The 141,040-nt window shown below is 41.2% G+C and overlaps 10 protein-coding genes and 1 long non-coding RNA gene across 15 annotated transcripts; 7 read left to right on the forward strand and 4 right to left on the reverse strand.

Moving 5' to 3' along the window:
- Positions 1–21,836: 21,836 nt before the first annotated feature.
- LOC306974258 (histone-lysine N-methyltransferase SETDB1-B-like) lies at positions 21,837–26,010 on the forward strand. The gene is made up of 6 exons (XM_079571433.1): positions 21,837–21,875; positions 23,701–24,168; positions 24,394–24,595; positions 24,666–24,739; positions 24,949–25,139; positions 25,872–26,010. The coding sequence occupies exons 1-6, from the start codon at positions 21,842–21,844 to the stop codon at positions 25,953–25,955; spliced, it is 1,053 nt and encodes a 350-aa protein (XP_079427559.1). The 5' UTR covers positions 21,837–21,841; the 3' UTR covers positions 25,956–26,010.
- Positions 26,011–28,905: 2,895 nt separating this feature from the next.
- LOC306974329 lies at positions 28,906–31,315 on the forward strand. Its single transcript, XR_013793624.1, has 3 exons — positions 28,906–28,946; positions 29,421–29,467; positions 31,015–31,315. It is a non-coding gene; the product is annotated as an uncharacterized lncRNA (long non-coding RNA).
- A 14-nt stretch (positions 31,316–31,329) lies between these two features.
- Positions 31,330–38,011, forward strand: LOC306974330 (histone-lysine N-methyltransferase SETDB1-B-like). The gene is made up of 6 exons (XM_079571521.1): positions 31,330–31,449; positions 36,460–36,661; positions 36,732–36,805; positions 36,899–37,089; positions 37,514–37,567; positions 37,999–38,011. Exons 1-6 carry the CDS (start codon positions 31,380–31,382, stop codon positions 37,999–38,001), a joined length of 594 nt encoding a protein of 197 aa, XP_079427647.1. The 5' UTR covers positions 31,330–31,379; the 3' UTR covers positions 38,002–38,011.
- A 1,371-nt stretch (positions 38,012–39,382) lies between these two features.
- On the forward strand, positions 39,383–43,590 carry LOC306973673 (histone-lysine N-methyltransferase SETDB1-B-like). The gene is made up of 7 exons (XM_079570662.1): positions 39,383–39,634; positions 39,841–39,887; positions 40,191–40,658; positions 41,221–41,422; positions 41,493–41,566; positions 41,660–41,850; positions 43,303–43,590. Exons 2-7 carry the CDS (start codon positions 39,851–39,853, stop codon positions 43,384–43,386), a joined length of 1,056 nt encoding a protein of 351 aa, XP_079426788.1. The 5' UTR covers positions 39,383–39,634; positions 39,841–39,850; the 3' UTR covers positions 43,387–43,590.
- A 2,948-nt stretch (positions 43,591–46,538) lies between these two features.
- Positions 46,539–50,918, forward strand: LOC306973746 (uncharacterized protein). The gene is made up of 8 exons (XM_079570748.1): positions 46,539–46,740; positions 47,277–47,389; positions 47,861–48,340; positions 48,620–48,742; positions 48,990–49,191; positions 49,268–49,341; positions 50,323–50,513; positions 50,586–50,918. Exons 1-8 carry the CDS (start codon positions 46,553–46,555, stop codon positions 50,667–50,669), a joined length of 1,455 nt encoding a protein of 484 aa, XP_079426874.1. The 5' UTR covers positions 46,539–46,552; the 3' UTR covers positions 50,670–50,918.
- Positions 50,919–52,299: 1,381 nt separating this feature from the next.
- On the forward strand, positions 52,300–59,703 carry clk2a (CDC-like kinase 2a). Of its 2 annotated transcripts, XM_079571582.1 has the most exons (13): positions 52,300–52,469; positions 53,376–53,566; positions 53,655–53,961; positions 55,210–55,300; positions 56,033–56,099; positions 56,421–56,537; positions 56,625–56,791; positions 57,014–57,108; positions 57,220–57,349; positions 57,462–57,544; positions 57,654–57,733; positions 57,817–57,907; positions 58,526–59,702. In XM_079571582.1, the coding sequence occupies exons 2-13, from the start codon at positions 53,376–53,378 to the stop codon at positions 58,712–58,714; spliced, it is 1,608 nt and encodes a 535-aa protein (XP_079427708.1). In that variant the 5' UTR covers positions 52,300–52,469; the 3' UTR covers positions 58,715–59,702. The 2 variants fall into 2 exon arrangements, with proteins under 2 accessions (XP_079427708.1, XP_079427709.1); XM_079571583.1 differs by lacking the exons at positions 52,300–52,469; positions 53,376–53,566; positions 55,210–55,300 and having other exon boundaries at positions 53,820–53,961; positions 58,526–59,703.
- Positions 59,704–60,715: 1,012 nt separating this feature from the next.
- LOC306973807 (uncharacterized protein) lies at positions 60,716–61,872 on the forward strand. Its single transcript, XM_079570805.1, has 3 exons — positions 60,716–60,924; positions 61,467–61,554; positions 61,641–61,872. Exons 1-3 carry the CDS (start codon positions 60,743–60,745, stop codon positions 61,788–61,790), a joined length of 420 nt encoding a protein of 139 aa, XP_079426931.1. The 5' UTR covers positions 60,716–60,742; the 3' UTR covers positions 61,791–61,872.
- Positions 61,873–62,045: 173 nt separating this feature from the next.
- Positions 62,046–64,965, reverse strand: dnajc8 (DnaJ (Hsp40) homolog, subfamily C, member 8). The gene is made up of 9 exons (XM_079570298.1): positions 64,849–64,965; positions 64,451–64,552; positions 64,326–64,382; positions 64,188–64,254; positions 63,845–63,939; positions 63,329–63,400; positions 63,140–63,231; positions 62,703–62,778; positions 62,046–62,635 (listed from the first exon to the last, which is right to left on the reverse strand). Exons 1-9 carry the CDS (start codon positions 64,918–64,920, stop codon positions 62,510–62,512), a joined length of 759 nt encoding a protein of 252 aa, XP_079426424.1. The 5' UTR covers positions 64,921–64,965; the 3' UTR covers positions 62,046–62,509.
- Positions 64,966–65,440: 475 nt separating this feature from the next.
- Positions 65,441–71,666, reverse strand: LOC306973371 (heterogeneous nuclear ribonucleoprotein R-like). Of its 3 annotated transcripts, XR_013793566.1 has the most exons (15): positions 71,501–71,666; positions 70,599–70,753; positions 70,406–70,524; positions 70,220–70,327; positions 70,042–70,155; positions 69,770–69,946; positions 69,560–69,695; positions 69,285–69,490; positions 69,055–69,204; positions 68,862–68,980; positions 68,240–68,778; positions 66,739–66,797; positions 65,935–65,993; positions 65,722–65,805; positions 65,441–65,638 (listed from the first exon to the last, which is right to left on the reverse strand). XR_013793566.1 is itself a non-coding variant. In XM_079570297.1 (14 exons), the coding sequence occupies exons 2-13, from the start codon at positions 70,747–70,749 to the stop codon at positions 65,761–65,763; spliced, it is 1,923 nt and encodes a 640-aa protein (XP_079426423.1). In that variant the 5' UTR covers positions 70,750–70,753; positions 71,501–71,666; the 3' UTR covers positions 65,441–65,638; positions 65,722–65,760. The 3 variants fall into 3 exon arrangements, 2 of the variants coding, with proteins under 2 accessions (XP_079426423.1, XP_079426422.1); XM_079570297.1 differs by lacking the exon at positions 66,739–66,797; XM_079570296.1 differs by lacking the exon at positions 66,739–66,797 and having other exon boundaries at positions 65,935–65,996.
- Positions 71,667–73,291: 1,625 nt separating this feature from the next.
- Positions 73,292–74,507, reverse strand: atp5if1a (ATP synthase inhibitory factor subunit 1a). The gene is made up of 3 exons (XM_079571176.1): positions 74,292–74,507; positions 73,828–73,940; positions 73,292–73,720 (listed from the first exon to the last, which is right to left on the reverse strand). Exons 1-3 carry the CDS (start codon positions 74,361–74,363, stop codon positions 73,579–73,581), a joined length of 327 nt encoding a protein of 108 aa, XP_079427302.1. The 5' UTR covers positions 74,364–74,507; the 3' UTR covers positions 73,292–73,578.
- A 13,742-nt stretch (positions 74,508–88,249) lies between these two features.
- Positions 88,250–107,893, reverse strand: LOC306973780 (adhesion G protein-coupled receptor B1-like). Of its 2 annotated transcripts, none has more exons than XM_079570775.1 (32): positions 107,341–107,893; positions 104,099–104,940; positions 103,285–103,434; positions 103,101–103,193; positions 102,852–103,013; positions 102,492–102,656; positions 101,727–101,891; positions 101,473–101,637; positions 101,282–101,383; positions 101,088–101,194; positions 100,785–100,979; positions 100,630–100,698; positions 99,627–99,735; positions 99,043–99,186; positions 98,879–98,948; positions 98,562–98,664; positions 98,205–98,248; positions 96,644–96,770; positions 93,537–93,640; positions 93,347–93,449; positions 93,099–93,249; positions 92,918–92,987; positions 92,765–92,831; positions 92,572–92,657; positions 92,280–92,451; positions 92,068–92,163; positions 91,917–91,953; positions 91,166–91,788; positions 91,035–91,070; positions 90,843–90,947; positions 90,579–90,629; positions 88,250–90,148 (listed from the first exon to the last, which is right to left on the reverse strand). In XM_079570775.1, the coding sequence occupies exons 2-32, from the start codon at positions 104,790–104,792 to the stop codon at positions 89,951–89,953; spliced, it is 4,563 nt and encodes a 1,520-aa protein (XP_079426901.1). In that variant the 5' UTR covers positions 104,793–104,940; positions 107,341–107,893; the 3' UTR covers positions 88,250–89,950. The 2 variants fall into 2 exon arrangements, with proteins under 2 accessions (XP_079426901.1, XP_079426900.1); XM_079570774.1 differs by having other exon boundaries at positions 91,917–91,956; positions 107,341–107,892.
- Between the last annotated feature and the right edge of the window lie 33,147 nt (positions 107,894–141,040).

The following is a 141,040-nucleotide window of genomic DNA, read 5'->3' on the forward strand; positions in this document are numbered from 1 at the left end:
TCACGTCGAAAGGAGCCAGCTGAGGTGGCTTGGGCATCTGTTCCGGATGCCTCCTGGTCGCCTCCCGCGGGAGGTGTTCCAGGCATGTCCTAGTGGGACAAGGCCTCGTGGAAGACCCAGGACACGGTGGTGGGACTATGTCTCCGAGCTGGCCTGGTGTCGCCTCGGGGTTCCCCCCAGAACAGCTGGAGGAAGTGTGTGTGGATCGGGAAGTTTGGGCATCTCTGCTGAGACTGCTGCCCCCGCGACCCGGCCCCGGATAAAGCGGAAGAAAATGGATGGATGGATGGATGGATGTTATCCTCTAACAAAGTTGACAGTACACAAAATGTCCGATGGACCCACTTATGGCATTTTTTTATTTCTCATGAACAACACTTTTTACAGTGTAAGCTTGGAATAATTGCCTTTATCACTGACAAGAACAAACGTTGTTCTTGCGGATTTCCTCTCTCAGGGACGTCTCTAGTACTTCCACACGGGTGGAAAGGATGTCTCTTTCTCTGTTTTTTTCATCCTTGTGCTGTTCTGATATTTCCTCTTTCTCCCTGACAGCATCGCAGATTTCAGATTGAAGTCTTTGTTCTTCTGAACTGAGATGAACTTTCTCTGTTTGAGAATGATCCATTGTTGTCTTTTGTTTAACCAGGACGGCAAACACATCTTGTAGTTCACAGAAATATTTGTCTCTTTCCTCCATAACAGCTGATTTTTCTGTTGAAAGCTTTGTAATAACTTCCTCTCTCTCTCTGATAGCATCACATTCATCAGTTATTACTTTTTCTCTGTTTAATTTGAAACAATTATTTTCATTTTGTAAACAAAAGTTTCTAAACTTTTCCTCTCTCAGGGATGTCTCTAGTACTTCCACACGGCTGGAAAGGGTGTCTCTTTCCCTGATAAAGCTGATTGTCTCATCCTTGTGCCATTCTGATATTTCCTCTTTCTCCCTGACAGCATCGCAGATTTCAGATTGAAGTCTTTGCACTTCTGAACTGAGATTAACCAGGACGGCAAACACATCTTGTAGTTCACAGAAATATTTGTCATTTTCCTCCATAACAGTTGATTTTTGTGTTTTAAGCTTTGTAATAACTTCCTCTCTCTCTCTGATAGCATCACATTTATCAGTCAGTAGTTTTTCTATGTCTAACTTGAAACAATAATTCTCATTTTGTAAACGAACGTTTCTAAACTTTTCCTCTCTCAGGGATGTCTTTAGTACTCCCACACGGCTGGAAAGGGTGTCTCTTTCCCCGATAAAGCTGATTGTCTCATCCTTGTGCCATTCTGATATTTCCTCTTTCTCCCTGACAGCATCGCAGATTTCAGATTGAAGTCTTTGCACTTCTGAACTGAGATGAACTTTCTCTGTTTGAAAATGATCCATTGTTGTCTTTTGTTCAACCAGGACGGCAAACACATCTTGTAGTTCACAGAAATATTTGTCTCTTTCCTCTCTGATTTTTGATTTTTCATTACTGATGGCCTTTTTTTCTAAATCATGATGAAGTTTTTCTTTTTGTGAATGATTATTTTGTTCGTTCAAACTGTTTTCCATTCCTTGCAGTTCACAGAGAAGTTTGTCCTTTTCCCCCATAACAGCTGATTTTTCGGTTGAAAGCTTTGTAGTAACTTCCTCTCTCTCTCTGATAGCATCACATTCCTCAGTTATTATTTTTTCTCTGTTTAATTTGAAACAATTATTCTCATTTTGTAAACAAAAGTTTCTAAACTTTTCCTCTCTCAGGGATGTCTCTAGTACTCCCACACGGCTGGAAAGGGTGTCTCTTTCCCTGATAAAGCTGATTGTCTCATCCTTGTGCCATTCTGATATTTCCTCTTTCTCCCTGACAGCATCGCAGATTTCAGATTGAAGTCTTTGCACTTCTGAACTGAGATTAACCAGGACGGCAAACACATCTTGTAGTTCACAGAAATATTTGTCATTTTCCTCCATAACAGTTGATTTTTGTGTTTTAAGCTTTGTAATAACTTCCTCTCTCTCTCTGATAGCATCACATTTATCAGTCAGTAGTTTTTCTATGTCTAACTTGAAACAATAATTCTCATTTTGTAAACGAACGTTTCTAAACTTTTCCTCTCTCAGGGATGTCTTTAGTACTCCCACACGGCTGGAAAGGGTGTCTCTTTCCCCGATAAAGCTGATTGTCTCATCCTTGTGCCATTCTGATATTTCCTCTTTCTCCCTGACAGCATCGCAGATTTCAGATTGAAGTCTTTGCACTTCTGAACTGAGATGAACTTTGTCTGTTTGAGAATGATCCATTGTTGTCTTTTGTTCAACCAGGACGGCAAACACATCTTGTAGTTCACAGAAATATTTGTCTCTTTCCTCTCTGATTTTTGATTTTTCATTACTGATGGCCTTTTTTTCTAAATCAAGATGAAGTTTTTCTTTTTGTGAATGATTATTTTGTTCATTCAAACTGTTTTCCATTCCTTGCAGTTCACAGAGAAGCTTGTCCTTTTCCTCCATAACAGCTGATTTTTCGGTTGAAAGCTTTGTAATAACTTCCTCTCTCTCCCTGATAGCATCACATTCATCAGTTATTATTTTTTGTCTGTCTAGTTTGAAACAATTATTCTCATTTTGTAAACAAAAGTTTCTAAACTTTTCCTCTCTCAGGGATGTCTCTAGTACTTCCACACAACTCGAAAGGGTGTCTCTTTCCCTGATAAAGCTGATTGTCTCATCCTTGTGCTGTTCTGATATTTCCTCTTTCTCCCTGACAGCATCACAGATTTCAGATTGAAGTCTTTGTACTTCTGAACTGAGATTAACTTTCTCTGTTTGCAAACGATCCACTGTTGTGTTTTGTTTCACCAGGATGGCACGCACATCTTGTGGTTCAGAGAGATGTTTGTCCCTTTCTTCCATAACAGCTGAATCAGAATAGGTCATTTCATTTTTGTCTATGTGGTTAAAACTGCAGTGAGCATGTTTCGATTCTAGGTCAACGAGTAAAGTCCTGAGCGTAATAATTTCTGCCATTAGATCAACCGTCTTAAGATGATACTTACGAGACTCCATCAGAGCGTCGGAAAGCTCTTGAACTGTCACCATCTTACTATTGTCTGGTTCCTCTTGACCTGCAGTACCTTCCTGTCCTGCCGCCTCTAGAGGTTTCCTGGTCATGATAGGGGGCCAATCTCCAGCCTTGCGCTCTTGCCGTTCATCCTTCAGGCGCTTGTTCTCCGAGCCAAGGGCGGCTTCATTTTCCCGTGCCTGATTTAGTTCATGTATTAACGAGCTATTTTCTGCTGTGAGTGTCTTTATCTTGTCGACATGATGGCGTTTGCAGTCCACCTGTTGTTGATTTAGCTTGTAATCCAGAAAATTGATTCGGAAGTCAACATAAAATCTCCTGGGATCATTTCTTACCTGAAAGTCCTCCAATATTTTTTGGGCCCTGACATGCAGTCTTGCTGTTAACACCTCATCTTCTTCATATTGTCTAAGTCTATCTCTCAAAGATGTATTTTCGCTTTGCAAAGAGCTTTGATTGTCTGTGAGCATCTTCACCTCGTCTGTTAGCATCCTATTCGCATGCTGCAATGTGTCAAATTCACAAGACGTGACACTCAACTCCTGAAGCCTTGCAACAAACCTTTGCTCTTCTTCCAGGGACTTTTTGACAGCATCTAATTCAACTCTCATGCACATATATTCCTTCTCCATATTGTTGCGTGACTGAAGGGATGATTCTTCTGCCTTTGAAAGCACACTGTCCCGAGTCATGTCTGAATTCTGAAGACTCTCTTGGTCCATTGTTGAGTTTTGTTCAGCCATGACGGCATGCACATCTTGTAGTTCACAGAAATATTTGTCCTTTTCCTCCATAACAGCTGATTTTTCAGTTGAAAGTTTTGTAATAACTTCCTCTCTCTCCCTGATAGCATCACATTTATCAGTTATTACTTTTTCTTTGTCTAACTTGAAACAATTATTCTCATTTTGTAAACAAACGTTTCTAAACTTTTCCTCTCTCAACGACGTCTCCAGTTGCTCCACACGGCAAGAATGATCCTTGTTGCGTGACTGAAGGTCTGATGTCTCTTGTTCGTGATCCATTGTTACTTTTCGAACGAACTATCCTTTGAATATGGCTCTGTTCAACCTGTGTTAATTTTAAAATGCTGTTTTAATGGCCCATCAATCAGCTAATGTCTAGAGACCAGGAGTAACCTGTGTGTCAAAAGGCCAAAAGAGTTCAAATAGAATTTAGCCACGTCCAATCAAAATAGCATTCTGATATGATGTCATAATTCAATGGAACCATCTTTGGAATTGCCCATATATGGTCATGTATGGGCAGTGGCGGCTCCAGACAATTTTGATTGGGGGGGCATTGGGGGGTCCTGGTCATTTCAAGGGGGGTCTCATGAAAACCAACAAAAAATATAGTGGACACGGCTAATAACTATATATTACTGCTACTAAACCATAAAAACAACACAGCATATCAACTACTTTGTTTTCAATGAATGAATCAATTGCAGTTTGCAAACAATACGCTCAAAAACTTTAATTGCCATTATCACGCCCATGACACAAAATAGTGCAGCGAAGTTCATGGGGTGTTGCAGGGATTCTTATGTTTATATTTTTTTCATGTGTCAAATAAATGATTAAATATTATTAGGGCCGGGAATCGATTTTTACAAAATGTTTACAAATTAATTGCACATCTAATTAAAAATGCTTTCATGAAATGCCTAAATTCTCCTGACTAGAATTTACCATGGCTTTGAAAAAGGCCAAAACATTTCTCTTAAAGGAATAGGCCACCGTTTTTATATACTAAGATATGTTCTTACCTCACTTTAGTCGAGTTAATATATCCCCGTCTGGTCATTGTCCGCGCGCTCTGTCACGCAAACGGAGCACATACGCAGCCTCTCCCATATGTGACATAGCTCCGAAAAAGCTCACGATAGAAGCTACCAAGCTCTTCCACGTGTTCCCTATTTAAATAAAGTTACGTGAAGTGTTTTCATGCGAAGTATATTTACACAGAAATGTAACGTGTCGATTTTATAAGCAAATAAAAAGGGGGACTATATTGTGAGGCGTAATGATACGAGGAGCACAGCGTCCGCGTAGTAACTCCTAAAGACTTCCCCCGCTCACTTCCGTCAATAACCTTTAGGAGTTACTGCGCGGACGTTTTACTCCTCGTATCATTACGCCTCACAATATAGTCCCCCTTTTTATTTGCTTATAAAATCGACACGTTACATTTCTGTGTAAATATACTTCGCATGAAAACACTTCACGTAACTTTATTTAAATAGGGAACACGTGGAAGAGCTTGGTAGCTTCTATCGTGAGCTTTTTCGGAGCTATGTCACATATGGGAGAGGCTGCGTATGTGCTCCGTTTGCGTGACAGAGCGCACGGACAAAGACCAGACGGGGATATATTAACTCGACTAAAGTGAGGTAAGAACATATCTTAGTATATAAAAACGGTGGCCTATTCCTTTAAGTCTGTGAGCCTTCCCTTGCTGTGCTGGTCCTCAGAGGGTCACCAGTTCTATCACACTGAAAAGCAGGAGTCTTGAGGTCAAAAGTGAGGACACATGTGAAACCTACAGATATTTTAAATAATGCTACATCCAATCAGAATGTACAAAGCATCAATGTTGTTGCATTATGTATAGAAAATATCATTAGCATAAATAAGAATTTACATTTTATCAACTAATGATTGATCGACTGTAACTTTAAGCTCTTTAGCATTATGTGGTCATAATGCATTTGGTGGGAACAGGTCTCTATGGTAGCGCTGAGAGGAGGGGCTGACTCGCTCTCTCATTTGGTCCATGTTGTGAAGCACTCAAACAAACACCCTCACCACATCATACACTTAGGTTAAATACATTTTAGTTTATTTTGGAAAGATATTGTTCCCAAATTTCCCATCTGTTTTCGAATACCTCATTTTTAGTTCTGAGACTCATTGTTATTTTTTCCATTTCGTGTATTTTATACATTGAATCTTTCCATGTATTCATAAAAATACATGTTTTTTGCCAATTTTTTGTAATTTGTTTAATCATTATTATTCTTGCAATTAGAAACAGGTGCGACTCTTTTTCCATCATGTTGTCCGGAAGTAGTATAGTTAAGGGGTCACTTTCAATTTTGGTATTGAACATCAATGACAGTTCCTCAATGGATTTTTCCCAAAATTCTTTTATAGTCCTGCATTACCAGAAGACGTGAGTATGGTCTGCCTGATGTTCCCCACAATTTCGCCAGCAGTCGGATGTTACATTTTTTGTTTTGTTTTGTATATTAGGTGTTTTAAATCACCGATGAACAATTTTCCAAGAAAATTCTCTCCAATAATTCGAATGTGTAGTTAGATGAATGTTTTTACAAATTTGTCCCCAATCTGTTTCTAAAATAGTTATAGAGAGTTCCTTTTCCCATTTATTTTTAACTTTATAGATAATATCCGAGTTTAGTTTCTTTATAAGTTTGACAATTTTTGTTAGGAATTTTCTTTCCACACCCACGTCACGTGTTCTGATCATATATCTAGCAAATGGATGAATATCCTCAACATTTCTATTTTTTAGAGCCTGCTGAATGTAGCTACGAATCTGTAAAAAATCTGAACACATGGGCATTTGGTATCTCATACTGTTGGGCAATTCTTTCAAAAGACTTTATTTCTGTATCACCGAATAATTGTCCAAATGTAAATAATCCTTTGTTCGTCTATCTTTGGAACGTCTCATCTGTTTTATTTGGTATAAAATCAGGGTCATTTTTAATTTGTCTTAAAAAAACTAAGTCCCTTATGATATTTTGTTCACGACACATTTGGTTCCACACTTTAAGTGTTTCTTTTACCCATATGTTTTTTATTTTTCCCTTCACTACCTTTTTACACTCAATAAAGGGGAGAGTATTCAGTGGAATATGTTCTTCAAATGCCTCCATTTCTCTCCATTTTGTGTTCAGTTTTCCTGTCATCCACTCAACGATATTTCTAACATGTGCTGCTTGATAATAGGATTTGAAATTTGGAAACCCCAGACCTCCCATTTCTTTTGGAAGTTTTAGGTAGTTGAGTGATATTCTTGCTTTTTTATGATTCCAGATAAATGTTGAGAACATTGAGTCCCACTGCTTAAAGGTAGTTTGAGGTATATATATAGGTAGAGCTGTAAAAAGAAATAAAAATCTTGGGAGCACATTCATATGTATAATTTTGATTCTCTCCCATAGTGAAAAAGGTATCAGTGACCACCTATTAAATTCCTGCCAAATTACAGTTATCAATTCTCCAAAGTTTTTGTTATAGAGATTATCCAAGTCTTTTGTAATGTTGATTCCGAGATATTTTATGATTTCTTTATCCCAATGGAAAGGGTATTTTTGTTTTGTTTCCTCCTTAATGGAGCAACCAATGAGCATGATTTCTGATTTATTCACATTTAGAGTATACCCAGAAATACTTCCGAATTCTTGTATAATTTCCATCAATGGAGTTAGTGATGATTCAGGATTGTCCAAATAAACAACTATATCATCAGCATATAATGACAGTTTGTGATTTTCTTCCGCAATGTTTAATCCACTTATAGTATTTTCTTGTCTAATTCGCTCGGCTAATGGCTCTATACATAGAGCAAAAAGTAATCCAGATAAGGGATCGCCCTGTCTTATTCCTTTAAAAAATTTAAGATTACGTGATATAGTACCATTTACCCTCACTGCAGCATTTGGATTTTTATATAAAGCCTTCATCCAGTCAATAAATATTTAATGTATTCCAAATTTTGTAAGTGTTTCGAACAGGTATGGCCATACAACCTTATCGAAGGCCTTCTCTGCATCTAACGTAAGAATTTCTGTAGGTATGTTATGTTTCTGTGCAATATGCAAAACGTTCAAAGTTCTTCTAATATTGTCAACAAGGTGCCTTTGTCCTATTAATCCCGCTTGGTCAGACTTTACAAGTGATGGTGTTATTTTTGATAATCTGTTAGCCAATATTGCCGATAAGATTTTATGGTCAGTATTTAATAAACTAATTGGTCTGTAAGACGCGCAGTCAGCTGGGTTTTTTCCTTGTTTATGTATCACCGTTATTATGCCTGAGTTCCATGTTGTTGCCCAGGTCTTGTTGTTTAGTGCCCAATTGAAGGCTTTATATAGAAGGGGGGTAATTTCGTGTTTGAATTCTTTATAAAACTCATTTGTAAAACCATCACAACCTGGTGACTTATTCATTTTCAGTTTACTAATATTAGTTTGAATTTCCAGTTCAGAGATTTTCTCCACAAGACTTTTATTTTGATCTTCTGTGGTTTGTGGGAGGTGAATCTTTTGGAAGAAACTTGAGATTTTAGAGGGAACTATTTTGTCACTTTCTTTGTAATTGTATAACTGTTCGTAATATTCAGCAAATTGATTTGCAATTTCTGCCCCATTTCTTAAAATTTTATCATCCATGTCAATTTTCTCCACCAGAGCTTGCTTTTGTTGCTTTCTTATTTGATATGCAAGCATCTTTGCGGCCCTCGGACCTCCATCGTAAGTCGTTTGAAAATTGAAAGATCCCTTTGAACTTCAAGATTTATATAGTCACTCATTTTTCTTTTCGCTTCTTCAAGCGTTTTCAGAGTATCCATGCTTTAAGTCATTTTATATTCTTTTTCATTCTGTTCAATCTCAATCTCAAGTTTTTTCCTTTCTCGATTCATTAGTTTTTTATGGAAAGAGGCAAAGGCTATGATTTCCACTCTTAAGACAGCTTTTAGACCTTCCCAAAGAATAACTGGGTTTGTTTCTTCCGTGTCGTTTAACTGTATATATTCTTTAATGACTTCTTTCATTTTTAGCTTGAAATTATCGTCTATAAGTAATGAGTTGTTAAGTCTCCAAATACACGCAGTTTTCTTTTGCATTATATCAAGTGTTATTTGAACACGGGGCATGGTCCGATAAGGTTATTGTTCCCATCTTAATGTTTCCCACCCTGGTTATATCTTTACAAAACATGAAAAAATAATCTAATCTTGAATAATTCCCAGTAACTGGAGAGAAGAAAGTGTAATCTTTGTCATTTATATTGTATGTTCGCCACACATCTGATAATCCTATCTCCTTACAGAATCTTCTCATCATAGCTGCATCATTCCGAGCTTTATGCTTAATTTTGCTTTGTGAGTCCATTTTTTCATCCATCAAGAGGTTAAAATCTCCTCCTAACACAAGAACACCTTTGGTATATTCAACAACCAAAGCGATGATCTTTTCTATTACGCTTGTACCTTCTTCCGGGGGATTGTATATATTAAATAATGTAAGATACTTCCCTTCTATGTGACCATTAACTAGTACAAATCTACCTTCCTTATCCCTAATTATTTTTTCCGCTTTGAAAGGTATATTATTTTTAATTATTATAATGGCTCCTCTTCTAGATGATTTAAATGATGAGTAAAACACTTGAGCTTTACAGAGCTTTCCTAATTTTTTATGCTCGACTGAAGACAAACGGTGGCCTATTCCTTTAAAGCAGGGGTGTCAAACTAATTTTGGGTCGCGGGCCGAAATTCAGCTCCCACGGCGGGTCGCGGGCCACATATAATAGAGAAAATGTTTCCAATAAATGAATAATAATAAGCTGTGATTTGATCAAAGCCCCAACTTGACTGTGTAACAAGTTCCTGAAAGTGCAGTAGTCATTATTCATTCACTTGGTGGTGGTAAACTGTTATTGAAGCCACAGCCGCCCTGGGGCAGACTGTCCATTTACCACATGGCTATATAATGTGTTGTTCATATCCTGAGCTCTTATTATGTCAGTGCCCTTGCTGAACACGTGTGGAATGCCCCCTAGTGGCTAGAATACGCATTCTGGTTATTCTTTAAAAATTCATAACTCCGCACAGGAATGGGCAAGAGACTTACTTTTTTTTTTGACATACAATTTATGCTATACAGGGCAGGGGCCGGATTAAATCATCTCGCGGGCCGGATCAGGCCCGCGGGCCGTATGTTTGACACCCCTGCTTTAAAGGAATAGGCCACCGTTTTTACATACTGAGATATGTTCTTACCTAACCTTAGACGAGTTAATATATACCCGTCTGGTCTTTGTCCGTGCGCTCTGCCAGGCAAACGGAGCACATACGCAGCCTCTCCCACATGTCATATAGCTCCAAAAAAGCTCACGATAGAAGCTACCAAGCTCTTCCACGTGTTCCTTATTTAAATAAAGTTACGTGAAGTGTTTTCATGCAAAGTATATTTACACAGAAATGTAGCATGTCGATTTTATAAGCAGATAAAAAGGGGTACTATATTGTGAGGCGTAATGATACGAGGAGCACAACGTCCGCGCAGTAACTCCTAAAGGTTATTGACTGAAGTGAGCGGGGAAGTCTTTAGGAGTTACTGCGCGGACGTTGTGCTCCTCGTATCATTACGCCTGAGAGCTTTTTTGGAGCTATATGACATGTGGGAGAGGCTGCGTATGTGCTCCGTTTGCGTGACAGAGCGCACGGACAAAGACCAGATGGGTATATATTAACTCGACTAAGGTTAGGTAAGAACATATCTTGGTATGTAAAAACGGTGGCCTATTCCTTTAAAAAGTCGTTCACACGACTTTGGCAACTCGTGAGAACGACTTGGTATTACATTTGAACGAGTTGTCATCTACGTTGGAACAAGTCGGCAATACGTTGGAACGACTTGGTATTACGTTCGAACGAGAAAGCACGGTCAACAATGTTTCACTCACACTGGCAGCTCAGAGTTTCCGTACTAAGGAAACTCTGAGCTGCCAGGTTACGACTTGGGCTCCTTCCGAAACCATCAGATTGCTAAGAGCTCTTACGCCAAACCGGATGTGCGTCAGCGTCCGCCATGGCAAGTTGCTTCCGAATTGGTAAGTCAGTTAGGAAGTAGTTAGGAAAAGGAGCCGGACAGATTGTTCAAATGCTGCTGAAGGTCTAGTTCACTAACTGCATAGAGATCTAACAGTTGACCCCATGAAAGGTTAAGGAGTTAGTTGCTAGTGTTAGTGCTTTGAGGCTACAATTTGATGGTTTCGGATTGAGCCCAAGTGCCAGGTTGCGACTTGGTTACGAACGAGAAAGCGCAGTCAAAAATATTTCACTCACACTGGCAGCTCAGAGTTTCCGTACTTTTTACAGTGTAAGCTTGGAATAAGTTATTTTATCACTGACATGAACAAACGTTCTTGCGGATTTCCTCTCTCAGGGACGTCTCTAGTACTTCCACACGGGTGGACAAGATGTCTCTTTCTCTGATTAAGCTGTTTTCATCCTTGTGCAGTTCTGATATTTCCTCTTTCTCCCTGACAGCATCGCAGATTTCAGATTGAAGTCTTTGCACTTCTGAACTGAGATGAACTTTCTCTGTTTTCAAATTATCCATTGCTGTGTTTTGCTCAATCACAAAGGCAGTTCACGGGAACATTCGTCGTTTTCCACAGTTGATTTTTCTGTTGGAAGTTTTGCTATAACACCCTCTCTCTCCCTCAGTAGTTTTTCAGTCTCTAATCTGAAACAGTTGCGCTCATTTTGTAAACAGGCGTTTTCAGTCTGTAATGCTTTCACACGGCGAGCTAGACCATCCCTTTCAATGACTAAGGTGCTTTTCTTGTCTTCGTGCTGTTTTGATAATTTCTCTTTCTCACTGACAGCTTGACGGCACCTGGTTGCAAGTTGTTTCATTGCTAATTCGGAGGCATCATAGCTATTTTGTAAACAAACGTTTCTAAACCTTACCTCTCTCAACAACGTCTCCAGTCGCTCCACACGACAAGAAAGATCATTGTTGCGCGACTGACGGTCTGATGTCTCTTGTTCTTCATCCATTGTTACTTTTCGAACAAACTATCCTCTGTCCAACCTGTTTTAAAGTTATAATGCTGTTTTAATGGCCCATCAACCAGCAGTAACTTGTGTGTCAAACGGCCAAGAGTTCAAATAGAATTTAACAGCCTCTGATCAAAATAGCATTCTGATATGATGTCATATTTCAATGGAACCGTCTTTGGAATTGCCCATATATGGTCATGTATATTTGGTGACGTCACAGCTCTACTTCCGGTATCCCAGATGTGTGAGAAACTACAAAAAACTCTTTAATACTACAATGAATATTTCTGAAACTCAACGGAGACATACCTATATATCAGGCCCACTAGCCAAAAATGCTGTACCCACTGCTATAAAATTAATATTTACTAAAATCTGTACTTCCGGTTTAGCGGAGATAAATGCTAACGGCGCTGTGGCAGGCATATCAGGGACAGGAAGAGCTGAACCGGAAGTGCAAGCAATCACACCGTGGAATGCGGAAGTGAATTTACGTTGCCCGGTGCAACAAGCCAAAAATCAACTCCATTATATACAAATTTATCTGGAGAAATAAGACTTACTATGTTAAAAAATCTCAATTGGTCAAAGATTACAATGGGGGGGTATCAAAACGGTGGATTTTGAGGCAATGTTAGGAACATTTAAAATACAATGGTTGAAAGAACTTCTATTGAAGCCAGATTCAATATGGTATCACATTCCAAAACAATGTTTCGCAAAGCCTTCTGGGATACGCCTGTTGAAAAGGAGTAGAAATCAGAAAAAGTGAACAGGAGGCTGAGATGGCTGTGAAATTTTCATTGACTTTTTGTTTGTGATTGACATTATATCTTGGAATAAATCAATCTGAGTCACTGTGTATATAAATTAATGGAATTGTACAGAACGGACTGTGAATGGATGTCTGGAGGAGTGGGTATGTCAACTTCTACCTGGTATTGCATGAAAATGAAAAAGAAAACCCCTCCAGTTTTTGTATATGTTGTAGTTGACACATAGGGCTACATTTTTCCTATTGCGTCGGAGAGTTTGGCCGTGTCCCACAGGGTCAATTTCAAGGTCAAAATATAAGCACAAAGGTCATCCACCTAAAAAATACCAAAATACACGAACACATGTCACATTTAGATTCCTCGTGGTCTCCCCTTTACAGACATACTTGTTTTTTGAAAATCGGACCAGTGGTTGCTCAGTTACAGCAATTTGAAAGTAGGCGACCATGCCCTTTTTCGCGAAAAAGTGAACAATTTAGAATTAGTTTAAAATTTGAAGTGTTGGCTTTTCTGGCCATGAATTACGTATATAACAAATTTCACAAAAATTGGAGAGGGTGGGGTTTAAAAATGCTATTTTTTTGGGTGATCTGAGATGGACTGACCCTGTCATTGAGGCATATGACTACAAGTCCGATCGTTGGGCTGACGTGACTGATCCCCAGGAGAGGCCGAGGGCGTACCACGGCTCTGTGTGCTTCAAAGGTTCTGTCTATTACGCTGGAGACCTCGATGGAACTGAATATTTCAACAGTATGCGGCGTCTGGACATTAGTGATGGCAAGTGGCACGAGATGCCCCTGATGTACCACCGGCGCGGTTACCTGACCATCACATTGCTGGGGGACTGCATGCTATGCTATGGGCGGATACAACGAAGGAGGCACACCACTGAACACAGTCGAGATGTTTGATCTGGATCCGGTGTTTCCAGATTGCATCCATGAATGAGCAGAGGAGTGATGCCAACTGTACCACACTCAATGGCAAGGTGACTAGAGCCTAGGGTTAGATCTCAAGATGCAACATTATATTACATTCATGATTTTAAAAAGTGCAAATACTGAACTCTGATGTTTCTGTGTGTGCAGATTTACATTTGTGGTGGCTTCAGTGGCACTGACTGTCTTCAGACAGCAGAGTGGTTCGACCCCGAGACAGACCAGTGGTCGATGATTGCACCACTATCAAGCGCTGTAGCCTCGTTGTCATTGCATACGCCGGTAAAATACAGTATATGCCATAAGTACCTTTTAACTTTTTATTTACAGCTATTATTCTACAGATATATTAATGAAAAGGAAATTCAGTAACATCCCCCTCTCTATCTGGTAGTTTGGAGGGTTTGATGGAAATGTCCGTCTCCGCCGTGTCGAGACCTATGATCCCCTCAATAACACATGGCAAGAGTTGGCTTCTATGCACAGTCCTTGCAGCGACTGTGGCATTGGCGTGGTGAATGACCGCATCTTCGCCGTTGGAGGCTTCACCACCTGCAAAGTGGAGTCCTATGATCCCCTCCTCAAAACCTGGACCAAGGCCTGTGACATGACCGTCTGTAGGAGTGCTCTGAACTGCTGTGTTATCTCTCCAGTCTTCAAAATGTCTGGTGATGCATGGAGCCAAATCGGAGCCGCTTTTGGACATTGTTTCCGATTTGTTGGAAGAGCATGTGCTCAACAGTGATGCAAAAAAAAAGAAAAGGGAAACACCAGCCCTGGGATTAATAACATTTTTTATTGCAAACATTTATGAATTTGTTACTAAATTCATGTTCATCTTAGACCAGTGTGGATAATGTTTTCACCCGTTAAATGCTGTTGCATTGGTTTTTAAAAGGACAACAAAATTAAATGCCTCTATAGTTCAGGATTGTGATTTTGGGATTTGCAGGTACAGTGGCCGAGAAAGGTCATAACAAATGCAAACGCCACAACACACATTGTAAATGAAATTGAATTAGCTTCACTACAACTATGCATAAGATATTAAAATCCTCCCTTCTCTAACGAGAGATTCAAAGGGGAAAAGTTTCTTATTTAGTAACAGCTAAGAGCATGAACCTGATGCACCTTATTTCAAGTCATGTACAGCCCACGGACATGTACTATATACACAGTCTGTGATCACACACAACGCACCAAAGCGTAAAGTATAATCAACAAAAGATATCAAACTTATATGTTATTCATAACCGGACTATTACAATGCTGTAGCTATTCTTCTATTAGACTAAATTTTGCTTGCTTTGAACACTACTTCTGGATACATTTCCTTGTGTTTCTATATTTGACTGTCGGCTAATCTGGATTCATGAGACTAAATGGGTAAAATCGGTGTAGCCTTCTGTGGTGCATCAAGACGCACAGCTGACCGCCCCGCATTTCCATCACTCAGGCGAGCAACAGGTGTGAGCGCGCAAAACCCAAACTACCGCCTGCCTCTCAGATGGAGGTCATCAGCATCTGGACCTCAACATGCGAACAAGTCTTGATGCCCCCGCCCAGGCTCAAATGCACAAATTTCAGCTCAGCTAAAAAGGCAGAATTCATCCAATATCGTCACTCATTTTTTAAACTAAACAAAAGAGATAAGCCCAAAAACATGGGGTTCGACGGACAATGTTGCACTTAGTGAGTGTATAATAGGCTGTATTTTGCATTTTTTATACATTTTTCCTGACGTCAAATGTGTCAAATTACAAAGCCTGCTCCACGAAACAGGAGAAAAAATTAAGCCTCTCTTTTGTTGCAAAAGACTGCTGAAATATTAAACAAGATTGCCGAGCCTGTCCTATAGGCTATATTTTTGTGTGTCAAGTGATTGTTGGCATATTCTTTTGTAACCTATGCTGCTGACAAGCAGTGATGGGCCCCCCACGCTTTTTCTACAAACAATGAATAAAGGAATAAGTGAATTTGAACTTTCCTAAAGCTTTTATAACATCCCAATTCTGCACGGGATTACTTTATAATCTCTTTTCAATACTTACAGGGAGCAACACTGTAAGGTCTATGAGAACTACCGGTAGTCCTCTGATTTACAATCGATAAATGCTTTCTTATTAGATGCACAAAAGTCGTTTTCAAAAACATTATTTCCACTGGAGGACAAAGCAAATGTTATTCCATTACTATTCTGAGAAACATCAGAATTGGACTGGATATTCTCCCCTGCGGTAATGTGACTGCTCATGTTTCTTCCCCCAAACTAACTACGCTTTATGAAAAAGACAACTGTACAATTTCTGAACCACTTCTGAAATTTTGAAATTCCGTTATGGCAGATAAATTCTCCCTTACCAAGGTAATGCTATCAAATAAACGGTCTCTTTGTTGTAAATGCCCACATTAACATCACCTCTGTCATCAGGCCCTGGTTCAGGCTGGTGTAGCATGGACCGGATGGCACCATAGGCCCATTACAGATGTATCGGGTGGCACTGGATCCTGGTCACTCTCACGGGGGCTTGGCTGACACTCAAAGGATTAAGGACCGAGACTGAGCCAAGAACTGGTCCAACTTACATGATGACTTTCCAAAGTTTTCCATTAATCAGAGGTGGGTATGAGTTACACTGAATTACATCTGCTCTGTTCACTTATGAGTGACTTGAATAATTTGTTCTCCTCATGGTAATTATATTGACTCTTAGACTTGACATACTTTATTGGCCCACAAGGGCAATTGCATTGTCACAGGAGTTCAATAAAAGTAATCATACACAAATAATTAAAATTGTACCACCAATAATAAGGATAAAAATTAATAAGAACAATTAGTTGAAATAGTAAAAAAGACACGTATTAAATTCTGGCAAATGTACACATTTACAAACATAAAGATCTTAATATGAGATTAAACAGTATATACAAAAGAGGGAACAGATTAAACATATGTAATGCTGCTGTGTAAATGAACAGTAGAGAATTGACATGAATGACGGTTATCTGTCACAGAGCGGTGAGCTGTTGTAAAGCTGTTATGTGAATGTGTTCCTGTAATGTTCACTGTGGTTTTACAATGTACAAGAGAAACATTTTCAAATAACAGCGTTACTTTGAAAAACGGTTGTTGTCCCACATTTATTGAGAAAATATCAAAATCTTTGCTATCTACTGTGTGTTCCTCCCAAAAAACTAATTCAGTCCACAGAATATTTTTCCAGTAATGCTGTGGCGTATCCAAGTGCTCTTTCGCAAAGTTGAATAGTTTGGGATGAACACACAATGTCATGTGTGGAGTAAAAATGGAACAGCACCAACATCAAAACCCTGTCTGGAGCAGGGAGAATCATGGGGTGGGGCTGTTTTATTGCCTCAGGGCCTGGACAACCTGCTATCATCAATAGAGGAAATGAATTCACAAGTTTATCAAGATAGTTTGCAGAAGTCATTCACAACAGCGTAGAATAATTAAGTAAACCATTGTATTAAATAGCTGGCTGATCCTTCTTTTGCAGCAATAACTGCTTTCCTGTAGTTGCAGATTAGACGCTCACAACGATCAGGTTGAATCTTGGACATTTCCTCTTTACAAATCTGTTGCAGCTCAGCAAGATTACTGGGTTCACTTACATTTTCCTCCCTGTCCTGTGAATGTTGACATGTTATGGCCATTTAAAATATGATAAAATGTAAATGTTTGTGTGGTATTAGTTTAAGCAGACGCTGTTTATTCATTCTTAAGATTTTGACGAAGCTCAGACCACATTTAGCAACCAATTTCGACAGAAATGTGAGAAATTCTGAAGCGTTCACATACATTTTCCTCCCATTGTATTTGTTTATTTGGTTGGGACAGTGCATGTTGCATATACATTAGAAAACCTAAAAAAACGACCCACAGCCACTGGGTCACTGAAAGATCAAATAGGCACTAATATCAACTTTTTTTACACATAAAAAGTCGCAAAATGCATCTTTGAATTTAAAGCCACACCATGGAACTTTCCAGGTTAATCTGTTGTTTCATCATAAGAACAACTCAAACTTTGTAAAACCAAACCCAGTGATCACAAATATGCTCCTAATGATGATGAGCTTGACACAGACTGCAGCAGGTTATCAAAATAAAGTATTTGGAAGAGGATGTTATTCCAGATGTTCTCCATGGAGACGAGCTGGTGATGCCCTGCTCCCAGCCAAGTCATGTGATCTGAGGAGAGGCGAGCTTGTGCACAGTAAAGACACATGTTTATAGAGATTCTTTTTACTAATACAAAAACATGCAAGAAATCAACTTAAAGTGATATTTCAGGATTTCCTAGTTATCCAGAGTGTTGTTGAATTCTGAAGATGTTTTTTTGGAGCCTGCATTAAACACAGTGCACCTGAGGCAAATCACTTGTAACACCAGACTAGCCATATAAATGTCTGTGTTGACTGAATGATGTTTTAATATAACCATTTTGCTTTTAAAAGAAATTGTATTTGAGCAGCTTCCTGGTGGTAAGCTAAGCAGGGCCGGCTCGACAGTATAGTTTGTTTACAAAACAAAGGAGCTTTCTACAAATCAGATATGGCAACGTTTGGAGGACTACCCAATTATTTTGAAGAGGGTTTTAATGCAGGCTACTAGTTACCATAGACATGCGCTAGCCTGGCACTAGCCTAGCACCACTAAACTCTTCAAATATAAGGACTTCCTGAATTAAAAACAAAATATATCTCAAGAAACACTCTGGATAACTAGGAAAAGAAGCTCTTTGTCAAAAATCCTGAAATATCCCTTTAAGTCGGAATATTTTAACATCCTTATTTGATGAGAGCAAGCAACAAGGGAAGCTTAACAATACATGCGCTATATCACGCAATTCACCTGCACTGTTCAGCCCTGTAGCGTAAGACGGGACAGGGGAGGAGAGTGTCGGGCCTAAGGGAGTGGTAACCAGAGCCGCATTACCGATTAAATTGTGGAGGCAGATGCGAGCGTGCAGTGGAAATTGACCCTACCACTTTAAAATGGAGATTGTTACTGTGATGCTGACAAGAAGAAGAGAGCAAAGGATGAGGTCCGGGGCATAGAGGTAAAACGATCCTGCTACATATGCAATTAGGCAAGGAAGCCTTTAGGGAGCAGCCAAAAGGGAGAGTGTGTCATAAAATGCAGGTCTAAAGTAAACAAATTTGGGCAATGAAAATGTGAATGGATCGAAAAGAGAGTAGTAGAAAAGAGTATAGCCAAAATTGTATCACTTCACAAATACTGAAGCAGAAGTGGGTTCTCTAATAATTCTGACCAGCTGTTTTGAAATAATCACAGTACATTATAATATATGTAGAGTAAATTACTAAAGTAAATAAGGCTTGAGAGACATGCATTTGATGACCGTCTCACCTCTTCACAACCCTTTTGAAACCATAACGCACATTTATAAAGCCTGATAATATGTCAATAAAGTGAGTTATTATTCCAAAGTAGTATTTAACCGCAAAATGGGTATGCCCTTCCTGATGCAAAAAGTCACTACAGAAGAGTTTATTGTAGAGTTTACCTTGGGATCGCCCACTTTTCTTCTAAAAACGCTAAAAGCCCTGTTTATTTAATGATTAGTCTCCTGCTAAAAGATCAAGAGTTGCTGATGAAGCTTCTTGAGGTGACACATAACTACTTTGTACTAGATGATAAAAACTTTCCACGATGTTGAAAACCTCTTTTACAACTCAGAGCAAACACATTCACCCAGGAGTTTGATGATGACATTTTTTCCAGACCCTTTTTTTTTTGTAAATTGACTTTGAAACAACAATACTCCCTTTTTGTATGTTTTTGGTTCCTCGTCCCATCTCTGAGTAAGTTCATATTTGAGCAGACCTTAAATCTTTGCGTCCCTTTCTCACTAAGCCCTCTCCATGTTTTGCATAGCCTTTACAGCCTTGTGTAATGAAGGGCCTTGGTGTCGATCGAGATGCTGTGCTCAGCCGGCGTGAAGCCTAAACTGGCGACAGCACCCAATATCCTTTTGACGGGACGACAAAGGCGGAGGGGTGTTTGATACACTTGTGTACCGTGTTGACTGTTATCCAATTCCTGCTTAAGTATTAATAAAGAGCTTTACTCTGGCAGTGGGAGGTCCTAAGGTGCGAGGCTGTGAGTAGTGTACAGCCGTGTATGGAGCATCTGCGCTGGACGTGAATGTGTTTGTGGTTTAGTTTACAAAGAATGTTTCAGAGGAAGTGGCTCTAGGGAGGCATTTATTATTTGCCTATATATCTGCACCTCCAAGAGTGAGGGTGAGTTGACTTTTGCAGATTTTTTTTTTTAAATCTTTTTGATATTTTGACAAAGTTATTTTTTTCTTGCCTGCATGGAACAGATTGTGATCTATAGCTGTGACTCTGCTATTAAGAGAGTTTTGGAGTATGGGATACAGATGCCTCAAAAGCCATGACAGAGGATGTTGTTAGTGGATTTACTGCCACACAGAGACAAAGGTAAGTTGATACCCTCAAAATCTACTAAACAGTATTTCTACTTTGCATTTATTTATAGGCATTCTTTTCATATAGTAGATGATGTGCTTTGAGAGTTTTAAAGGTTAACGCACAATTTTCCTTTTAGCTCCAGGAAAAATTTTAATATATCTACCTTTATTCTTTATCGGGGACAGAGTTATACTCAAACTACTTTGTTTTTCTTTAAATTTAGGTTTTATACGTGTCAGCACTTTCAGAACCGTGTGGACACAGCACTTTCGATGAAGACATTTGGAGAATATGGACCCACAAGCGCCTCGCCCTTTCACTCAGTTTGAGGTGGACGTGGATTTGGGATTTGCACTTTTCTTTCTCTTCGTTTTGGTTTTCTTCTTGTTTGTGACGGTGGTCCGATGTGCACAGACTGTAGTGGACCCTTATGGCTCTATCTCTACGTCCACGTACCAAGAGGAGCAGATCACGTGAGAGGACATACTGCAAGGAAAAAAGACAATATTATAATGGCTAAAATGTCTATTAAGTTGACAAGCTTTCAAATAGAATAGAATAGAATAGAAGCCTATACTCCCAGTCTCCTGGTTAGTTTGCAGCTGTGTGTACCAACCGTCCTTTTGAAGCTGAAATTAATGCCATAAGGTTAGAAAGAACAATAGTGAATGTATGTAGTGTATTTATTTTATTTGTGACCACTTTAATGAGTGCATAAAAGCCTTGTTTAAGTAAAGAAGAAATGTGTTTGCATGTTATAAGCAAGCATTATTAAGCCATTATTTCACACCTTTTTATTCCTTTTTCTAAACGTTTGTGTACTCTAAATGGTCTAGGAATGATCCATTGCAGTAGAGATTTTGAGACATAGTAGACTGAGTTGAAAACGTTTTACTTCTATCTTCAGAAGCTTCTTCTCTCTCCTGTTGTCAAAATGTAAGGTAAAGTAAAACATTGTAAGACTGGTTTAACACACAAAAAGCTCTGGCTACTCCTGTGAGGACTGGTCAAGACTGCCATAACCTATATAAGTATCAATTGCCCTGTAAGTTGAGTGTTCATTTTTCCACATTAGAAATATTAAATCTGAAAATGAAACCAGTTACTGTGAAACTTGTGCAGTGTTTATTTATGTCGTTTCATTTTGGTCCAGTGGTGGCGCTAGTGGGCAACTCAGCGGTCTGCTACACCAGTCACAGAGGAAGAAGAAAAAGTAAAATAAAAAATTAAAATACTTTGGCTGAGCATATGGTTCCGTACTCTCATCCCTAACAACGGGTAAGTTTGCAAAACCTACTGTTTTCAAAGGTTATTACCAAGTTGTAGCTTGAATAACTTTGGTGCGTTCTAGGCGATTAGTAATTGGTATCTTTCCCACTTGAAAATTACGACTTACGACCTGAGGGCGGTCCAGGTGATTAATTTAAAGTCGTATGTAATAAAATGGCTACAACAGTTAGCTCATACGATGCTAACGTTTTATGAAAGTTCATCAAAACCAGATATTGTTAAAAACATGTGACGTTACGTTATGTTGAAAGCTGTAAAAGTAACGTTCACGTCACAGATGCAGTGGTTTTGTTATAAGTTTATCATTAGCTGCGCTCCACCACTGGAGGCCGCCATTACTGTCCTCATCTCGCACATGAATACGAACCCGTAGCAGTCTAGAGGTTTCCGATATATATTATTTTTTCTCATTGTTTATCTTTGTGTTTGTCTATCTAGATTGTTGACAATGGAGGAGGAGACAAAGGCATACCAATCAGCAGGTAACATAAGATTATAAAAACATTTAAAAACACTTGTTCTCCCACCCATAATGTTAGATTTTTATACAATTTGGCTTTTTCATACTCCGAGCTCCTCCCGGGTAACTGAGCTCCTCACCCGATCTCGAAGGGTGCGCCCAGCCACCCTGTGAAGGAGACTGATTTCGGCCGCTTGTATTCGCGATCTTGTCCTTTCGGTCATTACCCAAATCTCATGACCATAGGTGAGAGTGGGAACGTAGATCGATCGGTAAATCGAGAGCTTTGCCCTCCGACTCAGCTCCCTCTTCACCACGACAGACCGATACAGCGACCGCATCACTGCTGACGCCGCACCGATCCGTCTCACTCGTGAACAAGACCCCGGGATGTTTGAACTCCTCCACTTGGGTAAGGACTCCCCACCGACCTGTAGAGGGGAAGCCACCTTTTTCCGGTGGAGAACCATGGCCTCGGATTTGGAGGTGCTGATCCTCATCCCGGCCGCTACACACCTGGCTGCAAACCGCCCCAGAGCAGCTGAAGGTCCTGGTTCGTTGAAGCCAACAGAACATCATCGTCTGCAAACAGCAGAGATGAGATCCTGAGGCCCCCAAACCGGACACCCTCAGGCCCCTGGCTGCGCCTAGAAATTCTGTCCATAAAAGTAATGAACCGAACCGGTGACAAAGGGCAGCCCTGGCGGAGACCAACACGCATCGGGAACAGGTCTGACTTACTGCCGGCAATGCGAACCAAGCTCCTGCTATGGTCATACAGGGAACGGACAGCCCTTAGCAGAGGGCCCCGGACCCCATACTCCCGGAGCACCCCCCCACAGGGCACCACGAGGGACACGGTCGGCATCCCTTACTTCCGGGCGCCACCACCGGGTTCGGGGATTGCCGCCGCGACAGGCACCAGAGACCTTACGGCCCCAACTACTATCGACAATAGAGAAGGAGAACAGGTTCCACTCGGACTCCATGTCCCCAGCCTCCCTCGGAATCTGGGTGAAGCTCTTCCAGAGGTGGGAGTTGAAGACCCCACTGACAGAGGGATCCGCCAGACGTTCCCAGCAGACCCTCACAACACGTTTGGGCCTGCCAGGTCTGACCGGCTTCCTCCCCTGCCAGCGGATCCAGCTCACCACCAGGTGGTGATCAGTTGACAGCTCAGCCCCTCTCTTCACCCGAGTGTCCGAGACACGCGGCCGGAGATCAGATGACACAACTACAAAGTCGATCATCGACCTCCTGCCTAGGGTGTCCTGGTGCCACGTGCACTTATGGACACCCTTGTGCTCGAACATGGTGTTCGTTATGGACAAACCGTGGCTAGCACAGAAGTCCAATAACAGAACACCACTCGGATTCAGATCGGGGAGGCCGTTCTTCCCAATCACTCCCATGCAGGTCACACTGTCGTTACCCACGTGGGCGTTGAAGTCCCCCAGTAGAACAATGGAGTCCCCAGTCGGAGCACCATCTAGTACCCCTCCCAGGGACTCCAAGAAGGCCGGGTACTCTGCACCGATGTTGGGCCCGTAGGCCGAGACAACGGTGAGAGAGCTGGGGGGCTACAAGCAAACCCACCCCGGCCCGCCGCCTCTCCCCGCGGGCAACTCCAGAAAAATGGACAGTCCAGCCTCTCTCCAGGAGTTGGGTTCCGGAACCCAAGCTGTGCGTGGAGGTGAGCCCGACTATATCTAGCCGGTATCTCTCAACCTCCCGCACAAGCTCAGGCTCCTTCCCCCCCCCGGGAAAGGTTGTTGGGTTTATTTAAGTTTTATCAACTGCACAACCGGCCCTATTTTTATCTCTATTGTGTCTTGATGTTTTTGCAGAAAATGAGTGTAGATCATCTTGCACGTCTTCTGACTCAACAAAACTGACTAAAAAGGCTGTAGTGGTGTTAACTAAACTGCCTCAGTCCAAGATTAATGGGTTACGGCCACCAACGCCAGAGCAGTTCTACAGTGAAGAAGACTCCTTGAGTAGCTCGGACACTGACATGATGTGGGAGCCAGGACGCGACTCAAGCGATTCTGAATTTTCACTGGCAAATCAGAAAACAAAAGAAAAAATCAAGAAGCGGGTTAAGATCACTCACGCATCTTGCAGCAGCAACAACAACCTCGCTGCAGACCCAGTGATTATAACATCCACGCAGCAGCTCAGCCAGTGCAACACGGCAAATACCAAAGCACGGCCTAAACTTCCAGAACCGGAGGTCAAAGTGGACATGACTGTGATCGCCAGAAAGAAGCCTCTGAGGTGGGAACGTGGGAAAGTCGTGGATGTCGTGACAAAAGGTAAGAACAAAAGGTGATGTGGGAGTGGAGTACCATGAAATTACTGTCAGAGGGTTGATACTGATTGATGCTGATGTGCTGTGTTTTGGAAATTGTGAGTTAGAAAGAAATAACGTTTTTTTACTCGGTTGTCTTTGTGAAATAGTTTCTATTGCATTAAAGTCGCCTTCTACCTCAGTATTTTTTATTTCACGTCATCTTGTGTGCGTAATCCATGTTTTAAAGAGGACGGGCGTGTGAAATACAAAGTGAGTTTTGAGCAGAAGGGAAAGAGTCTAGTTTCTAGGCACCATGTTGCCCTCGACAGCCCTCCCAAACTAGCCCAGCTGTATGTCGGTGCCCGTGTGGTCGTCCGCTGTGAGGTGAACAAGTTCAGATTCTGGCCTGGAATTTTGACAGAGCTCCCAAGAAGGAGTAATCATCTGAGGTAGGAATGATTCACATTTATCATATGTAATTTAATGTGTGTACAGAAACTTATGTGGTTTCTTTTAAAGGTTTTTGGTCTTTATTGATGACCACACGCCAGTCTATGTTGGATTACCTTCACTTCACCTGGTTTGCAAGCAACGTAAGGCAACCTTTGTAATTGTATGTCTCGGGGACTGCAGATGGATATTAACTCCAAGGGTTAAAGTCTAGTACAAAGCATCTTTTCATATGCTGATTATTATGCTCTTGTACATGTCCCTGTCAAATAAACAAGATAAACTAAACTAAAACTAAACCTTGGAGCTAACTATGCATTGACTTTAATGTTTGCTTTTGATTCTTTGGTAGTGGACAATCCTCTTGAAGATGTGCCGGAAAGTGCCCACAGGATTTGGATGGAGCAGTACTTAAAAGACTGGCCATACCCTCATTTAACCCAGTACAGAGTGGGACAGAACCTTATCGCTGAGTTAAACGGAGCACAGAAGAGGTGTGAAGTCCTTTTGGTGGACGGCAGCTTGGTACAAGTTAATTTTCATGTAAGTCTCTTACAGCGTTCTACTTCTGTTTTTTTCCTACTCCTACTTTTTTTTCCTAATGTTGCTCAGTTATGGAAGTGTATTTGGAATGGAAGCTTATTAGTGCAGCGCTTTTCATATGACACAAGTCACCCAAAGCGCCTCACATAGTGTCGGAGATTTGTTATTCATTCACTCCACACACAGTGGTGGTGAGCCGCATATGTAGCTACAGTTTCCCCCGGGGTAGACTGACAGAACTATGACTGCACACACCTGCGCCAACGGTCCCTCTGACCACCACCATTCATTAACATTTCAGGTGGGAGGTCATTGGAAGTGCTCTCTCTTTGGGCGGCACGGTAGCGCAGCGGTTAGTGCTCTCGCTTCACAGCTAGAAGGTCCGGGTTCGATTCCCACCTGCACGGGGCCTTTCTGTGTGGAGTTTGCATGTTCTCCTCGTGTCTGCGTAGGTTTCCTCCGGGCACTCCGGTTTCCCCTACCACTAAAAACATGCACAATAGGCCAGGATGAATGATGTGTGTGAGTGATTGTATGGTGGTCAGAGGGTCCGTTGGTGCAGAAAGCGCTTCTAGCAGTCTCCTCCAGAGGAACTGAAGCTACAAACGTAGTTTACTACCACCGAGTATGGAGTGAATGTACAATTGTGACCATGTCTGTGAAAGGCGCTATATAAATAAAGATCTTCTCCTTTTTCTCGGTTGTGTTCTTATTTTATTTTCTTGTTCCCAGGAAAACCAGTTTAAGGAGTGGATCCACAAAGGCTCCACACGTCTTGAACAAATGGCAAGATTTTTAGAATTCAAATCCTGTTAAACAAATGAATATATTGATTAATTTTCACATTTTACATGCATAAGGTTTCGGACGTCATTTTTAAAACTCTGTTGGCAATTGTTCCACACTACTATTCTAGCCCAGAGGTGTCCAAACCTCTTCATCCAGGGCCACATGTCAAAATGTCTGAAGTAGAGAGCCACTCACTGACAACTCATAAGATAAAGTAAAATTCCCTTTGCTCTATATGTTTATAATAAAGGAAAATCATAGATGCATTTCAAGTCTCCCGCCAAAATGTTTTTTTATTGACCTTGTGGAATTGTAAAGAAAAACCTGCCTTTTTGCATTTAGGGCCAAATTAACAGGCAGCTCGTCATTTGGGCACCTCTGTTCTAGCCATTGTTAAAGGTGAGTCGTTCCTGGATTACTAATGTTTTTTTTGTGTGTTTTCTCCCCCACCAGTTGTAATCTTTGCAACCGGAGGGAACCTGGCTTGCTGGCTCCCTGGCTTCACTGCTCCTCTGAAACGGGGCAGCGCCTCCTGGCTTTGTCCCCATCTCAGAGCGTTGTGTCCTGCACTGGTAAGCTGATATCAGATGATGTGCTTTGAGAGTTTTATAGGTTAAGGCATAATTTTCCTTTTACTTATAGGGAAACTTATTTTTCATCGAGGACAGAGTTACTTAAACTCTATTGATTTTCTTTAGAACATTTAAAAAAAAAAAATGTGTTGGTACTTTAAGAACCCTGTGGACACAGCACTTTCGATGAAGACTTTTGGAGAATATGCACCCTCAAGCCCATTGCCCTTTCACTCAGTTTAAGGTGGCTGTGGATTTGTACTTTTCTTTGGGATTTGGTTAAATAAAGGTCAGATAAATAAATACAAATCTTTCTCTTTTTTTTTTTTTTCTTGTTTGTGAGGGTGGTCTGACTGTAGTGGACCCTTATGGCTCTATCTCGACCTCTACATACCAAGAGGAGCACTTGAGAGGACATACTGCAAGGAGAAAAATACACTCTTTAGCTTACAAGCTTTCAAATTTACTCAAAGTGCTTCATATTAGTCTGATATTTATAGAATAGAAGCCTATACTCAGTCTCCCGGTCAGGTTGTGGCTGTGTGCACCATCCTTTTGAAGCTGAAATTATTGTGCTACATAGACTCATGTTCTTCCTGAGTAAGCTATTCAGTTTCTTTATATTGTGATGAACATAGTATATTTTATTTGTGGCCACTGCACTGAGTGATAAAAGCCTTGAAATGTGTTTGTATGGGATGAGGGGAATCGCCATGTCATCACGTCCAAGGCTTTAGTGGGCAACGCAAATGTATTCAATCAATCAAAGTTTATTTATATAGCACCTTACAATAACACAAAGAAGGACCAAAGTGCTTCACAGAAAGATAAAACAACTTTAAAAAATCATTACATACAAGATATAAATAAGTGCGATCTAAGTCTTAAAAGCTAGTTTGAAAAGGTGTGTCTTTAATCTAGACTTAAGGGAGGGACAGATCTGTGAGAACACGCAGACAGAGGGGGCATTAAATTGATAATAGTTCTACGGTGGGTCAAAGCAATGTTCACAAAAAGAGCATTGCTTCTGTAAAAAGATCTACACTGAATAAGAGCTGCGATTAAAAAAAAAAAACAGCACTTCACGCCTGGGAAAAAAATCAGCTGTTTGCCCACTGTTCACCAAAACATCAGGTGAATGTTGCAGAGCACAAAACGGCCGCCAGAGGGCCCTCTACTAACATTCCTGCTTGGAGCCCCCTGGTACCCTTGCTACACTGTCTGTGCGTGCTGGTTATTGACCGACTTTTTGAATGGGATTTGTTTCACAATCCTCTCCAGGGCGTGGTTTTCCCTTTTGGTTGTACACTTTTTTTCCCTCCCACATCTTTTTCTTCCCTTCGCCTCTCTATTAATGTGCCTGGACACATCCGACCTCTTTAGCAATGACCTTTTGAGTCATGCCCTCCTTGTGCAGGAAGTCACTGGTCGTCTTTTGGACAACCGTCAAGTCAGTCTTCTGTCAAGTCTGATTTGAGTGTGGCATGTTATGGTAAATATTGAGACCATATTAAATAAAAACCGGAGAGAAGTTGTCCTGAATCAAGCGTGCAGGTTTATTTAACATAAGCATATGGAGAAACACCAAGTACCTGGATACCAGACAGCACAATGATCACACGATTATGGAATGCCCCAATGGTGTAATGGGTCAGATTGACCTAAGACATTCAGAGACCCTGAAGAAATGTATAAGACAGGCGTCGCCAAAGCGAGGACACAAACACCCTGTCTCCAATTCTAGATAAGATGTCCTGACCTTGACCAAGCAGGTGCCAATGATGTAATGGTCAAAGGAGTCTTACATTGTTACAACTCATACACAAACATGCACCTGAACTCTGGGAATGAGGTAATGCTTACTGAATATAGGTCACTGTATGTAATGGTCAAATGTCCATAAAGCATATGTGACATGATGAGAGGAATAAACAATTAATGGTTCAGATTTCTATAACAGGCACCAGGTCTCTTCAATATTGAACCTTTTCACAATATTCTTATATTTTTTTTAGATACTGATTTGGGGTTTAGTTTTAAGTTACAACCATCAAAATGAAAAGCAAAAAGCACTTGAAATATATCAGTCTGTGTGGAATTAATATACATTATTTTTCATATTCTAGTTATATGACGAGCACCTGTATATAAGTATTAATTTTCCTGTGCGTTGAGTGTTTATTTTTCCTCATTACAAATATTAAATCTGAAAATGAAACCAGTTACTGTGAATCCAGTGCAGTGTTCTTGTGAACGTTTTAAAGACGTACATAATTTGGTCCAGTGGTGGCGCTCGTGAGCTCCCTAGCGGTGTGTTGCTTCAGTCGCAGAAGAAGTAGTGCTATATATTTCAGTGGTTGAATCCTGCGTCCTCCTCGGTACCGCGTCAAAAAACTTTTGACAAATACTTTGGCCGAGCATTTGGTTCCCTCGTCTCTAACAACAGGTAAGTTCGCAAAATCTACTGTTTTCAAGTTAGTGCAACACTAATGTTGCGTTCATTTCCATCAAGTTTCCTGTCAAATTGCTCAGAGAGAAAAAAAAAATCAAAACAGCAGGAGAAAAGTTTCACTCTTATTTTGTGCTGGGGCATTTGCAAACTGCTTTTTTTTCTGAATGAGGGAAATAAGTTAATAACAGGCAATGTAAAAAGTGTAGTTGCATGTTTTAATCATTTTCCACTTTTATGCATGAATATAATGTAAATTAACGTGAAAGTATTCAAAGGATTCAGAATACAGTACTCTAATACATTACAAATACATTTAAAGGCTAGTATTCCGTATTATATAACGAAATACAATTTCAAAGTACTCTCCCCAACACTATGCATGCGGGATGTTTGAATAGCTCAAGTTAATTTTGATTATTTTGCTGATTTATATTTCTCATTGTTTATCTGTGTGTTTGTCTATTACAGATTCTTGACAATGGAAGAGGAGGAGACGATGGAATTCCAGTCAACGGGTAACATAACATTACAATTTGGCTTTTTAATGTTAAAGAATAGATATGGGAAAGGTTGTTGTATCTAATATACAGGTGACTCTCAGAAAATTAGAATATCATAGAATATATGTTGTCGTCATGGATTGAGCAGATTGTCAGGAAATGGCCATTCAAAAGTGTGGGGGACCATCACAAGGAGTGGACTGAGGCTGGAGACGGCATCAAGAGCCACAACACATAGACAGATCCTGGACATTACCTTCAAATGTCATATTCCTCTGGTTTAAGCATCCTGGTCTTCCATAGCACCATAGCAGTGCCACAGGCTGATAGTATCCATGCCATGCTGCAATAATACAAGTCAAAGGGGCTGAAGTACATTTGCATGATTATAGTTTTCAGAGGGGCCACATTTCTTTGTCTTAAAATCATTTTCATTGATTTCATGTTATATTCAAATTTTCTGAAATGTTAATTTTTTTGTATTTTTTTTACAAGCAGCAAGACAACGTTTTCCAAATTAAAACCTGCAAAGGCTTGACATCTGTCACCATGAGTCTATATCAGGGGTGTCCAAATTTATTTCACCAAGGGCCGTATATTGACATGTTTAAGGCATGGAGGGCCACAGATCAGTGGTCAATGCATTCAAACTTTCAACTGCGTGTATTTAACAGAGGTTTAAACTATTCCCCAAACTTTCTTGGAACCATAATGCTAGCCCAGTCTCACAATAAATGTTGATTTTTGAGGTTTTAATTGTGTGGAATTGTTAAAATTGCAGGAAAATTACCATCTCTGGTGATGTGTGGCAATAAAACAAGAAGCCTGAGGGCCACCAAAAATGTGTCTGAGCGCAGTGTTTGGCCCACGAGCCGCACTTTGGACACCCCTGGTCTATATCACATATGAGTTTAACATTTTAAACTGAATTACAGAAATAAATTAGCCTGGCTAACACCAGACTAAAATCACAAGTGATATTTAGTCTGGGGACCACCAATTCATTTTCTCGTAGGAGAGGTGTGGTTTACGATCGTCCATACTCGTTAATTGGGCGATACGAAAAAAAAAAAAAAAAAGTCTCATGCGTCTGCACGTAGCCATGGCCAATCGTATCATCGTATGAGATGACGTATGACGCACCCGCTGTAAACTTTTGAGCTAAATTATTTAGAACAAGGTCTAAAGCTTGATCAAAAAATACCATCGTGTCTGCTGCCGTCACGTTGGATCCGTAAATAAACTTTTTTTTTATTATCCGTAAATAATCTACAAGCTTCCATATATCGAATAGCGCGTCATCGTCTTGCCGTCCCTCCTCGCTCTGTGATTGGTTCCCAAATCCACCGGAGATTTCGGCCATGGTCCCCAGGCTGTTGTGCAGTTCGAAATAATTCGAGCGCACACAGCAGCCTGGCGTTAGCCAGGTTAGAAATAAATCAACTTTTTCACGATATTCTAGTTTACTGAGTTTCACCTGTATGTACCCTCACTATTATTATAGTTTGATCAACTGCACAACTGGCCATATTTTTTTAATTTCCATTTTGTCTTTTTTGCAGGAAATGAGTGTAGATCATCTTGCACATCTTCTGACTCGACAAAACTGACTAAAAAGGCTGTAGTGGTATTAACTAAACTGTCTCAGTCTACGATGAATGGGTTACGGCCACCAACGCCAGAGCAGTTCTACAGTGAAGAAGACTCCTTGAGTAGCTCGGACACTGACATGATGTGGGAGCCAGGACGCGACTCCAGCGATTCTGAATATTCACTGTCAAATCCAGAAACAAAAGAAAAGCTCAAGAAGCGTGTTAAGATCACCCATCCATTTTGCAACAACCGCCTTGCAGTCCCAGCGGTTGTAACCGACATGTCATTTACCAGACCACGGCCAAAACTTCCTGAACCGGAGGTCAAATTGGGCATGACTGTGATCGCCCGAAAGAAGCCTCTGAAATGGGAACGTGGGAAAGTCGTGGAGGTCGTGACGAAAGGTAAGAACAAAAGGTGATGTGGAAGTGGAGTACCATGAAATTACTGTCATAGGGTTGATGTGCTGTGTTTTGGAAATTCTGTCATTTTAATGAGTTAGAAAGAAATAACGGTTCTTTACTCGGTGGTCTTTGTGAAATAGTTTCTATTGCATTAAACGGTGCACTGAAGAGTTAAACAAAAAAGAAGCCCAGAGAGGGAGTGGGACAATTCCACACAGCTTATCAAGTTATGCCAAGGCCACATAAGGCTAGAGTGTTTTCCCATCACAACTGTTCAAAACCCAAGTGCTATTTTGTGCTGATTTGTATTTTTCTAGGAATCGAGAAGCCAGCTCCCATTGCATCCAAACAATGTATAATATAGTAATTGCCATTCTGTAATGTAATGACTTTTGACGAGGTGTAGCATTGTCCATACAATGAGTTAATTAGTTAATTTTGCTACTATTGGTTGATGCACAAAACCAATGAGCTTCAAAACTAACAGTAGGGTCAATCCGTCCCAAATCACCTACATTCTCAGAATCTTCCCTGGTGACCCTTTCAGATTTGGAAAAATCACAACTTGCATGCAGAGTGATTTGCTCTAACTCCCAGTAGTTTTTATTAATTTTTTTTCAACAATTTACAAAGTTGTAACCACTTTTTCTGCTTGGGATGCGTTTTGCATTTGTGCACTTGTAAAGAGCTCTAAATCAGCAGTGGAGACATATATAGGGCTGCAAATCGGTCTGTGCCATGTCTGCTAACACATACTGCTAACAATATGTGCAGGAACAATCATCAAAAATTAGCTTGATTGTAGACGTTTGTATTTACAAGTTCCTAAAAATGGCAATTTTTCATTTCTGATTTTTCTTTTCTTTTTCTCCCAAAATGTCAAGTGTATTAAGTGATCATCTTAATCTAGATTTTAGTTTTAGAATGTAATCTTGCTACTGTAGGAACAGGCTTTTGACTTATAGCTTCATAAAAATGGGTCCTACTCAGAAAATCTCAAAAGTGGCCCTCTAGTCCACTTGTTCTCAACCTTTTAGAGCCGCGACCACCATTAAAACAGGTAAAGGGGTTCGTAGCCCCCCGTCCGGGTCGCACCGTGAGAAATAGGAACATTCGCCTACATAATTCTTAAAGGACAAAGAAAAAAAAAGTGGCTGAAATAGAATTAATCAAACTACAAACAAATAATGTCACTCTGGTAAAATGGCACATGCTACAATAAAACATGGTGTTATGGCAATTTTTGATGGTAATTTGCCATACTAAGCAGCCTGGGCTGTAGCCTTAGCTTGACGTGTGCTTTTTTGGTAAAACAAATGGAATGTCCAGACTTGCAGGATACTGAAGAGGTTTGGGTTTAATATGTTTTAGTCCAAGTTCCACTAATACACATCTTGACAGAGGTCCATAGTTCCACAGTTCCATCGCACAGTCAAAAAACTGTTGGGCCTAAAACCCAGGCCAGCTTCTACACCACAAGGGTTCCCCCACCTGTCCATTTAATGAACTGCGTGGCTACCTGGCCCCACCCAAAACACCCAAAACATAAATATAGCTGTTGCCTTTAAAGGAATAGGCCACCGTTTTTACATACTAAAATATGCTCTTACCTCACTTTAGACGTGTTAATATATCCCCGTCTGGTCTTTGTCCGTGCGCTCTGTCACGCAAACGGAGCACATGCGCAGCCTCTCCCACATGTCACATAGCTCCGAAAAAGCTCACGATAGAAGCTACCAAGCTCTTCCACGTGTTCCCTATTTAAAAAAAGTTACGTGAAGTGTTTTCATGCGAAGTATATTTACACAGAAATGTAACATGTCGATTTTATAAGCAAATAAAAAGGGGGACTATATTGTGAGGCGTAATGATACGAGGAGCACAGCGTCCGCGTAGTAACTCCTAAAGACTTCCCCCGCTCACTTCCGTCAATAACCTTTAGGAGTTACTGCGTGGACGTTTTACTCCTCGTATCATTACGCCTCACAATATAGTCCCCCTTTTTATTTGCTTATAAAATCGACATGCTACATTTCTGTGTAAATATACTTCGCATGAAAACACTTCACGTAACTTTATTTAAATAGGGAACACGTGGAAGAGCTTGGTAGCTTCTATCGTGAGCTTTTTCGGAGCTATGTGACATGTGGGAGAGGCTGCGTATGTGCTCCGTTTGCGTGACAGAGCGCACGGACAAAGACCAGACGGGGATATATTAACACGTCTAAAGTGAGGTAAGAACATATTTTAGTATGTAAAAACAGTGGCCTATTCCTTTAAAACAAAATAACTTAGGAATATCGTTTTTTAGCAATTTTAAAAGGAAACTAAAACGGCCTTCACACATTGTATGCTAATGAAAAAAAATTATATTTATCTAAATGATCTCAAATTTGTCTCCCAACCCCCAGGTCGAGAACCACTGAGTCTATGCAGAATTTGACCCAATAGTCAACTACCAAGACACTTAAAAATGTTTTGAGTAGAGCAGGCGCGCACATCCAAGGTTTAAAGCGAGTGTGCTGGACCCAGAAAGATGAAATGGGGAAAACAAAAGCTCTGCACAACTCGAGTGTGCTCCCACAGTTTTATTACTTGCACCAAGTCTTGACGTTTCAGGTGTCAAGCCAGCCTTTCCTCAGACATGAAGAGTGGGGACACACCTGGTTATATCATGCCTCTAATGAGGTCACATGATGACGTTTGTATTTGGTGTATCCCAACTCATTACAACAAAGTGGCAGGTACCCACAGTGGTATTTTTAAAGCCACACCAAAATATGTGGCATTGAAGAAAACAAATGTATTGACATAAATTATATACATACACGTCGGAGGGAATGACACAAGTCTGCCAACAGTACCACAGTGACGATATGATTTGGACTGCAGCTGTAGTAAAGGTGTCAGGACTGTGCAATCGCCTAAGTAAAATAAATCACAGAAACGGTCGTAAGTCATTTAAACCTTTCAGACTCAAGTGTCTAATGTGTAAATCTAGAATGCTTCCCTTTCTTAAGAGAAGAGGGTAAATGTCACCACCTCCTACATGGAAGGTTTTACTATCTGAGTGCACTCACGTTGTGTCGGGCTTGTGTCAAATGAATGGCTACTGGGCTCTTTGTTTCGTTGTTCCAGTCTATTGTGGACTCCGTTCGTTTGGTACTTTTATGTCCTAGACATTCATTTTGAGATGCTGAGTCAAACTTATTACGTGCCTCTTTAATCCATTCTTTTCTGTTACCCCTTTGTTCAAAGCGCTTCTCCAAGACATCTGCCTGAGCTTGATATTACAGGAAGACACAGGTAGACTCTTCTTGAGAGGTGTAGAGTGAAAAGAATTGCCGTGTAGTATGGAGTTGCGATCAGTGCTTTTTCTGTACAGACTCGAGTGTAGTTTGTTGGTCTCTTTGTATATTAAAATGTTTTAAAAGTGAATCTTTTGTGCATCACTCTATGGTGAATCTTAGGTTGAAGTCATTAGTGTTGATGAAGTCACAAACAAACAAAGCTGGCTTTCTGTACCACTACAAATGAAAAAAAAATCAATATATCTTGTCCAATTAGATATGTGTTCCAAGTGTGGATCTCGAGTCATGTTCAGTACGATACACTGTTCGAAGTGTCCACAGAAGAAGGATGCAAAACGGGAGCCATCCTCGAACCCATGCTGGTAGCTGAGATCTGGAGAAAGAATTCGGATTCAAACATAAAGAAATTTGAGGTTAATCCATTGTCAATTAATTCTATGATGCACTGAGTGCTGGGTGAACAATCTGCCCATTGATTGAGGAAGAACTCAGAAGCTCGAAGCCCTCCCTCAAATGGGACATGAGTGTGCAGTGACTCAATGTCCATAGTGACTAGGAGACATGATTCTGGGACCACTATGGTTTTCAGCATTTAAAAAAAATTCCATAGAGTCTCTGATGTACGAGGGGAGCCTATGGATGAGACTATAGGTCGGCCTGGAGGGGCATCTGTGTTTTGTTTGTGGATATTAGGTAAAATGTATATGACAGGTATAACTGGGCAGTCAATCTACATGAAGGCATGTTCAGATCTAGTGCTTTCATTGATTATCAGTAGATGGTTCAGCTTATTTTTATCCTTGATTTAAATGTAGAAGTGGGATTGTGATCCAATTTCCTGTAGAACTTGGTGTTTTGCTCTGTGGTTGTTGTATGTCGTTTACATAAGTAGAGTGGTCTAAGATTTTTGTATTAAATCCAATTCGAGTCTTTGTTCCTTTGTTAGATTCTCTGATACTGTATACTTTTGTTGTTTAGCAGATGGGAAACGTCTTGTTCAACCAGCCTACAGTATGTTTCAATTGAAGGGGTGGAATAAAGGTGCTTGTACCTTTTTGAAAATCGTCCTTGATCGTGCTTGTTGTGATGGAGGTCTGTTGACTCGGGTCCCCTCTGGCTGCTGGTGTGTCCTCAGTGTTGTCAGTTCCTTGTGTCAGAGACAAGGGGGTTGTTAGATTTTTGAGTGTTTCAGCATCCTGCTTGTACTGCAGCAAGGTTATATCCCAATAAACTAAAAATCGAGAATATGAAGATGATCAGTCAATACACTTCCTTTGTAGAGCCCCTGACATTTTGGGGGGGCGGGGGAATCAGAAATTCAAACGTTTTTAGCAGCCTATAAATCCAAAACTTTACTATCATCTAGTTCATGTTTGCCTGAACACCAGTCAAGGCTACACCAGAGATAGTACAACTGTACAGCTTGACCCAGTATGATAAATAGCAATTTAATGTTAGTTACAATGCCGTTTTGTAATAATTGTTTTATTTTTTTTGTTTAGCTATTGGGAGTTAGAGCAAATGCGTTCATTACACATGTGAAAAAAAGTTTCATCCAAATCTGAGAGTGTCACCTGGGAGGCTGTGGGTGAAACCACACGGAATTACCCAGTACTTTCTACCTCCCATATTTTTTATTCCTTAAGAACACGTCAGTTTTTATTAATGTGTATTCTTACACCGTCCTCATGTTTTACAGAGGACGGGCGTGTGAAATACAAAGTGAGTTTTGAGCAGATGGGAAAGAGTCGAGTTTCTAAGCACCATGTCGCCCTCGACAGCCCTCCCAAACTAGCCCAGCTGTATGTCGGTGCCCGTGTGGTCGTCCGCTGTGAGGTGAACAAGTTCAGATTCTGGCCTGGGATTTTGACAGAGCTCCCAAGAAGGAGCAATCATCTGAGGTAGGAATGATTCACATTTATCATATGTAATTTAATGTGTGTACAGAAACGTATGTGGTTTCTTTTAAAGGTTTTTGGTCTTTATTGATGACCACACGCCAGTCTATGTTGGATTACCTTCACTTCACCTGGTTTGCAAGCAACGTAAGGCAACCTTGGAACTAACTAATCATTTCTTGGTGAGAAAGATTTTCCATTCATTGACTGTAACGTTAAACGCTTTTGATTCTTTGGTAGTGGACAATCCTCTTGAAGATGTGCCGGAAAGTGCCCACAGGATTTGGATGGATCAGTACCTACAAGACTGGCCATACCCTCATTTAGGCCAGTGCAGAGTGGGACAGAACCTTAACGCTGAGTTAAACGGAGCACAGAAGAGGTGTGAAGTCCTTGTGGTGGACTGCAGTTTGGTCCAAGTGATTTTTCATGTAAGCCTCTTACAGCGTTCTGTCTTTTGCGCTAACTGCTGCGCCACAATGCCGCCTAAGATGGAAGTGTATTTGGAATGGAAGCTTATTAGTGCAGCTTTTCATATGACACAAGTCACCCAAAGCGCCTCACATAGTGTCGGAGATTTGTTGTTCATTCACTCCACTCACAGTGGTGGTGAGCTGCGTATGTAGCTACAGTTTCCCCCGGGGTAGACAGAAGCACGACTGCACACACCTGCGCCAACGGTCCCTGTTTTGTGCTTGATAAGAAGGTACATTAGTACAATTCTTGTTAACTCGCAATTGAGTCATTTTATATTATTATCTTTTAAGTCTGCATAGAAATCAACAATGCAATTTTAGGTGAGAGGTCATTGAAAGTGCTCTCGGTTGTGTTCTTATTTTATTTTCTTGTTCCCAGGAAAACCAGTTTAAGGAGTGGATCCACAGAGGTTCTTCACGTCTTGAACAAATGGCAAGATTTTTAGAACTGAATCCTGCTAAATATATTGATTCATTTTCACATTTTGCATGCAAAAGATTTTAGGATATGAATTTTGAAACTCTGTCCCCAATTTTTCCACACTACTGCATATTCTAGCCCAGAGGTGTCCAAACCTTTTTCATCCAGGGCCACATGTCAAAATGTCTGAAGTAGAGAGCCACTCACTGACACAACTCATAAGATAAAGTCAAAGTCCCTTTGCTCTATATGTTTTATAATAGTCTCGCGCCAAAATGTTTTTTTTAATTGTGTTTTAGGAATTGTAAAAAAAAAAATGAAACAGAAAAACTGTCTTAATAATAATTAACAGGCAGCTTGTCATTTGGGCACCTCTGTTCTAGTTAAAGGTGAGTCTTTCCTGGATTGCCAATGTTTTTTGTGTGTTTTCTCCCCCACCAAAGTAATCTTTGCACCTGGAGGAAACCTGGCTTGCTCCCTTCAGTGCTCCTTTGAAACGGTGCAGTGTCTTCTGGCTTTGTCCCTAGCTCGGAGCGTGGTGTCCTGCACTGGTAAGCTGATGATATCAGATGAGAGTTTTATAGGTTAAGGCATAATTTTCCTTTTAGTTATAGGGACACTTTATTTTTCATCAGGGACAGCAGGGAGTTATTTAAACTAGTTTGTTTGTTATTTTCTTTATTATATGTGTTGGTACTTTCAGAACCATGTGGACACAGCACTTTGATGAAGACTTTTGGAGAATATGGACCCACATTGCTCTTTCACTCAGTTTGAGGTGGATGTGGATTTGGGATTTGCACTTTCCTGGTTAAATAAAGCTCAGATAAAATAAAATAGATGTTTTTCTTCGTTTTGGTTTTCTTGTTTGTGAGGGTGGTCTGATGTGCACAGACTGTAGTAAAGCCACAAGGGTCCAAATCTCGACCTCCACGTACCATGAGGAGCAGATTACGTGAGAGGACATACTGCAAGAAAATCATACACTATTTTAATGACACAGATTTCTATTTAGTTTACATTTTTTCAGTTTTACTCAAAGTGCTTCAAATGAGTCTGATAATCATAGAATAGAAGACTCCAGTGTGTCTCCAGGTTAATTTGTGGCTTTGTGCACCATCCTTTTTGAAGCTGAAATTATTGTACAACATGGACTCATGGTTCAGTTTCTTTATATTGAGATGAATGTAGAACTTCATGCCATAAGGTTAGAAAGAACAATGTTGAATGTAAAAACTTTATTTTCTTTATGGCCTTTGTATTGAGTGAATAAAAGCCTTGTTTAAAGAAGAAATGTGTTTGTATGAAATAAGCCATTATTTCACACCTTATTCCTTACTTCTAAATGTTTGTGTAGATTCTCAGTGGTCTAGGAATGATCCATTGCAGTAGAAATGTTGAAATATAGTTGAGTAGACTGGGTTGATTGAGTTGAAACGTTTTACTTCTATCTTCAGAAGCTTCCTCTTGGTCTTGTCAATATGCAAGGTAAAGTATATTGAAAGCCTGGCTTGAAGCACAAAAAGCTCTGGCTACACCTGTGATGACTGAAGACTGCCATAACCTTTATCAGTATCAATTGTCCTGTAAGTTGAGCGTTTATTTTCCCACTTTAGAAATCTTAAATCTGAAAATGAAACCAGTTACTGTGAAACCGTGTGAAACCTGTGCTGTTTATGTAATTTCATTTTGGTCCAGTGGTGGCGCTAGTGGGCGCCTCAGCGGTCTGTTACACCAATCGCAGAAGAAGTCCATGGTTGTTTCCTGTAGCCTCGGCACCGCGGCAAAAAAAACCTTTTGTTTACATCGCGTTATTTCGGAAAATCGACTTTATCTAATAACTAGTTAGACATCATAAAAGATCAATGGAATGTTTTACATATGTGCACGTAAGTGGCTGAAATTAGTCGAGTATTGTACATATAATCAACTAATGAATTGTACTTGCTCAGAGTTGGCTAAGCTAACACTCGACAGGCCCCATGCTAGCACATAACCGATTGCAGTAAAGCTACGTATCGTTTGATTCAAATTGTTTTACTTTGGCTGAGCTTTTGGTTCCCTCGTCCCCAACAACAGGTAAGTTCGCAAACCCCACTGTCTTCAAAGGTTATTACAAAGTTATAGCTTGAAAAACAGTACAAACCCTAATGCGGTCGTTCCCACCAAGTTTTCTGTCCCTTTGCATGCGTTGTGTTTGAATAGGTTGCTCGAGGTGATTTGGATTATTTTGCTGTAATTTATATTTCTCATTGTATTTCGATGTTTTTGTCTATCTATTGCAGATTCTTGACAATGGAAGAGGAGGAGACAAAGGCATCCCAGTCAACGGGTAACATAAGATTATAAAAACATATAAAAACACTCACTGGGTGAATTAGCATTCAACAAATAGATCCCCCACCCATAGTGTTCGACTTTTTACGATTTGCCATTTTAATATTAAACAATCGATATGGTAAATGTTTTGTCTACTATAGCCACCCCCAGTATTATTCAGTATTACTCTATAGACCATGTTTTTGCGCTCTTAATAAAGTGTTATTAATATTAATAATAAAATATTATTTAAGTTTGATCAACTGCACAACCGGCTCTATTTTTATCTCTATGTTGTCTTTTGACTTTTTTGCAGGAAATGAGTGTAGATCATCTTGCACGTCTTCTGACTCAACAAAACTGACTAAAAAGGCTGTAGTGGTGTTAACTAAACTGCCTCAGTCCAAGATTAATGCGTTACGGCCACCAACGCCAGAGCAGTTCTACAGTGAAGAAGACTCCTTGAGTAGCTCGGACACTGACATGATGTGGGAGCCAGGACGCGACTCAAGCGATTCTGAATTTTCACTGGCAAATCAGAAAACAAAAGAAAAAATCAAGAAGCGGGTTAAGATCACTCACGCATCTTGCAGCAGCAACAACAACCTCGCTGCAGACCCAGTGATTATAACATCCACGCAGCAGCTCAGCCAGTGCAACACGGCAAATACTAAAGCACGGCCTAAACTTCCAGAACCGGAGGTCAAAGTGGACATGACTGTGATCGCCAGAAAGAAGCCTCTGAGGTGGGAACGTGGGAAAGTCGTGGAGGTCGTGACAAAAGGTAAGAACAAAAGGTGATGTGGGAGTGGAGTACCATGAAATTACTGTCATAGGGCTGATACTGATTGATACTGATGTGCTGTGTTTTGGAAATTCTGTCATTTGTAATGAGTTAGAAAGAAATAACGGTTCTTTACTCAGTTGTCTTTGTGAAATCGTTTCTATTGCAATAAATGGCTCATTGAAGAGTTAAACACAACATGAAACAGAGAGGGAGTGGGACAATTCCACACAGGTTATCAAGGCCAAGGCCACATAAGGCTAGAGTGTTTTCCCATCACAACTGTTCAAAACCCAAATGGTATTTTTAATTTTTATTTTTGTAGGAATCGAGAAGCCAGCTCCCATTGCATTCATATAATGTATAATATAGTAATTGCCATTCTGTAATGTAGTGACTTTTGACTTCCAAGGTGTAGCGTTGTTTATACAATTAATTAATTGGTTGTTTTATCTATTGGTTGGTACGGAAAACAGCTGCTTTCTAACACAGTATTTTTTTATTAAGAACACGTCGGTTTTTAATGATGTGTAATCTTGCGTGCGTAATCCGTGTTTTTCAGAGGACGGGCGTGTGAAATACAAAGTGAGTTTTGAGCAGAAGGGAAAGAGTCTAGTTTCTAGGCACCATGTTGCCCTCGACAGCCCTCCCAAACTAGCCCAGCTGTATGTCGGTGCCCGTGTGGTCGTCCGCTGTCAGGTGAACAAGTTCAGATTCTGGCCTGGGATTTTGGCAGAGCTCCCCAGTAGGAGTAATCGTCTGAGGTAGGAATGATTCACATTTATCATATATAATTTCATGTGTGTACAGAAACTTATGTGGTTTCTTTTAAAGGTTTTTGGTCTTTATTGATGACCACACGCCAGTCTATGTTGGATTACCTTTACTTCACCTGGTTTGCAAGCAACGTAAGGCAACCTTGGAACTAACTAATAATTTCTTGGTGAGAAAGAAATGTTCCATTCATTGACTTTGATCTTTGCTTTTTTATACTTTGGTAGTGGACAATCCTCTTGAAGATGTCCCGGAAAGTGCCCACAGGATTTTTATGGAGCAGTACCTAAAAGACTGGCCATACCCTCATTTAACCCAGTACAGAGTGGGACAGAACCTTAACGCTGAGTTAAACGGAGCACAGAAGAGGTGTGAAGTCCTTGTGGTGGACGGCAGCTTGGTACAAGTTGTTTTTCATGTAAGTCTCTTACAGCGTTCTACTTCTGTTTTTTGCGCTAACTGCTGCACCACTGTGCCGCCTAAGATGGGGCATCTTGAACAGGGATGGGACGATAATGAAATTTAGGGTCACGATTAGGGCTGAAACAACTAATCGATTAATCGACAACTAATCGATTACTGAAATAGTTGTCAACTATTCCAGTAATCGATTAATCATTTTCTAGTAAACACAGACTAAAATTGAGCAAAAAAGACATGACAATTATGTATTTTGGATGAAAACCTACTTTGTTTTTAAAGTTAGGGTCTGCAGTGTTTTGTACATCTTAAATTTCATAAATATCTGTCTTTGTCTCGTCCAATCAGAAGCAGAATTAGCACAAAGAGCCTCCTACAAACGTTTACTTTAAGTTTACTCCATCCACGTGTCCTCAAGTGGCGTCACTTTAGCTCTATGTGATAAAAAAATTGAAAAAAATACAATTTCCATGCACCTTTCACAGCCAAGCGATTAATCGATTAATTGTAACAATAATCGGTCCATTAATCGATTACCAAAATAATCGTTAGTTGCAGCCCTAGTCACGATTATCTTGGCGATAGGCGATTAACGATATTATAACGATGCTTGCCTATGGTTTAAAAAATCGCTGACACTGCAGAAATGATGGGGGTTGGGAAATTGTTGTTCATTGTCTACTGTAAATATATTGAGTGAGACATAAAGTAAGTATTTAAAGGTACACTGTGTAACATTTTGGACTATACTGTCATCAATACAAACCATACAGCTAATGAGCAGCATGGGTAATCAAAGAACTGTTGAATACTGCAGACTTTAGTCACATCTCCATGGAGATGTACTCACTCCAGGTAAAGTTACCGGCACTGGTTGTCTGATGGATTTAGCGATTGATTGTCTTCTAGCACAATAATCACAATAATCCAAAAATGTGACGATCGATTAATTGCTGCATATTTTATCGCGATTAACGATATTTTCAAAACATTTACTAGAGGAATTTTATTATATATTTTGAGGTATTTATTCTAGACATCCAACTAGTACGTCTCACAAAGGAAGGATTCACATGTAACCACAACATTTGTTTTGTGCTTGACAAGATACACCGTAATTTCCGGTCTATAAGCCGCTACTTTTCCCCTGCTCTTTGAATCTTGTGTCTTATACAACGGTGTGCCTAATTATATGTCTCTATGGTTATATTGAATATTGTGTCATGTGTCATACTATCGCTGTCTTCCTGCACGTCTGTCCACCGGAGTGGGGGCAGCAGGATACCCTCCAGCGCTGTAGCTAAAACTGTAGCTAATTTACAGTACATTTTGAGCAATACAAAAAAAAAGCTCAAGCTAAAGTTTGCATAAAAATCAACAATATAATTTTAGGTGGGAGGTCATCGGAAGTGCTCTCGGTTGTGTTCTTATTTGTTTTTCTTGTTCCCAGGAAAACCAGTTTAAGGAGTGGATCCACAGAGGCTCTACACGTCTTGAACACATGGCAAGATTTTTAGAATTAAAATCCTGCTAAATAAATAAATATATTGATTCATTTTCACATTTTACATGCATAAGAATTAGGATATAATTTTTCAAAAATGCTGTTGGCAATTGTTCCACACTACTGCATATTCTAGTCCAGAGGTGTCCAAACCTTTTTCATCAAGGGCCACATGTCAAAATGTCTGAAGTAGAGAGCCACTCACTGACGGTGGCGTACCACAACTCCTAAGATTTCCCCAAAAATTGGTCTTTATGTTTAAAATAAAGGAAAATCATGGGTACATTTCAGAGTCTTGCACCAAAATGTTTATTATTGACCTTGTGTTTTAGGCATTGTAAAGAAACAATAAACAGCCTATTGCAATTAGGGCCAAATTAACAGGCAGCTAGTCATTTGGGCGCTCCTGTTCTAGACATTGTTAAAGGTGAGTCGCTCCAGGATTCCCGATTTTTTTTTTTTTGTGTCTGTGTTATTTCCCCCACCAGTTGTAATCTTGACATGTATACGAGAGAAGGAGGCATTAGCCTGGCCAGCCGAGCAGTATTTTCCTTTTCAGTGGCTGACGCAAGAGGTTAGGGTTATGCATGACTCACAGTTTTATGTTAAAATAAAGGAAGAAATGTAAGCTTTGACACATTGAGCTTTCTCTTTTTTTCTTTTTTTTATAATGCACACTTTATTGATTTTTTTGTTTAAAAACGGATGCCAAAACAAGCATACATATAGAACTACACATTGACCATTAATTATTCCGCTTACATATTATGGAACAGTCAGCCAGTTGGTAAAAGCAAACCAAGTACAGTCATATTGATGCATCTTATTGAGAAGACCATAAGTGACTTTCTCATAGGATGCTGGTTGACACATTGAGCTTTCAAACTTGTACAGAAATTTTATCTCTCAGCCTGTTGAATGCTGTCTTTTTTTCTTCGTAACTTTCCCCAGTCCTCAGATCACTTTGACATTTCATCTGACAATGTTAAAGTTCCAATACTTTTCAATAAACAAACATAAAAACTGTATTGTGTGTGTGCTGTTTTTGAAGGGGACAGTTTTGTTCTTAGAGGAAATATCTGATAGGTTTTAGTCAGAATAACACATGAATAATGCTACAGCTTACCCAGGACATGCATTACCATTAGAATTTACACAGTCATCAAGTAATATATTGCTACCTGATGTTAACCTGAATTTGTGAATATTATTCACAAGTATGTACAAATTAATCTTATTGGCAACAAAAATATTTCACCCAAAACTTGCTGAGCTATTCTTAGATTTGATCACCTGCAGTCATCCATCCGTTCTTATCACAAGAACATTCTTTGTTCAAGTTATTGAACAATTGCTACATGACTAACGACACGTGCACAATAGTTTGTTTGCTTTGGAAGTCTCAGCTCTGTCAGAGGAGGGGAGGAGACCGCTCCACCCACAGAGGGACCTGTGGTCACTGCACTGCACCAACAGAGGGCGCCGAGGAAAGTTGCCTCCTCTCGCGACCTCTCCGCCTTGCGCATATAAATTATAATAGTGCAAATTTACTCCTAACAACAAGCTTCACTTTTGTCCCTGACTGGGTTAACGTCAAACTTTTTGTCTTAAAGGGGCTAGATACAAGTTGGCCATTTTATTCTCACTACTGCCACCCCAGGTCATACGTGCACCTTCTATATTAAACTCGGAACACCTTTTTGAGTGACAGTGCAGGATTTTGGAGGCAGTTGTGGTGAATAGGTCTGGGCTCATTCTACACCTTAGGACATTGCTGGAACATGTAGGGGAAGTAAATACATAATTTTGACATTTTAAAACTCGGTGAAGTCCCTTTAAAGGGACTATAAGGAGTTTAAAAATGTTAAAATTATGTATTTTCTTCCCCCTACATATTCCAGCCATGTCCTAAGGTGTAGAATGAGCCCAGACCTGTTCACCACAACTGCCTCTAAAATCCTGCACTGTCACTCAAAAAGGTGTTAATTCGGCCCGAATTGCCGTCATGCACGAGCTTAATATAGAAGGTGCAGTTACACATATAGCCTGAGGTGGCAGTAGTGAGTATAAAATGGCAAACTTGCATCCAGCCCCTTTAAGTTTAACTTCTTCAGATAGAGACCAGAGACAAGCTTGTTTTCCCTAATATATTATTAAAATATTTTTTAGCCAAAGGATTTTTCATGTGAACATAATGCAAGAATTAAAAAATAAATAAAAATAGTTTTAATAGTAGGTTAAAAATAAAATAAAATAATCAGTTGCTCCTGGTAGTGGCCCCGTGACAAGGTCAAATACGCACAAATATCAACTTTTCACATTTTTCACATTAAAAGTTGTATAATGCAGCTTTAAACACGTTCCACCAACACCAAAAGTGAAATTTGGTATTTTGGAAAAGAAAAGAAAAGAAAAAAAAAGAAGAAAAAAAAGAAAGAAAGAAAATACCCGTGGCAGTCGTTAGAGGGCGCCGTACATCCTGTTTGTTTTTTGTTTTTTTCCCACTGAGACGAGTGATCGTGTTTTGCTTTACATGCTTTGTGATCTTTCTAAACAAAATACCTCCGTACAGCTTATCTCACGTCTGGCAAGTATTCAAGTCTATTAAACAAGGCATTACTATCATCACTGCGGAAAAGGCAGCTGTACATTTACCATAATGCTAACGTTGTGAGATGAGGCTAACCTAGCTAGCCTAACGAACGTTACCTGACCGAAACTTTTAACGTTTGCGCTTACTTTAGTTAACTACGCGTTACAAAAATAAAACAAAAGTGCTTCAAAAGTTGCATCTCTGATTACTATGCTTCCTGTGTTTATGGTTGCGTTGAATAACACGTGATACAGAAAGGTAGCCAAGTTAAAGCAATATTTATTTACTTTTTGCATGTAACGTAATGCATGTGTTAGCGTTAAGAGGTCTGTGATTATGCTACGTTATCTGTCAGTTAGCCAAAAATAAAAACAAGGAGAGAACCATAACAAAAACAAGTTAGCTAGGTTTAGAAATGCACTTGTTCCATCAGCTCTCAAAAACACTGTTAATCAGGCACGAGATCTATTTTGTTGCTTTCTATACAATAAAATCACTGAATGTCCCTGTGCTGCATTAGAATGGGACTGTTTGTTGTTGTTGCTGTATGATGCATGAATGCTGTGTGATCAGGGGTCAAAATGAGTGTGATTGTGATGCCTCATGTTGTGTTCAGAAGCCATGGATGACGATGAGATGGAGGTGACCAGGGAGGAGCTGCAGATTCTTATCCAAGACAGTGTGAACCGCAGCCAGCTGATGTCTGAAAACGTGAGGAGGAAGTGCAGCCAGCTCCAGTCCCTGTTGGAGCGAAAGGAGAAACAATCCACAGATCTTCTCATGCTTTTTGGGTGAGTAGCTTGAAACTTACTTTTTTTGTTGTTTTATCCAAAATTATACTTGAATGTATCATGTTGAATCAGGTCTCACATGAGAGTTTTGTTATGGTCACAGAATTGAAAGAATAACAATAGCAATTTGACATGTTTTCTTCTCATGACAATCTTTTGCAAGATCGTTATGTGCAGAAGTTTACCAAAGCATAAAATAATTGCATTTAATTCTATATTCAGTGCATCTGTGTTAGGAGGAAAGATATTTCATCCATAGAAATGATAGTAAAAACTCTGGGAAACGGTGATTGTATTGCTGTGTGACCTTGGCTGTGGTGCATACCAGAGGAAAACTAACTGTCCTGCAGTAAAGACCCCGCTCTCCCACAAACGTTTGCAAGACATTGTTTTTGTGTGCTCTCCTCTCTGTGCACACTTTCTTTATATGTTTCTTTTATATTTTAGACCATAATAACTAGAGAGAATCATAAAGTGAATGAGAGATGCTAGATGTAATGAAATGTGTCATCAAAACTCAAATGGTTGTGTTTTAGGTCTGTTTCAAGATGTGAAGCCATTGTCAGAGAGCTGTATTCTAAGCTGGGATGGGAATACGAAGACACTGAATCAGAAAGCAATGACTTTAGTGATGGTGCCTCAAACGCTGGTAAGATTGCAATTGAAACAGCTTACACAAACTTTGGTTAAATGTTAGGTTACATTTTGAAGAAACAGTTGCAAGGCCAACCATTGAGCATTGCAATAATCTTAAAAGCTCATAGTCAACTCTGGAAAATCCATCACATGCAACCAAGTGAAATAGTAACAGTCTGTCTCATATTCACTGGTTTATGTCTTTGAATAGTACAGCCAGTTCAATACACCTTACTGAATGTGCTTAAGTTAAAAACAAAACACATAGTTCATTATCAAAATGGGACGTCAGTAATTCAGTAGTGAGATTAAAACAACCAAAACAAAACTATGTCACTCATGTACCAAAAATCAAAGCTCAGATATTAAAATGTAACAGACAAAAAAAGTTTTAATATTCATTTTTTTTCTTTTTTCTTTTTTTTTTTAGGAGCTGAGACTGATGATATGCGCTGTGCATCTCCTGTGTCAAATGACATTACAGCTGCTGATTCAGATGAAGGGTGGACTGAAGAAACTGAAGAGAAGCCTAAAATCTCTGAATTGAGGTTTAAAGCTTCAGAGCCCAGGAGGGAGCTGAGGGTGGTTTTGACCAGACTTCCCATGGAGCAGAGACCTACGTCCCCCCCACGTCCAAGCACCTACAAACGGCCATTAAGTGACGATGAACTTTCAAATGCAGACTCAGACTATACGCCTAGCGGAGGCTCCTCCAGCGATTCAGATTTTTTAGAAACAAGTACGAAAAGTGACTGGCAGAAAAAGAAGAAATTAAAAATTCAAAAAGTTATCGTCAAAGCAGATACCCAAGAAATACCAGTGTCACAACCTGCCTCATCTGTCCACCCCACAAAGTCTGAGCCACCTGGAAGTTCGAGTGGCACTAATGGAGCCATTGCCGCTGTGAATGCACCAAATTCAAAAACCGAAGTGAAGACGGAAACAAAGCCATTTGCAGTTACCGGTACTTGGATAATTTTACTTTTTATGTTTTACTCCATCTTGAAGCAACACTATGTGGTATTTTGGTCCCAACATTTTCAGAAATAATTTAGCACTGCAATTCTACATCTAATCTAAAAATGTGAAAAACTTGTGGTCAGCGTGTTCAACATGAGCAAGTCATGTCAAGAATTAAATATGGCAGGGAAGACCGTAAATGTTACATTGCGTTAATTTTACTTGTCAAAATGTATTTTGTTGGCGGTAGGACAATAATAATAATATTTTTTCTCTCAAATAGATAAAGTAACAGCAAAGGTCCTTCCTCCAGTGCTAGAAGAACTTCAACTGGACATGACTGTTTTGGCAAGAAGAAAAAAGATGGTATGGGAGAGTGGAAAAATTTCAGAAATTGTTGAAAAGGGTGAGTATTTCAAAATGTTTCTTCTGATAATTTCCTTGTCATCTTTGAAGGTTTTTGGAAAAATAGAAACAAAATAAAATACTTGAAATTCTCTTAGAGATTACTCACAATGAAGATGAGCTGAGGAATGCAGAATGAAGCAAAAACCTCAATTTGGCCAAAAAATGGGCTGATTCTTGGAGGCTAATTTGCTTTTTAGTCATGGTAGAAATGTTGTAAGGAGTTAACGATACCCTTTCTTTGACAGAGGATGGCACAAAGAAATTCAAAGTGATCTTTGAGGATAAAGGGAAGGTGTTGGTATCTGGACACCATATTGCCTACTTGGAACATCCAAAACTGGTGCACCTGACTGTTGGTGGGAGAGTTGTGTCCAAATATAGTTCAAAAAACAACTTTTACTCCCCAGGGATTTTAGGTGAGCTCCCGTCCAGGAAAAATCACATGAGGTCAGTGCTTCTTGTAGATTCCTTTGGAGTTTTTTTTTTCTGATGTTACCTGAAGATGCCTAATTTCTCATTGCAGATTCCTTGTATTTTTCGATGATCAGAAAACATCCTATGTGGCCTTACCTGTTCTTCGTCTAATCTCCAACCCATGTGAGTTTTGTAGGAATGCACAATAATATAAATTTTCTGCTGATAATAAGGCCCAATAATTATAAGCTCAAATTGCATTGAATCTGCAGCTCCAGCTTGCTGCCTTTCTTCTAGCGGCGCTGCTTCTATTGCAGCCCAGAGCCGCTGCAGATTCAGGACCACAGAAACATAATTTACACACTCCCTGAGCAACCTCTGCAATCTGCACTGTCTTAGCTGAAAAGTGTCCCAGTGACAGTCACTTCACCATTTTCACCGCAACAATATGCGAACAAGACGAGGAAGTGCATACCGCGAGGACCCGCACGGTTACTCATGTTCAGAGTAGCTCATAAATCAATGCAAAGTTGAATATGTCACAGGAACGGATTTGGCATCACTTCTCTCATGTCAGGAGCAGGTTCCAGTCCACACAGGACGAGACATTTATGCACTTGTATATCTTTTGGTAGCGTTTATACATTTTGGGCTGAACTGTGAGCTGTTACATTGATTTATCAGAAAATCAGGCGCAAATATACAGTGTGTATACATATGCGGTGGTGCAGCGGTTAGCGCTCATGCTTCATAGCATAGTTTCACCTACCTCTAAAAACATGTACAATAGGCCAGGTTGAAGGAGAGTGCAAGTGTGGGACAATGGAGCCAAATTAGCCTAAGGCTGCAATCCGGTGTGGTGTGTTTACATGCATGAGTCCCACATCACTTATCGGTAATCTGGAAATGATTGATTATTGGTATCGGTCCGAATTTCCATTACCCATTATTAGTTTTGGTAATTAAAATCCTTGAGATATGTTCATATTTTATGTTATAGGATTGTCAAGTATGCACATACGTAATTCTAACCAGACTGAATGTGAGGCATAGAGCTATTTGTTACTATACATAGATATTACTATACAATACTGTATCTTCACCTGTGTCCAGTCTGTCTCTGATTGTAACTGATGAATACTTTTGCTCATTGTGCTCTGACAGTGCCTGACGCTCTCGATGACATCCGAGATGACAGTCATAGAAATTTCTTGAAGGAATACCTTGAGAGAATGCCATACCCTCCTCACACCCAGTTCAGAGTGGATCAGAAAATTAAGGTGGAGAGGAATGGTGTCCTTGAACCGTGCACCGTGTCGCTGTTGGACTGCAGCCTGATGGAGGTGGTTTATGCAGTAAGTCTTGGCACACTTGGATATGAATCATTACTATCAATATATTGACTGTATTTTGTATTGTGTGTCTAGAAAGATGAAGAGAAAGAGTGGATTTATCGAGGTTCTATACGATTGGAACATATTATCAGTATGAAGGAGCCGTCTAAAACATAATTGTGTACATTTTGATGTCTCCAGCAGAGGATTTTAGAAGGATCAGGGAAGATGACCTCTAACCCCTGAATATGGGACCTGACAGTTGTTAGCTGGATTATCCCTTTTCTGTTTATATATTAACCTCTGGATGTCTGTCTGTCTTTCCTGTTCTTATGAGGCCAGGTCAACTTAATTAGCTTACTTTATCTCAGCTCAGTCTTTATCTAGGCTATTGTCGATCGTATGTTTACATAAATGCTTATGTTGAGAACTGTTTTTATTTTCTTAATTAAAATAAAGGATTGTTATAACATTTGTGGGGCACTTTATGAGATAATGAGCATTAACGATAGTTTTACACAAAATACATTTGCCATTTTATTTTTTTATTTTTTCTATTTCCCCAGTTTTGGAAATACATGATAATGTCCCGTCCTATGCACAAAGATCAATTACATCACAGAAAATGTCAAATCGGGGAAAAGTAATTAATATTAATATTTTCAACTTAATATTTCATAATTATTAACAGTGAAAATTTGGTCTGACATGTCATATTCTCCTGAGAACCAGACAAAAAAAGTTTTTGTATTTTGATTTATTTGACTTAAATTTAAAATCTTCAATGAAACAGTTTGCAACAGGTGTTTAAAAAAATAAATAAAAGTTACTTTTTTTTTTTCTCCACAATTTTGTGACGTATAGCCTAATAATGATGTATTTTTTTATTATTATTCACAAGTAGTATGTGTCAATTAATATCTGTTGAATATAGCAGTTAACATATTAAGCTCATTTAAAGGTACACTGCCTAACATTTTGGACTATATTGTTACCGGCAAAACAAAACATGCGTCTGATGAGCGGCTCAACACAGAAAATGCTTTTACAGTGGATAATCAAAGAGTGGATTTGGATGAGAATCTAACCTGTTTAAATGTCAAATAACACTGCCTTTAGTCACATCTCCATGGAGACATACCCACTCCAGGTAAAGTTTACAGTCATATCTTAGGAGAGGTGAGCCTCATAAATGTTTGTTTGTACATTTATGAGGTATTTTTCAATATCTGTCATTAAATAAATGTTAGTATTTCAATTTTATTAATGGGGTAAAAGTCTACACGGTGTGGCTTTAAGTTAAGGTTAATATAGGCTTCCTCTATAGTGATTACAATTATGGTTTGACATCTGTTTAGAAATGTACCCCTCACACACCTGTATAGATACAGGCATGTGGAGAGCTTCACGTGCTTGTGCTGTACAATAGAGTCGTATATCTCAAGTTTTGTTGACAACTCCCGAGTTCTTCGCTCATAATGGGCACTGGTACAGTGTTGACCTTGCCCTGCTGTGTCCTCAGCTGATGCTTCCTCTTCCAATTCTGGACCTTGTTCTATTCAGGACCTACAGCTCATCTTCTCACAGCTCCATACATTGTAGTCTGACAAAAATAATAATAATCTGGGTCCCTGAGGGTGCACTCAATAAACCACTTGCGTCATCTTTTGGGCTGTTTTACTTTATAGATGGGTGTATTTATTATTTTTTATATATTTTAACTTTTCAAAGTTATACAATAAACCCACAGTCCTTGGTTTACAAAGTAAGCCAACTTGTGTATGGTGGTGTAAATCGTTTTCGGGCGCAGGGGGCGTCACTGAACTACTGCTGTCCGTCGAGCGATAGACGAAGATCTGGCCGCCTGTTAGCGCCAGAGCTAGCACGAAACAGACGTAACATATTAAATTGAAGCCACACTGGAACGCCATCACGGATTTCTTGTGGGACAGACACACGGGCCTCGCCGCTAAAACGGTATATATCCAACTATGTGGGCTATTTTCTTTAAACTTGTGCGAAACCACCGAAATGCACTGAAGCTAGCGCTAGCAGCGTTTAGCTCAAATAAGATGGCGGTCAAACTATTTACATTCGCCAAGGCTAGCAGTTAACGCTAACCGAGACCGAGAAATAACGTCTGTGGTGTTTTAACATTTGTTACACTCTGCAGTTTATTTGCGGTTGTTTGATACAGAAACACAAGTGTCTGCCGAAATAAATGATACCTAGTGCGACTATTTTAGGAGTAAGAGCTAGCTCCTGGATAAATGCGCACCGGAGGGAGCCAGGAATAGTGACAACCATAGGTGACAACAGTTAAGATCTAACGTAGTTAACTTTTATTTTCAGTCCCAGTTTGTGAATGGTTTGATGTTATTGAAATTACTTTTACATGCAAAGATATACGTTGGTTTGTGGAGCGGGGTTTAATAGTTTATTGTTATTATTTCTTAGTAAAAAAGCAACGCAATCTTAAATACAGTAATATGAGTTTATGCGTATGGTGTCATCGCATACCAACAGCATGACAAATTGAGTGGAAAGTCTGCATTGTTGTCCTGCTTTTATCTGCCACTCAATTGACAATGTTGAATGTTGGGTTTTCAATTAGATTTAAAATGTGCAAAGCCTTGTCATTGATGCAGTGTTGTTGTTTGAGTTTCAATGCAACATTCACCTGCCCTGCCCAGCTGTAGTTTGAATAGTTTGCTTTACCAATGGGTTTGTAGCTAGTTTAGCTTTTGTAGTATCACGGTGTAATATTGCTGGGCTGCTTTAAGGTTGGGCAAGTATACAGACATTTGGGGAGGTTGTGCTTGAATTTGTTAGATGCGTCATTTTCCCTGCTTGGATTTAACTGTGACCCTGACTGTCCTCCAGATGCCACACAACAGACGGTACTCGTCTTCTGACAGAGACAGTCGGACGAGTTACCAGGACCGCTACAGAGACCGGGACAGAGACAGAGGGAGGCGACATCGGCGGAGATCACCAACCTTGTCCTCCAGCAGTGAACGGGACAGACGACCGAGGGGACACAGGCAAGAGGGGAGCTATGTCCGCTCAAGGAGGTACATCCTGCTGAGTTTCAAAGTGGCTGATTTTATTATCACACAGTTTGTTGTGAATGCTAAGGACCTGCTGTCTCTGTGCTCTCAGTCGTAGTTTTGTTAATCGAACGACAGAACACCGGCCATTTGAGCGAAGATTCTGCGAGTACCGACGGTTGGACCAGAGTCGAGAGCGCGACCGCGACAGAGAGAGGGAGCCACATGCAGCAGCTGAAAGTTATTATACCCCGGACTTCGGCCCAAGTGTGTACGACTACAGGAGAGGCCGGGAGCGTGAGGGCTCATACAGAAGAGAAGACTCGTACAGACGGGATGACTCGTACAGGCGGAAAGGCAGCAGGCGTAAGCACAAACGAAGGCGGCGTAGAACCAGGTCCTATAGCCCATCGTCCTCGGTGAGTACAGCCACATCTGACGCTGTGCCTTAACTCTCCCCTTTCTCTGCTTCTTCCACTTCGCTCTGTCTCTGTTTTTCTCTAACCATATTTTTCCACAGCCACAGGACTTGGTGAGTAGGACAATCTTAATTTGTTTTCTGTTCATGAACGCTGTTCATGCTAATTGACTTTCTCGTTTGGCAGTGCGTTTTCATAATTCCAAACCTATTTTCCCATTACTTATGTCACAAGCATCTGACTCCGTAGATCTTCATTTATGCAGTTTTTAATTTTAACTTAAAGGGACTATACCTAATTTTGAACCTTTTTAGTCAAAATGTGATGAATTGGGTATTTTTACCGTCATGACTGTCCTTCGGAATCATTATGTGACGAAAAAGGTAAACCCCTTTTTGTCACATATTGACTATTTGGGTTGACCATACACAACATTAACAAATCATAATATGGCGCACACTTCACGCATCAGGCTGATTTTTCCAACTTTTCCAACATACTTATATGGGGCAAAAATAATTTCACTCTACAAAAAGAAAGAAATGTCAGGTATAGCTCCTTTTAATTGTGGTATTATTATTGAGTCGATGTAGAAGAACATTTTACAAGCTTTGTGTCCTTTACCATGGACCCCTCAGAGGTCCAGTCGGTTGTGAATTGCATTGTTTTTTGTCCTCCACAACTGCATGTACTTACTGCTGCAGACACATTAGTTTTGGTTTGGAACACTCACTTGTGGCTACATTACGCTAAGGTACAAGTGAAAATGATCTGCCAAATGTGTACAAAATTTTTCAATATTTATGTATTATAGATGTTACTCAGGCCTGTGCCTGTTCATTATATGACCATGCCTGTTTAATATGACAGTAGTGGGAAAAGCGTAAGCCTAGAGTACTGGGGTTATTATAGGTATGTTAACTACTGGCCTCTCATTTTAATGTTTTCCATCCTGTTTTATCTTTGTGTTAATTGGTATTTGCGGTGATGGATATGCCAGTTGCTTCCTTGTTAATTAGCAGCTGTAGTGTTGAGGGGGGAGTGGAGCAGAGGCCATCATGTGATCTTTGACTTGTTCCCTTGCACTATATCCCTATCGTTATATATTCCCTTCACGTGGTGTCATGCGTGAATCGCCTAATGACCAACCAAACAACCCACCAACTACATCAACTACAACATCTCCTCCAAATCGCGCCGTTCCTTCGCCTGTTGGCTGTGGCCGATGGACGGGTGGTGCACAAACAGAGGAGCGCCAGCCGGAGCCGGGCGCTGAGCGTGAGAGACGACGAAGAAGGGCACCTGATCTGTCGGAGTGGGGACGTCCTGCAAGAGAGATGTACTCACTGCCACTACTCTATCGTAACCATATCTGAGTATAGCATTTACATGACATGGGAGTGCCTGATGATCATGATGATGATGATGATGATGATGTTGATGATGATGAAACCAAGCTAGAAGGGTCTTGGCTCTAGCTCAAATTGGCAGGGCGGATTGACAAGAACACCGTAAATAGATACAACCTGTTTCTCCTTTTTATTGTGGAGCATTTTTATGTTTCACAACTTTCTGTAAACTTATACTATCCCGATTCCGACAGCTTTTGTTTTGCTTGCGTTTTTATTTTTAGCTAGATATTTTTAGCTAAAGGGATCCAGGGTTAATCAATTAACTGCTATAGTTAATCCAGCACACATGACATTCGCACACCACTTTTAGGATATTTCTAGTCAGGGCAAATGCACTGCGTCTCTATTTTTCGAGTTGTTAGGGAAACTGTACCCTTATTATCAATGGCTGCAAACTGGTCCCCAGAGACATAAAGGGAGCACTTTACTCCAGCCCCCTTTCTTCACCTGTATGAAACTTTCATGCATCTAATTACCCTAGTTTAACTGGACACATTGCATAGGCAGCCACTTGAAAAGGGGATGGGCGCTAGCATTGATACGCCTGTCTGCACTGTTCTATTGTGCACTGCTGCTCGAGTCCATGTGACTAATTCTCGTTTTCCTTTCTTGTCCCCGCTCTCTCTCTCCTTCCCTCCTGTCTTTGTGCTGTGTTGCAGATGAGATTGTCAGCACTTTGGGAGAAGGCACCTTCGGGAGGGTGATGAGGTGCATCGACCATCGCAGGTTTGTCTATTGTGTTTGTGTCCTCGGGGGTCGCAGGGAGGGAATACTGGTTTCTGAGTTTGAACAAGAAGGTGTATAATCTGCCAAACGCCCTTTTCCATTGTTCACAAGGGGATCAGAATATGACGAAAAGTTTAGATTTACTATATTTGTCATTGTAGGCCCATATTGGGTAGCATTTTATTGTACAGTATAGAAAATCACTGGTGTTTCATTTCATGTCAATTTAAAATAAGCTACTGTTGAACATGAAACTTTTTCCTATATATTTTTTACACTAATTGAAATGTACCTTCTTGTTTTCTCTTTTGTGGTGCACAGGGGAGGAGCTCATGTTGCTCTAAAAATTATTAAGAATGTGGAAAAATATAAAGAAGCTGCTCGCCTTGAGATCAATGTGCTCGAGAAGATTAATGAAAAGGATCCGGACAATAAATTGTAAGTTTGGGTTGGTCAAAACGTTGACTGCGTGTAATGCTGATGTGGGGTCCTAAAATGCCTAACACCTGCTTCCTGTGTGTCCAGTTTGTGTGTTCAAATGTTCGACTGGTTCGACTATCACGGACACATGTGCCTCTCATTTGAGCTGCTCGCACTCAGCACCTTCGACTTCTTAAAGGAGAACAACTATCTGCCATATTCAATCAGTCAAGTTCGGCACATGGCCTACCAGCTCTGCCTCTCTGTCAAATGTAAGTTATATGTTCCAGTACTTGCCTACAACCTGGATATTGTAAAGTGTTTGTATCATGTTTTTTATAAACAGCCTTAGCACCACATGAGGGCATTAATCCCCCAGAGGTCAAAGGGCGTGCTGTGGCTAATACTATTTCGAAGCTCACTAGTTCATATTTCCTCTGTGAAATGTCTGGATCCTGAAGTCAAAGGAAAAACTGTTTGTGTTTGTGTTTCAGTTCTTCATGACAATAAATTAACGCACACAGACCTTAAACCAGAGAACATTCTGTTTGTCAACTCAGACTTCACAATGTCCTACAATGTAGAGAAGGTAAGCAACACAGTGACTTTCCTGGTTAAAGATCAAATTGAAGCACTTTTATTTTCAACCCATTACATTAGGCTTTTGAAATGAATCACTGACTTGAGAGATCTGTTGCAGAAACGAGAAGAGCGGACAGTGAAGAACACAGCGGTGAGAGTCGTGGACTTTGGGAGTGCAACGTTTGACCACGAACATCACAGCACCATCGTTTCCACGAGGCATTATCGGGCACCGGAGGTCATACTCGGTCAGTCAAATAAAAGTTAAAAGAAATAAATCTATTTCTTGTAGAAAGTGTATTGTGCGGGACACTGAGGAAGTTTTGAGCCTAAATAACTTGTTTCTTTTTGCCTTGCCAGAGCTGGGCTGGAGTTATCCTTGTGACGTCTGGAGCATTGGCTGCATCCTGTTTGAGTACTACCTCGGATTCACTCTGTTTCAGGTAAATGACCCCTCCTACAAGCTACAGCCAAGTTACAATGGATATGAATAAATATTGTTTCATACTGTTTTACCTGCTGCCATTGATATCAGCTGTTGCTTTATTTCAGACTCACGACAACAGGGAACATTTGGCCATGATGGAGCGGATCCTCGGCCCGGTCCCCTCAAGAATGATTCGAAAAACTCGGTGAATATCCTGAAGTGCATTTTAGGCCTTTGTGTGCCTGTTTGTTTATGTAAATTATATTATTATTATTACTGTCTTTTCAGAAAACAAAAGTATTTCTATCGCGGGCGGTTAGACTGGGACGACAGCTCATCAGCAGGGAAATATGTTCGAGAAAACTGCAAACCCCTGAGGGTGAGAACAGCAAGGATAAACTGGATAAATGCATGCCCGTACAAGCTCTAGAAGTATTCTATTTTCACATGAGCTTCACAATATATTATTTTTCCAGCAGTGTGAACAGTGTGTACATGGTTTCATCTTGAAAATAGACCTGAATTCATTATTTCTAGTTTAGAAAGTGTGTTCAGCTGCACTTTTCCTTGCAGCACAATAGGGTAGAAATAGCCTTTTATAGAGACTGGAAATTACTAAGAGTGCAGCTCAATGCATTTAGTGCTTTTGTGGTTATAATACAGTAACGGGGCTGAAAAATGCATTATGCCCATTATTCCTAGTTACCGTTCCATTTCCATCTGATTACCATGTTATTACTGTACTGTAAAAGGTAACCATTATTTTCACAAACAAAAAGACAACAGGGAACTCTATTTGATCTCACAGCAGAAAAATAAACTTGTTGAACTCTTGATATCCATGGAGTAGATGCAGTTGCTAACATAATTTGTGTAACAAAGTTTGCAAGTAGAAGTTTATATTTGAATTATCTAAACTGGTAATGATGTAGTTACCAAATATACACTAAACAGATTTACATAATAAAACGCTTCTTTATGTCTTTGACCTCCTCAGCGGTATCTTCTGTCCGAGGCAGAGGAGCACCACCAGCTGTTCGACCTGATCGAGAGCATGCTGGAATATGAGCCGACCAAGAGGCTCACTTTGGCAGACTCGCTCAAACACCCTTTCTTTGAGAACAGCAGCTTCTCCGAGGCAGGAAGCAGCAAGAGCTGGGAAGGCAACCGAGACATCAGCCGGTGACCCTCAGAAAACACTGACTAAACTGTACACAGATCTCTTTATAATGTGGAGCATTCTTTGGGGGGCTAAAAGAAGCATGGACAACCTGGATATAGCCTGCCCCCCGGTGGTCCAAAGCAGAAAGACAGATAAAATCCTTGATTGACTGAATAAAGAGTCAATCATGGTGCTTGCAATAGTGGACCTTAGACATTGGAGATTGTCTGTAGCTATATGCAGCTCCTGTCTTCCTATTTGACTTGCAATACAATCTCTTCCCCCATCCGTCCGTTTTTGCACAACAGCATGAAAAGGCCACATAAAGAAATGGGAATGAATGTCAGAGAAATATCTTGCAGATTAAATCTATGGGAAAGTTAAATCAGGTCTAAGGCCTGCTTGACACAGAAGACATTGGAAGCAGCAGTCAGAATTTAAATATTACTTTTCTGCACCCAGGAGAACGAGATTAACAGATCGAAGAGAGATTTCCTAAGCTACGTAAAGGCTCAAGCAGAAAATCGTCTCATCTTATTGTTTACACTTTTGTTCAGTGAGTACTTGCGTATTATATATTTTTTTACAGTATTCTTTCTTTGAAGTTTTCCTTCAAATATCCGGTTACTATGGGTCTGTTACCTTTTGCCAATGATATGATTATGCTATCGGACACTCCAGGCCCCTGCAGCCTGTGTTATGGATATGTGCGTTATGTTAAGCTTCTCGAGTGGGTGTGTGGGTGACTTGTTTTATGATGTGCTTATCTTCACGGTTCAAAAAACAGAATTTTAAGACTCAACCTTAATTGGCCTATTCCCCTGTGTGATAGTCTAGTTTCTCAGTAAAGCAAGGACGCCGTTCCCGGTTGTAGCCTATAAAATGTATCTCCTTACAATTTCCTGTATTTATTTTTCGAGTTGGAGTCCCCCACATGTACATGACCTGTTTTTGTATGAAATTAAAGCGTATAAAGCTGTATATATGTATGATTGTGTATAATTAAAGTTAAGTCTTTACCAAAGGCTTCTGTCCCTCACTGTTTGATTTGGACCTTATAGATTATTTAAGGGATTAAGTATCAGGTTTCATCAAGTCAATCCAGGCTGAGATTCGGTATGAATGAGTCATTCATCCGGTTTTTGTCAATGAATTCTGCTCATTGGTGAATCACAGGGATCCTTTCTGCGTCATAGAAACGTCACTATCCCCGCAGAGTGTTTCCACGCACACAACCTGTCTGCCTCCTTCACCTCAACCATAAATCAGTCAATGAATACTTAATAATTCATTGATCCCCGCCTTACGTTTGCTGCAAAAAGGGATAGAAACGGTCCATTATTGGTGCTCTCCCAACCTGCTTCAAAAAGTATAAAAGTAACTTATCAAGGGCAGTTTGATTTGTTTGTTAAACACATGGTCTATAATGGGACAAAAGGCTCTTACGTCTTCACCTAATCCCAATTAAGACCAGCTGCACAGGTCATCAGTCAATCCCTCATAAGAGCAAGACAGGAGAGCCACATTTCCACAGGGATCTCAGCACGAACACGTTACACAGCTCTTTTTTTGTGTGCGGTCTTGTTGTCATTCAGGTATGTTTACTCTCATATCAACATAGTGTGTTTAAGATGCTAGCTAAAACGTATTCTTCGTATTATGCCTTTATGAAGTAATGGGCCAAGGACATAATTATTATGAGAATCAAGATCAGGGTTTGGGGCAGGGAGGGAATTTCACTCTCTTACTAAAACAAATGCAAGTGCATTTTGATTCAATATTCTTAGTTTAGGTCTGGGGAATATGTCTTAACCACTGCAAACAGGCACAATGCCTTGGACGAGGTATATTGTTTTGCAGTATTGATACATCTTTGTTCTAGGCCTTTCTTACTATCCATCTATGACAATTCTTATCTAATTCAGTGTTTTTTTCTTTCCGTTTCAGATCACTTCCATGCAACTTTGATTTTGAAAGAACCCCCATCTATCAGCAACAACTATGGACTCCCTGATGTCTCTGGGCTCCCCCCTGAAACAGTTCACCAGCTGTATGATGGGAAGAGCATCGTCCCATAAAAGAGGGGGATCTAAACGCTCCCAGTCCGTGAGGAGGACCAGTCTCTCCCGAAGCCGCAGGATGAGTGTGGGGCGGAGGAGGAGTGTGCCCTGCACCAGCCAGAAGGTCCCGGACTCCTGGCTCCGAGCCTACCAGGATGAGCTCAAGAGGGAACGGTGAGTCAGAATCCCTCATCAATATTTCACTATTCTATAAATCTTGCACATTTTTCTGCTGTATTTTTCTGTTATTTTTACTGGACTTGTATGTATCTTTAAGTTTTATTGTGTCCACCACTACGCACGCTACTTTGACTAAGAAATCCACCCTATGGATCAATTCTTTTCTCATGTGACATCACACCAACCTGCCAATCTCTTGAAGGGCAGACTTGTCTGAAGACAATTGCCTTTAGGTCAGAGCTGGAAGGTAGAACTCTATGAATAAAGTGGGTCTAAATATTAACGCTTTGTTCTACCACTGCAGTGCTGCAGTGTAGCATATAAAGTGAACACATTGCACTAGAATAATATTGAACATTAGAAGTCACTGATATTTCTCACATTATGTTCTTGCAAGGCCACAGTGGTAGACTCTTTACCGTGAGTTAAAAAAAGCCTGTGTGACAGACGTATTAGCAGGTTAAAGAGGCTCCTCATGAGACTTAACAGCTTGGCAGATGCAATGACTCACGCTGCTTTGTCTTTTTTCATTGAAGGAAGAGGCAACAAGCAATTTTGGCCAAGAAAAATGCAGAGAGAGCAGTCAGAAAAACACACTTCCGGAAGCATCACTGTCTTCCCAGGGTGAGCGAAGCAATCAAATTAAATAAATACATTGATATAATCCTTTTGGGCATGTTAATTTAAGATTTATGTTCTCTTTATTGCAGCAAACAACCACTCCCAAGAAACCAGCGCCCGCAGCCAAAGACGAGTCGTTCTTTGGGGCATTTCAAGGCCTGAGTTTGGACGGGCTGATGGGAGGAAACGCAGCTCCACAGATATCAGCAGGAGCAGGAGATCCCTGCAAAGTCATGTGATTTTAACATCGACACTGGACTCTATATTTATGTATGGACATTTGGAAAAAGGTGGATCAGCGCTTATTCATCTTTACAACAGGATATTACTCATTTGCTACACCTTTTTACTGCAATGCTGAGAAATCTTGTCAATATTTGCACAACATAATGATCTACTTGAACTGTCATTTGTGATTTTGTATAAATATGTAATTGTGTTTTTCCTGCAACTTATTTATGAATTATAGTGATTATAACAGCTTTGTGTACAGTACTCTTTTATTGACAGCTGTCATTGATACAATAACACATGCAAATGTAATAAAATCGAATCAATGTATTCACACACTAAAACACTGCATTTGCATCAGTGTGAAATGGGGACAGTCCAGAAACAATTACTGAATGGAAAACAATACCAAGAACAGTGTCATTTGCATTGTTTTAGTTCAACTTTGCAAAATTATTTCCAAACCAAACTTGTCTTTGTACATCACATAGAGAAGACTTAAGATACAAGTTTAATTGTTATATAGAAAAAAAAGTGTCAAAACAAATTACAGAGTGAAAGGGGCCGTCTGGTGTGGGACAGGAGGGTCGCATACAGTATGTACAAAAACGGTACAAAACTACATTTGAGAGTCCGGGCCGTGTCCCTGATGTGATGAAGGTCCACAGCTGACGATGAGGGACAGAGTCAAATGGGGGTCTTTGTCTAGGAAGTCTATTTTACAGCATTACTCCCTCTGCTCCATCTTCACTTTGGGAGGCTTGAGGAACGACCTTTTCTCTTTAGCCTTAGCCTTGCTCTTCCCTTTTGCCTGAAAGGTCCTCCAACTGTCCACACGGCCGTCTCGTGTTTCCTGAGCACAAAGAACATATTAACAGATGAAACATTGTGTCTGAACAATAATCCAGGCAGATACATACCTCAAAGTTTTTCTGCCACTCTCTCTCTCGTTTGGCTTTCTCTGCTGTTTCAATTTCCTCTTCTCTTGCCCTTTTTCTGTCAAACAAAACCCACGAGTCATGATGGATCTTACTTTTGCAATAACAATCAAAATGTATAAAGTTACTTTAAAAGCACTGCACTCAACTTTGTCCATTTTCAAATAGATTTATGTATTAGGGTGAAATCAATTTTGCCCCTTTGTGGTATATTGTGTATGCCATATTTTAGCCAGCATAAACCAGGAAATAGTATTGATACTGTGCTCCCAAGAAGATGTGAAATGTGCTTTTAAACTTATTCTGCAAAGAATCAGAATACTAGGAATGCGCTCGGAAAGGAAACACTTGATGACTTGAAACAAGAAAAAACAGGTACAGAACCTCTACAAAAGGGATTAGTATCACTTGTATGTTACCTTTCGTGCATATCCTTTGCTTCCCTTTCCTTTCTCTTGATTTCAAGCTCTGCAAACAACTTCATGGTTCGCTTGTACACTTCTTGCCTAAACTGTAAACCAAAAAAAAAAGGATTAGCTCACGGTTGTAGACAATAAGAATACAAGTGTCTTATAATGCAGGAGTCAATATCCATATGATAGACTCACCACTTCTGGGTCATCCTCTTCCACTGTCTGGTCCTTGCCATCCTTCTTCAGTTGTTTCTTTTTCTCTTTTACCTTTCAAGACAAACAAAACATTTAAGGACACCTACAAGCAATTACAAGTCAAATCAACTGTATTTTTTTTAATCTTTGGCAGCAGATTCTGAAGGATAAAAGGAACAGGCCACCGTTTTTCCATACTGAGATATGTTCTTACCTGAGCTAAGACGACGTGATGCGTACCTGTCTGGTCTTTATGTGTGCGATCAGTCACCCACAAGGACCAAAGATGTTGTTAGCATTTGGCCTCTCCCAGTATATTCCTATAGCTCCAAACGGAGTGAAGTTGGAAGCTACCACACTCTTCCACGAGCACGCACAAAGACCAGACAGGTACGCATTAGCTCGTCTAAGCTCGGCTAAGAACATAATACAGTATGGAAAAGCTGTGGCCTGTTCCTTTAAGTGAACCTAACCAGTCATAGACAATCAACAGTACACAATGAAGCCAGCACTGACCATATGTTCAATATATTCTCGTCCAGCCTGAATCACGTCAACAGCCCTCTTCTTCTGCTCAGGTTCAAGCAGCAGTTTGTAGGCCTTGTCCACAGCTACAAGGAAACAGTTTTGGTGAGATACATTCTTTTTATTGTAAAGGGGAGGCTCACTACCATGTCTCTTAAAGTGCCTAGACAAGCCTCAAGTACAACAATTACTGTTACAAAGCCTTATTTGTTCACGTTGGTTGCATTAAATAAAAAATAAAACCTAAGACTCTGTAGTTCAAGAGGGAATAGCCATGGTCGCACTTTGAAACAGTTCATCATTTAGAGGGTGTTGGCACAAATATCTTCTTTACCTTCAAAGGCTTGCTGTGCTCTGTCTGGGTCATCTTGATTTTTGTCGGGATGGACCAAAATGGACAACTGCACACCATACCATACAAATAATTGTGAGGAGATAAGTGAGGCTTAAACATTTCAATTAAAAATCATACCGCTCTAAATCGTTTCTTTAATTCCTCATCAGTTGCTTCTGGATCTATTTGCAGAACCTGACAAACAGGAGCGTAAGTGAGTGTGCATCAGTAACATGTTTGACTGACTTCAAGTTTATTATTACCTCGAAAGGGTTGAGGTTAAAGTAGGAAGAGCCTGGCCTGAGAAGTCTGTCTATTTGTTGCTTGGATGTCAACACAGAGTCCCTCTTTTCAATCTGCTTCACCTGAGAACAAAACGGTATTATTTGTGAATAGCTCAAGATAATTAAATATGATGAGTTAATGTTTACAACACGAGCAAAAGAAATCATGCCAATCAGCTACAGTTCGCAGGTTATGCGCGGTAACACAATGAATAGAGCGGTTAGCTGCATGAAAACTAGCCTAGCACCGTCATGTTTACGAGGCCTCGCGAAGAATAATCATAAGATACTGTGAAAGCAAAGCTTATATTTTCATAGCGTGGTGCACATAGATCTGCCTTTTCATAAGATGCACTTAGTTATATGCACAGCCGTACCTCTGTGTAAAAAGTCTGAAATAAATCATCAGAGTCTGGTTTCGCAGAAGGCTCTCCTCCGGCGGCCGCCATCTTCACCGCGGTTTACGTGTGACGTCACAAACCGTGTGACTTCATTACGGCTACTCTATGAGAAACGCCCAGACTGAGGAGCGCTCCATAAACACTACACATCTATGATAAACACACAGGGGACACATGTTTTAGGGAGGCTTGTGTGCGACATGATTTTTTTTAACCACCACGCATAATAATCACTGCACCACAGATCAAAAATAGCATCTAGTGAAAAACACATCATAAAAAAAATAAATGTGTTAATTGTGGGATGATGAGCTGGGGGTCAGAACACCAGATTAGTTGCAAGACCGCATTTGGCCCCTGGGCCTAAATGGAATAGGCCTGATGTACCATTTTAACTAACGTGTATACAGTTTTGCAGAAATCAACTACATATGTTACTGTTTTATGCAGACTGCATTAAGTCGGTTTCAACTTGAAACTTAATATAAAACGAATGCATTAAAGAGTCAGTTGAAGAGAGATGTATCTCTTATAATACGGCAGTAAAATAAAACATACAAACTCAAAACCCAATAACAAAGTCTGTATTAAGAAACATGTTTACAAATGTAAGTGTGGGTATAACTACCTATGGTTATAGTAAAAATACAAAAGCAGATGAAAAAAAAATAATTTATACAGTGCACAAGAATTCAAACGTCTCATCGTTCTCACTTCAAGCTTTCACTTCAGCAGTTTCAATGTGGCAAAACAGAGCCACACATTCCTGAAATTTAAAAATATCATTTTATCACCAAGTTCATTTTATTATGTTTGATTATGTTAAATATCTGGGTTTAATACCATTACCAAACAGAAAACTGGTCCTGAAGTCCCAAGTGTCCTTTTTCACCGAAGGTGGCTCCCTGCATGAACCATTCTTCTGCCTCGGACCTATAGAACAAATATAATAGTAATAATATACAAATACGTGTACACAAGTTGCTACACAAATAATGCCAGATTGACACCAAAATAGGCACAAAACAGAAACACATGCATAATTTCAGTGCACAATCTTACCCACTGGTTGGTCCTCATGTATAGACTCTGAGGCATGTGCTGAGCAGCTCCTTTACTGCCTGCTGACAGAGGTGACAAGTGAGACTGAGAGGGAATACTACTAAAACGCAACTCAGTAGAACCAATGAAAGCCAATGTGAGCAAAGTCAAATCAAAATTACCAGCAGCACTCCCCTACATGAAAGTCTTACCTGAAAAGAATTATGAATGAAGAGCACTGACTGCCATCTGGTGGCTGCAATGTATTAATGCATTGGATGTTGCACATCCCATTGTTCGATTACGAGCCAATTTCAATACCAATACACTAATAGTTTCTACTAAAGGCAGAACATCTCGAGAAAACCGTTTTATAGGTGTTTTATTGGACGTAGACATCTCCACAAATTGCTCCATCGACCCCCTCCATCCGAATTTTAAACAAAGACCTAGATTCTGCAGCGCCACTACTGCCCCTAGTGGTGCCCGGCGGGACATAACACCGCCCATCTCATTCAAAGCTGAAGTGACAGGGATGTGCAAAGCCAAGGCCAACAGGTGATTTAGTTGTTCATATCGTGTATCAAAATAATTTAAACCGGATAATGTTGACCAAAATACCTTTGCATCTTTTAAGAGACTTCATGACCTCATGCTAATATTAAAACCAAACTATACTCATTTGAGGATTTGGTGAATTAAAAGCGGCATAATTCCAAATTATTGTCAGCATTTCCTAAGATGAAGATGGGATTGTGAATAATTGCTAGTGTTGATTACAGCAGCTCAAGAGAGGAGGCAGTACTCTGTGCAAGGCAAGCTCACCCTGGAGTACCGTCAGGTGAGTTCCTCACTCTACGCAGTGGCTCTCAATGCATCTCCACCTAGGCAGGTTGGAATAAGAGGACAGACACATGAAACAAAATACAATGAAGGCAATGCTGCTAAAATAAACAATTCAATGGAAATGAAGACGACAAGTTAAGAATTTTAACCCTTTCAAAGTGCAGCTCCAGTGTCTTCGTGAGATTGTGATCATACACAGTAGAACAATCTACAGCCAAATTAAGTGCTCTCTGAGAACTTTGCTTTTATTGTAAGATCTGAATATGAAATCAATAATAATCACATTATAATTGACTTAATATCACAAATATGTTAAAAGTGTAAATATCCTGGTAACTAAAATTATTTGGGTGAATTTGAGCACCTTTTCGCATTAAAAAAAAATGGATCTAGTCCCTATGGAGAAATTGCAGTGTTTGAAATGTGGTTGATGTAATACTTTATTTGTATGTGCAGTGTGTAACATTCACTGAAAAGGGTTAAAATTCTCATCTTAAAGCACTTTTGGCGCTCTTATCCCAATGCCTGAATACTTTCATCTTGGACAAAATTTAAGATTTAGAAATGAAAGGATGGATCTTAAATGTTAAAATTTGGCTTAAATTAAATATTGAATGACAACACTGAATTTGATATTTTGACAATTGACTGATGTTCAGCTGAGTTTTATTGAAACGGAACAAACGTAAAAGTTATAAATACAAAGACCATCAGAGAACAAACTGCTATGGCTCTTAAGGTAAGCCAAACCAAATTCTATTGGGCATGTTGAAAGAAAACATAGGAAGTTATGGTATCAATAAAAAAAAAACACAATTTGACTACCTCTAGAAATACTAAGCATACACTTTGAACATTACAAAACTTGATTTTGTCCTTCCTGTGGATTCTTTTCTCCACCATTGCAAAAATGAAGTTATGAAGCTCTAACGATAGGCATTTATTTACAAGCAAAGCCCTAAGCAACTATGAAAAACCACAAATCAGGGAATACAAGAGGGGAGGGGGGAAGGGCTTGGAAAAAAACCTGCTGCAAGCAATATTGTTTATTTAATGTCCTCTCAGACTTTTGAAAATGATGTCCATTTTTGTGAATGTTCATTGTTTGCTTTAAAAGAATCAGAAACATCAAGTAACAATAAAAGGGTTTTGTTTGCATTTTAAGACACGTCCCAATGTAACCGAGTAAGATTTCATTCACCACAACGGTTACGTGCATTCTTCAGCCAAAAGGCTTTGGAGCCAATCATCTTGAGCCAATTCTGGGGTCTGTCCATTATTTTCTGAGAATATATGTACAGTTTCATGAGGGATGAAGGATAAAAAAGTCAATCAAAAAAATTGAGGCCAATCTCCTGTTATTTTCTGTTTTGTTGTGTTATTTTCTCTTTTGCCAAATACCTTTTGGTGATCTACTTCCACTGCTGCCCATAAGAATCCTGTGAAAACTCCATGGTGTCATTACTATACCCATAGTTACCGGAATAGTCGGCCCCCTGCTGCAGGGGCTGCTGCGCGATGGGCTGGGACCCCCAGTTCTGTTGGTTGTTGGTCTGGCGGCGCTTGGAGTCAGGCTGGTTAAACACGTCTGCCTTCCTCTTTCCACCCACGTTGCCGCCCCGATTGCCCCGGGCTCCACGAGGGCCACGGCCACGCTGTGGCTGGAACGGAACCCCGCGGCCACCTCTTGCACCGCGCGGACCAGCCAGGGGCGGTCCTCTCTGGGCATAGCCTCCACGGCCTCTGGTGGGTGGAGCACCGCGGGCCCGAGGAGGCGGAGGGCCTCCCCTGGCGGGGCGGGTTCCACGGCCCCTCATGCTATACACATCTTCATAGCCGTAGTATGGGTCTTCGTAGCCCCCGCGGTAGTCATGGTAATCGTAACCATAGTAGTCATCATAGTAGTCTTCGTATCCATAGTAATCAGGGGGATAGGCATAACCGCCTCGAGCCCCTCGGCCTCTGCCACGGCCTGGAGGGGGCATACGTGGGGGTGGGTAGTAATAGTAGTCTTCATACCTACACACAACAAATACAAGTTTAGAGCCAAAACAATACACAGTACAAATATCATGAAGACATTCATCACGCTGTTGTCTTACCCTGCGTTCCTGGTCTGACGAGCTGCTTGACGCTCCTTCCTCTTCTTGTCTGGGGGCTTTGCCAGGACAATCTCAATTTCCTCTCCTCCCAACTCCTTTCCATTCATCTCATCCATTGCCTGAATGGAAACATTTTGCATTATGACAATGGCACTGAAATTGGCAAAGTTGTGAATATAAAACAGAGAGACACCTTTACAGCAGCATCTCTTTCTTCAAAGTGAACAAAGGCATAATCCTTAAGCTTCTTCACTCGCTCCAATTTCCCAAACTGGGAAAAGGTCTTCTCCAGAAGCTCCTCAGTCACAGCTGAGGCCAGCTTCCTCACAAAGAGCACCTTCACCTAAAAAAAAGAAAAAAAGAAAAGAAAAAAAATGTCAAAGTGCCAACTGAAATTGAATAATACGAAAAAGATTCTCTTACTTTTGCCATGACTTCTGGATCAGGCTCAGCGACAGGGTCAGCCCACTCCACTGTCACTGGGTTTCCCCAGACTTTCACTTTTCCACTCATCAGCCGACGGCGGGCCTGAGCAGCCGACTTATGGTCTTCGTACTCAAGAAAACAAAAGCCCCGATTCTTCTTCTTATCATCCGGCTGGTGATACAAAATCACCTCTTGGAGACCCTCTGCAATAGCCAAACACAAGTTGATGTACAATCCATTTCACAGTTGCCATCCTGTGTTGAGGTGCTGACCTGTCACTTTGCCAAAGTCTTCTAAAATACTTTCTCTGGTTTTGTTCTTTGGGATTGATCCTACAAACAGACGATTGTTTGCAACAGATATACAAACTCCCAAGTATTTGCCCGGACGTATTTCATGGTTATCACACTGAAAGCAAAAGCAGTACAAGTCAATACAATTTTAATGAACAGAGAATAGCATTAGATTGTTTTCACACTTACCAGCTTCACAGCCTTTTGGGCATCATCTTTGTTGCAGTATGTGATAAAGGCATAACCGCGATTCTGTCCAGACAGAGGGTCCATCATTAACCTAAGGTCCCAGACCGGACCAGCAGACTCAAAGAGAGGCACCAACTCATCCTCGTACAAGTCCCGTGGTATTTTACCAACAAACACCTGAAATCAAGAGGCAAATTTACAACACAACCCAACATTACGCAGATGAAATGGACCAAACAAACAATGAGCCGGTGACATAATTCAAAAGTTACCTCAGTCCCAATCCCAGGTTGTGAGCCTGCGAACACCTCCTCAGGCGGCGGTCCTCCATATTTTCTTTGTCCAGTGGTTACATCCAAAGTGTAACCAGTCCGGTCCAACAGCGCCTGACAAAGAAAAGTGACTTAATCTTTTCATTGATTCTAAAACGAGTGGCAATATTTAACTTACCTTGATTTTAGTTTCATCTGGTCCCTTGGTGGACTCTTGTACTTTACTTCCTTGCTTTTCTCTCTGTCTGTAGGTCTTCATCACTCCGCAAAGAAAAGCACTTTTGTTCTAATCAGAGAAACCAATATTATACTGTCAGTACTTTACAACCTTGGCAGTTGATCAGACAGTTTACGAAAATGTTACCTGCACGTGAGAGAGGTCACTTTCTCTGAACTGCTGCAGCACAGTGAGGGCACCTTCTTCATTGAACTCCCTCAAAGCATCAATGGCTCTCTCATCCAGGTCCTCATAGGCAACCAAGCCTGCAATAGTATAATTAGTCACTTCCACCTCTTAATTTGAACTTTACCCTTATTCGATTGGAACTGTCCCTCACCAGTTTGGAAGATGTTGTCCAGGCTCTCGGCCACTTTCTGCGGCAGCCCAGAATCGATTAGGGTCTGGTAGTTCTCCGAGTGTGTAGTAGAGGTGTCCATTGGCTCTTCTTCCTCTTTTATTAGGACAGAGCTCCCGTTCAACTCTGCCATTATCCTAGAATAACAAAAAAAACAGTAAGTGATTCAAGAAAACAAAAAGGACAATTTGATTTCCGTTACACGTAGTATTTGCTGCAGGATAAAAACTACATGTGTGTAACCCTCTTGACCCCCGCACATTCACTTCAGTTCAGCTTTTACCCAAATCTAAAAGCTTCCCGACTTAGAGGGCAAAAGTGTAGTGCCTCATTTGAAAGCTAAGACCTTCAAAAGTGAGCATAACTTTTTAGTCACCGCATTTTTTTTTTCACGTTTTCATCCCCATTTATTTTGATGCTTTTTTAATTTTATTTTTAAATTTGGGTGAATATGCTCGGTTCAGGTGGGAATTAAGGGGTTAAAACACGCTCATCTATAATAATAATGTGGAAAAATGTAACGTTATGCGAGTAAATCATCATCGCTCGAGCAGATATCAAGACGTGAACGATTTGTAAAAACAGCCAGTCCCGCCCCCTTCACATGCATTTTGTTAGCAGCCGCGCGGGGTTATTTTATTTATTTACCCAAATCGCAGTGGCGAAACACGTACACATATATGATCAACACAAGAAGGCGATGTTTGCGCGGATCTGGGCGTCTATTCACGTTTTTTCGTTGCAACGGACCGAAACATTGCAGAAAAAATGTGGCTCCGAGGCTGACGAAAGGTGCAAGGCCTAGACGCGCTGAGACACCTTTGCACATCAAGCACACTCGCGCCGAAAAAAAACACACAATGAAAACAGATAGCAAAACTCACCGGCCGATTTCAGAAGCGGTGCAGCGGCAATTTCACACCTGTACCACGACTGTAGAAAAAGGCAAAGCAGAAATGGCTAATATTAGAAAGAGCTGCAGGCACGAGACGTTTTTCCAGACAACGGTCTCGTCGTCGGCTCTCGCCCAAACAACGCCACCGTTCAGAAGTCTCGCGAGAAGTGACGAGAGGAGGTACTTCTGTGAATCTGGATGAACGAGAGCCTTCGCAAACATGCCGTGTTCAGCGCTCGCAGATGGTGCAAATGTTTGTGAAGAGGTGAGACATTTTACAATTCGGATTTCATGGCAGTTTACGAAGATCAGTGACGGATTCTCTTATTTTATACAGTTGTTCTAGGTTTTGAGAGTTTACATAGGCTACCCCAGTGATTCCAAAGAGTGGGGTCACCTAAATTGAACCTCTCACCTCTCACCCCCCCGCCTTAATCAAATGCATTTTCTCCAGTTTGGCTTTGACCAAATCTAAGAGCTTCTCGAAAAAGTGTGAAAAAAAAAGAAAGAAACGAAAACGTGCAACAATAACTCAACCAAAAAAGCAACAAAAACAAGACTAAAAAGTGATGAAAAATAAATAAATAAAAACACATAAAGCGACAAATAGGCAACAAAGAAACAACAAAAATCTGCAGGAAAAGCAACAATAACACAAAAAAATTGCGACAAAAGCACAACAAAATAGTGACAATATCTAGACTAAAAAGTGATGAAAAAAGCAACCAAAAACGACAAAAACTATGAAAACGCAACATAAAAGGGACAAAAAAGAAACAAAATCACCCCCCAAAAAAGTGACAAAATGCAGCAATAACGCAACAAAAAAATTACAATCAGTTCTATAAACTCTCATGTCAAGAAGCTTAGAGTTTTGGGTAAAGCCGAACTCGAGAAAATGTGCTTGGTTAAGGCAGGGGTTAAGTGAGGGTCTCCAGTGTTTCTAACAAAAGGTCCAAACTAGGTGGGTACTAAAGGAATGCCTGTTATAATGCCTCAATTTACCTTGTATCCTCTTAAGCCCTGCCTGAATCAAGTGCATTTTCTCCAGTTTGGCTTTATCAAATTCTAATAGATTCTTGAAAAAAAAAGTGTCACAATGGCAACAAAAATTAGACAAAAACAAGGATGAAAAACGTGACGAAAAGTGATAAAAATGTGTGACGAAAACGCAATAAAAGAGCCAGAAAAGTGCAACAGAACAGTGACAAAATGTCACGGAAAAGTCACAAAAATGCAACAAAACAAGTGACAAAAAGTGATGAAAATGTGGCAAAAACGATAGGAAAAAAATGTCAACAAAAGGAAAAATATCAATTTAGATGAGTTTTGTAGGTCTTAGCTTTCAAATGAGACGTTACACTTTATGGTTTTGGGTAAAGCTGAACTGGAGAAAATGCACTTGGCTAAGGCGGGGGTCAAGAGGTTCATATAAATTACTTTATTCTCTTACAAAGTAGTGTATGTGATTTAAAAAAAATTGTGGCGACTGTGAGGGAAAAGGTTCAGAACCTTTTAATGTCAGACCCAGGGGCCAAATCCAGCCCTCCAGCAGAGAACGTCTGAAAAATTACACACATCAGAGATGAAATACCTCTTTAAGTTCTGCTGAACAATACCTTTATTTTTTCCTGAAGTAATACCCCACAGAACTATATTTTATATAATAAATGAAGACAGTGACATTTGTAGAGAGTCTTTCTGTGGTCCACAAGTGAAAGTTCAGACCCTTGTCTTTTGAAGATTTCTGTGACATTGTGTGTCCTCATATTTAAGTTCTGCACGCAAGTTGTTTGTATTCTGTACCACCGTCTTCATTAAAACTGAACTGCCTCATAAAAAACAATAATATTCACCAATTAAAGGAAATAGATTAATTTGCATGAACTTTCCATTTAATGAAGTTTTATTATGCTCAATAGTTGCTCCCATGTTGTACCTTTTCACTTTGTGAATCACGTTACAAGTGACAAATCAAGTGCTGTAGAATTAGAATGGCCAATGCAAAGAACATCGTGACTGGTCATAGGATGATGCTGGGACTGGATGAAAAACAACACAGTTGCTTTAGTCATCGTGCTTTAGCTTTCTAATCTTTCCCTTGTGACGGTCGATCTCTTTTTGAAGGCGCTCAATCTCCTTTTTATGGTGCTCTATTTCCTCAGCATGATGCTTCCTCAGCGCCTCCATCTGCTCCTTCTCCTTCTGTCTGCAGAGAGACAATGACACAAATGCAAGAGATGACCTCAGTGTTTGTTATAAATACAAGGCGTTTTCATGGTAACACTTGAGTAATATAAATGACTGATATCTTACCTGAAGTATCTCTCCTCTTCTGCTGCTTCCCTCTTCCCAAAGGCGCCACCTGCTGCCCTCACAGCGCCTCCTCCTCCACCACCTTTCCCTGCACCTTTGCCCAACTCTCCGAGCTGTGCACGAAAAGCAATGAATGACAAGTTAGGAACATGCAACAATACACAAGGATAGACTGGCTGTTTAGTGAAACTGACAGACGATTACGAGGCATTTCAGCGTTTCCTGTTGTTTATTTAGCTAACATAAGTCCACAGGCTTTTAATGATGCTCCTTGGATCAAACTACTAGAAGTTTACTTTAATAGTTTCCCTCTACATATAACAATTTTAAATTCATAGATTCCACTGACCCCCCAATAAAGTTGTCAAGTGGCTAACTTAGCTGAGCTAGCCTACATTGGGCACTTTAGCAGCGAAAGCTAAACCAGATCAAGGCATGAATTGTCAAACACCACTTGGGTTTACCTGGTCAGACATCATCCTGATCTGCGAGGCTAAGCAAGCCCTCAGGTTTGTCCTCAAAAGAAGCCTTGACATTGTTCCCAGACTGTTGTTAGCTGCTGCCACAGCTGTAGATGTTCCAGCCCAGCCTCTGCTGCTGCTAACCCAATGCGGAACTTTAAAATTGAATAAACGCTTCAGGGCGTGGAGTGAGGGAGAGATGGCGTTCTTTCAACGAGAAATGTGCCTATAGACAACACAATTTTAAATACATAATCAGTAGAATACTTAATTTTTACAACATGCAAAACAGTCACGGTAATATATCCCTATAGTTTAATCATAATCGTGACAAAAAGACACTATTTACGTTTTCTTCTGACGGTTTCTCGTAGACCTGAAGGGAACCGCGTTTGTGTGATCTCTCCCGGGCTACTGCATCTCTGGTCACACAACTGCTAGACCAACTGGGCTCGCTAGCGCCACTTGCTGGGAAAAGGCAAGCTCTACACATTATTTGTCATTTCAATGGACTTTGGACTGCCACCACACCGTTCAGAAGTCATAGACAAAGATTAGTCCAAGAACGAAGTGTTGAGTTTGCTCATGTGTTTTTCCTTTGTTTTATTGTACTTTTAATTCTGCGAGAATGAGTGAGTAGAAGTAGACGACACACGATGAAGGCAATTTAGTTCAGAGACAACTGTAGATCAGTTAGGGCCAAAGTGCGGCCAGGGGGCCAAATGCGGCCCCAGATACATTTTTGGTGGCCCTCTGCCTTCTTACTGAATCGGTACACATCATCAGAGAAGGTCCTTTTTATTTGAAATGTAGTAATTCTACACAATTCTAACCAAACAAGTAATTACATTTTATTGTGAGACAGAGCTGGCATGAAGGTTTTAAGCATACATAAAGGTATGGGGCACAATTGAACCCTCTGCTAGTCAAAAGTTTCGCGGCACTAAGTTAAGAGTGAGTGAGTGGCTGGTGGTGGTCGGAGGGGCCGCTTCCTTCAGTCTACCCTAGGGCAGCTGTGGCTACAATAGTAGCTTACCACCACCGAGTATGCTGTGAATGAGTAATGCAATGTTAACTCTGCAGGAAGCCTGATTTATTGAGTATATATATTTTTACTAGGGCCAGGACTTTTTTTGATTCATTACGATTAATTAATTACACAAGGTTTAGTGCGATTAAAAATATTAATAGAAATAATCGCACTTAACTTTCGACACCTGCAGACGTTGCTTAGGCACAAACAACACGTAAAGCCAAAAACAATTTGACGGTCAAACTTGTTTATTCACACAGTTAAGCGCCGACATAAACCTATTTAAAAAGGTAATTCTCCAAAAAGTGTTTGAAATGTTCAGACAGGCCTCACATCTACTTCAGATGAGTTCAATCCATCCATCCGTTTTCTTCCACTTGTCCGTTGCCGGGTCATGGGGGCAACTGATCGAGTTGCCCAAATCACATTGCACCAGCCCCTTATAGCTCCTCCTGCAGGTGGTGGGTCCACAGAAGGACGGCCTCATGGTTCTAACCGGGCCTGTTGGTCTCTCATAAGGAGCTTCTGAACCGCTCTTTGTCTGACCCGTCACCTAGGACCCGTTTGCCATTGGAGACCCTACCAGGGGCATGAAGCCCCCAACAACAGAGCCCCCAGGATCATTCGGGTGCTCAAACCCCTCCACCACGTTAAGGTGGCAGTTCCAGGAGGAGATACAAGATATCCTCAGAGTTTATTCAGATTCAAGAACTGATCATGAATCAAAAACTATGCAAACACTATCAGCTGTAATGTTGAAAAGGCCAGCCACTTTTGGTACCCTACCCATCAGTTGAGAAACTGACCTTGCCTACAGATTCACAATAGATGCAGCACAATAATTATGAAGCACAGACTATAATTTATGCAAAAAGCCGTTTAATCACTTTAGCATAATGTAAATCACGGCTGTGTCCTGATGTCAGATTTTCTAAACTATAGTAAGATTCATTGCCACTTTGATGCATCAAACTATGCAAAACTGTTCATAAAAAAAAGGAAATCCTATCTCCAAACAAATTTCTCAACAAGATCCTATGTCCTATGTCTCTTTCTGTGCTAGAATTTTGTAACATACGTGGTGATATATTTGCTTGTGTGACTCTCCTGTGCAGGTCCTGATTGTTTGTCCGTGAAGTGGTGAATGAGACACTCCTGTACAAAGAAACAGCTTTTCAAGAGGCTGTAGGTGTTTCGCACAGATGACTCATATGGTGAAGTCCCGCTGATGAAGAGACTCTTCCTGTCTGCCCATAAAACGGTGGTGATTTCAACGATGGCCCCGACACTCCCCTTATTCATCTGCAGAGTCAATGGTTCAAGCAACAAGTGTAAGTGCGGCAAGTCTAGTGACGTATTTACCAGCTTCCTGTTAGACTGTATAGGCCTGATAGATTGTGAACAAAGGAGCACAAATTCAATACAGCGTGTCCATGTACTTGGAAGTACAGAGATGAGAAGTGCTTTTTGATTTTGTGTCTAGGAGTAATTGAAATGTAACAGGTGCGCTTTTGTGATTTTGTACAATTTCCGAGTGATCTGTCATTGACACGCACCACAGCTGTACAACAAAAGGACAGGGTCAGAGCATTACATCTGGAAGGCTGTTTTATTTTATCAGACGCTGAGGCAGTTACAACGCTGCAACAAATGGTGGCAGTGTGCTCTCACCAAGAAAGAGAACTCTTCTTAAGCGTTGTGAACAAAAAATGGGGGAAAACATACTTTCAAAACCATTCTTTCTCATGATGGTCAATGGGAAGTGATGCTGAATGCAAAAGGAATTTCAATGCAGGGTTGTGCAGAAATGTTGGTCCTGCAAAGTAAGATGCATTGTGGATCTCTGAGGGGTGGATTTTCAAGTAGGCCCATGCATAGAGCAAACAGGCAAGGTAATAGACAAAAGGGTGTCAGAACAGTAAGAGCAATTTTGATGCTTTTGGAAAGATAACCGGAAGTCCTTTTAAGGCTTCGGAGACTGCATTGAGTGAGACAGAAGTTTGTGTGCTTTGCTTTGCTGTCTTCACTCTGCAGGCAATTTGCTTTCTATGTGTGCGTAACCGTGCACGTATTGCTTGATGTTATCGTGAACGCACTTCCGGTCCATCTCTTTGGACGCGCGCGCACACACACACACACACACACACACACAAACACACAAAACAGCGCTGCAGCAGCCCGTGATGTTATATTACCTGAATCCTTTGAAAAGAGCTGCTCACCTCATGGGCTCAAGTGTTGCCAGTGGAAATAGTATCCAGGCAACAGCAGCAGCAGCAGCATTTTGAGCTAACCTCAGGAAAAGACAAAGTAAGGTCACGCAGACACAAGACGCGCCGCACATCGCCTTTTGCCCCTTCATCTGCAAAGACGAGCTTTCACACAATTTTCAAGACATGATGCCTGATTAGGTTTTTAACGTGTGCACTGCCCTGGGAATATAGCAGTTCTTTTTTGACGCAACTCTGCAAATCCCTGATATGGAGAGAGTTGCCTGCAAACATCATTTTTTGCATTGGTTTTTAATATTGAGAGCTTTTAATGTGCAGCAGAAATACTATTACAGGCAAGTTTATGTGAAGTACTGCTAGACGTAGCTACATCTGCAAACAAATCACGTATATGCTTATTTAATTATATACTCATGTATGACTATATTGTGAAAATGATTGAGTATGAAAAGCACTGACGTATAATAAAACTTGCTAAGCTTGTTTTTGCATAAAAAGGTTTTCCCTTCTGACTGAGATTTTTAGTTTTTGCTGACACATCCTAACATGGTGACCAAACAAAATATGCAAAACTTCAGCTCAAGCCTCGCTTTGACACAACAAATTGCTTAGGATTTCAGTTTGGATTGAATGGAACAAACTGTGTTGAAATAGTTTAGTAAAATATCACATACATTTTTTTTTATAATTCACCCCCTGAGATTTTTGCTTCACTCATTGTATATAAGATACCTCGTTTTTGTACTATTTAACTGTTTACACATTTCCTTTTTTACTGAATGCCGTTTGTAACAAGTGAATTTCTCCGTTGTGAGATTAATAAAGGATTATCTTATCTTAATGTAATATTCTTGCCAGTTAACGAAAATTTTAATTTCTGTCCTATTTTGCTGCTTTCAACTGTGGGCCAAAAGTTTGTTGTATTTTACATAGTCTTACATAACATTGAAATAATAATGATTAGAATAAAGTAATGATCCTTCATTATAGCAAGATAGATAGAGTAGCTGCTTTTTGATGTGCTGTATCTCTGTAATATCCACTACCTACATTTGCACTTCAGTAATGGCTCAACGCCCTCGTTCTAGTTCCTCCCAAACCTGTAATGAAAAAAGCATGTTTATTCAGCTGTCAGAGTCAGAACCTTTTATTCCCATTTCCTGCACTGCTAATAGCATATGTATATGTTTTGCACCGAGAATCCAGGTTAATACTGAAATAAGCGCACCCTACAAACCCAAAGAGGGGCATTTATGAAACATGCATTAAGATCAGGGAGAAAAAAGGGCTTGCGTTTCAATCGGGCTACACTGAAATTGCAGCTAAAAGGGTCTGATGTACAGGTTCAGCCTTAAAAAAAAAAAAAAAAAAGAAATCAGGTTTGATCTCGATTAGATTAGGCTTCCTAAATGCCACGCTGTCCCGAAATCAACTCCAAACTCCTTTTAAAAAAAAATTGTTTTGCTGTTGTGTCCCCTTGTGAGACGCTCCCGGATGTAGCTCCCTCTGTTGCTATGGTAACCGTCTCCGGACCGACAGAGAGCCAAGTTCAAGATCTCCGTGTTCAGTACATAAGGCCCTTATAGGATACTAGAAAGAAGGATTGCACAGTGGTATTTGAAGGAAGGAGGGTAACTGTTGTAAAAAAATAAATAAGGGCAACCTCTGGTGGTACTTCTGACTTGTCACATCAGGTCATGTGCAATTTTAGTCTACATTTATTTCAAGTAGAGATCTAATCCTTTCGGTACCAGGCCCCGTAACTCCTATGTAGTTACTGTGGTACATCCTGGTACTTACAGAGGTAATTACCAGGTGGTACGTTTAAGTAAATACAGTGGTTCTTCACAGTGAACTTCAGTAGTAATTCCTAAATACTTAAAGTAGTAGTTTCTATGTAATAACAATGTAAATACTAGATATGTAAATGGTGTTAAGTACTAGATATAGAATCGAAACTACCAGATACCTAAAGTGGCAGTTACCAAGTCCTTTCAGTGGTAAGTCTGTGTGATATATGGTAAGAATTGGCATAAAAGTGGGTTATGGTAGCTGGTGCTGATATGATTAGGATGACTTTATAAATAAATAAAAATACATTTTAATAGCGCACGAGTCTCTTTATTTTGATTACAGTGTTCTCCTTGTGCATGAAATTTGTTTTGAAATGTTAAGCTCTGTATTGCGATCTACAATCCTAACTAAATCATACATAATTTTGAGAAATGACCTCTGAAGCACCACATTTACTACCTAGGAATTACTGCTGAAGTATCCTTGAAATACCACAATCAGTACCATAGATGTACCATAATTACAAGTAATTACCACTGTAAGCACGGCCTTTTATCTATTAGTTACCACTGTATATACCTAGAAGTACCTCTGTTATTACTTAAGATGTACCACACAATTACTGGTAATTATTCCTGTAAGTACAATTGACTTACTGGCCTTTTTATCTATTAATTACCACTGTATGTATACAAGTACCACTAACATTGCTTATTATGTACCACATAATTACTAGTAATTACCGCTGTAAGTACCATGGACTTCCCGGGCCGTATTCTAAAGTCTTACCGTTTCTGTAAACCACTGCTTTAGGGGTTATCTGTGGTATACAAGCCTAGCATGGGCTTTAAGTATCGACCTACTGTCTCCAAAACTCATCAATATCCCACAATTTTGCTTTATTTAACTAATTCTTGATACATTTGCATCATCTTCAAAAACATGTGGCAACTTCCTTCATGCATAAGTTTTCAGATTCACCGTTTGGGATAATAGCTGCATTAAAACAAGGCTATTTTAAGACTTGTCCTTTCTGCCTCTCACGTTTTATCTCTCACTTCCACATTCTGCTGTTTAGATCTCAGATGACGTACGAGCACTTTTATGAAATCCATTTCTCTCTGTGAACAATTATTGGCCCGACTGGAGCTATAACAAGAAAAGCTCTGGTGAAATGTCCACTCGAACACACTGACTAATGGTCAAAATTATACTTCCTGTTAAACCTTTTCAGCCAATAAACATGATGTAGTTATATTCCCGCCTCAGTCACACTCATCTACCATTTTTATTACGCTTCAGACTTGGGATCTACAATAATAAATTATTAGCAATATTGAAGGTACAATATATTACAAAATCACTGAGATCTTCCATCTGACTGAGATGGATACATAAAAAGCACTGCTTGGTCACATTCCTTATGATTTTTGAGATGTTAAAATAAATTTGTAACATGATTAATATTGTTGCTGGAACATTCAAGAGAGTTATGTAAGAATATCCCAGTCTTTCCTCTCACTGTGGGCAGCCTTCCTTCAGACCAGAAAGAGCTCACAGTAAGGTTTGATTACAGTGTGCAAGTTATTCTCCTTTGGTTCAGTCCTTGATTATAACTATAGTCCTGGTTTAGTTGTATTTTAGACCTGAGTTAGTCCTTAAATAACATGTATTTTCTTAGTTGTTATTCGGTGCATCGAGCATATTCTCTCCAGTTTTCACTTTACCCAGATTGAAAAGCAAAAAAGTGTCAAAAGAGCGATAAAACCTGCCGGAAAAGCAACATTAACACAATAAAAAAGTGACCAAAACCCACGATTAAAGAGTGATGAAAAAGCAACAAAAACGTGACAAAAATGAGATGAAAAAGTGACGAATACAGCGAAAAAATAAAGCAACAAAAAGCATCTAAACCATGACAAAAGAGCAAGGAAAAAAGATGAAAACACAACAAAAGCACTTCCAAAATTTGACAATAAAGTGACAGAAACACATGAGTAAAAGTGGTGAAAAAGCAATAAAAAATCAACAAGAAGGACATGAAAAAGTGACCAAAACGCTTAAAAAATGTGACAAATGAAGGGTCACACTGGGATGGACGATGTAAGCTCCAGTCGAGAAACTTTTAGATTTGGGTAGATCTTAACTGGAAAAAATGTGCTTAGTTAGTGGGGGCTAAGAGGTAAATATGCACTACTGCAATGGGCTTTTCCTTCATTTACTTCTGACTAACACTACAGCTCAAAAGAAACATCCTACACCAATGAGGCACATGAACAAAGCAGATTAAAGTTAACTTAAAAGAAAGTGCCATTCCCAGAGCTTGTGCCAAGACCTTAATGAAGGATGATGACTAACGCCGGCTTTCTTTTTACCTTCGTGAACACTTACAATACTCTGTTTTTCAGAAAGTTTCAACTGGAACGTTCTCAGAAACTCAAGGTAACAAAAACTTCTTCTTTTTTCCCCCCTCTTGTAGTTACATGCCTCATAATGTCCAGTTAACTGACTCTTGATAGGAGCTTTGAGATCATGCCCTTACTGCATCTGACTCGCACAAAGAACGTTCTGCATTGCTAGATTGTTTGAATAAATAATTGAAAGATTACTCTAGTAGTTCTCAAGTCACAATGGGTTTTGGGTGTTTTCCAAGAATAACTTTTGTGATCATATAGCCTGAAGTACGATATAGTTGTTTTTGTGAGTGGCAAAAGTGTTGAAGCCATTACTGCGCAGCTGCAGCAACACCTTTCAAAACTCAGGACTAACACTAAGACAGTGTCAGTTTATTTTGCTCCCAGATTACACCCCGTGGAAGAACTGCATCTGACAATTAAGTCAAGACATTGCCCGGGTTAAAGAAAGTAAATATCAGGGCCTACTCTTGGACTCCCATTTATCATTTGAAAGTCATGTCAAAAAGATCACAAGAACAGCCAAATCAAACTTGTACAGTTTCAGAATCATACGGGGCTGTTTACCATTTCATGCAGCAAATGTACCAGTGTTTCCCAAGTATATAAAAATATTCACTTTGAAATGAAACACATATTTTATTTATTTAGACAAATCAACCGGTTAAAACCATTATGACCCTTCTCTCATAGCTGGATGTTGCGATGTATGTAATTAAAATAATCACAAATAGACTTTTTGATTGATCAAGGGGCCACAATGCCCCAGACTTTGGGAATGTCTGATGTAGCCTGTAAAAGCAGCAAACATTTCCATAAGAAAAATGTGTGCTAAAAAAAATCCAGTTATTTCTTGCTACGCGTTATTTCATCAGTTTAAACAAAATGCGTGAAAAAGTTACAGTTTGTAAATGTGTAGTGTGGTACATGTTTATTGTTCACACATGTCCCTATCAAATAAATAAGTAAATAAAAAGTATTCAGTTTCTCAAAACTATTTGTTACAGACCTGCGATTCTTCAATGTAAATGTTTTTTTTGTTTTTTTTAAAGATTCTTAAATTAGTTTTGGCTCCCATTACAGTGATGATGAATAGCCACCTTTGCCCCAATCACTCGAGTGTGTTCTCCCCCTCGCGCTCTCCTCCCTCGCGACGCTTTAGGCCTGATTTTCCCTATACAAAACATCTGATCGCCATTGTACCAGTGGCATAGCTAGTCATTAACCCCCTCCCGGTGTTAGCACACGCCGAGATACCGAGACAAGTGCCGAGCCCCGCAGGAGACCGGCGCTCAAATGACTGCTGGCATTTAGCGATGACGCACATGCCCAGCTGAAGTCTGCCACATCTGGACATTGGACCATGCAGAGCCAATAGGAAGGACCTTTTAACCCCCTGCTGCTCCGCTATGCTTGTCCAGCTCAATCAGAAAATGGCCAAACGAATGGAAATATATGAGGACACACAATAAGGGCCCATTTTAGGTCATTGAGTTATGCACGGTGATTACTTGAAACATGTATGGATTCAGGAGAAAATGGAGGAAGAAAAGAACAAAAACAGAAAATTATGAAGCTGAAGTCTGGACATGTGTCAAAGTCTTTTAAGCGAAAAGTACAGTGCAGAATTGCTGACTCTGGAAAAACTATGTGTAAAATCAAGAGGTGAGTCGCAAAAATGTGTACTAAAATTATAAAAAGTGAGTAAGGAGTCAAGTGTGAATGTCACATTTAGGCTTAAAGCAGAACTAAGTTACTTGTTTACCTTGATAAATCCTTTTCGTAGTCCCTCTGGGGTAATACAAGTGTTAATGGGATGATTGGAGGGTCTTTCATCTCCCCCTGGTGACTTTGGCCAGAAAACCACAATTGCAACTTTGCTGCCTACAGGTTGGAGGTGCAATGCACACTAATGGAATCACGAAGAAGAAGCTAACAGGCTATCGGGCAAAGCTAACTGTGGGCTAGCACCACAGTATTTAAAGCCCCCCAAAAAATATCTCCATCTCCGTCAGCGTAGTATTTACTCTCACGGACAATTAATGACTAAAAACACAACATGCTACGACACCTGCAGTGGCGCTTATGGCCTCTAGGGGCATGAGTTACTTAGTACTGCTTTAAAGGCACTGTACCTGATTTATTTCTAGTAGAGGCTAGAGGCTACAAATGTGTTTTGAAAGTTAGAAATGAGTTTGGGCCACAACTAAGATTTTAATTTAGTGGTTTTCATTGTTTGTTGTGAAAAAAGTAAAATAAAATATATCAGAAAAAGGGCCTTTAATACTGATACAGCTGTCAAAACATGAATTAAAATGGAATCTCACAGAATATAGAAATACATAATGGAAATAGATACAAAGAAATTATAATGTATACTTTAAAAAAAAAAAGTATATGAACTTATGTACTTTGTAAAGTCATTTGGCGACTGCCTACCTCTGAAAATGCATAAAGCCTTAAACAGACAGGTTTTATCTTAAGTGAAAAAACAAAAACATAAGTTCAGAGACCGCAGGGGCAAATGTAGTACTTTAAAATGTAAGTACATAAAAGACCAACCTACCATTTTCTTATTTACACATTGGATTTGTGGCCCTCTCACTGTTAGTGTTACAAATGTTCAAACCGGTACAATACACCCACAAAATCGCATGTAATTTTCAACTAGTGTTCACTGTTCAATACTGTTGTTGTGCCCTTGGGTAAGACACTTCAATGGATGGCTATTGATGATGTACAAGGGTGAGTGAGTGAATGCATGACAGCTTTCAAGTCCAAATGAAGATGGGAAGTAGCCCTGGAACCCACATGTTCCAGGGCTACTTCCCATCTTCATTTGGACTTGAAAGCTGTCATTCATTCATTCATTCATTCATTCATTCATTCATTCATTCATTCATTCATTCATTCATTCATTCATTCACTCACTCACCCTTGTACATCATCAACAGCCATCCATTGAAGTGTCTTTCCCAAGGGCACAACAACAGTATTGAACAATGAACACTAGTTGAGAGATACATGCGATTTTGTGGGTGTATTGTACAGGTTTTAACATTTGTAACACTAACAGTGAGAGGGCCACAAATCCAATGTGTAAATAAGAAAATGCTCCGTGCACCTGAGCAAACACTTGGTAAATGCCCCCCTATGTCTTTTTACAACTTCATACATTATTCATTCACTACGTGGACGTAAACTAGACCACCTTGAACCACAAACCCATAGTTGCAGGGATAAGCTATAGCACCCACAATGCTGCACGTTGATTTGGAGGATTTCTCAGTGCCACTTCCTCTTTAATCTTGTATCTGCGTTCCGCTCATCCAAACAGGTCTTTCTTCGCCTTCACATTGGCATCTGGCGCTTCCATAGCAACAGCGTTCAATTAGTCGTCAGTCTGCGCCCCATGGTTAGAGCCCAGAAGTGCTAATTGATACCGGGTTTCACATGGGGAGCGGTGGGGGGCTGAGAAGACCCTTTCCGTGCACATGTTCAGATAGAGAGTTTGTGAGTGTGTGCGTTTATGTAAAAGGGGGCAGAGGAAGGAATACGACTGCACTGGCAACTTTAGCATCAGGATTCACACGTACACTGTCACACTTTCAGGGAAAACTTGCTACAGAGATCCTGAGTGTGGCTGGGAATTAGTTCACAGTATTCTAGAAGTTGATGTGATAATTTCACATAGAGGGCTGGGTCAGGGCTCTACATTATTATCAAAAAAAAAAAAAAAGTTTGTAGTCCTCTAAACTCCAAACCATGTGATCTTTTTGCCACATAATTGGCTAATAGACTTGGCACCTTTTAAAATGCTTCAATGTGATGTAAATATGTATGTTGTGTGAATGAAGAGAGAGTGAAATATGGTCAGAATCAATCCAAGAATCTCTGATACTAATGCTGGCTGATTCTTCTTTGTTAGGTGTTGATTTTGCTGATAGAAGTTAGAATTTGTTGGTTTGGAAATTAAAGGGATGCAGAGTTTAAAAATGTTAAAACTAAGTGATTTCCTCCCCCACATGTTCCAGCAATGTCCTAATGTGTAGAATGAGCCTAGACCACCACAATTGCCTCTAAAATCCTGCACTGTCACTCATACAGGTGTTAATTCGGCTCCGATGTGCCGTCATGTACCACTGTAGAAACTGCAGTTATGCATAAGACCTGAGGTGGCAGTAGTGAGCATAAAAATGACCAACTTGCACCAAGGCCCCTTAAGGTAGAAACTAATGTTGTGCTTTGTTTTAAATTCAATTCAAGTTCAATTCTTATTTATTTTCTACAGTGCTTTACAACAACCGAAGTTGCTGTACACCAAAAGTGCTGTACACAATAACACAATAACAAATACAATTTAAAAAGGCATATAATATAGTTTAAAACAGACCATTATCACCTTCACAAAAAAGTGCCACAGACTACATGTCAAATGCCGTTCTAAACAGGTGAGTCTTTAGTTTGAACAGGGGCAGGTCTGTGACGGCACGTAACTCAAGCGGCAACGAGTTCCAGAGTTCTGGACCTGCCACAGCAAAAGCACCATCGCCCCACTGTTTGTAACGTGACCCGGGCACCTTGAGTGGGTGATGCTGAGCAGAATGTAGGGAGGGCTCTGCTGGGCGGGTGAGGGGTCAGGCTCTCACATAAATACGCGGGTGCGAGGCTGTGGATGGAACTTAAAACGAAAAGCAAAAGTTTGTACTGGATTCTGAAAAGGACCAGGAGCCAATGTAGCAAGTAAAGGACAGGTGTGATATGGTCATGTTTGCGAGATTTGGTGAGCTGGGCAGAAGCATTTTGCACAAGCTGTAGGTCTGATTGAGTTCAATATACAGTGTATTGCAGTAATCCAATCGTGAGCTGAAGAATGCATGAATAATTTTTTCCAGGTCGGAAAGGCTGAAAAAAGTATATCATATAAAGTCTTGGTCTCATGAATGTTGAATATCGAATTCTAAGCAGCGATGGGTCTGGTTTGGACCTGGAATGGAGACTGAAGAGTGTAAGTGAATGAGTTCTTGGTGGTGGCTGGAGGGTCAGCTGACGTAGATGTGTCTGTCTGCCCCCAGGCAATATTGAAACATTGTGCCTCATGAATTGCTTTTGGTGACACTTGAAAAGAATAATAGCAACTAAAAAGATTCCCTTCCCTTGTTTTGATCATCAAGGGATTTGAATGAAACATAGTCAGCTCATTTCATTATGTTACATGCAGCTCTTCTGTTCGAAAGTGCTGATGGGTAAAACCTCATCAAGCCCAATTATTCTCTCTTACAAATGTGTTACATGGAGTGTTCCTGGCTCCAAACTTGTTTACCTATGAAATGGACCATCTAAAGGCACTAATTAGTTGGCTTGTTTTATCTGTGTACCCGCCTCAGGCCCAAAGTGGCTGGGATTGATTCCAGACCTTCCCTAATGAGAGGCTTCATGAATATGCTTGAAGGGAATTTGCCTCTTAGAACCACTTTGCGTATTTATCTCAAGGACCATTTTGACTGGTTTCATCACAATGGAACAAATTGCTTGTTTTGTCCTAATTGGAGGTGCAAATTCTGCACATTATCTCCAGCCATTACTGGGTAAAGCTTCAAAACTATTAATCATTACCATTGGCACTTGCATTGGCTTTTGCAGCCGCTTGTATTTGTTTAAAATGTCTTTTACTCCAGGTTCAAATGCACTCCATAAAAAAGGTTTGTCTATCCCAGCAAAACCAAACTACCGCAGCTCTAGGGCCCCATTTCTCTCGCATTTTCCCATATATAACACAGTAGCAAAAGAGGGGAGTGATGCGATAGACATAAAACACAGAGAAAATGGCCCCCGAAGCCTCGTTCGCTCAACGGCAGTGGTACATATGCTCCGCAGATGACCCGGCAAAATGTGCAGATCTCTACAAATACATGAAGTATGGAGGAGCTTTTGCCTCGCAGCCAAATCACTGTGGGTTCAATTATAAACCGGGAACAAGCACCGATTATGGAGAGACAAATTAGTTGTTCAAAAGTGTGGACGAAGCAGGTGAAACTAAATTTAAGCAGATGAGAACATTTCCTATTTTTAAAGAGGTCGCAGTCATAATGCTGCCTCTGTCAAATGTGTTTGTTTGCTCATTACTCAACTTCAGAACAGGTCTCGCTGTAATGATTTGGGCGCGGAGTGGAAATAGAACAGAGGCAGAATTGTACTTTTATCATCTTAAGAGAAGGCTGCTTTTTGTACCTGCAAATCATGTCTATATTTAGGGAGTGCCTTAGGTTTTAAAATGGAAAGAGTTATGAAAAAGAATCAGTGTCACTACTCCTTATCCTGTCGCTTTCTCATTTCTGACATTTAGCTTTGATTTAGATTTATTTTTAAGTGACTCTGCATCCATCAAGCCTTAAAGGTTCTTAAATTATACACACAGTCAGCAAACATCACCGACTGTATGAGAAAATAATAAGCAAGAGAAATGTTTTATTTAATATAGATGTGTTTTTATTAGAAATCATCAACATTCACTTTGTGCTGTGAAAATAGTACATAACAGGAGGTAAAGGTATAAAACAAAGTGACAGGAAATACAAATGGGTCTTCAGACGAGTAACTCGAGGTATGGACTGTAAGGAGTTGGCTGGTAAAGTTACTGACGGTTTTTAAAACATGATACTGAAGACATGAGGTTTGATTACTCGCTTCACAGCGAAGCAATCACAGATATCCTGAAGCACAGGTTAATCATTCATTCACATTTTATTGAAGTACAGTTATCTACGTCATAGAGACTCCCAACATGGAGTCATGTGCTAGCAAATCTCTAGTGAATAAATTCTTTGAATTACTAATACAGATTTGTTATACAGTATTCTCATAAAGCATCTATATGAAGAAGATGGTATAAAAGTTGGAAACATTGGTAAGAAAAACTGCCTATATCTTAGAATATCAGTCTTGCTTGAGCATCAAGCACCCATCATATTGCACTATTCACACTGATGGCTAAAACACAAATGTGTTGAAGTCGAGAGAACCTGCGGCTTTGGAAGCTGCAGCAGGAGCCTCATCTCAGTCCAGAGTCCTGCAAGGCTGAGAAACAAAGGGGCGATGTCCAAGGCTGACCCAAAATCCTCAAGCACCACATGGAAGAGCCTGCATCTTGTGCCACTTAAAGTAAAGAAAGGCTAGGCCTCACAATCCAGCCAGCATATCCCAGAGTGCACTGCTCTTCCTGTGTAAGAGTCTGTGTTCATCCTGATGCTGGTGTTTTGTTAAACCAAAACCAGGACATTCGGGTCACTCAACAAACCATCACCGCGCTGTATGTTTATCCCAATGCAGTCCATTTGGGCCCACAACACATCACACATGGATTTAATCCAGTGTCAAAAAATAAAGAATAAAATAAATTGTAGTGGATAGCAGTGGATGAAAGCAAAGATTACACAACAGGTAATCAGAATATAACATTTCAACACACAATACCCATTGTAACAATAACAATTGAGTTGCACTGTTGGCACTAGAGTCTCTCACAGAGTCTCTGTTTGCAGCAGTCCAGGTGAAAAGGGACAGACAAAATAAAACTAAACGTGTGCCCATTGTCCCAAATGCAGACGGTTGGCCTCCAAGCTGACGAAAAGTTGTCCCTTTTGCTCCCTTTGCCTTGTAGTTTAATGGAAGGTGACTCTGTGGCTGAGAGATAAAGCAGCCAACGTTTTTTGTGGTGGTCGCTCCCCTCAAGAAGCAGGGAGGTTGCACCACAATTAAATTGTTAATAATTTTTTCCAAAGCTGAGTTGAAGGAAAAAAGAAGCACAGACATGTCGACCACATCTTCTGACCACGATGGGTTCAGAGAACTCCCGTGAAGAGTGAAATGGCGCCACAGCCCAGTCCTGGTCAATGGACACCACTCATCTCTGCACTTGAATCGTGTTGACAGCACTCTGACAGGAGATGCTTCAGGTCCACAACAGTGAAGCTACATTGAACATCCCATCACAAAGACTTCTTCCACCATCCCTCTCTCATCTCTTCTTATGCTTACCCCCATCCTGCTCTGGTCAAGGGGTTTGAAGACATTGATTCTGGGACCTACTTTTTCTTTATACCCTTTGGATTCCTTCATTCAGGATCCCAAACTGGCAAAAGGTAGCCGAGGTGACTTCAGGAAGCTTACATCCCGCCTCCTTCATTCCTCTCAGACCTCGGTTTGCAGGTCGATAATGTCCTGTGCCACCATAGGGATCGTGGTACTGGTCTTCTCCCATTCAACCGAGTGCAGCTCCAAAGGCGAGGCGGCGAGAGGCTCCAGGTCTTTTCGCACCCAGGCTGGAGGCGACTGGGGGATGCCGCGGACTCCTTCCCATGGCCTCTCCATTGAAGCTTGCTGTTTGTCCTATACAGACAAAGAAAATGATCTTTAGCATTTCTGGTGTCACTCATACAATCTAGTCTTAATTAAATATAAGTATGAAATGGTGTCAACTGTATCCGTGGTGATGAAAGTGATATTTTTTCTACTTTGAGGCATTCATGTTATCTATATAAACAGTTCTGAAAATAAGAGACCGCCATCATTTGTAACAATCAGCCGCGCTTTGACAGCCAATTCAATCTTGAGTAAAAAAAACTTTTGCATTTTGTTGGAAGTTCTACATTTGAGTACATATTTTGTCTGTAGAACAATGGCTTTGATTTAAAGGCCACTTTTGGTTCATTCGCAGTACCTGTATTCAATAAACAGGGGTCTCTTATTTCTTCCTATAGCTGCATGACTATATATATACACAGAATAATCATGTGTGAGGTTGTATAATAACACTCACGCTGTGGTTGGTTTTGTCACTTCCTCCAGAAGAGACACTCCATCTCACAGACTGTAAGAAGGAAGAAAGCACAGCCTTATTCAAATGCCCTCCATACTGTATATCTACAACCACACCAAACAAAACATCATGGTTGCTTCAGGGGCCATTTAAAACAGCTGGTATTTTCTCTCACTAGATTTGCCTCTTGTATGCTTTGGGTTCAGTTTGAGCTACTTGTGAGTAATGGACAATGGGTGGTAACCTTTCATTTGAGATATTTACCTTGCTATCGGAAGCGGGAGACTCTCTGTCTTTCTCGGCGTGATGTAGCTTCCGGTTGAGGTCCTGAAACATGTTCTGGTGGCGCTTCTTGGTGTGCATTATTTTCTGCAAAGACAAAAGGCGCCAATGATTAGACAAGCTCGGACACATAGATCCAAATTTTGATAGTTAGTTGATGAAATAAATATTTACTTCGAAATCCAGCTCAGCATAACGGGATTTCTGCCTCTGCAATGCATAAAAAAAGCACACTGCGTTTAGGTTTAATTTCGTCAAAATGGACACCAGATGTTGCCATTTCAATGCACTGAAAAGATGGTTACCTCCAGAGAGCTCATTGATAGCGTAGAGATGGTCTCGCTCTTGGACATCATGGAGTTCATGGACTCGAAGGTGTTCTCCAGGCTGCTGTGGGTGATGTGCGATTCGCTCGACATGTTGTGGATGTTTTGGATGGGCGAGTCCCGCTCTGAATAGGACATGCTGACTTGGTCCGGGTTGATGCCCTGGATCCCGAAAGCGGCTTGTGGCTCTGCGTACGGCCCACCGAGGTGCATGAGTCTGGCTTGGGGCAGCTGCTCTACGGCGATGTTGTACTTGGTCGGGTCATCTTTTGGTTTGGCCCGTAGAGTGGAGGTGGTATTGGGCAGAAGGATGTAACCGCTCCCATCGGACATGCTCCCCTCGGCCTGGACTCGGGCTAAATCGGCGTCCAGTTGTTGAAAGAGTTCGCCTTCGCAGACGTAGACCGGTTTGCCGCATGTCGGGTCCATCCCACCAGCGACGAGGCCCTTATCCCGCTTCAGTGTCAAAGTGTGGCTGGAGTATTCTGGGACGGCTTGCATGTGGCTCTTGCTTGGCTTGGATGGCAGGGTGTGGAAGTTGGAGCCCATTGGGAGGGGCATCTGGGGAGGCGCCATTTTCTCCTCTGAGGAACTCTTCATGCCTTCAAAGACAGAAGGGAGAAACCCATGCCATTTAGGTTTGACAAATCAATTCAATTTCCCAATTGCAAGTCGTACGCTAATGCAAATGGAAAAATGATTAAGAACAAATGTGAGAGACTGCGCTTACCTTGTCTGCTTGAATCTCCATCCTTTTCATTGTCGGACTGCTGATAAAAGAATAAAAAATAACTTAGATTACCCGATGCATATATTCATTAAGGGGTTCAAACACAAAAAGCACTCAAGACATTAAAAAGGCAAAAAGCCAAGAAATTTACCATATGCTGCGAGTGGCTGTTGTGATGTGAGCTGCCAGAGTCCCCGTTGCCGTCGTCCTTGCGGTCCACTACTCTGCACTTTACAGCCTCTTGGACCTAATAGACAGAGGAGATGGCTTTTTAATCACGGCTCGTGTAACCCTCGTAATAGCGAAAGCAAGAAAAGCAAACTCTCCAGTCTCATTTTGCGGCTAATCTATGTTATTGCTTACCTCGCGGCGGAGAATGCAGTGCACCATGACAATGATAAAGCCCTCCAGGGAGTCGAATACGGCAAACAAGATCTGGAAGAGGGCAGAGCGGCGGTCGGTGATTGCCAGGACTGCGGACATCCAAGTTAGGGCCAGCAGGGGTAGCACTACGCAGGAGCTCCAGAGGGAGGCTCTGTAAGACACAGACAAAGAATGATTAACTACTTTCATTTCTACAGACGCATTCGAAGTGCGTTATCAATAAAGCAGTTATAGTTGTGATAAGAGTCCCTAGCAGATCAATAGGACCTACCCTGCCCTCTCCTTCAGCTTAACGTCGGTGATGCCGTCCTTGGACACCAGCTTGTTGAAGACCAGAATACCAATGACCATATTCACCTGTGTGCAAGAAGACGCGATAAGGATTAGGTGAGGAAATAACCGGTAATGCATTTATAAGCCATAGAGGGAGATATGCCGAGACGCTTTAGAGTTTATATACATACCAGGACGACAGCAGCGGCGGGGCCAACGAAGGAGTAGAGGAGTCCGCCCTCAAGAGATAGCCAGCAACTAGAAAAGACAAAGAAAGGTTGAGCTCAAGCTAAAAAAGGAAAGCCACTGCAGCACATTGGAATGATAATCGTGAACAGACTTACTAGTTGACAGTGCCGTATCCCTTTGCCTTTGTGAAGCCAACAGACACAGCCACGACCAATGCAGGCAGCCCTGTAAGACAAAGCCCCCATTGAGTTAGGCCTTGACAATTGCAATTAAATGCATTTTATTATAGGCATAACATCGTATAGAAGGGATAAGTGTACTAGGGTTGTGTCTTACCCCAGCCAAGGCACAAGAAGCGCTTGCGGATAATGCGGTTGCGCAGACGACCAGTGACAGCCATGTAGGACTGCCAAGCTTCTGTCAGCACCCAGCAGAAGGAGGAGAGGAAAAAGAAGTGCAGGAGAGCAGCGACCAGGGTGCACACCACCTAAAGGAGAAGGGATAGGGAAAGATGAGTGTCGAGGGCTGCAGTTTTATAAAGGGGGGAGTTGCTGGGATTTTTCGGGAGGACGAGGAGGCTTTACCTTGTTGCGAGCCTGGGTCTGTCCAACGAGAATGAGGGCGTTTGAGCAAATTATGGAGATGCAGAAGTTGATGAGGATCACGGATCTCTCGGAGCGGATATACCTGGAGAAAAATCGGGACAAATTAGCTAAATGAATGGTTGAGTTCAGAAAGAAATACCTGAAGGTGCTAATATGGGCTTGGACTTACTTCCAAACAGATACATAGATGATGATTAGGAGCAGCAGAGTGAGCGAGGAGACCCCACAGCCGACGATGAGAGTCACGGATGGTAGCAGTGACTTGTCCATGATCTGCACAGAAAGAGACAAGAGACCGAAAAATGCCTGTTAGAGCTAGTTTCATCGACATAGAAGCTTTCACCAATGGCTCTAAGCATCCCCCCCCACAGACACACACATATAGTATTATCCGCGTGCTACCAGCCATCTAGCCCCCTGTAGGCATACGGCTGAATGGCACAATCAGGCTACAGCCGGGGCAAGGTTACCCCAAGGTGAGCGCGTCAAGAAAAGATGGAACGGCAAACTAAACAAATTGCCCGGGTCACTGCGCTTGTCCACGGGAGCTTTCGAGTCAGCAAATGAGGCGTAGTAGAAGAGGATACCGAGCATATCCATCTATCGGGGAGTAAGCAGGCAATAGCGGCGCATAGAGTGAGCGGGAACGGGTGGTCATTCAATTCCCTAAGGTGCTACAGTGTGGGGAGAGATTGACCCGCTACACCAGGCCTCGCATCACTGTCAGACATCTTGATCTATTCCCTGTGGCATGCAGGTGCTTGACTCAATTGGGTGCTCAGGGCTGTGCGCAATAAAGCAAAGAAATTGCGATGTTGTGCAATGATTAACAGGGATGTTTTATAGTATGGAATGCTTGGTAATGTTACTGGCATGTTCGAGTGGTGGCTTTTTATTGAAGTCTTATATTTCAAGATGGAGTATATATTATATGCTTGGGGGAACTAAGCTACATTCTTGTTGGTATATAGTGTAAATTTAGCTTTACATAATTATATTAAGTCATGAGGAATATGGCTATGAATTTTAAAGGTGTTGTCAATGGCTTGTCCCCCCTTACATCTCGGGCAATTATCGCCTTTTTGCTACCTTTTTTTTTTGCATGACCACCCAATTCTGGCACACTTAAACAGGCCAATGGTCCCCAATGTTTAATCCCCCCCATTTAACTGCGTCTATGAGATGTGAAAGGTAATCTAACACCTTTGATTAGGCTGTCATCGCAATGCATGTGAGATAGCTGCGGCAAGGTGCACTGAGAAATGGTGTGATTATGTTTAAAATTAGGGTTTAAAATGTGCTAACGGGAGAAAGGGGTGGGAGAAATGTTCTCAGATGTAATAAATCTAGAGGTATCAAATTATCACCGTAAGAGGGGAACGAATAGACGGCGGCTTGGCCTTGGCTTGATTTATGAAGGCCATAAATTGTTGTATCGCAACTGCATGCGAGTCGTTTCATCTAATACCGACTGTTGTTGATCATGTTAATGTTTGTAAGAATGTTAATACCCTGGCTTATTATGAATTCCTCGAAATGAGCTCCTCACAGGGTTTTCTCATATGATAGCGCAGCTGGTGTAGGCAAGCCCATGGCAGCCAAAGCCTAATTTGCTGTGGCAAATTTGTAGGAAAGGGAAAAGAATCTCTCTTGTTTTTTTTATCGCATGCGCCCCCTGAAGCAGATGGCGAAAGAAGCGGCATGATGTCTCCTCGCTACTGACTTTAACCCCCCCAACCAAATAAAAAACCTCAAGAGACCACACCATGTTCTCGTTCACTCCATATCTGGGTTGATCATGATGTACCGTTAGGGACTTTGAGAGGGGACAAGACAGCTAGTTTGTGACCCACTTAAAAGCCTGTCTTCTGCCTGTCCTTGACCGGAGATTTGTTATTTTTAAATCCAAAATCAGGCTAAGCTACTTGACGGGAGTGAAAGGATGTCTGTTGTGGTCTTTTTTTTTTTTCCTTTCTCCGGCGGATAACCCAAATGTGAGCGAGACTAATTGGCGTTCAAGGGCATGCGTTATACTGACAAGCAGGTTTGCTCCCAGTGGACCCCTAAAATCTCTACAATTCAATACTATTATAAGCTTTTACACTATGTCTAACACTATATGCTTGTGTTATGAGGATGTTTTTTTTCTCAGAATGTCCACATCAAATAGACAGGAGAAGATGGGGGGTGGGGGGGGAGGAACCATCAGTGCATGTCCAGACGTTTGACTCTCATTGGCCCGTCTCCAGACTTGAACATGGAGGAGGGGGAGCACTGCTGATCTAATAGTCAATTCAAACAGTAAAAAAAAAAAAAAAAAAAAAAAAAAATGGCATACACAGACGCAGTTGTTTTTTGTACTATTGGAGCGTGCTTTGAATAGGAAGAAGGGCCAGGAATAATGGCTGGGTAAATGTGAAGAAAGAAAAAAAAAGATGATGGTCTCTGCAGAGGAGAGATAACCGCATTTGGTTGGTAATAAACATCTGTTGATTGTGGCTGGGCGAAGAAATTGGAAACGCACATGCCATTATCTTTCATTCTTTTTTTCCTTTTTCTTTTTTCTTTTTTTTTTTATCCCGAGGGGCCATTTGGACACAGATATGGTCCGTATACAGCCCCCCGTTTGTTGCCCGCGAGCGTCTCACTTATCAAAGAGACACAGGCCGAGTTCGCGCTGCAGAAGCCGTTACCAAGGCAACAGGAGAGCCAGCAGCATCTTTTTCCGAGAGAAACAGTCTGCGGGGGAAAATTACATTGTCTTATCCGCAATGCATAAAAAAAAAAGGGTTTTGAATACCAACCGTTTGCCGCAGTGGTAAAAAAAAAAGAAAGAAAGAAAGAAAGGGGTAAAAAAAAAATCATGCGTAATGGTGCATGCGTAATTGTCCGGATAGGGACAGTTTGAAGTAATGCAAATTGGATCGATATGCGAACTAGCAAATACTATATAATGCTTGCGATTGAGCTTCTAATTCGCGTGGAAAGATCGTTGCTGCGTTTTCTTTTACTCGTAACCTAATGATCGCTTTGCCGCCTAATCGATAATAAGCGCGACATTTCTTATCGAGCGACACCTGCAGAAGACAAAGGCAGCGCTTCGAGCAATTGGAGGAAAAAAACAAAAAAAAAAACTAACACAACAGTTGCTGGTATCCACTGCATTCACACACATAGCGACACACGCACGGTGCAACACACAACCAAGTCTTTAAGCGCGAAGAAAAAAAACACATCAAATCGAATGTACGTGTGCAGGAATCATACAAATCTTACCGAGTCGAAGTTGACGCGCGCTAAAATGGCGAAGGTCGAGAGGCTGTCACACACGCATTTGGTTCTGGATGAATGGACGGGCACCGCTCTGCAGCTTCTCGCGGACCAGGACCCGAGCAGAGAGGAACTGCACAGGGGGAAGGAGAGAGAAGAAGAGGAGAGGAGCAGGGGAGAGGGAGAGACAGGCAGACAGAGCAGCGGGTTAGTGCGGGATAGGCGAGTGCGCGTTCACAGCTCACACACGCAGCGCTCGAGTGTGAAGGTCTCTATTGATTTTCCTTCATTTTAGTGATGAAAAAACATGGCTTGAACAAGATGGACACTTGTATCCCCCCCCCGCCCCACCTGCCTTCATAACACAATGTATCACCTGCTTTCATAACACAGTGATATCATTGGCTATATTTCTACCCTATAGGCATGTCATTATTGGAGATACTTGGCCATTGAGTCGCTCACAGGCATTAAGGTACAGATTGTTCCCTCTTTTGTCAAGACTGTAACAAAGACCTATATAATTTATGAACACTTCTGACTTTAAAGAGACTCACAATGGCAAGATGGCAGGCACATGTCAAAGAGAAGCACAACAATAAGGACTTAAATGGCCCTTGTCGACCTGATTGAAGTGACTGCAATGTATCAAGTCCACGTGCATAGGCCCAACAGTGATCCACATGCTATTGGATTTGTCATCATTGTGTTATCGTCTAAGTTGATTAGTCCAAGTTAATTTGCTAATTCACCCCTAATCAACTTTTCTTTTGCCTTTATTCAGCCCAAATGTCCGATATTACTTCCTCCACTGCTACATTGTGGTCTATATCCAGCCACTAATTACATCCACTGCCCAAAAATGATCTAATTTGCCTCCCTCCGAAAGAGTTTATTGAATTTAGCCATTACCCTTTCCTTTCATTTAAGCTTTTGTTTGTAGTTTCGTATCTAAATTTTGTCCACTACATGTGGGTTGGCCATTCCCCAGACTGATTAAACAACAACAATCGAATCATATGAAAATCCTCTATACACTACTGCTGTTCAAAACTGGATTGTTACGGTAGTGTTTTTCTCCATGCAATGAAGGCAAAGACATTCATCTACTGTTTTGAAGAAGATTAAAGTTGTCACATTTTAAATCTATATGTCAAGTCTTAAGTGCGTTGGACAGCTGATTGAGGCTTCTGGGTCAACGCGCTGTGACATTTCTTTGTCCCAGTTGCCCGATGTGACTGGCGTGTTGCAAAATGATGAGCTGCAAGTGGAGATAGTGAGCCGGGGCTGCTTGTGTGTGCATGTTTGTGGACGAATGGGATATGGGGAGACATCAACAATGATAAGATGGGGACATAGGGCTGCACAATATGTCAGGAAGCTCAATAGGCTGTCATTATGAAAGTAGATGATCACCACCAGTTTGAAATATATTACTGATTAAGAACAAGATATGAGTTAAATTAGCCTGTTCTCATGATGTCGAGATATTGGGGAATATTGTGCAGGCCTACATACAAAGAAATGATAATTTAGGTGTAGCAAAACAACTACATTCAACACTTACGTCTCACTGTCGTCCCAGGACAGGCAAGTCTCATTCATAGTGTCCTGTCAGGAGAAACAGAAGAGCAGATGGTTCATAAAAGGGACACTTTAAACTCTTTATATAATCTAAGTGCAAGATGTGACTATCATTCAGCCACATGCTCACCCCAATCTGCGCCTGACTCCCCCGTGACACATGTATGTGACTAAAAATGATGATTTACTGTTAATTACTGCCATCTCGTTAGCTGTGTGTGTGATCTTTTTTTTTCCTCCCCGAATTTAAAGTCACTGTTAAATGTCAGGGAAATGTCAAGCTCGCTTAGGCAGTGCGGAGTAAACACCCAAGAGGCTGAAGGGAGGGCGTTGGACTTACATTGTGGAGGTGAGGGAACTCGATCTCCACTGGTGATGAGAGGATATTGGGAGTTGGGCTGACGATTACGGTCACAACCTTTGAGTTAAACAGGCTGGCGTTGCTGCAAAAGATATAGCGTACAGTTAGTGCCATGGAGTAATACACAAACGTGGTCAAGGATTTGTTGCATAGCTGCGGTATTTGCTGGTGTCAAGCAAGAGGTGAGATACAAAGAATCAGTGTGTGTGGTTTTTTTTTTTTCTCGTGTGAGGGGGCGCCATCTGGTGTTAGCACTAAGGAAAAGCAGCTTTGCACAAATGAATAAATTGCATTACCTCTGGGAGGACAGGATTGAGGCAAGGTTTTTGTAGAGGACGATGCCAGTCACAAACGCATCATTTCCATCTAGAAATCAAAGTGAGAAAATGAGCTTGTTGTCATCTATATTTGAAGTTTTTTTAAAATAAAGTTGGTGTTGGTGGCAGTACAATGATCTTACCAGCTTGCTCAAGGGACAGGGCATCACGGCTGACTGTGATTTTCTCCTCAGAGCTCCTCACCCAGTCCAGCATGCCCCTCCATCCTTTTACTGGGAAAGTGAAGTTGGAGTTTGTGCTTGTGGGGCGCTTGTGGATGCTCATCACTGGGAAAAAAATATGAATAAAACATGTCATGAATACTTGGAGCAATTTTAACTGGTCAAGTGTGCAAGTACTCCTTTTGACACCTTTTCTTTTTTTTTTGCCTCATGCGTCATCGAACTGGCCAGAATAGTTTTTTTTTTTGCAACCAAATGAAGTGAGAAGGGCACTGCAAGTGAGTCACGGTGTCAAGATTACAGTTTCTCCTGTATGTGACAGCTTGATAAGTTTGTGCAAAGGACATCTGTGTGCCGTGCCAAAGACACTACACCAGGCTGCCCATCATCTGAAGCGGGGCAGAGGGAACTTGTCCCGTCACCGCTCTATAACTGATGGACTCTGCAGCGCTCGTAAGGACACGCATTCTCGGGCAAAATTGAGATTGATGCACTCTCCTCCCCTGCCAGAATGAGGGCGCGAGACAAGCAGGTGGAGGACTCACCTAAATTTTCCGTGACTTCGTAGATGTCCTGGAAGCCGCTCATTTGTGTACCGATCATGTTCACAAAGTCCTCGACAAGGCGGAGGAATTCTTTGATGCTGGCACCCATCTTAGAAGAAACAATGAGACGCACGTTAGAGCAGTGCTTTAAAGTTTCAACAAGTGTCATGATTTTTACATCCGCACAATCATCCAAACTTTCACTGCACCACACTGAGAAAAAAAAAAGAAAAGAGAGAAAAAAAAAAGATGGAAAATACTTCTGCTGCTGCTGCTATGCAACAGCACAACTTCCTTAAGGCCATAAATGGACAGGCTGATTCATACCGGCTTTTTTTTTCTCTCTCTCTCAGTGAACTCAGTGAAAGGGAGGGCCCCCTCGCTTGCGTGTTCTCTGACGCACAACTGCAACAATGTGGGCGCGAAGGTGTGTACTCGAACGCCATGCGCTTTCTCGGGAGCCTTTTACAACTGATGCCACTGACTCGGACGGTGCATAGACTCACAGATGGCCGGGTGGGTGTACTGGTTACCGCCTGATTCAGCCTCTCCATGTGTCACACTGAAGTTCTTTTGTCGCAATAGACATAGTAGTTCACCTTTTTTCGCATTACGTACAAACGTGGGCTTTCTCTGCACTCGTCACTACTTTGCCCAGCTTCTACTGATGCTTTCTTTAGATTGCTTTTCCCATTATACTATTAGCTAAATGTGAGAATAAATGATTAAGTATTTGTGCAACAGGTGGCTAGTTCCTGTTTGTTGCAATGGGAATACCTATTTTTTTCTATTGTTATACAGCTATTTCTTCTTGTCAAATCAAAACTTCACAAGACCAAATTAGCTCCCAAAAAGCAGCAAGTTCTTGATCTTTCGCACCTTCTCCTCACTCCCTTTCTGCAGTTGTCACCACTCACTCATCCCATCTCAAGTACATGATATTTTTTCCTCCTCTTTTGCACTTCCACACTTCGAGGCTCACACACACGCTCTTATCACGTACCAGTTGTGCCTCTTCCCATTTGTCACGGTGCTCCTCCTTCAGTAAGTTGCTGACGGTTTGGACGTAGTTCTGCAGGTTCATTAGAAACAGACTTGTAAGTAACAATAATCACTAACTAGATTCTTCTTTTACGTTGTTATCAAGCTTGATGGTACCTCTACATCAGCATTGCTCAGCCTCAGACGGGTTGCTTTGTACAGTTCAGTGGTGTTTTTGAGGATTTCCATAACAGCCAACAGGTCCCCGCTGTACTTTGCCCCTTCATCGGAGGAAAATCGAAGGCGCGAAATCACCTCAGCGATCCCATCCACGCTCTGGCCCATGTGCGCTTTGGTATTGTAATCCTGGGACTGGAAACAAACATTTGAAAAGTTTTGTCATTGTGTGCATTGGGTGGTGTCCAAAAAGCATAAGCTACAGCAGTGGAAAAACAGCTTTAATTTAATTTTGTTGCTCACCAGTGTCTGAATGTTCTCGTAGTTCTTGGATACGCATTTGATGTGAGTGGGGTTCTCCCAGAAGGCAAGACCGACAGCGTCCAAGGTGCAGCGGCGCAGGATGAGACCTAGAGACAAGCAAAAACACCGGTATAAGGATTTATAATGGACAAATCAGATTGAGTTTTGCATGTGTTTACAAAAATGATATTTACCTGAGGCATCAGAGGGGCAAGGAATAGCAGCCAGGTCGCCAGCAGGGGTCTTCTTCCACACAATATCGCCTGTGTTTTGCTCTGCGCAGATCTCATGGGGCTCTGCAACATTCAACACACACACGAATAAATTCATGAACTGCGTATTATATGAAGATGCTGTGATGGTATTTTCAGGATTGAGGACTAACCAGGGCATCTCTTCTCATTGCACCTCTTCTGCTCTTTGTTGTCTCCATTGCAAGGCTCTCCACCAAAGAAAGGCCCCTCGCACACCCTCTGCCTCTGCTGGACTCCACCACCGCACGTCTTGCTGCAGCTGGCCCAGGTTGTCCATGCATGCCAGCGTCCATCAACTAAAATCACACACACACTTCAGCACATCTATCGCCTCCTAAGTATTTCAGGATTTTTATTTTTTTTCAATTTGGATGCAGTTTTGTACCAGGGCATTCTTTGAGGTAGCAGTTGTCGGTCTCTTTCCAGCTCCCGTGGCACTCGGAGCCCCCGTAGGACGGCCCGTTGCACTCCCTGGTTCTCTGTCGGGTTCCGTTTGAGCAAGAGGCAGAGCAGGTAGTCCACGCGGACCAATCGTTCCAGTGTCCCTCCACTAGGGGGAGCCAAAGCAATGCAAAACTTGGTGAGGCAAAGCTACACAGACTTCAAAGGCAGGATTATAGATGCGATCAATACTTTACATGTCTTTTGGAAAGTTTTGGCCTTGAATTCGAACTGGTAATGATAAACTTTTTTGGGGCATTTTTAAAGTCCTTTAGTAATAAGTATTTTAATTGCTGCTCACAGTTAACTTTCTGCAAATAAAGTAGCATTCATTTGTTGTTAATTCCATTCTAATAAGGGTTAAATTTAGGGAAGCAAAAGCTGTAACAAGTTCTCTAATAGAGTAAAGTAAGGTAAATGGTTATCCTTTGAGTGGAGAAATGTGACTGTAGAGAGTGAATTTCGTACAAATGTGGGAGGCTAATGGCCGATGTATTGAATGGCCATGAGCGCCGTGAGTCACCAGCGGCTGACTAACACTCTTTATTGTACTGGGTGAGTCAGTGTCAGTGTCGGACTGCTTCCTGTCACCTCAGAATCGGAGAACTACATCATAATTACTGCCGTAGTTGAATGCTTTTAAAGTAGAGTCACTTCCGTAAAGATATCAGGGGAAGCACTTAAGACTGAGCCGATATTCTCTACATACCTGGGCAGACTCCGATGTTGCAAAATTTGGTCTGTCTGGTTACGCCCTTGCATGGTGTGCCTCCGTTCTCGGGCTGCCTGCATGCGCGCACACGGTCACGGTAACCACGGCCGCAAGTGGAGGAACACAGGCTCCAAGGCGCCCAGTCGTCCCAAGCACCATCCACTAGAAAGGAAGGAGGAGAGTGTAATTCAGAAAGTGGCCACTAGATAGCGCACTGGCAATAGGATATTCTTCATACTTCACTGAGCACATAATGTTAGGAGTTCACTCCGGAGCTTTCTACTTTGTGTAAATAACTTTTCAAACTAATACCTTAGAGAGTTCGAGAGATATTTGTTCTATGTCTTGCACACTCACCAGGGCAGACAGCAGAGTTGTTGCATGGGCGGGTCTCTTTGAGGGGTCCAACGCACTGAGTGGTGAAGGAGGAGGTAGCACAAACACGTGAACGACTCTGCCAGCCCTCTCCGCAGGTCACTGAGCATGAACTCCAGGGAGTCCAGGCGTCGGCTTGAGAATCTGCAGGAAGCAATTAGTGGGTCAGTTTCCACAAACCACAACCAGTGCACCGGGATTTGCAGTCGAATGCGATGTTGCTGTCTTTACCAATATGTGTTGCAACAAGTCCCTGGTTAGAAACGTCATCTCTCCTCAAGCCAACGATAGCCCTCAATCCTGAGCTCTTGCTGCGCTCCTCGCCTTGAAGAGGAAGATGGGAAAATTACAGGAGTGTTATCATGCACCTGGGCTGGAGTGCTTCCCAAGTGGACTAAATGATAGGGGAGCTTACCAATGCAGGGCTGGGGGTTGCAAGATCGTCCTTCCTCTACAGTCCCCTGACACGCGGCCTCATTGGGTTGGCACCCGCGGCTACGCACCTGCACCCCACCGCCGCACTCCTGGCTACACACGGACCAGCGACCCCATGTTGCCCATCCCTCTGCAAGACACACAAGAAATCACAACGTTCTAGCGCAAGTTCTTGTCAATATGTGGAAAACGCACTCTTGGCATTTGAGGGCCAGAATGTATGGCAGTTTTGAAGCTCTTCGCAGCTGTGATTGTAAGCCTTGACCGACCGAGTTGGACAAGGTGCGTTTCCATGACTACCTCCTGCAAGTACCCCGCTTCGATTTCCCTTGCCAGCTGACTGTGAGGTCTTTGTGCTCTTTTACGGACACACACACACACACCCTGTCTGCCTCTCAATCTCCAAACAAGCAGGCACTCTTTGCCAAGCACAGACCTGAGAAAATGGAAGACTGGCGAATGAGAGCGCAGTGCCATTTGGGCAGCCTGGCCACTTAAGCCTCAAGGTGCGCTGGTAGATTTCCTTAACACTAAATTACTTTTCATTAGTTTGGAAGAACATTGTAAACAGCGATTTGCTTGTATTTTTGTTTTGTAAGGATGGATCATTAGTCTCACAAGCCTCTGAAGGTACAAAATATGCAGAGGGAGAAATCAAGAGTGCCTTTAGCTGAGCCCTTATGCATGGCTAGCCTTGCAGTTTTATCGCAAAAAGCAAAGCAAACAATTTAGAACTTTTTGTTGCTTGCACGGCATTAAAAAGTGTATTTACTGCAATGTTGTAAGATACTTACTAATGATCTCAGCGTCACGACCGTTGTCTTTAGGAGCAGGAAGGCACTTCTCCACCAGGACTCCTCCTCTGTAGCAGCTTCCGGGCTTCCTCTTGGGGGTGTCCCAGCACTGGCATGGGGTGGTCATGATGCCGCAGGGGTAGTCATGGGTGCTGCTGTTAAGGCACTTCTCCAGCCACTGGCACAGCATTTGGCAGGCAGGCATGCTTGGGTTCCTCTTCCCAACAACCAGAAATTCGGCTTTGAACTCACTGACATCCTCCACAACTTCCAGGGCGTTGATTGGTGCCACTTTGCGCATCTGGAGGAACTGCTTGCTGGCCTCAAGGTAGGTGACCGTGGTGGAAGCGTCGCACAGCCTGACCACCTCGTCAAAGCTCTCCATGCCCAGGTAAGTGCGGGACGTCTCGATGAAAGAATCGAACTGGAAAGTGCGGATTTGTCGGGGGACGCAAGTGTCGGTGGGTTTGGTGATCTTCATGTAGACGTTGTAGCGACGAGGGTCTGGGTTCTGGAGGGTCCAGGAGCAGGGAGCGGAGGGCAACGTCGTCGTGGAGGAGAAAACACCGAAAAACCTGCTCTGCTCGAGCGTGGCACAGGTTGGAGAGGCAGGTCCGGAGGGATTGCAGGAGGTCGAACCGAAGAGAACCAGGACAAAGGCCAGGGACAAGCCGCAGACTGCTGACCGCTCCATTAGGCCGGCTTTGATTGATGCTTTAAATCTTCGTAAAAACAGGTTTAACTTCTTTGTTGCAAGTTACTGCACTCCTTTGAGATCTTTTGACTCTTCTCAAGCTCTTCAGATGCCAATTGTTTAAATCAGACACACTGTCATCTTTGAGCTGCAGAGAAACAGAAACAGAGAAGAGAAGATGATTCATGTGCTACAAATGTTCAGTGACACAAAGCTCCACACATCCCTGTGTGTGTGTTTTTCACCCGGAGCATTTTCCTTTGGTCTATTGTGCAAAGGTTTTTGTGCATAAGGGATTTGCATGTGATCAGACTGAGCTAAAATGCCCAGTCTTAGGAACATAATTGCACTCACTCTGCAAATTACAGTCCTTCACAGTAGGTTGGTATCTCCGCGCTCTGCTCTTTCCTCCCACACGCTGTACTGAAACACGTTTATGTGCGTCAGTCTGACGTCCGCGGCACCATTGCTACTGGCAACCACAGACGCCTATTTCTTCTGTTTGTAAAAAGCACTCGCTCTGTGTAAGTGTGATTACACATCCCGCTGTGGCATTTAATAAGTGCCCATGCAAACTTTTTTCAATGCATTCCTCAGCATACATGCTCAGGTGTGCATTTTTGCACAACTGAGAAGATGCATGCATTATGTGCAATCTGCTGAACCCTGCATGCATTCTGCGATGTCTGTACTAACCCAGTTTGCACGTTGGATTTTTGCATTCTTCACATAACTCTGAACGAGACACAAAACAGGCTCTTCTGTGGAGAAGTCAATACCAATAAGTGTTTACGTGACAATATTATTTGGTGCAGTCATCAGAGCAGATCCTGCTCTGTGTTGCTCAGCAACAACTTTCACTCATGTTCAGGGTTCTGTTGTACATTTGCTTCATTTGTCTGAGCAGATTTTCTGCAGACAAATCAAGGACACAGGCGTAGAGCTTAACCGGAAAGGAGCTGGAGAGATAGTAACAAAGACAGGGGCAGTGCGGCGCTGTTGAGCATCATCGTCTATAGAGACACACAGTTGGAGAGGCACCTGCACTTTTCAGCCGGAGAATTCATAATTACCACAACACTTTCACATAACCCCTCCCTGCCCTGCTGTCTGTCTCTCATCCCCTCCCATTCTGAGAGCCAGACCTCTACTTTGAGGTGCTCGCTCCCCCCGCCCCTCACCAACCGGAAGCTCCATGAATGGACATTTGATGAGGCACAAAGTGAGTCCAGCTGTTGTTAAGTCTACTTTCCTCCACTCTCTACTCTCTCTCCCTTGTGACCTTTAGCTCTTTCTCTTCATTTGTTCACGCCATCATCAGCATCATTTGGTGCTTTTCTCCAAAGACCAGATGGTTGGTCGTTATGGAGACAGAATTATTTTTTGCCGATGTGTGTGAAAAACAGTTGGTATCCGCAAAATAACTACTGGCGTCATGCTCCCTGCTTACTGTAACATATGCAATCCCTGTTTGCACTGGTTCACTTCAAATGCTGCACTGACACAAGCTATTTATCCATAAGCAATGAAAGTCAACATATTTTACCAATCATAACTTAGAAGTAGATGCTGCAGTTGATTGTGAACTGAACTGACTTGACTGCCCTTTGTTGTAGCAATCTTTCTTTTGCAAACTTAGGCAAAATCGTTGCAGCTCATTGCTCATCTTCAAATTGCTGATGCTTTGCTGTATGAGGCTGAATACTGCGCACGTGTCACCAAGCTGAACCCCTTTGCTTGCGGCTTTGTTACTCATAAAAGCATGTGGCAGCACAAAACAGCATAGACTGGACACAGCAATCATTGAAATATGCTGAAGATTGCATGCAGGGGTTAAGGCAAGTAGTGAGCAAGCAATAACAAGTTACAGCTGAACGCTTTGTCATGAGAGGGACTTTTGTGACGCTTTCGCAATTTCAGTCTCAGTGTTGTTAGTGTTTGAATAAATCACTTGTGTCTGTATTGTATGCTGTAAGTTTGAATGCTACTTTATGGAATAGGAAGCTCAGTACATAACATCTTGCTTTGGATGCATATGTGATAATAGGAACACAATATGATCTATCTTGTTTGAATATAGGTATAAGAATTATAATGATCCAGACATAGAAGATTGAAATGTAAATGGAATAATGAATATTTGTATTTCTTTTCTATGTTTGCAACAAAGTGCTTTTGCCTGGTCTGTGGGATATGAAGTTGTAGCCCTGTAAGTTCAAGCGGTGCAGTGCCGTTCCTTCAGCGGTTGTAACCTGTTGCGTTGTAGTAAATTTGCGTCAGCTCCTTTGTTGAAGCAGAGGTCCACGCCGCAGACAGAGACGACTCACAACAACCTTTGCATTTTGAGGTAAAAAGTTGCAAAGCCGTGAAAGAAATCCCACACAATTAAGTTCAGCACTGTTTCGAAGAGTTTCAGCACCACGGACAGCGACACGTCGGACTCGGCATCAAACAGCGGACAAAACAGTGATAAAAGTATACAGACAAGCAGCATACAGGATTGCAATTATGTTCTTAGACAAAAGTTGCACCGAGCTTACGTTCTTACCTTGCTTGATGTATTTCTGAAGTCTCGTGGTCAGTTGCTCTCTATCCCAGGAATGGATAGCAGCTACTGAGGAAAAACTCAAAAAACTCTTGACTCGAAGTCTTCAGATCTTTCTTCAGCGGGCAGTGGAAGAAGTCTGGCCAAAAAGAAGAACTTTTCGCGGAGGAAAAGTCTTGCTCTGCGCCAGGCGGGTCCAAGCCCCGACGACCCCAAAACAGAAAAAACGTTTTCGGGGGTCGAATCCCAAGTTTCAGTGCAGTCCACACTCACAAGCAAAGAAATATTAGTGACTCTTACCAAACTCCAAAGAGTTTACTACCAACAGTTTAGATGCTATATCCAGAGGAATATAGCGAAAAGTTGCGAATTGGTTCGTTTCGGAGCTCCAAAAAAGCTGACAGTCCGTAAAAGCGAATGAAAATCAGTGATAACGCCTGTCTTTCTAAGCTCCAAGGTAAAAATTGTTGGTAATTCTACTCCCGGCTTCGGAGTCTTCTTGCTTGTGGTCTTTGCACTGCAAGTGGGTCCAGTCTCAGTGAAGCTCGTGGCCTGCTCGTGGAGGTATATATCCAACCCCGCCCCCCCCAAGTCGGAGTCCGTGCGTGGATGGCGTACCGAGTGAATGAGACAGCAAGTGAGGCGCACGGGGAAGGGCGGGGGGAACCGGGAGAGTGCGCGCGCTGTGGAGTAGGCGAAAGTGTGAGATCGGTGGTTGTGTCAGAGAAACGCAGGGGGGGAGGGCTGTGTAATGCAGGGAGGGCTGAGTACAAGGAGGGACCATAGAGCCGGAGCATTGTGAACGGCAAACTACGCAGATATCAACGCCAGAGCTTAAGGGACCGGAACCGGGATCAGCGGCATCACTCGTGTATGCCCCTGCGGCTGGACGCAATGAGGGGCTCCTTTGTTCTCGACCTCGAGAGTCCTGGAAAAAACGTATGCAATTTAACACTGGGCTTTAGGCGCATCAAGGAACTCATGACATAATGTACAGAATTGGACTTTCATGCCTCTGAACGTCTGATTTTGTTCACCCAGACGTGGCCATGATACAGAAAAGCGTTCACTAAAGTCACGTTTAGCCAAACTGCCTCAATACAGTTATTCCAATCCCCTGTTTAAACTATTTGAACAAAGCGTATAAGTTCATTAACATTTTTGAGACATGCAGATGTGGTTGATATAATAAAAATGAATTATTTGTTAGAACATTTTGAACTGTAAAAGTGGTAAAAGTGTTCAATGTTAATGTATGCTAATTTATGCGCACCGTTTCCATACATGGGCATAACCATTTAAGACTTTATTCCACGTGGGATATATGTAACCTATGGCCTATTAAATCAATTATGCATACTAATGTAACCGAGGGAGGCTGTTTAAAATATCCGTCGCCTATTGAAATAACATTGGAAGGCAGTGCTGGCTAAACGCAACACTTCTCATTACATATGCATGACTGAAAAGTGCCACACATGAGACGGGGGGGTGGTAGAACAGTAGGTGGTGGACGGTGGATTCCTCATTCTCACGTTTGATGCTGTGAAAGCCAGACCGTGTGCAGCCTGGAGAGTCTTTTCCGGCCCCTGTCATGCGCACCTCCCCTTCCAGCCAATGAGAAGTGAAGGTGCGCCTTAACCAAAGCCTTTTCATTTCACACCTCCCGTAGACACCAACGCGCCGTGCACACAGGAATTGCCCTCCCCTTCCCCGCTCCTCCGTGCTGGCGATGATGTAGCCGCGGCGGTGGGTGGCTCTGGGTGCTTCTCGAAGTGAGATAGGGAAAATCCAACGTGGGCGTCTGTTGCTCTGGTCTTGGCTCGGCTTTGCTGCAACGTGCATGCACAAGCCCAGCAATCACAGAAGGCAAGGAGGAGATAAATATCTGAATAACAAATAAGCATGAGTCAGTACGAAGAGGATGATTATTACCAAGCACTGATGTCCGTTTGACTATAATTGCAGACGGTCGTAGGCCTGCAGCAGAGCGCGGTGGGAGTTGGGGAGTCATGGGACGGGGTTCCAGCTTGGCGCCCTTTTTATAGATACCGCATTTGTGGAAGGGGGATATGACCCGGCTTAGCATCACAAGCAATTTCCTTCTTCGGTTAATTATAGCTTCTTTGGCTGGGGCTGTTAAGGTTCTGCTGTTGAAAGCGACTCCGGGCATGTCTGTGGGTTCAACTCGACCTCATGGTTACCATGACACCCGAAAAATTGGATAACAAGGAGGAACTAAATGACTTGATGCCCTTTGGAAAGATAGGACTTAGGCCAGACTCGAACCGGGGACCTTTCAAATACCAGTCAAAAGCACTGACACAAATGTTGGCTCAGATGCAGTTCAGTCCAACTTTAGATCCTTTAGTCCTGATTGACTAAAACATTTTAGTGACAGTTTATACCTTGTATTGTGTCTACAGGATGAGTTTGATTTTATACTCTAGGTCATTGAGCGGATCAATGAGTCTTTGTTTGAACAAGCTATACGCCCTTTATATCAGCTAAACTTGCATTAGAAAAATATTTGATCTCATCACTGTCCATCCATCCATCCATCCATCCATCCATCCATCCATCCATCCATCCATCCATCCATCCATCCATCCATCCATCCATCCATCCATCCATCCATCCATCCATCCATCCATCCATCTTCTTCCACTGTTCCATTTCTGGGTCGATCACATTGCACCAGCCTCCTATGGCTCCTCCTGCAGGTGGTGGGTCCACGTGAGGATGGCCTCATGATTAAACGGGCCTGTTGGTCTCTCATAAGGGGCTTCTGAACCGCTCTTTGTCTGACCCGTCACCAAGGACCCGTTTGCCATGGGAGACACTACCAGGGGCACGAAGCCCCCGACAACAGAGCTCTCAGGATCATTCGGGTACTCCAACCCCTTCACCACGTTAAGGTGACGGTTCCAGGAGGGGCTCATCACTTCTTCTGGTTGATAAATATATCCCACTTCAGTGCCGAGGAGTAGACTTGTTGTTTACCCTAAAGTCTTGCATCCCCTCAGCAATTGGCCTGTTGGTCTGCCAGGGAGAGTATTCAGCTCCACCTTCACTAAACCATGGTACTTTTTATGACCTCAAAGAATTTTCTTTTTTAATATCATATAATCGTTCTGTCACAAATAGTCGAAGAGTGCGCCTAAAGCGTCCCTGGGAACAAAATGACGTAGAGCTGTAGCTTATTCCCGTGATTGTGTGGACTGTGTTACTATATCCAGGTACATGTGACGCACTGACGCTGCATGAAGACTGTACATGTGTGAAAATGGAGAAGTTACTCACAATTAATGCGTCATGATCAGCGTGAAAGACAATCTAGGGGGTGGTTCATTACCCCAGTTTGTTATCTATTGCTTTACACTGAGCATTTCTTTCTTGTTAAGTTATTAATGTAGATACTCAATAATGTACTACGATAAATTGCAGTACATTTACTCAAAAGAAGATCATATTTATTATCCATTTGCCTTCATGATTTCTGGGGGCAGTGTACCTCTGTCACTCGCACTCTTATTGTTGTCACTTTCGATATTAATCATCAATAACAGTGCGGCCCTGTGTCTTTGTCAAGCGCTTGCTCATACATCAATGAATGGATGTCACTCACGAAAACTAGTGTCAAATGCAAATTAGAGAAGACTCATTCTTTGTAAAGACGCTTTAAAACGAATATCGAATTATCTTTATCACAACAAACATGATTTTTTAATGCGTTGTTTACCGAACAGAAAAGAATAACAATAGGCTTTATAAATGAAAGGCATTGAGTGCATTGAAGTAAAGTGTTCGAAAGAATAAAGTTCGATATAATGAGGCAGGAAACGATATTATTGACTCTAACGATGCTGGATACTGTCAACTCTCAGGCATAAAAATAACAGTAAACGTTGCAATAAACATGAAATATATTGCTTCAGTTAAATTATACAATAGGGAGAAATGCTAATAAATGTGCAGATGATGAATATCGAGCCCCAAAAATATATTGTTTATCTGTTATATAAGTCGATATAGTAATTATCAGCCCTATTAGTCATGTTGAAACATTTTACTCAATGAGAAAGAAAAACACAGGAATACTTTAAGAGGCTATATGCAAGTTGGCCATTTTACACTCATTACTGCCACCTCAGGTCATACGTGTAACTACACCTTCTATATTAAGCTCATGCATGATGGCAATTCGGACCCGAAGTAGCAACTTTTTTTTGACAGTGCAGGATTTTAGAGGCAGTTGTGGTGAAAAGGTCTGGGCTCATTGCTGGAACATGTAGGGCGAGGAAAATCCATATTTTTTTTTACATTTTTAAACTCTGTATAGTCCCTTTAAACATCAAGATAGATAACAATTACAATGTCTGATAAATCAAAACCGATGCACAAGAATCAAGTAATTGCAGTAGTTTCTTGACTGATGTTGAAAACGAACACGTGGAAACAAACAGCCCAGAGGAAAGACTTGGTTTGTCATGAAACATCGGCTTATTTGAATAAAGAAGATCCAGCCTTTTCACTTTACAAGCCTTTGTAATCCAATGAGAAATTACATGCTGAATGTTAAGTGCTCTTGCCTCACAGCAGAAGGATCCTGGACTTGTGGAGTTAGACACTCCTTATTACACGTGGTTGAGGATTTGAAGATGGGTTCCACTGTTGCCCCTTGACGAACGGGGTCAAATACACTAGACATTTCCTGCAGAGACAATACAGAGGTAACTGAACTTGTTAGAACTGGGTGTGTACAAACTAGTAAACGTACAATCATGAATTCCCACCGCGCTTTTTACACAACCTGTCTTTAAAATTCACTGCGCGTTACACTGTGGAATGAACTAGCCTTGATTGAGGATCCGTCTGCTCTGACCCGACCCCTCCTGTGTGTCAGTAAGGATAATGTGAGACACTCTCTTGTTCCATCAGATATAATAAGGTCATTAAGAAGTGTTGATTAGTTAACATTGGACGGGCACTAAAAGCCTCTGGAGGAACCGAGCCAAACTGACGAGCCCTGGCCATTTTACAAGCCAGAAAATACACTGTATTGAATTAATTTACCATCACTGTCAACATTAGACCTTTACAAATGGGTTATGCAATTAAACAAGGTGCAGGATTAATCTCATGCCACAATACATGTCTATACTCTATCTGAGGGTTCATATTGTGCATTGAGATTGTGTATTATAGATGTCTTTGTGTCCTCAATTTATGTCTTGGAAGCCATGCTGTACCTGCAAACTCCAGGACACTGAAAGATTGAGAACATAGTGTGTATTCCACTTTCAATATGCTTTGCAGAGGCAAGTATAAGGTAGACTGAAAGGGTGACAAACAATCTAGTTTGGTCTCTGTCTTGTTGTGAGGAATGTTCTGAACAAAGTAGAACTGATGTTAAAGAGGATATTGTTTCATTAAGAGGTGGCATTTAAAATGTGAAAGCCTTGAACAAAGTACAGTCTGAAAAAAAGAAAATGCAGCAGTGTTTTTAAGGTCATGATGACTGTGACTAACTGAACATGTTCACTGTGTCGTGATGATGTTAATGTGACTCTTCTGCGTCAATTCATACGGCACGTTTTCTATACATTCAGACACCGACCCTGGCGACACTGGAGGTGTTTCTCCTTTTTCTAGTTCAACAATGTTACTTTTTACCATGTTACTGACCACGGCAGACTGGGAACACTCCATAAGATCCAGTTTCATCACTTTTCCTCCTTTGTCAAACTCCTTCAGATCCTCTCGGTCACTTTTCCTGTCTGTATTCACTGCATGTCTCAGTCCACCTGTCAGTAGTCATAATGTTTTGCTTGATTGACGCCTCACAAAATAAAATAGAATTTGCTCATCTCTCCCTCCCACAATCAGTCTCTGCTTGTTCTCCATCCCTTGAACTGCAAATGCCTTTCAGATCGGGCCGAGGCGGCGTGGGCGGGCTCCGTTACATAAACAATGACCATATTTGTAAGTGATTCCCCCCTCCCAAAAAAAAAACGATCACAAGTTTAGTAGGATTCACAGATACTCCTCTGCACTTGCTCACCTCCGCACTACAGTCACACCAGGAGTCAGGACAGCCCTATCTTCAAACAGGGAATTTTGAGAGGGGGTGTAAAGACCGGAATATACTCTTTAGAGGATTTACATAACAGGAAGTTGTTTTCACCGTGACATGAGCTCTGATTTGTATGAACTGCCTTAAGTGTCAATTTACAGACAATTTTGTAATTACAGACACTATCCACCAAAGCATCTAATTTGCCCATTGTCCTAATTGCAGTACACAGGACTTGAGAGGCACAACTTTCCATATTTCCCTTGTGCTATTAGGGCCGGTCGCCCCTAGAGGGTGCTGTTCTGGTGTCTCAGCAGAATGACAGAAGCACTACCAACTACAGTAGTGGTGTAAACGGAATTAATAATGAATTGCTAAAAAGTATGAAGTATCAGAAACTCTATACAAATGTATTCTTATATATTGTGTATATATTATATACTGTATATTATACAATCCTTACTGTTGCTCAAAGCTGTCCATTAAATAAATGCCATTACTTTACAAGTCATGGGGGAAGGTTCAAGCCAAGCTTCAGTTAGAAAAAAAACGTGAGATTTACACTGTTTTTTGCAAATACAGCCCAAAATAAAAATGCATGGCAACCCAAAAGTGTGCAAAAGTTCAGTTTTAATAATACATTTTCTAGTTCAGTTTAATGTCATCCTTGTTTTGGTGATATTCTTTCTTTTAAGCCATGTTTTGACACAATTTGATGACAATTTGATTGGTGACAACACTGATTAGCTTATGAAATTCATTATTAAAACATTGTAATGCTATTACACTATGGTCATTGCAGTATTCAAAGTAATAATTAACTATAATTCTCATATATTGCAGTGTCATATTAACAGTTATAATTCAAACATGCTCTAAAGTGCTACCAAATTACTCTATGTCACACTTGCTCCACTGTTATAACGATCAGAAGTAGATCTTGTAACACTGTCAAGAAGTACTGAAGTCGTTTTACTTCTCCATTGTTAAACTCCAGAGCAGTGACTGTTTGCTCGAACTATAAACAGCGTGTGAATGTCAAGCGCTGTGCTGCTTGTTCGAGTCCGTTTGTTGTTAATGAGATGTCCCACATTGTGCAACAGTTTTGAGCCACACGAGCGTCACGTGCGAAAGCTTTCATGGCGCCGTCCCTTCCCGCGGGTTTTGTGAAGTGGGCTCGAGAGAGGCTTTGAGGCCCAGTGCACAGCGAGCATTGATTATTTTTTTTGTACGTCATTGTAATTTTTGGTGATGCAATTGCCTTTAAAATATAGAAATAATAGGCAAATTATTCTGACTTATAAAATCTGCTAACCCTGTCGTTAATTACACAGTACAAAGTTAATTAAGACATTGTGAATGCATTTGCTTCATGAAGGCTGTATTGTTTTTGTTTATATCACCATTTTTATGCAGCTTTCAGCCGCTCCATGAGAAAAGAAATTATAGGAAAGTTATGTTGTTGCTAGTTTATTCCGAGTCAGAATGAAGAATTGTGTTTCTCTGATGAGCAGCGTCTACAGACCGGAAGAGACAAGTGGAGAAGGCCATTTGAGAGTACTTGCACTCGCATTTACATCCTGCACAATAAGTAATCAAAACACAACTGTGTGCTACTAATATGAGTGACGATGGTTCAGGCTGAGTGGATATGCCAATGTATCATCTTTGAAACCTCTTGGGTATTGGAGCCTAGCATGAATACTGCTAGAGTGCAGAGGTTTTACTCAATAGATAGACTGTCAACAATTTGACAAACTAAGGTTATTATACTTACAAATGTACAACAAGATTTATAGATGCCATTCATTGCAGCCTAGTCTGATCCAGAATATGGTCTGGGCTTCAAACTCCAGCCGGAAGATGCGGTCCTGTATTTGCAAGAAAACACAAACAGGGATATATACACTTATGTGTGTATGACATATACTGTAAGTGCAACCACAAGGCAAAACCTGTAATAAAAGGCAGGACAATGTATTCATGAGAAAACACCAAATACAAAAATGCAAGGCAGCGTTAATTGCCTCTGATGAATCACCTGACTGACCCAGGCTGTGATTTGAATATGTTTCTCCCCGAGGCGTTGACTGGCTGCTGTAGAGCTCTTCAAAGTGCGTTTTGAAACTGGGGCGAACAAAACCCATTGTAAAAACGACTGTGTATCACATTAACCTGTGTTAGATTGATTTTTTCTGAACCCTGAGCTCAGACTGAGGTCCCTCCCGTCGGTGTGAGTGAGGGCCAGAATACATAACAAAGAGCAATGATCCTTCTGTTGTCAAAGAACAGACACATGGGGAAATGGGTTAGTTTGAAGGCAGGGGCTCTTGTATGTGTGAGTGTTTGCGGTTTGGAGAGGTTGTTAGCAGCGATTGGCAGCCATGTTTTGTCAGTCAGCCTCAACAGTAATTGCCATCATTAACTTAACCGGCGTCCTGAGCTTGGGGACAAAGACTTGTTGGGTCACTCATTTAGTATTTGCATTATTAAAGCCTTGATGGTTTGTCATCTATGACTGGAGACAATTCTGAATAAACCAATCTGTTATATAGTTGCCATTGGCATCTAACTCCTCCCTTCATAGGAGAGTTTAATCCATCTTTACTTAAGGGAAAGGCGAAACGTTGTACACTCATGCAACCCATGTGCAAACCTCTATACCTTTCCTTTTCCTTTGGATCCATTGAGCTCATAAGGATCAGGATAATTGGTCAAGTAATGTCTTTAAAAACAGCGTCAAAACCAAGAACTAAATTAAACTGTTCTTCCTGCTGAGCATGTCTGTGGTTAAACTTGCCTTGTGTGGGTTTCTGCTGAGAACCATAGCAACTGTTTAGGCTTTAGGAGATTGCGAGAAAATGAATACCTAGCATAAATGTTTTACTCCATGATTAAGGCTCACAGCCTTTGACCTTCCTGACAGACTCAACAAAGAAAACAGGTGACTACATAACACATTAGAGCTCTTCTGTAACTGAGAAATCAATAGGAAAAAGAGACCAAATACTTTAATTTTCCCATACAAACATGGAAGGAACATAAAGATATTACAGCTGTGTTTGAAGCTGGCTTTCAGAGATAAGAAAGGAAGATTGGCTAGTAGCTGGCAGGTCTCTTTGAAATAATACGGCACCTCCTTATGTGTGTGTTTTTTTTTGCTCTCATTTCCACGGTCTTTGTGGGGTTTTTTGACTCACAGGAAAAGAACATGACACCAGGTTTAACACCAATGTGTGAGGACACTCTTGACCCAATATGTGGTTAAACAAATACTCACTCAAAATACTATGATAGAACATTGATTTTTTTATGTACACAAAGAGTATTGCTGAAACTGTACATTTCTAAATGTATTTAAATGTGTTCAGTAAAACTACAGGACAAACTATGAAAAGAATCTAATATGCGATAAATACTCAAGACAAAATGGCTTAAAAGTAACTTGATTACCATAATAAATCCTTTTTGTAGTACCACTGGGTAATACAAGTGTTGATGGGATGATTAGGGAGGCTTTCATCTCCCCCCGGTGTCTCTGGCCAGAAAATCAAACTTGCAGCGTTCCTGCACCGGGTCAGAGTCACCAATACACACAATATAATCACGAAGAAGAAGCTAACAGGCTAACGGGCAATGCTAACTGCGGGCTAGCACCACTTTAACAGTATTTACAGCAACAAGTTGGAGAAAAAAATTATCTCCATTGTGTAATTGAATGTACAATATCCCTCTCTCCCTTTGTCTTTTCTGTCAGGGTAGGATTTACTCTCACGGACAATTAATGAGTAAAAAATTGCAACATGCTACGACACCTGCAGTGGCCTCTAGGGGCATGAGTTACTTAGTTCTGCTTTAAGCAGAGGGGTCATGCCTGATGCTGGACTAAGCGTGGTGAGTTCGAGTCTGTCCTGCCAACACTGCGTTCATAACATTATGAAAGCCAATAGTTTGATATTAAAGTCGTATTGTGTGGTTTTATTTTGTAAAACAGTTCAAATGCAGAGGTCCTGACTTGACTATGGCTATTATCGCTGTAATTACTGAACTTATTCACAAGGAATAAAAACTGGTGCAAAGTTTAACCTCTTATCTGAACCGAGCGCATTTTCTCCAGTTTGGCTTCTCCCAAATAAAATGCAAAAAAGCAACAGAAGAGCGCCACAAACGTGCCAAAAAAGCAACAATAAGACAATTAAAAAACGTCAAAAACACACAAAAAAGAGTGATGACGAAGCAACAAAAAATGTACGAGAAAGAGTGACCAAAAAGTGACAAAAATGCAATGAAAAAGTGACCAAAACACAACAAAAAACCACAAAAACGCTTTAAAAAATCTGCCAAAAAAACAGCAACAAAAAAGTTACAATCAGTTTTGTAGGTCTTAGTTTTCAAATGATACGTTACTCCACCCTATAAGCTGTAAGCTCCAGTTGAAAAACTCTTAGTTTTGGGTAAAACTAAACTGGAGAAAAAGTGCTCGGTTTAGGTGGGGGTTAGAGGTTAATGTCTTCTCTGTCTGGAAAATGTAATTAAAGATTTACTATTTTACAGTAAGTGGTGGCATTATTTAGTTTCACTGGCTCAAATATTGTCATTCAAAAGGACATTTGTGGATTTTCTGTTCGGTTACTTAGCTACGGCTTGTTTTTCCTGTTCTGAATGCCATTTAGAATTTTCACCACGCAACATTTCTACAGATACCGTTTTTCCTCACAAAAAGTGTAGTTGGTTCGTCAATATGTCTTTGCCAGATTAACAAACAAATGGAAGACATATTCACATATTCCTTTTATGTGACTATTTAACCCATTAAAGATACATTTTTTAGAGGTGCACTGTGAAATAGTTGATAATATTGTTACAGTTTTCTGTCCACTTACGCAAACATAAGGAGCTCTTAATTATGAGAGTGTTGTTTGGACCCAGATGGGCTCAGCCTTTATTCCCTTTAATTAAGCATAATCCATCTCAGTTTTCATCACATGCTGCCGACTGAAAACAGCTGCAGTGGTGCTGTACAGAAGATTGTTTCAGTAAACTAATACCCGTAGAAATACTAAATTCCTGATATAATTCTTGATTTATTTTCTGGAAAACCACCTCCAGACCTTCCTTCAAAACATACCTGGAGCTGTGATTTGTACCGGAAGCACATCTTTCAGTAATCTTTGAATCTTCTCCGGTGGCTGTTCCTAGCATCCCACAGATCCAGAAAATGCTGGGCTTAATCCTCTAATCGCTGACACTTATCATGGCTTTACTAAAGCCAATTGCACTGAGCAGTGATTTTCTTTCTTCACAGTAACACTTCATATTAAGGGATGTTCATTAAGTATTAATTATTAATACTTTACTAATACTTAACAAGAATCCCTTAATATAAAGCCATACCCTTTTCTCTTTATTGAAACAGCTACACAGCAAAGGGGAGCAAGAGGAGGGGGCTTATTTTAGCTCGGTCAATGGTCTCAGCTGTTTTAGATGCATTTTCTATTCAACAAAATGTAATATCGTGAAAAGAACTCTTTATTATGATCAAATACCAGGAAGCATTATAAATGTTCTACATCTATACATTCTATTATAAATGTTCTACATCAGGCACTCAAAACACGCAAAGAATCCCTCATGCATTCACACTCTCATTCATACACCAATGTGTGCAGACACTGGAGGCAATGTGGGTGAAGTGTCTTGCCCAAGGACACAATGACATCGTGCACCTGCAGGAGCTGGGATTCTTACCCCTGACCTTCTGATCACCTTCTGACCTTCGTGCTCAAACCACCTGTGCCACTGTCGGCCAGATGTAAATGTCCAAAACAGGTAAAACGGTCATAATTAGTTTATTAGTTTATTATAAAGGGACAGTGCAAGTTAATGAACACGCTACACCGCATTGTAGCCTTGGGCTAATTTACATCCGTCGTCCACCATATGCACTCTCAAACACACATTAATTCTGGCCTATTGTACATGTTTTTAGTGGTAGGGGAAACCAGAGTACCAGCAGGAAACCTACGCATACATGGGGAGAACTTGCAAACTCCACACAGAAAGACCTCATCCTAGATGGGAATCGAACCCAGGTGTGAAGCTGGCTGGGAAGCACGAGCAGGGGCGGATCTAGAAATAAAATCACGGGGTGACAAGCAGGATCAGGGATAATTTCTGATGTGGCAACACATTTTACAATGTCAAAAGTTTATAGCGGGGGTATGCCAGTTTTGCTTGATCGCAAGGCAATTTTTCCATTAAAATAGCAGCATTGTCCATAATATAAGCAGGGGTTTCTTACTCAGATAAAATGTAAACTTTTGTTAATAAAAAAAACATTTATATTTAGATATAGAGTTGTTCTAATTATTTGTCCTGTCAAAAAAAATTAACTGAGAGTGAGCCTCTCTGTGCACCCAAGTAACTTCTATAGAGCAGATATGAAACATCACATTGGTTATACAGACCAAAAAAAAAACTGTTACATGAATCAAGCTTTGAAGATCTGTATTGCAACTAGTTCTTGAAACAATGCATTTATAAAGTGCCAGGTTAATGACTGCACTAGAATTTAGACAAAACCTGGCTGACATCAATGGGGTGGCAAGACCTTTACTTGGGGTGGCAGCTGTCACCCCGTGCCACCCCTCTAGATCCGCCAATGACTCAGTCTCAGTCAAGTCATTACAATGTTTAGCCTCTCCACAATTAAACACAGTGTAGGTCTCGGTAGTTGAGAAACATCAGTAATATCAGCAACAGGAAATGAAACAAATTGGAGGTTAAGTTGTACATGAAATGAAGGCAAAGAATGACGTGCACCACAGACATTATGAAATGGACCGATCTATAATAGTATTTTAAACATACAGCATGAAATAGGACTTAATGGAACATTAGTCCTCTCCAACGCTGACAATGGAGCATCATACGGACAATCTTAAAAGCATAACCTCAGTTGACTCACTGACCGCAGGCCTATTAATTGCTTGTTTCCTTTTGTAAGGTTATGTAAGTGCTAAACTGTGTCTTTCATTCTTCTCGATACTTAGCCTGTTATTACCTAAAGAACAGGTTTTTCATGGACACTGAAGCGTCCACTCTCGTTTTCCAAATCAATACTTGAATAGACTCATCTTTTTCACACAAACTGTGGTTTTGTCACATATCTGCATTGGATTGCTGCAGGGTCTTTGCTCCTCTCCGCACGAGTGACTGCAACATAACAGCTTTTGGATCGATATGGACACAGTGGGAGAAAAGGGACTTAAATGCTACCATCGGAGTAAAAGGCAAGGCATTGATCTGGTGTAAATCTGCCTGTTATTGGTGGTCCTGCAGTTACATTTGCAAAAGTAATATCATTTCGACAATATTCACTGTAAAACATTTAGTGACAATGCTAATTTTTCCCATACATGTGTAGCTACATGAGTGGCACGTGCACGACGAGAGAGAGATGTTTGAGAAGAGGCGAGCAATGATTCATAAATATCCCTTTTACTCAGTACTCAAATATTTTCACCATGTACTTTTTAACTAAATTATTTGGGTAAGTATTTGGGTCACTACTTTTCACTTCTATTTGAGCAAAACTCTTTTATTGTTTCTCTTCACTATGTCATCCTGACTGATCAGCACATACTGCTCTCTTCATCCTTCCTTTTTTTCCCCCAGCTGGAGAATAGACGGGCAATTTACTGTGGGATAGTGTTCCAGCCAAAAACACAAAGCTTTTAATCCAGTTGAAGCTTTCCTGCTGCTCGAAGTATCACACAAACAATCGGGAAACAAAAACAAGCCGGCGGAACACGCTGCTTTTTCGTTAGTCACAAGCATATTTAGCTTGATCAGTATTCGGCTAAAGGCGACAGCAGGTCCAATTTCAACAAACTGAAGTGCAGTGGGCTGATATTAGTCAGAGGAGTTTTGCATAGAGTGACTGCCAAAGGGAAGCCGGTGTTGTCCATTAGCAGGTGGAACGCAGAGAGGCCAGAAACCGCTGCAGGAAAGACATAAAAGGAGTTACCTACAAGAGCCGCAGTGATTCCTGAGCGGAAAGAGAGAGGGAGACTTGCTGGAGGCAACAGGTTTAATGCTCTGAGTCACACAGGCTGCAGATCTCAAGGGGAAAAAAACAACCCAAGTGATTTATAGATGTAAGTGATGGTGGATGAAATGAACGCGGATAAGAAACGGACTTACTCATATGTCCATTATATTCGGGGCTGTCCTTGTTCAGCGCCACAACAGGATGTTTTTATCCTAAATTTTATGCTTTGTGCCGTTTCTAGAAGAAGGAAGGCCATATACAGTGCCTCTCGTAAGTATTCATACACCTTGAACTTTTGCACATTTTGTCATGTTTACAACCCTAAACATAAAGATTTTATTTTGATTTTTTTACTGAACGTTCACACACAAGTAACGGACAACTGTGAAGTGAAAGCAAAATGATACATGATTCCGTTATTTTTCAAAAATTAGAAAAGTGAAAAGTGGGGCGTGCATAAGTATTCATACAGCATTTTCTGAGTGCATTAAATTGCCTTTATAACATTCCTCATGACTCCAGAATGTTCACACCTTGGCCTAACCATTAAATAGAGGCCACCTGTGTGTAATCTACTCTCAGTATAATTTCAGCTGTTCTTTTAGGCCCTCAGAGCTGTGGTCGGAGTGTATTGGTCACTTAACAACATCATGAAGGTCAAGGAGCACCAGAGAGGTCAGGGATAAAGCTGTGGAGAAGTTTAAAGCAGCCTTAACCCCTTAAGCTCTAAAGAGCCATATTTGGCTCCGCACCCCTCTTGTCTGCATCTCCGGGGCCACAACTTTCGCATACAAATACTGTCAGTCATATTTTTCACCTCTCCGTGTTCAGTGGACTCTCAGCAACAAATTCATCCACTCCAATTTCAAATCAACAGATCCTAACTCAAACAGCAAGCCACAATATGTCAATTTGTCATAATTCGTTGTACATATTTTGGTCAGTGACAAATAAATGCTATTGTGTAATGTTTTTGGAAAAAATGGTGTTCATTTTTAGACAGGGAATACAATTTTGTGACCCAATATGTCCCTACGACTAAAATACTTAATTTCTGTAAAAAAAAAGAAAAGAAAAAAAAAAGAAAATGTACAAAATTATTATTATTATTTTTAATTTGGCACAATTAGGCACAGTTAGATTCCGCCTGGACTTTTTTTTTATAAAGCATGTATAACTTCAGTGTTTTGACCTACTGGTATTTTGTTGACTACAGGGAGCACACACTATATTGATTATTTCCATTTCTGTTCTTATTTGCTACAGCACAGACAGAGAAAGAGCATTTTCAGGTGAAAATATGTGTTTTTTATTCAGGCGGAATTTAGATTTTTCTGTTTCAATCTAATTTTTACTTACAAACTGTAATTTAAAAAAAACATTTTTCATTGAAACAAAATGTCCCAAGGATAAAGTTTATTTTGGTACCAAGATTAGCCATGTACCCCTTGTAGAGGCTGAGTTAAACCCAAATAAACACATGTACAGCATTTTGGGGAAAAGGGCCCTAGACAAGAAAGGGTTAAGTTACACAAAGATTTCCCAAGATTTAAACATCTCCCGGAGCTCTGTTCAATCCATCATTCAGAAATGGAAAGAGTAAAGCACCACTGCCACCTTACCAAGACACGGCTGTTCACCTAAACTAACAGCCCGAACAAGGAGAGCACTGGTAAGAAATGTAACCAAGTGCCCCAAGATAACTCTGGAGGAGCTGTGAAGTCCTGCCGCTGAGCTGGGGGAATCTGTATATGGGACAACTATAAGTCGTACTCTACACAAATCTGGCCTTCATGGACGAGTGGAAGAAGAAAGCCATTATTGAAAGGAGGCCATAAGAAATCCCGTTTGAAGTTTGCTAGAAGTCATATGGAGGACACAGCTCCATGTGGAAGAATGAGCTTTGGTCAGAAAAAAAAATAATTTAAAAAAATTTTTTTTTTTAACTTATTGGCCCAAATGCAAAACGTTATGTATGGAGCAAACCTAACACTGCTCATCGTCCTGTGTGCACCATCCCCAGTGTCAAATATACGGGGGGGAGCATCATGCTGTGGGGCTGCTTTTCCTCAGTGGGGACTGGGAATACTGTAAGAATAGTTGGGAAGATGGATGGAGCCAAATACAGAGACATTTTGGAGGAAAACCTGCTGGAGTCAGCAAGAGAACTGAGGCTGGGGCGGAGCTTCACCTTCCAGCAGGACAATGACCCGGAGCACAAAGATAAATCTACAATGAAATGGTTCAATAAAAACATATTAATGTGTTAGAATGGCCCAGTCAAAGTCCTGACCTAAATCCTATTGAAAATCTGTGGAATAATGTGAAAACTGCTGTTCACAAACGTTTTTCTTCTAATCTGACAGAGCTTGAGTTGTTTTTTAAAGATGAATGGGCTAAAATGTCAGTCTCTACATGTGCTAATCTTGTAGAGTCATACCCAAAAGACAGCCAAAAGGCTGTTATTATAGCAAAAGGGGGTCCCACAAAGTATTCATTCATGCTGTATGAATACTTATGCAAGCCCCACTTTTCACTTTTCTATTTTTTGAAAAATAACAGAATCATGTATCATTTTGCTTTCACTTCACAGTTGTCGGTTACTTGGGTGTGAACGTTCAGTATATCTTTATGTTTAGGGTTGTAAACATGACAAAATGGGCAAAAGTTCAAGGTGTATGAATACATTCGAGAGGCACTGTATATAGGGCTAAAATGATGTTGCGTATTATTGGTAACAGGCATTGATAAAAGATACATTATTGACACATACAGTATATGGTTTATGTGTTTGTGACCTGCTCAAATGCATATATAGATAAAAGTGGCGTAAACCTTATGACCAACAGATCCATAGAACAAAGACCTGAGAAACAACTAAAGCATGACTTTGTACATTTTTCTCCCTTCTTCTACTTGTCCCTGTGTCTGCATCAGGAAGGGCACCTGGCACAAAAGCGAAGGAACGTCATCATTTCACCAAAATTCAACTCTTTTCACATTTAATCCATTAAGTTTCAGCGCACTAAAAAATAGTAGTTACCCGTTTATGCAATGGACTGTTTGAGTACATGTCCCGTGATGTCATTGTATTATTGTGTGGTTTGATAATCTCACCTAGAAAGAAAAGAAGACTTTGAACAAAGTGTTTCGCTCAGCCAGCAGGACCAATGGCTGCACTTTGCCGCTCCTGGAGGCCACATATAAAACTAGACTCTTAAATCGGGCTTTAAAATTTGCTAATGATGCCTCAGGCCACCCTGCTAGGCCAATTTCCTTCAGGGAACAGGTAGCGCTCTATCAAATGTTCCACTTACCTCCATTCTAGCAGTTTCCTTCCACCAGCTGTGAGGACTCTAAACAAGGCATCTTCATTTTTGTATGAACTTTTTGTTGTACAATATTTTACCCGTAAGCTTTTTTCCCAATGTGGTTTTATCCTGCAAATGGCCAATAAACTGGACTGAACTGAACTTGAATTTGCTTTGACATACAGTAAAACAATAAAATGGGACGTCCTACTCATAATTAAAACAAGTGATTTAGAGTGCAAGTAATTAAAGTCCACCCCGTGCATGATTAGTTTGGACAATTTTAGTGGCAATTTTCAGTTTCCTGTCAAAGGCTAGAAGTGTTTGGGAGATGTTGAATGCCTATTTAAAAAAAAAAAAAAATCAGGACAGCATAACACTCTCTGCTATTAATCAGGCAACATCTATTCATAAAGGTAAGCAGTGTGTTCCTGCAGAACTAAGTAACTCATGCCCCTAGAGGCCATAAGCGCCACTGCAGGTGTCGTAGCATGTTGTGTTTTTTTACTCATTAATTGTCCGTGAGACTAAATACTACGCTGATAGAAAAGGCAAAGGGAGAGAGGGATATTGTACATCCAATTACACAATGGAGATTATTTTTTTCACTCAAACTTGGCTGTAAATACTGTTGAAGTGATGCTAGCCCACAGTTAGCTTTGCCCGTTAGCCTGTTAGCTTCTTCCTTGTGATTCCATTAGTGTGTATTGGTGACTCCTACCCGGTGCAGGAAAGCTGCAATTGTGGTTTTCTGGCCAGAGACCCAGGGGAAGATGAAAGACCCCCCAATCATCCCATCAACACTTGTATTACCCCCTGAGGGACTATGAAAAGGATTTATTAAAGTAAGCAAGAATGTACTGAACATAGGAGCATACACTTGTGCAAACTGATGCAGCTTTCAAAACTGTATTGAAATATTATCTAGCAATGCTTTGAATTCTTAGATGCTTTAACCAACCCTCCTCTTTTTAATTATTTTATTGCACTTGTAATTGAATGCAATGATGAATTAAATGTGCTTTATATATAAAACTGCACTGCCTTGCCCATATCTATCGTGAGGAAGGACTAGTGCCTTTGCAGAGGCCTATACACTTTGACTCTTCTTATTGTACTTTTTGTCCATCATTTTGTTTCCACTAAACTTTGCACATCAAAACAATATTCTAGTGTCTTCATGTGCACAGTATCAGTGTCATTTTGGTGCGAACAGACAATGCACCGTGGCCATGCAATCATCCTTGTCTCATTTCCCTTGCAGTGGAAATGCAGATGTCATAACAGCCACATTATCAGTTTGGATTTTGAAGGCTGTTTTGCTTCATGGTGTGTTTTCGTACGCCTCCCCTTTGTATTCCTTTATGCGCTTATGCTGTCTCACTGGCTCTCTCCCTCTCTCTCTCTCAGTCTTGCACACAAGCACAAGGCCGGAGAGAGAGTGGGTGTCGGGATGAGTCATCTGCTGCACACCTCATTGTTGGTGTGACCATATTTGGGCAGCCCCGGAAATCCATGTTCCTGTTGAGCTCGCTCTGCGCAGAAAGATACAGCGGGAGATTGAACGCTGATGGTTTTGCTGCTTCATTCTCCTCTCAAAGTGCTTTTCATTTCTGCAAGGCCAAATGATTTCTCTCCGGAATTGTTGTGCACGTCTTTCAGATATGCGATAACAGAGGGTGACAATAGACGAGTATGATTCAAGATTATAACATGCACTTTTAATCAGAAAAAATAAAGAATTCTTTGGAAAAATGAATCCTTGTGGGTGAACTAAGATACTTTGCTGTCCCTGCAGGGGTCTGCGTTTGACCTACCTTTAGTGCTGCAAAAAATAGTACCTGGGAAAACCTTTGAATTATATGTGGTTAGGGTTGTTTTGGGTTGATGAGCATGCACAAGAACAAACACAGCACTGCAAGGGCCACATCAGGGACTCAAACCCAATGCCTCCACGTCATTAAACGTGGGCTCATTAAACAATATCAGCATGGTATTGAAAAAAAAGTTTAGGTACTACAGTGGTATTAAAAAAATCAAAGTATCGGAAGGAGGTACCTAAGAAAATAAAATATCTTTAGAGACCGAGTTTTGATGCCTGTTGGTCCAGAGACATCAGTAAAGGAAGTTACTTGGTTATTTCAGCTCAAATAAATGATGCGAATGTAGCAGAGCGAGGTTTCTTTTAACCTTAGCTTTAAGACACACAGATAAGTTCCATTGAAAAAGGGCACAAGTGTTCCATTGGTTAAATAGAATTTATTTGTTACAAAATGTTCTTTCATTGCATTTCATAAGTATGCTTGATTTAAAACCTTTAGCACATATGTTTAGTCCATGAGATACAGATTTCACATTTAGGATAAGAGTCCTCCAACAAGTCCCCGCCGACCGCTGGACAGACCCAAATCACACACGGACATTTAGTGAAGACAAGACAGCGATGGGCAGGGCTGGTGCTACTGCTTGCGCCTATTAAAAAGGAATGCATATTATTTAACAGTTACATACAGTGGTGGCCTTTGCTACTCGCCGCTAGAGTTGAAAACATACCAGTTAGCGCAACCTTTCGTGCGCTGTACCAGGGAACACGCTCATCAACAGGACCATCGGGGAACCACACACCTAATCTACTGCGATGCTACAGCGTTGCGCCCAATGGCCGCTGGCTGCCCTGCTTTTTGACCACAAACGTGGGGGCCGCCATTGCTCCGCCGTTGCTGCAGTACCTCCATATCGCCGCTAGGCCCCCATTGAAAAGCATTGGAGTTTAGACACGTTAAAAACTACTTTAAAGCCTGGTTTCAATTGTTTCAACACTAGACTAGGCTAGATATTCCTCCTGAGATAACGCTGGGTTAATAACAATATATGAAACCAGGCTGGTTTTCGTAATATGATTTTTTGAAATCTCGTACTTAATGAGGCTCGGACTGTTAGCATTGGAGCAGCGCGAGCTACACGTCACGCAAGGGCCGAGTCTACGGTGAAAATCCCGCCTGTATGTCCTTTTTAGGAACAAGCTTCGTCAGAGCTGGGGAGGGGGAGCCTGTAAATCCGCCATGAATTGCCCCACGGCCGTGGTCATTCTGGTAAACGGGGAGGAGTGAGCATAAGACGTCCATTATTTTTTACAGTCTATGGTTGCGCCATGACGCGCTCCCGTGAAGGGACCCACAGCAACACTAACACGAGGAAACACTAATCAGGGCGAGCGTAAAGGATGAATTTAAAATAAATGTTGGAGATATCTACCTGTCGGACAGAGCACACCAGCGCCAGCACCGGGTACAGCAGGCAGCAGGAGATACACAAGGTCAGAGGGCAAGCAACACTAACCTGAGGCCTTTTATAGTGCGCCCCTAGTGGCGCGCACAGGAACACCACTACCACAAATTACTCACATCACCACATTCACCCCCCAGAAGTTGTATCGGCGTCCCGACGATATAAACACTAACACTTGTCGCGCGACAGCATACACGCCTAATGTCCGCTTGGAATGGACCATACATACATACATTTCCGCACAGTAAAAACAGTCTTGGGCAACACAGACACAAAGCTGACTTGGGTGTGGTCCTATGACCCACTATAGTACCCTCAAGCTCGGTCTCCCAAAGAGATTCAGCTGCTCCAGCCAAAACGAGTTAACATTGGACGACTACCTCCACCCTCCCCATCGTACCACCCCTAAGGGCTAGACGAGGCTGCCCTGAAGGCTACACAAGGGGCATGTCCAAATATGTAACTACATTAAAAACTAATTTGGTGTACCTGCTGCACAATTGGTCCTCGCTGACCATAGGTTTACAACAGCTTCACTCGACAGAATATGTAAGGGAGGCTTTCCCCATCTCACCTTACCACTACTGCTGTTGGGGGTATGAGCCCACAGGAGGATACCACGTGCAGGCACCCAAAATGCAGTGACCTTGTGTAACTCCGCCCGGTGCGTCTATGCTACACCACCGCTGTCTTGTCTTGGAACACAGAGCAAACAAAATTATTCACTGGTCTACAACCAAAAACTAGTAGAACCATTAGCAGAATTGGCACTTTCTCAAATGAAAATACAATCAACCATGTCCTTAGCTTACCATGCTTGTCATTAAAAACACAAATGAGCAGAAAAGCATGCAAAATATACAACACAAATTGCTACACAGCAACCAAAATGAAAACAAGGCTTAGAAAAGACAGGTTTGTTGAACACATGAGAATGTTACTACCAATAGCTGCAAAACAAAACCAGAAAACAAAAATCAACCTAAATGGAACACAGGCCCAAATATTACAATAGATCCTGCCGACAACGCCAGAATGTAGCAGAGCGAGGTTTCTTTTAACCTTAGCTTTAAGACACACAGATAAGTTCCATTGAAAAAGGGCACAAGTGTTCCATTGGTTAAATAGAATTTATTTGTTACAAAATGTTTTTCTTTCATTACATTTCATAAGTATGCTTGATTTAAAACCTTTAGCACATATGTTTAGTCCATGAGATACAGATTTCACATTTAGGATAAGAGTCCTCCAACAAGTCCCCGCCGACCGCTGGACAGACCCAAATCACACACGGACATTTAGTGAAGACAAGACAGCGATGGGCAGGGCTGGTGCTACTGCCTGCGCCTATTAAAAAGGAATGCATATTATTTAACAGTTACATACCGTGGTGGCCTTTGCTACTCGCCGCTAGAGTTGAAAACATACCAGTTAGCGCAACCTTTCGTGCGCTGTACCAGGGAACACGCTCATCAACAGGACCATCGGGGAACCACACACCTAATCTACTGCGATGCTACAGCGTTGCGCCATGACGCGCTCCCGTGAAGGGACCCACAGCAACACTAACACGAGGAAACACTAATCAGGGCGAGCGTAAAGGATGAATTCAAAATAAATGTTGGAGATATCTACCTGTCTGACAGAGCACACCAGCGCCAGCACCGGGTACAGCAGGCAGCAGGAGATACACAAGGTCAGAGGGCAAGCAACACTAACCTGAGGCCTTTTATAGTGCGCCCCTAGTGGCGCGCACAGGAACACCACTACCACAAATTACTCACATCACCACACAAATTTAAAATAAATGGTCTTTTTATTGTTTCTACTTAGAATATGACAAATATTGTAGTATATAAAAAGATTGTTCAGGTATCGGCATCGAAAACCAAGTATCGTCAAAGTACCAGTATCGAGGACAATTGAACAACAATTGAACGGTACCCGGCCTTAACATACCCATACCCAGGACCAGACTAGTGCAGGACACCCTGCTCTGAGACAGGGACAAACGCAGGAGGATCAGAGGAGGAGCACTGAAGGCAGCCAGCCAGGTTTCCTCCAGGTGCTACGGTTTCCTTTACCTCCAAGGATATTCTGGTCAGTGACCCACATTGGCAGCGTGACTCAGTTGCAGTGACTCAGGACTGAACACTATTTCGTTGTACACTTGTACAATGACAAATAAAGCACTTACTTACATATAGTCATGACCGACTGCAGCACTGTGAGTTTAACCTCTTACCCCAGTTGGGCTTTACCCAAATTCAAAAGCTTCTCGACTGGAGAGCAACTGTGTAATGTCTCATTTGAAAGCTAAGGCCTATGTGACGTCGCCACATTTTGTCACTTTTTTTCTCGCTTTTCTGTAATATTTTTGTCATGTTTTGTTGCTTTTTCATTGCTTTTTTGCTTTGTTTTTTGTGTTTTTTCGTGGTTGTCTTCTTCACTTTTTAGTTGCATTTTCATCCTCTTTTTCGTCAATATTTCGATACGTTTGTTTTAGCTTTAAGGTTTAGGTCCAGGCTCTGACAATTTGTTGAATGTCTTTACCCGTCCTTCATTTTACCCCGCTGTCAGATAAAACCCACACTTTGTACAATATATAGTAATATACATAAATACATTTTTAAAGTGGCTTTTGTAGTGAGATGTATCTCTCGAGATATTTCCCAAATGAAACCCTTAATGAAAAAGCCGCACTGTTGCTTTCATTTTCAATCAGTTTCGCAGACTCTGAAGGCATGACAGCAAAATCGAGCAGGTGAAAGTGCTCGGTCATCTTTCAGCGTCAAACGAAGTGGCAATGTTCTGCTCAAAGTTGCATCACAAGGAGTGCTTTTGGGTGGTTTGAGCAATTCCCTCTAAAACGACAGGGAGAAAAAAACAACGCCATGTCTATGAGTTTTGCACGGTGAAAGACGACTGCTTGTTTGTTTAAAAGTGCATTTCATTTTTTCATATCAATGTTCTGGGCCTCTCCACGTGATTCATACTCAAATCATCTCATTCTCAACTCACTGTTGTCTCCATTTCTTTACTCTGCTCATACTTTCATACCCAAGAGTTTATACATGACAGCTCAAGGTCCCTATCTCGCAAGAAAACAAAACAAGACACAACTACAGAGTGCTACAAAGCAAAGGGAAATCAATGTATTTCTGAAGCAAAGAATGTCACTATTCTTCTACGTGCTTTGAATCAACTTTGACAGGTTTGTGAAATGTTGTGCGATATTCCCTTTCACACCTCTGAGTTGAAAACAAATCATCTGTGCAAAAACCCGCCCTTTTCTTTGCACGTTGGCTTTGTCGTTAAGCCTATATTGAAATTCAGACATAAAAAACACTTTGTAATTTATGCTCAGATTGGTTTACAAGGGCAGTGCCATCACCTGAATAATGATTATCTACTATTACTGTGCTGAGACATAAAAGGCCTATCTCCTATATATTCGTTTAAACTCTCAGCGGGTTTGCCCTGGTTCTTGTAATGATGGTCGGCTCCTGTCGCGTTCAAATCCACACACTTCATGCCAATGGAGGTTTCCTTTCCGGCGACCTTTACTTGCTTGTCCTTGAGGGGAATGCCCTACTTTGTCAATTTACAATAACTCCTGGAGATACTTCTCTAATAGTGGACATGCGGTTGTGAAATTTCATTACTGAAGACGTGGAATTTGTGCACAATTTCTGCAACTGAAGACACCTCTGCAACATACCTTAAAAATGAGACTGTATGATGCTGGTTGTTGAAGAGTTCTTCAGATGGTTACAGCATTTTCAGGAAAAGTACGTCAATCATAATAAGGGTGCATTTTGAAGGAGAGCATGACAGTGTCTTTTAGCCTATCCATCTGTCTCCATAGAAACTGAGAAAACAGCTGCTTTCGTTTGGATGAAAAAAGCTTGTAAAACTTTGTGTCTGTGAAGGGAAATCTGTCGTCTGTATTTGACCAATGCTTCAGTGCTGCTGTTTGGGCAATGTGAGAACTTAGTGTAGCACTACAGGGCCTTGGTACTCCCTTTGACTCAAACTTCTGTTTATGAGCAAAAACACACTCAGTTTTCCCTGTTAGATACTTTAAAGGGGCTAGATGCAAGTTCACCATTTTATACTCACTGCTGCCACCTCAGGTCATACTTGTAACTGCGCCTTCTATATTAAGCTCGTGCATGACGGCAATTCAGACCGAAGTAACACGTTTTTGAGTGACAGTGCAGGATTTTAGAGGCAGTTGTGGTGAACAGGTCTGGGCTCATTCTACACATTAGGACATTGTTGGAACATGTAGGGGGAGGAAAATGCATAATTTTTTCAAACATTTTTAAACTCTGTATAGTCCCTTTAAATAGCTTTTATTTGAAGTTACCTAATATTCAAATATATACATTGAGATGATTCCAAGTTCCCCGTGCAAAGCTCTGTCGTAGGAGACCCATTTCCAAATCTTGAGCTGTAGTTTGGATTAGAGGGTATGCACATGATGTCATAACGTTTTGCAGAGAGTGCCACAATCTGTTTGAGTGGCATGTTGAGTTTGGTAATAAATGGTCACATTTATTTAGAGCCTTTCTACCTGATTTTAGGCTCTCAAGGTGTTTAACATCAAGGAACCACTCACCCATTCATTCATACACCAATGTACGCAGACTCTGGAGGCAAGGTGGGTGAAGCAGGCCCGCCTTAATGTACCCATAGGCCCCGGGGCTTAAACAGAATTGTAGGCCCCCACCCCCCCTCAGGACAAACCCTAACCCTAACTCTAACCTATAACCCTTATCCTAAATCCCCCATAAAAACCTTACCCTGCTACTCCTACATGTATCCCTCTGAACCAGGTAGGGCGGACCTTCTCCAGGTACACACATAGGAGCTTAGCACAATCATCGCATACTCAGTCATGCCTTAAAGTGAAGTGATTGACATGAAAATTAACAAATCACCTTTTGTTTTTAGGCCCTTGATAGGCCCCTGGGCTCCAGCCCCTGCTAGCCCGTTGGTTAAGGTGGCTCTGGGGTGAAGTGTCTTGCCCAAGGACACAACACCAGTGTGCACCTGCGGGATTTGAACCTCTGACCCACTGGTCACAAGACCACCCGCTCTACTATCTGCGCCACCGTCACCCCAGTTTGATAATACTTGATTTTGCCACCCAGTCTAGAACAATGAGGGTTCTACCCCCTACCTTAACCAAATGCATTTTCTCCAGTTCAGCTTCACTCAAATATAAACATTTCTCGACTGGAGCTTACAGCCTCATTTCATTTATTTATTCATTTGAGCAGAAACGTATTTCAAACATTTTTACAGAAGAAAGAAAACAAAACAAGAATATTGTGCTCAAAAGGAGTAGAAGTTCATACAAAGTCCTACAAAACTCTGAGCCAGAGAAACACCTCATTTGAAAACTAAGACCCATGGAACTGATGCGTTTTTTTGCTTTCTTCTTTGCTTTTTTATTGGTGTTTTTTTTTCTGAATTCTGCATTTTGGTCACTCTTTTTTGCGGCTCTTTTTGTTGGGGGAAAATGTGCATGAGCGGAATAATAAACATCCAGAAACGGGTAGAGTATGCCAACACCACAGAGAAAGGCCACGCATGGTTTGGGAATCAAACCTGGGACCTTGTTGAGCCGCTGTGTCACCGTCTGAGACAGGGGAAAAAACATGATCAAAGTTCATCAAGTCAATGTGTTTATCAGGGACTTTCAAAAAATCTCCAAATGCTTCTGTGATCTTAAAGTGATCGTTTGTTTGACATTTTGGAGAACTATGGACCGTTGTGCTCAAAGAAGCTGAGGTCACTGCGATAGAAGACATTGTGCCGTCTGTACATTCTTCTTCTTCAGTCTTTACAAACATACACTGTAATGAACAACACAGCTGAAGAAAGAGCTCTCTCAAATCGATATCTCGTACAATACAAGAGCCCAGCGCAAAACATCAAGGATGAGATGAAAAACGTGTGTAGCCCGAAGATTAAAATTACTTTTATACAACAAAAGTTTGGATGTTTTGTTGAAGTTACATTATGCATTATAAAACATCCTCAAAGTCAAAGGTGGAATTGTATTTTGTGCAATAATAAACGTGTGTATTGCCCCCGACGCGGCCCATGTGCATTACTGGGCGCTTTGAATAGAGAAAGGGGAGAAGGTCAGACAGTTGAGTGACCCATATGTTTCAAACACTCCACATGGGAACATCTGTGCGTGGCCTATTTTAAACCAGTTTGTTTACCAACAAACTTTCTCTCTTGTTCAAGTCTCTGTTATTGGATGTGGTCGCAAAGTTCAATGCAATTTGTAAGGGGAAGATTGCACGTGAGGGCGGCATAGTAACTTGTTCAGTAGCATTAACATTTGAAAGACGACTGAAATATAGCGGGACATAAGGTTAGCGAGACAGGAGATGTTGTCTGAAGGGGTATTATGCATAAATCATGTTTAATAAGGTATGATTTCAACTTGGCTGCGGTTACTTGATAACTGTGGTACTTTCTTGATCTGTGAGATCAATAAAGTACCATCTTAATGTGCTGTTTGGTCAAGGACGTTAAGGTTGAGGAGGTGATGATTGATGGAGAATTATAGAGTTAATTCAGCCATGGCACATTCCTTTCGAATCTTATCATATTGTACTGTCAAAGGGGAACATTCAGGCGCCGACCTTCTACATGACTTGTGGCCTAGTCAACGTGGCACATTGTCCGAGAGGTAGACTGTTAGTGCCTACGTGTAACCGAGGCTATATAGCTCTCTTCATGTGGAAGTATCCCCAGACTCTGAATGATCAATGCTCTGAACATTGTGTTGGCTGTTCAAATGTCTCCAGGCCTGTAATACGGTAATAAACTTCTACCATGTAAGACATCCAGACCGTGTCCCGTCTCTCCATCCACATCTCCTCCGGACTCCTTTAGTATTTCCCTAACAATGATGATGAATGGGGTTCGAAACTAAGGCATCAGAGGAGGATGAGATGGTTTGGACAGATTGGATAGTGAAGATATGGGTGAAGGATGCTGAGGCTATGGCTGGTGGTCTGGAGAGGAAGACTAATAATGACAGGATTGGTTTGAGATTAGGCCACACAGCTGATAAGACTCTACTGAAGAAGCTAATACCATTTTACAAGCAGACTACTGACCTATTTTAAAGGCAGCTAGTGTGAAAGACCCACGTCCCCAAAACCACCTGTGCTGCTTGTCCGTTTAATTATTCTACCCTTTCTTCTTCATGCACTGGTGGCCACACACTCGGCTCCCAGACATAATCATTGCTTAGCTTTAAAGAAGCTTGTAATTCCCAACCGTGAGGCGTTTCCGTCGCGCAATCGATCTGGTATTCGACAGAGGCTTGGAGGTAGTGTATCTGGCGTCACCAAAGGTTACTCCGTCTGCGTCATCAGTCTCCTGCAGCCGAAGTCCACAGAGAGTCCGTGGCCTGACAAAGTGCGTGAGTGTAATGTAAAGGCTCTCAGACGGCTACCCTTGTATCCTGACTCAAGAGTTTGGCAAAAGTACCTGTATTAATGTAAGAATATGGGATTAAAAAGAAGTAAGTAAAGCAAAAGGCGTGTCTCCTGCATTAGAGGGTGCAGATGCATAAAGACCCACCATTTGTGACCCCCAAAAGTGAAATGTCCTTACACCTGGCATGCTTTCCTATACGGAAAAAAAACAACCTGCCCAGCGCTGTAGCATGCTGCACAGTTATCAAATTACGTGACGTTGATTGTTGACCTGAAAAGTCCACATTTCTGCAGACACGTTTGGACTCGGGTGAAGCTGACTTAACTTAAACACACTGTTTGTAGTCTGCTCCACTTCGGACAGTGACAGGGCAATTGCAGTGTGTAAATGAATGTGGACAGAAGGGACAAAGTTGTCACAACTGCTCAAATCACTTCCCCCGACACAGTCTCTTTGAAAGCCATGTAAGCCTCGAATTTCTCTTTTCTTGCCACACCTTTCCCATTGTAAACCCGGACCATTACAAATAGAACACCGTGACGATAATTGCGAACATTTTCTATGCCATATCCAATTACTTTATGATAATATAATACTAAGAACGTGTTATTCATTGATGACTCATAATGTACAAATTGCAATTGCTGTAATAGATAATAGGAAGGAAATCTGCACACAGAAAAAAAAGTACTATAAGATGACTCACCACATTTCCAAATCTTCTAATTAGCCATATTCACGCATGCGCCCTCAGCAGGTTGAAGTCCTGCTAAAGTCCTTTATTTGGGAAGAAAATCCTGACTTTCGCAGGACTTTAACCTGCTGGGGGCGCATGTGTGATTGTGGCTATTTATTGTAACATTTACTTAAGAAGAATTCAATCTACATTACAAGATACTGAACAATGTTATGCTTTATTCAGCCTTTTAATTCTACTTTTCTACTCCTTAGCCTTGATCTGTCTGTAATATAACTTCAAATAATGTGTCTCCTGTGTCTTGTAATGTGTAAAATTGAAATTAATAACAAAACTCTCCGACACAGAGAGGAACTGATATGTGAAGATGGATCGATTGCACAACACTATATGTCACCCCGCTCCTCCTCTGTTTACTCCCGTGTTGATGTTTTTCCTGTGCCTTGTGGACTTACTGACTCGCTGTTGTTTTTCACCTGTTTGTAATTGAATGTTTACGTCCAATCTCCGCTCTGCTTTATGCAAGTTCTGCACCAGCCTCTTTTGGGGAAATAACAACCGCCACGACCACTGGAAACTATTGTATTGGTTTAATTCATTTGACCTGTTTAATTTCTCTCACTCTTCTAAACCTATGAGTGTGAGGTTATGAGATTATTAATTGTATAAAAACTGTTTAAACTTGTGCTATAGGCTTTAACCTTATGCAGTGAGAAGATGCATTTGGTTATGGCGGGGGTTAAGAGGCTGAATAAAATTAAACAGACGACTTTACATAAAATGCCCATTGAGTCTTAAAAACAACAGCTTGATGAAAGGCACTATACCTGAACAAAATTAGTTTTGTCCTTTAGTATGTTGTAAACTGCAACATTTTAATCATATTCATGAAGTTGCAGGTTATTTTTTCTACCATTTCTGTGACAATGACCCTGGAAAGTGACCCTGCAAGTTGAGAACTGTGCCTATAAACTCCTCCCTACAAAGTTAGGAATGAGTTTGGACAACAATTAATATTTAAATTTAGTGGCTTTCATTTTATGTAATAAAAAACAAAACACCAGGTATAGGGCCGTTAACCTCTTAACCAAATGCATTTTCTCCAGTTCAGCTATACCCAAATCTTAAAGGTCAAAGCCTATAGGCCAGAGTAATGCTTCATTTGAAAGCTAAGACAGACAAAACTTATCTAGAAGGATCTTTTTCTTCGCATTGTCGTCACTTTTTAAACATTTTTTCCATTGCTTTTTTGTCGCGTTTTCATCCCATTTTGTTGCATTTTTGTGGCTTTTTTCAGGAAGTTTTCAGATTTGGGTAAAGCCAAACTGGAGAATATGTGCTCAGTTCAGGTGGGGGTTAAGAGGTTGACAAGCATTGGGGACAGTGCCACACACCAACCATGTTTACAGAGAGAGGAAAATACAAGACGATGCATGATATGGGGCTACGTGTTTCCACTCCTCCTGAGGTTAAAGTGACCGTCTCATATACAAAGACGAGACATTTTCAGGTGTTTCACAAGGTGTTTATCAGTCTGGCTTCATGTTCCTGTTTATCACGGACTCACCTTAAGAAACACATTCACTTGTTCTGTATAACCCAATAATCCTTGTAAAAATGTAAAATGTAAAACTTTTCAAGCTGGGATTCAGCTTTTGTGTTTTATATTGCACATTGGTTTAATGGAAGTCAGGCTGTTCTGATTTGTTTAGTCTGAATTTGACCAAGGTTACTTCCGTCTCAACAAACTTGTCAACACGCCGTAATGTTCCCCTGTCACTTAACGAGGGCTATTTGTAGACGCTACAAACAAGCTCAAAGTGGCGCCAATTATTCCGTCAAGTCTCTCCTTCAACACAGGTACAACAGCGCACATTTTATTTCAGCAATAAAAACAAAACAAAACAAAAAAAAAACATCTAGAGTGTTAACACAGAGCTCTGGATCTTCGTGTGTGTCAAAGGATTTCTTCAGACTTGCCTCTGTTTGCCTGTTCGTTGCTTGTTCAGATGCTGTGTTTTTGCACGTGAATGTCTGCTACTGTTTTAGTTAATCAGAATGTGTGGTTTTCAGTGCACGTGTGGACGTCTGTTAATCTCTTAAAACTTTAAAGAGACTAGATGCAAGTTGGTAATTTTATACTCACTACTGCCACCTCAGGTCTTATGCGTAACTGCAGTCGTTATATTAGAATAGGCCACCGTTTTTACATACTGAGATATGTTCTTACCTAACCTTAGACGAGTTAATATATACCCGTCTGGTCTTTGTCCGTGCGCTCTGTCACGCAAACGGAGCACATACGCAGCCTCTCCCACATGTCATATAGCTCCAAAAAGCTCACGATAGAAGCTACCAAGCTCTTCCATGTGTTCCCTATTTAAATAAAGTTACGTGAAGTGTTTTCATGCGAGGTATATTTACACAGAAATGTAACATGTAGATTTTATAAGCAGATAAAAAGGGGTACTATATTGTGAGGCGTAATGATACGAGGAGCACAACGTCTGCGCAGTAACTCCTAAAGACTTCCCCCGCTTACTGTGCGGACATTGTGCTCCTCGTATCATTACGCCTCACAATATAGTACCCCTTTTTATCTGCTTATAAAATCGACATGTTACATTACGTTCGGACCCGAAGTAACAACTTTCTGAGTGACAGTGCAGGATTTTAGAGGCAGTTGTGGTGAACAGGACTCTAGGCTCATTCTACACATTAGGACATGGCTGGAACATGTAGGGGGAGGAAAATACTTAGTTTAAACATTTTTTAATTCCGTATAGTTGCTTCACCTTTAAATCTAAATGCTTCTTGCTATTTTGACAAAGCATCAAAATAGCGACGAACACAAGGATGAAAACAAAACAAAAAAGTGTATTAAGAGCAGGAAAATCAACAATAACGCAATAAAAAAAGTGACGAAAAAAACAACTGAAGAGTGATGAAAAAGCAGCATAAAAGCCACAAAAATGCAATGAAAAACAACATTAGTCCGACAACCCATTAGTCCGACGTCTCATTCCGAAAATGTATATGCAAAACTGAAATTGTCCTTCCCAAAATTAGGTTTGGGCAAGAGTCCACTGACCTTAAAGGAACAGGCCACCATTTTTCCATACAGAGATATGTTCCTGCCTGAGCTTAGATGAGTTGATACGTACCTGTCTGGTCATTGTGCGTGCCCTTAGTCACACAAAATGACCAAAGATGTTGCTAGCATTTGGCCTTTCCCAATGTATTCCTATAGCTCCAAACGGAGTGAAGTTAGAAGTGACTATGCTCTTCCACGGGCACGGACAAAGACTAAACAGGTACGTATCAACTTGTCTAAGCTCAGGTAAGAACATATCTCAGAATGGAAAAACGGTGGCCTGTTCCTTTAAGGTTAGGGCCCGTGGTTGTGTATGGTTCTCTAATCCACAACACAACTGGGTTAAACATTTCCGACAAATGGCACCTCTGCTCAATGGTAATTCTCGGAATAATGAGTCAGACTAATGGCCTGTCGGACCAACGACATGGCGTCGACGAAAAAGCGTCAAGAAAGGACGTGGAAAAAGCAACAAAAATGTTTCAAACATGGGACAAAAATGCGGCGACAACTTCGATCAGTTTTGCAGATCTTAGCTTTCAAATGCATCATTACACTGGCCAAGAAGCTTTAAGATTTCGGTAAAATCTAACAGGAGAAAATGTGCTTGGTTAAGGTGGGGGTTAAGCTGTGAATCTTTCATTTCATCTAGCTCATGAATGCTTTCCACATGATCAGCCAGGCTTGATGTTTTATTGGAAGAAATGGCTACCACTAAAACTGAATAAAACTTTTACAAATAATCCCACTGAAACACTGGGGAATGCAAAGATTGTGCTGATGCTGAGGTCAATGGAAGGCCGTTTGAAACCTATTTGTTAACAACCAAATGAATGAACAGTGAAACAGGTAAAAGTATAGCCTGATGGAAAAGGCGAACCCAAAAACCTCCAAGATTCTCGTTACAGTTGAAATGGAAAAACGTCCTGGCTACAATTGAACACACAAAGGTGAAGCTTCCTCGGATTGCGTCATCAGGAAGTCTTATCTGTGCAGACGACACAAATCTATTCTTTTCCCATTTCACAATAGAGCTTCTTCAGGCCAAGGTCATCCCTCACAATGCATTTCACAAACTTTCTCAAAAATCCCTCTCCTACTTCCAGAAAGCTCATTTGCTAAGTCGTTTGCTTCTTTGATTTGTAAATGATTTGAGTCTTGACCGCGCGATAATTGTACTGGATGTAATCAGCGTTGAGATTTCCCCATCCTGCTAATGAAAGCCCCTGAAACAGTGATTGTGCCTTGATTCATTAAGCATTGCCCAGAATCGGCAGGAATGAGAGGTTTTTAGACAAAATCAGACAGTCTGGTTGTCGATCATCGAAATAAAAAAAGTGGAAATAATAAAGACAAAATATAAACAAAAGATTTGCTCTTCAGACGACAGTAAAGAGTCTTAAGCTGAACTTCCCCTTCCCTCCTTCTGCTGCCCTCTGTTACATACTTTTTGATATTGATCACTATATATATGTTTTGCAATAAAGTGAACTGAACAGACAATATTCATACCTCCAGCAGTACATTTACCGCTGGGTTTAGCAGCCAGATTAGGCACAATCTTTAAAATTATTACATTTAATCTGGCCTAGACCTGAATTTTGTTCAGCACCTGCCTCTTATTGCTGGATTTCAGGTGACATCAAAAAATGTATTTAAATGTGAAAATGAGTCTTCATCAGGGCACGTGATTTACACCAAGTGCACG

The sequence above is a fragment of the Gobius niger genome (assembly GCF_951799975.1).
Source record: "Gobius niger genome assembly, chromosome: 14".
NCBI lineage: Eukaryota > Metazoa > Chordata > Actinopteri > Gobiiformes > Gobiidae > Gobius > Gobius niger.

Excerpts from the sequence above, each read along its gene's own strand:
- LOC306973807 (XM_079570805.1), top strand. The coding sequence starts at position 60,743 with ATGATGGGAAGAGCATCGTCCCATAAAAGAGGGGGATCTAAACGCTCC. Across the intron at positions 60,925-61,466 it reads GATGAGCTCAAGAGGGAACG|GAAGAGGCAACAAGCAATTT; the intron begins GTGAGTCAGAAT and ends TTTTCATTGAAG. Across the intron at positions 61,555-61,640 it reads AGCATCACTGTCTTCCCAGG|CAAACAACCACTCCCAAGAA; the intron begins GTGAGCGAAGCA and ends TCTTTATTGCAG.
- LOC306973746 (XM_079570748.1), top strand. The coding sequence starts at position 46,553 with ATGTTGTGTTCAGAAGCCATGGATGACGATGAGATGGAGGTGACCAGG. Across the intron at positions 48,341-48,619 it reads AAAGCCATTTGCAGTTACCG|ATAAAGTAACAGCAAAGGTC; the intron begins GTACTTGGATAA and ends TCTCTCAAATAG. Across the intron at positions 50,514-50,585 it reads TGATGGAGGTGGTTTATGCA|AAAGATGAAGAGAAAGAGTG; the intron begins GTAAGTCTTGGC and ends TTGTGTGTCTAG.
- clk2a (XM_079571582.1), top strand. The coding sequence starts at position 53,376 with ATGCCACACAACAGACGGTACTCGTCTTCTGACAGAGACAGTCGGACG. Across the intron at positions 55,301-56,032 it reads GGACGTCCTGCAAGAGAGAT|ATGAGATTGTCAGCACTTTG; the intron begins GTACTCACTGCC and ends GCTGTGTTGCAG. Across the intron at positions 56,792-57,013 it reads GCTCTGCCTCTCTGTCAAAT|TTCTTCATGACAATAAATTA; the intron begins GTAAGTTATATG and ends TTTGTGTTTCAG.
- LOC306973673 (XM_079570662.1), top strand. The coding sequence starts at position 39,851 with ATGGAAGAGGAGGAGACAAAGGCATCCCAGTCAACGG. Across the intron at positions 41,423-41,492 it reads AGTAGGAGTAATCGTCTGAG|GTTTTTGGTCTTTATTGATG; the intron begins GTAGGAATGATT and ends TTTCTTTTAAAG. Across the intron at positions 41,851-43,302 it reads TGGTACAAGTTGTTTTTCAT|GAAAACCAGTTTAAGGAGTG; the intron begins GTAAGTCTCTTA and ends TCTTGTTCCCAG.
- dnajc8 (XM_079570298.1), bottom strand. The coding sequence starts at position 64,920 with ATGGCGGCCGCCGGAGGAGAGCCTTCTGCGAAACCAGACTCTGATGAT. Across the intron at positions 63,940-64,187 it reads AGCACAGCAAGCCTTTGAAG|CTGTGGACAAGGCCTACAAA; the intron begins GTAAAGAAGATA and ends GTTTCCTTGTAG. Across the intron at positions 62,636-62,702 it reads AGTGGCAGAAAAACTTTGAG|GAAACACGAGACGGCCGTGT; the intron begins GTATGTATCTGC and ends CTTTGTGCTCAG.
- atp5if1a (XM_079571176.1), bottom strand. The coding sequence starts at position 74,363 with ATGTCAAGGCTTCTTTTGAGGACAAACCTGAGGGCTTGCTTAGCCTCG. Across the intron at positions 73,941-74,291 it reads TCAGGATGATGTCTGACCAG|CTCGGAGAGTTGGGCAAAGG; the intron begins GTAAACCCAAGT and ends TTTCGTGCACAG. Across the intron at positions 73,721-73,827 it reads GAAGAGGAGAGATACTTCAG|ACAGAAGGAGAAGGAGCAGA; the intron begins GTAAGATATCAG and ends GTCTCTCTGCAG.
- LOC306974258 (XM_079571433.1), top strand. The coding sequence starts at position 21,842 with ATGGAGGAGGAGACAAAGGCATACCAATCAGCAG. Across the intron at positions 24,169-24,393 it reads CGTGGATGTCGTGACAAAAG|AGGACGGGCGTGTGAAATAC; the intron begins GTAAGAACAAAA and ends CATGTTTTAAAG. Across the intron at positions 24,596-24,665 it reads AGAAGGAGTAATCATCTGAG|GTTTTTGGTCTTTATTGATG; the intron begins GTAGGAATGATT and ends TTTCTTTTAAAG.
- LOC306973780 (XM_079570774.1), bottom strand. The coding sequence starts at position 104,792 with ATGGAGCGGTCAGCAGTCTGCGGCTTGTCCCTGGCCTTTGTCCTGGTT. Across the intron at positions 101,384-101,472 it reads CAATGAGAAGAGATGCCCTG|AGCCCCATGAGATCTGCGCA; the intron begins GTTAGTCCTCAA and ends TGAATGTTGCAG. Across the intron at positions 91,789-91,916 it reads TGGAGATTCAAGCAGACAAG|GCATGAAGAGTTCCTCAGAG; the intron begins GTAAGCGCAGTC and ends CTGTCTTTGAAG.
- LOC306973371 (XM_079570296.1), bottom strand. The coding sequence starts at position 70,749 with ATGGCAGAGTTGAACGGGAGCTCTGTCCTAATAAAAGAGGAAGAAGAG. Across the intron at positions 70,328-70,405 it reads GTGACCTCTCTCACGTGCAG|AACAAAAGTGCTTTTCTTTG; the intron begins GTAACATTTTCG and ends TTCTCTGATTAG. Across the intron at positions 69,491-69,559 it reads AGACTTTGGCAAAGTGACAG|AGGGTCTCCAAGAGGTGATT; the intron begins GTCAGCACCTCA and ends TGGCTATTGCAG.
- LOC306974330 (XM_079571521.1), top strand. The coding sequence starts at position 31,380 with ATGACTGTGATCGCCCGAAAGAAGCCTCTGAAATGGGAACGTGGGAAA. Across the intron at positions 31,450-36,459 it reads CGTGGAGGTCGTGACGAAAG|AGGACGGGCGTGTGAAATAC; the intron begins GTAAGAACAAAA and ends CATGTTTTACAG. Across the intron at positions 37,090-37,513 it reads TGGTCCAAGTGATTTTTCAT|GAAAACCAGTTTAAGGAGTG; the intron begins GTAAGCCTCTTA and ends TCTTGTTCCCAG.